The sequence below is a fragment of the Taudactylus pleione genome, unplaced genomic scaffold (assembly GCF_031769625.1).
Source record: "Taudactylus pleione unplaced genomic scaffold, aTauple2 ptg000393l, whole genome shotgun sequence".
Taxonomy (NCBI): Eukaryota; Metazoa; Chordata; class Amphibia; order Anura; family Myobatrachidae; genus Taudactylus; species Taudactylus pleione.
The window spans coordinates 13,615,105-13,759,283 of record NW_028284794.1 but is presented as its reverse complement, the minus strand read 5'-3'; the positions used below and the strand labels follow the sequence as shown (position 1 = coordinate 13,759,283).

Sequence of the window (144,179 nt, the reverse complement as noted above, 5' to 3'; positions counted from 1 at the left end):
GGTAAAGAATATCCCCTTGTCACGAACTTATCTATTATTTTTTCCAACTCTTGTTGAGTATGATCAAGGTCACTTGAAATACGTGCAATTCTCAGCATTTGTGATTTTGGAAGCCCTCTCACAAGTGATTTAGGATGATGGCTATTTGCCGCAAGTAGAGTATTGCGATCTGTGGGTTTGGAATATACCCCTGTTTTAATACAACCATTTTCAATAGTTACTTGAACGTCAAGATAATTCAATGTAGATGTACTAAAGTTATAGGTCAATTTGATGGGTGAGTCACGGTTGTTGATTTGTTGCATCAGCATCTCAAATGCCGTTATACCACCAGTCCATAACATAAACAAATCGTCTATATACCTCGTGTAAATAAGTATGTGTTTGCTGATTTCTTCATTAGAAAAAAACATATCATGTTCTTCACTAAACATATAGACGTTTGCGTAACTCAGGGCTACGTTACTGCCCATGGCACAGCCGGACACCTGTTGGTAAAACTTCCCACTGTATGTATATCTTCAAGTAAATAGTTTAAGCGACTGATATTTATACACTATATTTATGTTGCAGGTTTGTAACATTAATCTTTTTCGTGCCTCTCCTTGTAGCTGACGCGGGCCGGTCAGACAGTATACCAGGCTTGTGGTTTGTCTCCATGACAACCAACAAGCATTGGAGTGACGTCATCAGCGGAGGACAGAAGCCGCCGCGTGTGCGCCAACCCCTCCCCCTGCCTGTCCCGGCCGGCGCCAGCACACAGGAAGCATACCGCTATTTAAAGGTAAGACTCAGTAGTGTTTATGTCTGCTGTTTATAATGTAACTGAATACTGTTATGCCTGCCTTGAGAAAAGGGTCGTGTCTGGCTCTGAAACGTCGGCAATGTGGCATGCATTACATTTCTTTTTGCTTATGACAACAGTCCAGGAGTGCCGCTGATTCTTTGCATGGATATTGGATACACACAGAAGGCACCCTGGCACATACTTCTTCTACTTTTGAGTGCCGGTTCACACCTGGAACATATACATTTGGGATTGCAAGGTCCCGCTTGAAACATGGCACCGTCTAATTTTTCACTGGCAGTTACCTGTTTGGAGAGCAATATACACAGCATGGAACAGAACAGCTCCAATCTGCAGAGTGGTGGGGAATATCCAGCTGGATTCTCAGGAATCACCTTACCTAAGGGCATACTCCACAGCTTCACTAATGCTGAAGCTGAACACATTTTGTTTAAAGAACATTGGCCCTCTACAGATCATAAAGACGATGCAAAGGACTATTACCATCAAATGTTAAAATTGAAAAAATGGGAAAACAAGAGATATGGTAAGAACTTACCTTTGTTATCTCTGTTTCTACGAAGTCCATAGGGTCCACAGGGTTGACCTTGGGGTATAGGTTGGGAACCAAATCCGGGCACCACGCAGTTAAAGCTTTTAGCTCCCAGGATGCACTTGGGTCCACTCTCCCTATAACCCCACCCCCAGCCAGAGGCACCTCAGTTTGTAAGTAGCCAAAGGCCGGAGGAGGAGAAAAAAAGAGAGAAAACTGGAACACTCGATAACCATACTCACAGAAATGGGAGACGGAAAACCGGTGACCAGTCACACAGCCCATTTGAAGCCAGGTGCGTCAGGGCGGGCGCCCTGTGGACCCTATGGACTTTGTAGAAACAGAGATAACAAAGGTAAGTTCTTACCATATCTCTTGTTTTCTACTTCAGGGTCCATAGGGGGTCCACAGGGTTGACCTTGGGGATGTCCCAAAGCAGTTCAACCAAGGGAGGGGACGCTCCTGTGCTGAGAGGAGAATCCGCCGCCAAAAAGGAAGCATCCTGAGAGGCAAAGGAAAACAATGCCTAGAACCTTAAAAAGGTGTGGACAGAAGACCAGGTGGCCACCTAGCAAGGCAAACCAGCCAAGGCGCCACAGCGAGCCACCCACGAGGGTTACATGGCCCGAGAAAAAAACAAGCAGCAACAACAGAAAGGCCTACCCATGGGTAGGCCCCTGAAGAAGACATACGAGGTCGTCCAGCCAACATATGGCCATAGGCCGGCCATCCTTTCCTGTTAAAACCAGAAATCTCAGACCACCAATAAGGAGTCCGATTTCCGTCAGGAACTTGAATGGATCACATAAATCCACAGAGGCCAGACCACAGTCAATGAGGCCACACCAGCCGAGAGGACTGGGGACTGAATGGCCGCACCATAAGTTCCAGAATAATATGGAACCTGAAAATCACTAAGAAGAAACACAGGGTGAGAGCAACTCACACCCTAACAAGATGCCCTCCAGAAGAGGGAGCCACATGAGAACGCTCCCAATTCCGACACTCACCTGGTTGATATAAACTCCCTGATAGAAAGAGAGAAAGCCAAAGCAATAGACCATCTAATGGCTATTACAACCAGCGGTTCCATTAACTTTCCCCGGAGTTAACGAAGAACCACTCCTAACTCCCAAGGAGTCCCTAGGGATAACAAATGGAGGCATAATCCAGAAAACACTCCAAAGGATGAACTGGATATCAGAGCGGAGCAATTCCATAACCTAATCATACTGACAGTGTAGAGATCTGCACTGTCAGGAAGGCCAGGCCGAGGGTGAAACCCAAGCCAGCCGGAAGGAATGCCAGAATATCTGGAAATCCTGGACACCAGAGGATCGTATTGATAGGTATAATACCATAAGAATTATGGCTGCCACAGATTGTGGTAGGTCCCAGCAAAAGCTGATCCATGTGCTCCAATCATTCCAACGATGACAAAGCCATGGAAGCCGTAAGACCACTATAGGGACGTAGTCAAAGACAAACGACCCAGGTCCAAGGCAAACCCCAGGACCCTGAGACAACAGGTCTGGGTAGCGAAGCATCAGGAATGGAGTATCGATGGAGAGACTCCGAAAAACCAAGTACCCCTGACATCTGGGGCAATCAGGAGCCACCAGCAGGAAAGCATCTCTGTCTCTATTGAAACACTTCCCTCGAGGAAGAATGGAGACTGGAGAACACAGGTACGCAAATTGGAAGAACCCCTTCACCGACAAAGAGTCACTGAAGGTTGCTTCAGAATCCCCAGAGTTGGACTGTAACACCATAGTGTGATAGAGTCAGAAGGCCATGAGTGTCACCTCAGGAGGGCCCCCCCCCTGCTCACCAGGAGATGAAACCTCTCTTGGGGAAGAGACTAGTCCCCGGGATGCACGTCGTAACGGCTGAGGACTCCCGCTTCCCAATGGAGAGCACCCGAAATGAACACTGTCGAGATGGTCGGGAGGAGACCCTCAGACAATGTCTGAATGTATGACATACCTGACATTGCCAATAAACGAACAGTATTGCTAAAAAGGAAGCCACTGTTCTGACCCTGTCGGACTGAACTTTTTCAGGTTCACCTGGAAACAAGGGCTATGCCAGAGTGAAGCCCAAGACAGGCTAAAGTTCCAACAAGTTAATTGACAGGGTGGAATCGACAGACATCCAATTGCACTGAAATGGATGCGAACCAGACACTGTCCTTAGCAAAGAATACCCTGGACGAGATGGCCATAGTCACCCGAAAAGGGACCGACTGGCCTCCGGGGAGAGCATCATCGTTTGAACAGTGATCCGACAGAAAAAAACTCGTTCCATCTGGAGATAAGCCAATTATGGAAAGGCCTGGAATGGAACTGAGCCCATTCCACCCTTCCAAAGGCAGACACTGAATAGTGGACCATGCATCCCAGAGTGTAAAGACATATGGCGACTGCGCAGACATCCATGTACTCCTAATGGAAGAGTGGAGATGCCGTCTTAAGCCAGAAGAATTCTCAGATTCTGAGAATCCAGCAGGGCTCCTAGGTGAAGAATACCCAGAGAAGGATGCAGGGAGGACTTTTTTCCCATTGATTAAACGTCTGCACCCTGAAGAACCCACAGTCAACCAGACCCGGCTGTAAAGTACCCCGGTGATCCTGCTAAGAGCAGGAGGCCATCCAGGTACAGGAGCATTGGGATATACTGAACAGAAGAACTGTCAGAAAATCCAAAACGCTGGTAAACCCCTGTGGGGCTGAGATCAGTCCCAACAGGCAGAGCCCGAAAAATCGTAAGTGCTGTGATACAGCAAACCTCAGTCCATGCTGAGGTAAGGTCTCTGTAAGTACCCGTAGGCACGCGTCCTGTATATCCAGTGATACCATAAAGTCCCCGGGTTCCAAACATAGTATGATGGAGCATAGGGATTGCTTCCTGAACCAGGTAGCTTTAGGAACTGGTTCGGGGAATTGAGACAGAGAATAGGCCAAAGAGGACCATTCAGCCACCGCTCTAGAAAGAAAGCAGAACAACCAGTCCCTCGCTGAGAAAGTGGGGATGGCCCAATTAGCTCCGCTTACTGCAACAACTGTATAGCTTTCTGGATTTGTAAGGCCCTGTTCCGAATAAGGGCCTGCGTACCATCACATGGAAATAGGCCGCCTGAGCAAAGAGAGGGCGTACCCTCCTACCCCCGTTGCCGCGGCAACTAGACACTAGTACCGGGCAAACTGAGAAATCGCCATCTACCAGTGGTAGGCCTGTCTCGTCAGGCTGACGATATATCCGTAGGTTCAGAAGCAGGATCGGCTGGCAGTCCAGGCCTGCTCGGAACTGGATATGTCGGCCCTTGTAAAGGCCGACAGTCTATGAAGAAACAGACCTTTAGGCTGACCCAGAGGACAAAAAGACTTAATAGTCTGAGGCCCCGTAGTGAGCATAGCTGACGGCGGGAAATTTGTACTGCCACTGTCAAGGTCAGATATACCCTATAGATGGTATCTGCACCTCTGCATTCCCAGAGCGCAGCCATAGGGTATTACGGAGGATACCGTCGCAGCCGGAACTCTGAAAGTTTGGAGCTGGTATCCAATATAGGCATGTCCACCTATGACAACTGCATATATTACGTGAGCGACCAAATACATTTGAACCCCAGACGTGTTGGAGGGGAAAAAACATTACAAATGCATCAGCTCAGTATGCAATAGTATTAACCAACCATGCTATCGCCATGGTAGGATGGGTAACAACCCCTGAAAGCGAGTGATTTCAGGCAGAGTTACCACCTACGGATCAGAAGAATCCGACCACGCAGGAATGGGATGCATAGTAACGTCTGTAATCCGACGAGTAACACGCCCATCCACCCCAGGAGGGGCTCATGATGACCCTCAGGGAATTTGGGACAGGAGACCAAACACTGTTGTAATACCTCATATCTGGCAACAGCCAGAGTCCCGCCCTGCGATCCACCCGCTAGTCAGCAACAGGGACCCAGAAGGCACGTAATACTGAGGGTGTATGATACAGGTGCAGGTCAACATTCACTCTAACCAGAATGGACCTGCTACCAGCCCTAAAACAGGGATAATAATACTTGAGATAGGCTTCCCCCCCGTGTAAGAGGGAAAGAGCCCAAAACAGTATCCAGTTCACGGTAGAGCCAAGTGAGAAGTAAGCACAGGGCGTCCACCACGCCAATTTGCGTTTCATAGAAAAACGACTTCCACCCAGGGTGGCTGTTGTGGTAATCCCTGCAAGGGGCATGACAGACTATTGTGGCACCAGGGGGAATTCATATACTCGAAAAAAACCCTGTAGGGAGCGGTAGTCTGTGTCACAGGCGAAGAGTGCAAGAAACTGCGAGATACCCTGAGATGAAAAAGGGCAGTATGGTGAAGTAACCCCAAGTGAGGTACAACAATGGGGCCCGCCCGGCGATCCGCAATTAAGAGGATCCCGAGAAAACAAACCGCCCAAGGGGGTCGTGAAAGGGGCCGGCACCCGATGACGCCACATACAGAACCCTTTAAGAGTTAAATCCTCCGCACTAACACCTGCAGCACATGGCTTGCAGGATAGTAAAAATGGGTGCAGCATAACGCTCTATCTCCTGGTCAGACATATCTGACCAAGCCTTGTGATCAAGCAGCGCTATACTGGTCCTGACTGAAACTAAAAATTAGCTGCAGGGACCCATTTTCAGCGTATGCAACACACAGTTCCACTCAAAATATGGCAACGTGCAGCACGCAACAGTATGTGACAAACCTCACAAATATTAACAAGTATATAAATGTGAGGTCTCAGAACCACCCCAAGTACAGTTGTATTAGGGCAGATAAGGAAAGGGATAGATATACACTGACAGGTGAGAGAATAAAGTACAGTCAGCACTAGCATAAGTCACATACAATGCAGATATACACATATATACATAAACATGTCATATAATATACTGCACTATTATACTGCATGCAACTTACCCAGATTCAGTGTCTGGGAAGGCTACAGCGCTGTGTACACTGACCTGATGGTGAGGTACGCAGGGGGACTGGACCAACTGCCATCTCCAGAGATCTCTGCTGCACCACAGAGAAAATGGCCGCTGGAGACCTCAGAAGAAGCGTGGCCCGCGGAGGAAGCAGCTCAGCGACGCCAGACTAAGGATACTGAAAGGCGCGCTGAGCTGAGGGGAGGAGCCGCTGTAACAGGGAAGGCTGTCTCCCCTGGCCGGCTATTAACCCCCGGGACGCCGGCTCCCTGCACCGAACACTAAGTCCCTGGTGGTCTAGTGGACACACGGGGTATGGGGGGCCCGCCGCCACTGCCGGCGCCTCCGGTCTGTCCCCAGAGACCGGAGGCACAGGACTGCATTTCAAATGCGCGGATCACCGCAAGCGGTGACCCGCGCCTTACCTGCTCCCCGTGGATCCGGCAGCAGTCCTGGGCGCCCGCAGAGTCCGGCTAGTACAGACTCTGGGGTCCCGCTGAGATCCCCAGATCTGTACTGGCGTCTCAGCGCCAGCGGGGTGACGGAGCGGCAGCTTAGACGTCCTATGGACAGTCTGACGCTGCCGCTCTGAAGAATCCAAAGGAAAAATAAAAAACTCTGTACTTAGAAAAAATAAAGCTTAGGGGCTGCTAATCAGCTCCCCACTGCACTAAACGGTGACCCGATTCCGGCCGGGCACCAACTTAAACTGAGGTGCCTCTGGCTGGGGGTGGGGTTATAGGGAGAGTGGACCCAAGTGCATCCTGGGAGCTAAAAGCTTTAACTGCGTGGTGCCCGGATTTGGTTCCCAACCTATACCCCAAGGTCAACCCTGTGGACCCCCTATGGACCCTGAAGTAGAAACAGAATATCTCCTGCACGGAATATCCCTTTCAGAATACTACAGGGATCACATGATACCGCAGAGATTCCGTGTGAAAAACACTCCCACTATTGGGAGGCAAAATCCTGATTTTTGTAGAAAATGGGTTGGAGTGGTTAACAAGTGTAGTATGGACTTAATGTTGCTTGTTATTCACGAAGCAGGGCTTGAACTGGCCAAGACCAGGGATAAAATTGAAGCTCTGGCTGCTAAATCTAAAACCAGTTTTGAATGTGAGAGTAGTGTGGAACTACTACAAAAATTACAGAAACAGAGCGAGACATATCGCCATGAATTAATTAAATTCAAACGTAACAAAAAGCTGGTGGTGTGCGATGATTATGAGAATAATCACGTGTATCGTTGGCTAACAGGTGGGGACATAAGATCTCAGTCTTTTCAAAAACAAAGACAACCGCGTCAAGGGTGGAGAGTTAGACGAGAAAATAAACAAATAGACACTGTCACGTCCAATAGTGACAGTGAATTCGCAATTCGCGATTCAGATGAAAGTGGGGACATACAATCAGTCCCTTTAGATACAACAGCTATGGCAACAGGGGAGAGTGCCATAAAAGGACTTTCACCCGCCGGGGGGGTCAAAATGCGAGGAATAAAAGGTCCAGCCTCCAAAAAGAAAACTTAATTTGTAACTTATCATCTAGAACACTCACGGACATGGAGATTAGTGTACTTAATAAAGGTCTCACTTTTGTCCCCACCAATATCCATAAGGACCTGACATGGCAGGTAGATTTACACCGGTTCTCTCGCAATCTTAGATTGAAAGAATTTTTTCAAACAAAGACACCACCGGAAACCAACAACCCGTTTTCAACATTTTTGCAAGCACGTAGTACCTCTACGTTTGACCCCCAATCTACTAACACATCGTTAAAGACCTTTAATCGTTTAATGGATGATTCCGTTTCTAGATACAGTAAAGCATCTCAGATACAGAAGCTCTAAATAATTTGAGTGCATATAGAGATATCATCATCCGCCCCGCCGATAAGGGGGGCGCAATTGTGATCCAGGATTTGAAGGATTACATGAGAGAAATCGAAAGACAATTAGCCGATACGAACACTTACCAGAAATTGGCTAAGGACCCCACTGGTGATTATAAAAAAGAGTTGGATCAGATCTTAGCACAAGCAGAATATGATGGCCTAATTAGTGACAAGGTGAGACGGTCCTTAATACAAGAGTTCCCAGTGGTGCCAATAATGTATTTGGTCCCCAAAATTCATAAAAATCTACAATCACCCCCGGGAAGACCGATTATATCGGTAAGGAACTCTTTGTACCAGCCCATTTCTATGTTTCTAGACACAATTCTCCAGCCTCTGGTGTCTATACAGCCATCATATATTAAGGACACCACAGCCTTTTTATTGGCATTAAAAATGGTTACGGCGGTTCCACTAGACACCCTAATTTGCGTGATGGACGTTTCAAGTCTGTACACATCTATCCCCCATAATAAGGGAATAGAGATTATGAAAACTTTTATAGTACAACAACGAATGACTGTTCTGGACAAAACCCTTTTTACAGCTATTAGAACTTATGTTGTCACGCAATTATTTTTTGTACAATGGGAAGTTTTACCAACAGGTGTCCGGCTGTGCCATGGGCAGTAACGTAGCCCCGAGTTACGCAAACGTCTATATGTTTAGTGAAGAACATGATATGTTTTCTTCTAATGAAGAAATCAGCAAACACATACTTATTTACACGAGGTATATAGACGATTTGTTTATGTTATGGACTGGTGGTATAACGGCATTTGAGATGCTGATGCAACAAATCAACAACCGTGACTCACCCATCAAATTGACCTATAACTTTAGTACATCTACATTGAATTATCTTGACGTTCAAGTAACTATTGAAAATGGTTGTATTAAAACAGGGGTATATTCCAAACCCACAGATCGCAATACTCTACTTGCGGCAAATAGCCATCATCCTAAATCACTTGTGAGAGGGCTTCCAAAATCACAAATGCTGAGAATTGCACGTATTTCAAGTGACCTTGATCATACTCAACAAGAGTTGGAAAAAATAATAGATAAGTTCGTGACAAGGGGATATTCTTTACCTCTGTTAAGGAAGCAAAGAGACGAGGTCCTGCTACTTCAAAGAGATACTTTATTACAACCTACAAATAAAGATAAAGGTAACACTATCCCTTGGAAACTTGAATACCAAACCAGCAGTCCAGTGATCCAGCGAGCTACACGGGCATTATGGCCCATAGTTTCAACTGACAAAGATTTACCTTGTTTCACAGGCAAACGACCGATGGCGTGCTTTAGAAGAGGCAGGAATATTAGGGACATGGTGGTCCACACGGACATAACTGGATTTGTTCATCCCAGTCAGGAAGGTCAAATCATACGGGCAAAAGCACCAGGTTGCTACAAATGTACAAAATGTACTACGTGTCAACATATGGTGACAGGATCAACATTCAAACATCCTCATCGTGACCACATATATCACTTAAAACATGTCCTCACCTGTACTTCAACACACGTAGTCTATTTGAATATGTGCCCGTGTGGGTACTATTATGTCGGCAAAACCATCAGGACAGTGAGAGAACGGATGGCTTTGCATCGATTGGCCATTAAATCAGCCCTCCTAAAAAAAGTGGCTGAGCAACCTGTGGCGAGACATTTCTTGCAAGCTGGCCACCCTTTGTCTGCTTTGAAACATATTTTAATTGATCATGTTCCAACCACGTTAAGAGGAGGAAACAGAGGCGAAAAACTCTTGCGTCTTGAAGCGTCCTGGATACACAAATTAAATACTATTCATCCTGCAGGACTTAATGAGAAATTGTCGCTTAATGTATTTCTGTAAGGACAATAGCTATGCTTTAGTCACTCCTTTGTATCGAGCAATTATTTAAAGTGTCGTCAAGATTTCTTATTTATAGTTCATCATCACAGCTGTTCTAATCTATGTTATATGTAGTTAGTCTGTATGTATGTCTTCAAGTAAATAGTTTAAGCGACTGATATTTATACACTATATTTATGTTGCATGTTTGTAACATTAATCTTTTTCGTGCCTCTCCTTGTAGCTGACGCGGGCCGGTCAGACAGTATACCAGGCTTGTGGTTTGTCTCCATGACAACCAACAAGCATTGGAGTGACGTCATCAGCGGAGGACAGAAGCCGCCGCGTGCGCGCCAACCCCTCCCCCTGCCTGTCCCGGTCGGCGCCAGCACACAGGAAGCATACCGCTATTTAAAGGTAAGACTCAGTAGTGTTTATGTCTGCTGTTTATAATGTAACTGAATACTGTTATGCCTGCCTTGAGAAAAGGGTCGTGTCTGGCTCTGAAACGTCGGCAATGTGGCATGCATTCAATTTCTTTTTGCTTATGACAACAGTCCAGGAGTGCCGCTGATTCTTTGCATGGATATATATATATATATATATATATATATATATATATATATATATATATATATATATATATTAGGGATGTGCAGGCTCGGATAGGTTCGAGTTTGCACGTGGAGTTCGGATTTTTCCCTCCAAAAAAACGGAACTCAGAAAGAGGCAAAACGTCATCTTACATGGACGAACATCATCATTCCTGGACTTTTTGTCCAGGAATGATGATGTTCGTCCATGTAAGATGACGTTTTGCCTCTTTCTGAGTTCCGTTTTTTTGGAGGGAAAAATCCGAACTCCACGTGCAAACTCGAACCTATCCGAGCCTGCACATCCCTAATATATATATATATATATATATATATAAAATAGATTGCAAGTAATACTGATTATTTAAATTTCTTTAGTTTCATCTAAATAGCAATAATTAACATAGCTTATTTCAACATCAGTGGTGCTGGAATACAATTAACGCCAGCCAAAGAGTGTCGAAAAAAAACACGATAATTTTCGTTTAAAAAAAAGGATAAAATGATGATACATAAGGCTCTCATTAATTTCAATTACAACAAAAATAACGATATAATAAAAAAACGAAAACCATACTTTGACAAAAAAAAAAATGAAAAAATATGCGAAAAACATTGATACATTTCCTCTAAACTTATCTCTACCGAAAAACACTCGAAAACCATTTTTATCACTTTTTTAACGCAAAAAACTGTTGATACATATCCCCCATAAACACACATTATATATACATATACTGTTCATACATTTATATACACCTGTTGCACCTGACTTAATGGGTCCCAGAATCTGGATTATTGAAGCAGAATCGCCACTTTACTGAAGATCATTGTGTTCATCCTTCAGTAGTTACAGGCTGTGGACAGTGGCGGGCTGGGCCGGGGGGCAGGGTGCCATGTGCCCCCCGGGCTGCAGCGCCATGCGGGCCGCAGGCAATCTGTGTCTCTGTGACACAGCTGCACCGCGTCTGTAGCGCTGACCAGACGGAGTTCGGTCAGCACTACACAGTGAACACACAGCCGCCGGCGCCGGTAGCTGTGTGTTTGTTTTCATCAGCAGCCAATGAGAGTCTGACAGACTCTCATTAGCTGCTGCTGCGCCCACTGCAGGAGCCGCTCCATCTTCTGGCTCCCACAGTGGGTAATGGGAGAGGCGTCATGATGTCATGATGTCTCTCCCATAATGCAGAGCGGCTCGGCCCGGGAGGACAGACGGAGGAGCAGATGGCGGCGGCAGGAGCGGGGGTTCAAGCAAGTGGTTTGTTTTTTTTATTACGTGTGTCTACTGGGGGGTCTGGCACTACAAGGGGGAGACCACTACTGGGGGCACTGCAAGGGGGGGACTACTACTACTGGGGGCACTACAAGGGGGGGACTACTACTACTGGGGGCACTACAAGGGGGGGACTACTACTACTGGGGGCACTGCAAGGGGGGGGACTACTACTAGGGGCACTACAAGGGGGGGACTACTACTGGGGGCACTACAATGGGGGGGACTACTACTACTGGGGGCACTACAAGGGGGGGACTATTACTACTGGGGGCACTACAAAGGGGGGACTACTACTAGGGGCACTACAAGGGGAGGGGACTACTACTAGGGGCACTGCATAGGGGGGAGGGGACTACTACTAGGGGCACAACATAGGGGGGAGGGGACTACCACTGGGGGCACTGCATCGAGGGACCACTGCTGGGGGCTCTATATAAAGGGCAATACTGGGGGTACTGCAAAGGGGGGACCACTACTGGGGGCACTGTATAAGGGGCACTGCATAGGGGGGATCACTACTGGGGGCACTAATGGAGGCCTGCATAAGGGGGTCCTCTCCTGGGGCACTGCATATGGGCACCATGACAGGGGGCTGCCCCATATCTTTATTTTTACTTTACATTAATCTAGTGATGAGCGGTTCGGATTCTGAGGAATCCGAACCTCTCCGAACAGGTGGAATCCGAGTCCACCCGAACGCAAGTTCGGGTGTTCCCGCCTGACTCGGATTCCACCTCGAGGCCGAACGTCACCCATCCGGCGTCGGATTCTCGCGAGAGCCGAGTGACGTTCGGCCTCAATAAAAAGGCGCGGCGCCCGGCAGTCGGCGCCATTTCTCGCGTGACGCGTAGTTAGGTAGTTAGCTAGTGCGCTGTCTGTTCTAGTGTTAGATAGATTAGAGTAGGCAGTGCTCTGTGACTTTACTGGGCATAAGCCCTTGTGTGTGCTCCGTGACTGGGCATAATAAGCCCACTGTGTGTATGTGTACTCTACTACTCACTGTATTATACAAGCTCCATGACAACTGACAGGGCATAGCCCACTGAGTGTATTATACAAGCTCCGTGACAGGGCATAGCCCACTGAGTATTATACAAGCTCCTTGACAGGGCATAGCCCACTGTGTCTATTATACAAGCTCTGTGACAGGGCATAGCCCACTGTGTCTATTATACAAGCTCCGTGACAGGGCATAAGCCCACTGAGTGTATTATACAAGCTCCGTGACAGGGCATAAGCCCACTGAGTATTATACAAGCTCCGTGACAGGGCATAAGCCCACTGTGTCTATTATACAAGCTCTGTGACAGGGCATAAGCCCACTGTGTCTATTATACAAGCTTCGTGACAGGGCATAGCCCACTGAGTCTATTATACAAGCTCCGTGACAGGGCATAAGCCCACTGAGTATTATACAAGCTTCGTGACAGGGCATAGCCCACTGAGTGTATTATACAAGCTCCGTGACAGGGCATAGCCCACTGTGTCTATTATACAAGCTCCGTGACAGGGCATAAGCCCACTGAGTATTATACAAGCTCCGTGACAGGGCATAAGCCCACTGTGTCTATTATACAAGCTCTGTGACAGGGCATAAGCCCACTGTGTCTATTATACAAGCTCCGTGACAGGGCATAGCCCACTGAGTCTATTATACAAGCTCCGTGACAGGGCATAAGCCCACTGAGTATTATACAAGCTTCGTGACAGGGCATAGCCCACTGAGTGTATTATACAAGCTCCGTGACAGGGCATAGCCCACTGTGTCTATTATACAAGCTCCGTGACAGGGCATAGCCCACTGTGTCTATTATACAAGCTCCGTGACAGGGCATAGCCCACTGAGTGTATTATACAAGCTCCGTGACAGGGCATAGCCCACTGTGTCTATTATACAAGCTCCGTGAAAGGGCATAGCCCACTGTGTGTATACAAGCTCTGTGACTCCAGTTCATAGTGATAAAGTAATATGGATCACGAGAATGAACTGAGAGGAGAGCAGAAACAACATGTAAATGCTAGCATTGCAGCGGCTGGAAGTCCATCACTTTTATCTAAAGCTGATGCTCAAGGGCGTAGAGGCTTTAAAACCTTAGGGAACCTGAAATCAAAAAATTTAGATTTTACAGGGGTAAAGACAAAAAAAAAACCTCTAAAGACTACTACTTTTGCAGAGAAACAGAAAATTGGCAACATACCATTCACCACACGTAGCGGCAAGGAAAGACTCAGGCTTTGCCCTTTATTTCTGAGTGGTGGTTCTGCAGCTGTCAGTGAGGCATCTTGTGCCTCTCGTGATGATAAAAGACCTTTTCAATCAGACTATAGAAGTGTGAAAAAATTTAAAACCAATAAGGCAGTCGAACAAACTGTGTTTTTTGAAACACAAATGTCAGAAATCCCTGAGGAGAGTCTAAGTGGGTCCACAAGTGGCATTTCTATGTGTAAGCCTGACCTTTCAGAGAAGCCGCCCTCCACAGTTTCTTTTCCATCTGTAGTTGTGGGGATGAGCAGTATTGCCGAGGACATAGAAATTGAGGATGCCACCGTGGAATTGCAAGAGGATGAGAGGAATATATGTGCAGCTGATGCTGGCACTAATGAGGATGTTGAGGATGAGGATATTATTTGTATAAGTCAGGCACCAGTGGAAGCAGCTCTTGGCCAAGATAAGAAGGCCATTGCCATGCCTGGGCATAGAACCAAGAAATCCACATCTTTTGTGTGGAATTACTTTTACCCAAACCCTGACAACGTTTGTCAAGCCATTTGTAGCCTCTGTGAGACCACAGTTAGTAGAGGTAGGGACGTTAAACATCTAGGAACCTCTACGCTATTACGTCATCTGCAGCGAGCTCATGACAGGTGTTTGATAACAGAAACTACTGCAAAAAAAATAACAACAAGCAGTCCAGCATTAGCTAGATGCCTTCTCTCTACTAAATCCCAGCACCTGCAATCTCCGCCGACAACACCTTCCTCCTCAATATCCTCAGGAATGATCAGTGGTAGTACAACATCCAATTTATTAGTGCTAAGTCACGGTGACTCCTCCAATTTCCAGGACACCTCAGAAGAAACTGAATCTTTGAGCGCTAGGCCTGCTGCTGCTGCTGCTGGTGGATCTTCATCCCAGAAGTGGACAAAGAAGACTACTAGTAGTATACCAAAAAAACAATTGACTGTTAAAGAATCTCTTGCAAGGGGAAGCAAGTATGACAGCTCTCACCCTGTCGCACAGCGGATCACTGACGCCATGACAGCTATGCTAATATTAGATCTGCGTCCAATATCCTCAATTAATGCAGTGGGATTTACACAGCTAGTTGAGGTCATGTGTCCCCGGTACCAAATTCCATCTCGGTTTCATTTTACCCGAAAAGCCATTCCTCGGCTGTACCAGGACGTTAAACAGAACCTAATTATTGGTCTGCAAAATGCTATTGTACCCACTGTCCACTTAACCACAGATATGTGGACAAGCGGTAGTGGACAAACTAAAGATTACATGACTGTGACAGCCCACTGGGTGGGTGAATCGCCTTCAGCAGCAGCAGTATCTAACAAACAACACCAGCTCATTCAGAGGCAGGCAACTCTGTGCATCACCGGATTCAATAAGAGGCATACCGCTGACAACCTCTTAGAAAAACTAAGAGATGTCATAGAAACATGGCTTACCCCACTTGGACTCTCCTCAGGATTTGTGATTTCTGACAATGCTACAAATATAGTGAAAGCATTACAGCTGGGTGAATTCCAACACATCCCCTGTTTTGCTCACACAATAAACTTAGTGGTGCAGGGTTTTTTAAAAAACGACAGGGGCGTTCAGGAGATGCTGTCTGTGGCCCGAAAAATTTCGGGACATTTTCGGCATTCAGCAACAGCGTGCAGGAGATTGCAGCACCTGCAAGAGCAGTTTAATTTGCCCTGCCATCAACTGAAGCAAGAAGTGGTAACGAGGTGGAACTCAACCCTGTATATGCTTCAGCGGATGGAGGAGCAGCAAAAAGCCATCCATAGCTATACGACAAGCCATGACATTGGGAGAGGAGGGGGAATGTACCTTACCCCAGCACAGTGGAGAGTACTTTCTGTCTTGTGCAAGGTGCTCAAACCATTTGAAGTTGCCACTTGTGAAGTGAGTGCTGACACTGCTAGCTTGAGTAAGGTGATTCCCCTGATTTCGCTTTTGGAAAAGCAGCTGGAGAAATTGAAGGATGATATTAAACAAAGTGATTCCGCAAAGTATGCTGGACTGATAGATCAAGTCCTTTGTTCGCTTCGCCAGGATCCACGGGTGGCCAAGATCTTGAAATCTGATCATTATATTTTAGCAACCATTCTTGATCCTAGGTTCAAGTCATATGCTGTGTCTTTCTTTACAACTGACCCAGATCTTAAAAGAACCAAAGCGCTCCTGGTGAGCAAGTTGGCAGCTGAAGTGACACATGGCACTACGATGACGTCTCCTCCTTCGGTTTCTGCAGCAGCAGCCAGAAAAAAATGCACCTTTTCCAAAAGACCCAGTGGTGATGCAGATAAGTCAAGTCAACATTTTGACATCTGGTCGGGTCTAAAAGATTTGCCCAACACCAGTGACACCTCTACCGCAACTCCATCTAATACGATTACCATCCAAAGAATGGTGGAGGATTATTTTCAGGACACCATACACGTAGACATGTCACAGAGTCCCTTCGAATATTGGAAGAAAAAAAAGGCAATTTGGAGACCCTTGTATAAACTGGCTTTGCATTATTTAAGCTGCCCACCCTCCAGTGTGTACTCGGAGAGAGTTTTCAGTACAGCCGGGAACCTTGTGAGTGAACGACGAAGGAGGCTACTTCCACAAAATGTAGAAAAAATGATGTTAATTAAAATGAACTGGAAATTTCACGAGGAAAACCTTTCCCACCAATCACGTCACAGTACAGATACTTCTGTAATGGTAGATTCCAGCGGGGATGAACTGATATTGTGTGAGGAATCGGATGATGTACACACTGATGAGGGTGAGGATGGCAATGATGGTGACATCATGCCACTGTAGACCTGTTGCCTTTAGTAGATTGGAAGATTTTTTTGTGGGGGCCCAAACAAACCAAGCACTTCAGCCACAAAGTGGCAGTACCTGTCGCTGAAATGCTTTGTTTGTTAAAGTGTGCATGTCCTTTTTAAGATCCAACATAAAGGGTGGGTGGGAGGGCCCAAGGACAATTCCATCTAGCACTACCTTTCATTTCTGCCACTGCTGTGTGGCATAGTTTCATAGATGTGCTTTAAACTGTGGTGTCTGTGCCACTGCGCCGCTGCTCTGACGCTTGGTCACCAGTCAGCTCACTGCAACCTTTGGCCAATAATGGTGAAACGAATAATTTAAGCTGTGAGGTGGTCTAAATTGACTGTAAATGACTGGAAATTAATGTTATTGAGGTAAATAACACTCTAGGAAGAAAAAAAAGCCCAATTTATGTAATTTTAGCTTTTTTTGCCAATTTTGGCAAAAAATCCAAATCCAAATCCAAATCCAAATCCAAAGCCAGTCACCGCAGTTTGGCAAATCCAAATCCAAATCCAAAGCCGAATGACGAATTAGAACCAAATCCAAATCCAAATCCGCCAAAAATGGTCCGGCGCACATCCCTACATTAATCCCATATGGACCTGCCTCCTCCCTGGAACACTTGAGGGGGGGCGGGGGCGCCGTAGTACGCACGTTCTTCGGGTACCCTGGCTACACACTACTCCTCTGCCAGGGCAGCCTGCATGCATTTGCCCCCCAGGCTAAAAGTTGCCAGCCAGCCCCTGGCTGTGGACACTAGTGCACACTGCACAGTCATCACAGGGGTGAGGCTGAGGGGAATAGATGAGCTCCAGGAAACATAGCTTAACTAGTCCCATCCAGGCAAAAAAACAATTGCCAGGGCACCTAATTGCCAGGGCACCTATAATTAAGCCCCAATTGGTGAGGGGCAATGGGGAAATGGGAGGTCATGGCCCACGGATGGGATGGAGCCTCAGTTGGGGGGCGGGGCCTCAGACTGTTACTGGCAGGCTGCTGTAACAGGTAAGAAAATGTCCTGTTTACAGCAGTGCAACAGATGCTGTGGGCCTGTTTTAATGGGAGGGCCTGGAGCTGCAGCTCAACCTGCCCCATTGTTAATCCAGCCCTGACAATAGGCCCTTCATAAATTTCAGCTCCAGGCCCATGTGCACCTTAATATGGTACTGGTCTGTCATACATAGTGCAGTGTATGAAATACATCAAACATATACAGGGCCAGTGATCAAGTAAAGGAACATTCCATGCTAATGTAGCTTATTTACTTCTCTTTCTTTGAAACTTGGACAGTCTACTCACCTAATTGACAGTCAGCTCATCTAGATACTGTAAATAGCCAGCTCACTAACCTTTTTTGTGCCTAAACCTGACCTAAAGGAACATCAGGCAAATTTACTCTAATTTTTAATTAAATTTGTTTATTTTCATAGAGTAAGCTCCAGGATCTTGGGCCCTGAAAGGAAAGTGCACCACAAAAAGTCTGACCAGGGAAGCTCAAAAGGTTCAAACTGTGGGGTAGCGTGTATATTTTTATGTAGTATAGGTGTATTTTTATATTTGCAGAGTTATAATTGCCTCTCTTCTATCCTGAAATGAAAATCTTACACACTTTATTTGTAACCTCATTACATTATTGTCATTTTGTTAGTCCCACCACTATTTAGCTGTGTGAGTTAGTGAAAGGAAGACAGGTTACATTTTTGCATAGTAATTTGATTAAAGTAAATACCTGTTTTAGCACATCCTCATAACTGATAATAACCAACTAAGGGCCTGATTCAGACCCACTCACGAGCGGCAGCCCGCTCGCAAGTGGGTCGATGTTCTGCACTGAGCAAGCGCACGACGGAGAGAGCTCCGTCGTGCGCATGCGCCAGACATGACGAGTGAAGGACTTTCCTTCGCTCGTTGTGTCTGATCAAAGGGGGCGTGCTGTCGATGTTGATTGACAGCACGCCCCCTTTGGTGGGCGTGCCGGGGGCGTGCCTCCCTGACGGGGGCATTCCCAAGGGAACGCCTACCGTCAGAAGCCGGCCCACTGACATCACTAGTGATGTCAGTGGGAGTGATTTTGGCTCTGATAGAGCCAAAATCACTCCGGGCCTTGCGGTTGAAAACCTCAACCGCAGGCTCCGGCTCGCAGTTTCGATGGTCGCGATGGTCAAGACCATCGCGGCCATCAAACTGCACGCTCGTATAGGCTGTGGGTGGTGACCCACAGCTATACGAGCGTCCAGGAGGACGCTCCATAGTTATGGAGGACGGCCCTCATTCAGAGCGTGCGCTCTGCTCAGAGCGTACGGCTCTGAATGAGGGCCTAAATTGGTATTTTGAGGTAATAATTAATTAGTTATAGCGTTGTAATATGTACGTATATGTGAATTGTTGTATCAATATAGTATAGTGACTGAATATGTTACAGTGTGTAACTTATTTTTGCTGACCACTTGCATAAGAGATTCCTGAAAGAATTCCAGCTAAATAAAATAGATATTATTTTATTTATTGTGTTGATTATTGTGTATGGGTTGGGACCACCTGCCTTTCTGCTGTGTAGGAAAAAAAAAAGAAGAAACTACAAAGCGGCCCACTCTGAAGTTAGGAAGAAAATATTGCAGAGTTCATCCACTCCTCATTCCCAGCACAAATACTCTGTGGGGTAAATTTACTAAATTGAGAGTTTTTAGAAGTGATATTACCCATAGCAACCAATCAGATTCTAATCAAAATTTAACTAGCACCTTCTAGAAAATAATAGCTAGAATCTGATCCGTTGCTATGGGCAACATCACTTCTAAAACTTACTTCTAAAAACTCTCACTTTAGTAAATTTACCCCTGTGAGTAATCGTAGCACTAACCAGCTGTAACTAACTGGTACAGCTGCAGCTCTGGTAAAATCGTATTATATTCTACTGTTAATGTAGACATGATTTCAGCCAGTAGTCAGGCTGTTTCTGAAAAACTGGAACCCCCCTGCATCTTCTCCTGTGAAACCCTTGGCAATGAGCATAAAACACCTGGCAACAAGTATAAAACCCTTGGCAACAAGCGTGCAACCCCTGGCAATGAGCATGAAATCCCTGGCAATGGGCATGGAACACCTGACAACAAGCAAGGAACCCCTGGCAACGAGCATGTAACCCCTGGCAACGAGAATGGAACTGTAGACAAAGAGAGACTCTGCACAGGATAAAAATCCTAACCCAATTTCAGGAAAAACCAACATGTTGCATATTATAAAGGATAATAAATGGTAATAGAACTCCTTTACCATCGCCTGGCTGGTGGTGCTCCCCAGTAGTAATAAGAGAGTACACAAATAATCTGATATTGCCAGGAACCCCTGGCAATGAGCGTGAAACCCCTGGCAATGAGCATGAGACCCCTGTCAATGAGCATGAAACCCAGAGCATGAGACCCCTGGCAACGAGCATGAGACCCCTGGCAACTAGCATGAGACCCCTGGCACTGAGCATGAAACCACTGACAATGAGCAGGTAATTTAAAAGTAATTAGAAGCCTTACTGTGGGGCATTAAATGGTGTCAGGGGCAAATATGTAAGTGGCACTTTGGTAATAGGCATTACAGTGTGTGGCATAATGTGTTAAGGGCATTATGGTGTGTGGAATAATGTAAGTCACTATACCAAGGACGTCTGACTAGTGCACTGCCTTATGGAGGAGCAAGGACAAAATCCAGGTACAGGAAGGGAGGGGGAGCAAATGACTGCCTTGCCCCGGGTGACAGATATCTTAGTTTCAGCCCTGGTTTTACCTGTAAAAGTGTTCAGGACAAACAAAATTCTGCAGAAGCTCCTGAAAGTCAATATAAGGAGATCACATAGCATGGTTCAATATGAAATACATGAAGATCCTACAAAAGATAGAAAGACAACCATTAAACAGATATACTTTATGGTGGTTGACACATCTCTCAGGATAGAAGCGCTCATGTGTTAAAAATTAGCTACCAGCAGAAATGAAAAAAACCTAAACACAATAATTGATTCTCCATTTTCAGTGTGACTCATACGAATGGAATTTTAGAATTTAATTAACCTGAACACTGCAATGAATGAGCCGTGCTTACACAGATTATTGTACTATAGCAAAAAGGAAAAGTATCACAGGATCATATACATAGCCTGACTATTATGTCTGTGGAGAAAGGCATTGCTGAAACGCTGGGTCCCTCAAAATGGATTAAAGTATTCAATTCATAGAAATCCCGGGAACAGCGCACTGAAACCATTATTTCTCAGGGCGTCAGCAGCAGAAAAAGCCAGTACTATGCATGCAGCTTATGGAGGAGGGTTGCCACAGGCCAATAGGAAGCTGGAATAAAAGAGCTTGAGACTTCCTATTGGTTTATGAGGTTACACCCAGGGGTGCCAAAGAAGGGGAGTGGGTACTACGTACTCAGGTCTTTTGAAGGGGCCCTCCGGGTGCTGAGGGGGACAAATGACTACCTTTTCATCACGTGGCGCCACTTTGCAGCAGTTTGCATAATATTTTATATGCTTTTTTTTGCAGAGGGGGTGTGGCCACGCCTCTCTGATTTGACCACACCCTCTCAATATAACTGGGCCACATCCACATCTAGCAGATGTTTCACTGAAACAGATGAACTCTAGGAAATACTATTATATTATATCACTAGTATCAATGAGAAATGTTGTGGGCACAAAATGTGTGCAGTCTCATATCTTACCTGCAGATGGTGCTGCTGAAGGGGGTATAATCAAAACAAGTTGGGGTTGTGACTTCACATCTTAGACAAACCTGTGCTCCAAGGTACTTTGTAACCGTCCCACCTCATCATCCTCGATTCTTATGTGCACCTTAGTAGTACAGTAGAAATAATAAATCCCTCTCTATAGTATTTTTGAGGGGACTAAGGGGCAGATTTTCTGAGGAGATAAGCCCCATTACAAGCAAAAATTAAAATGCTGATGTTAAGGATTTATTTCATTTGTTTTAAACACATTTTTAAAAACGATTTGTATATTTTTTTCTCTCCAAAATAGTGATAGTGAAAGCGTACATCTGTCAAAACTGGCCTGCCAAAGCATTGAGTTAATCCTCACTCAAACATAAAATGGTCACAGCCCGTTGCTATGAATCCCTCAGCTTCTGACAACTTGAGCTTTTATGAAACCTCAAAAATAAAAGATAATAATACGAATATTAATGCTCTATATTGAGTTCACTTAGCTAACCACAAACATAATTATAATGTGGGCACCAGCTAAATGAGTAATTGAGAACGTTAATATGTTATATATATATATATATATATATATATATATATATATATAAAACAAAACAAAACAAAACATATACTGAGCTTATGGACTGAAGTATATCAATACAAGAGAGTCTTTTTGCCCAGGGCTGATCGGACACAAAGGAGTGTACAGAAGATATAAAAATCAGCAGCCTCTAGCACTACACTGAAGTATGTATAAAGGTAAATAATACTCTGATTATATAATCACTACTTATGGGGATTCAGAAAATGAGCGTTGAAGAACCGTCATGGATGTTAGGAATTAAATCCAGCAGTTTGTAATCGGCCCACCTATCCTCATAACAGAGACTTCATAGAGGCACTAGAGTGACTAAAATTTCACGAATGATTAACAGTGCCTTTGAAGTCTAGAAATGTATTACCTTGTGTGCAATCAATCTCATGTAGAAAAGTACAATATATTGGTATTAATCTGATGCGTTTCATTACCATGACTTTTCTTTCTCAGCAAGGATCATATAATATATAATAAAATAGCACATAATATCACAAGTATGAAGGTACACAATATGCAAATATAAAACTTAATGAAACTTTTTGCAAACAGGATCCATTTTAACATATATTCTAATTGAATAATGAAAAATCGTCGGGACTGACATGTTTCACCAATAATCATGCTATAGTAAAAAAAAAAAAAAAAACAGATGTGGCCAATTCTAACTATTCAATATCAGTGCCCATATGTTATTAGACAAACAATAATTCCATCATAGCTTTTTTATTATATATTTTTATCATCAAATAATAAAAGATCAAACTGCAGATAACAGGTACATTCCAATAAATAAATGATATATGTTGTTTTACAAATAATAGATGAATCAGAAAATTAAAAATATAGTTGTATGTAATGCAGGTGCCCAAACCACAATTGTAGCAATCTTTTGGTTTGGCTTGTAGCCACAAACTCATTGAGGTCTGTCTAACATTACAAGTCTGCAAATTGTCTGATTTCTTGAAAACCACCAGAGGCTTATCTTCACTGGAATTTCACGAAATACAATCTGACAATATAAGAGGAAATTTCTTACAAATAATCCTTCTAATTTGCATTGATGCCCTAATATACTTCCATATAAAATTAAGATTTTTTTTTCCGTTTTGTAATTAATCTTTAGTGTTAAAAGTTGATCATGATCTGAGGTTCTTGTTCCTTCTAGAACTTTGTTTTAGAAGAATATCAACATATTATCTTTTCTTCTTTTCCTAAAGGCCTCAATAAAACCTGTCACCTATTCTGCAAGGTTGGCCCCATGGAATATTATGCTGTCATAGTCTATGGTGACTACTATCAAAGTAGTTGAAGTCATTCATAAACTTTGTTTTGATAAGTTTTTGTATCATTTGCATAGATTTGTGTATCTTGGGTAGTTGGTGGTAGGTAGGTATAGTATGATGCTCAATGTAAAAACTTATTTTCCCCTCCCTTGGTATCACTCACAAATCAATAGCTTCTGCAAGAAGATTTAACAGCCCAACGGGAAACTGCTTAGTAGAGTCTGATTTTAAAATGTGATCAAATCTATCATCTACAATTTTCATGTTTCCTTCAGTTCGATAGTTTTGTGCATCCGAGATCCCAATCCATCCACCCTTACAGTTAACTTTGTATTATAAGATTGTTTTTCATTTAATATAGGCACAAAACATTGAAATTTGCCATCATGGTTTTATAAAAAAGCATCCATGTTTCCCTTTCATGTTTGTCAATTCATTGAAATCAAATAGAGAAAGTGATAGGAAACTATCTGAATTGTGTTGTGATATTCAGCACCATTGTCATCCAAAACATTTAGTTTTAACTCCATATTCTTATTTTGTAATTGCGTAGTTAATAAATATTTTTGCTGAGACTAAATAAATTTGATTCAACAAATAGTTTTAAAACAATTAGTTCTTTTGACTGTGAAAATTTCATCCCCTTCGACAATAATTAAATTTGATTTTTGTATCTCTGTGTCTCTCCCTTTTCATAAAAAAGTAAAATGTGATGTATTTTGTTATTATGTTTCTCTACTTGTCCAGTCTTACAGCTGGATCTTGCCTATTATTAGAACCATTTAAATTAGACACTCCTTATTTTTTTATTAATAACTTCTACAGGCTTTAATTATTGAGTGTCTTGTCTTGGAGACTTGTAATTCCTGTATCAACTTGTTCTGCCAATTCTATTTCTACTATAAACTCCTTAAGTCCCAATTTTCCTTCCTTCCTCTTTCCAACAACAACTCCATTTGAAACTCCTATCCCTTGATCTAAATGTGGATTTATATATATTCTTACTTCAGGGTTATTTTGTCCATCACGTATAGGTCCCTTCTAGCTCTGTCTGTTAGTCTCTATGTATAGCTCAGTTAATTAAGCATGGCTTCTGGATTGGTGACTAAGAGATTAAAGACCAGCCTCAGGCCTAATACTAAAAACACAATACTCTGAAAGACTGAAATCATGATGAATCAAGAAAAAATGTGTTTAAGAAGCTACAGTGGTTATAACAGGAATTCAAGCCCTCCAGGGTCTTTTCACTTTTTGCTATGTTATAACATGGAACCATGATGCATTCAATTGCAAATTATTTCCACTAATCAACACCCTGTTGTCAGTACCAGCAGTCATGGACAAACACTCAGCAGGTCACTGATTGCTGACCTTCCCAATCAGAATCCTTATCAGAACCTAGCTGGGTTATGCCTCAGACTAGAAATAACACAACACCTCTCTGTTACTACTATCCTCCAGCACTGATGACGCATGCAGGGAATCACCTATCAGCCAACCACTATTATAGCCTGCTCTGTGCATTTGTCCAGTGCCAGAGTATCAGTATCAATTATGTACAACATAGGTGCTCCGGCTCCAGGACTACACTTTCCAGAATAGTTTCCTAGTCTCGCAAGCTGGCCAGCCTGAGTAAGTTGAGGTTTACTCAAGTTGGCAGGTGGCCCGGCACTACCATTCTCGCGACCATCGGTCGCAGTCCTTGGGATCGCAAATGCAGCAGGGGGTGTCATTCACCTCCTGCTGCATTTATATATTTTCAAGGATGGAATTGGAAAGCTGCCTGCGTGCAGCTTTGCAATTCTGTCCACTGCTGAATCACCCCCAGAGTCTGCACATGGGTTATCTTTAACTGCCCCGGCTCCCTAGCTACAGCTCGTCTCGCACGGACATTCAGATTTTAGGGACGTCATGTTCTAGGCTGATTATCAGTTGTGCCAAAATGTATTTTAAAAAAAATGATGATGATGGACTTTACTGTGCTTTGGGGTAAAATCACTGCCTTAAAAATATATTCGTGCACCTGTTTCTTGACTGGTAATTCTCAATTTTTTCCGGGTCTGCTTGCAATGTTCTTTTGTCATCATTTTGTAGTCACTGCTTGGAAACGCACTAACTACCTGGGGGAGGTGTATTTCTGCTGCAATCATGTGACACACCTTACCTGCATACAGGTGGTCTCTAATACACTATTTATGTGACCTGTCAGGATATTTGGTTACTTTATCATCTGTGTTGCAGTAATAATGCTGGTTTATTTTGTCATTTTTCTTGAACTTTTTAATAAAATATGTTTTGTTTTTTTGTTTATTAAAAACAAATTTGTTACTACAGAGGAAATCTAGTATAGTTAGCAAAGTGTTTTATTTTTGTTTTCTTTTGTTCCTAAATACTAAGTACCACTCAGCTGCCCCATGAAGTAATTTGTTATCAGGCTGCTTAGATGGCTGTTACTGTATTCTGTAAGGTAAAAAAAAAACAAATAATGTGGTAGAGAAATTAGACTGTAACCACCACGGCTGGGACTCGTGTGAATGACTCACCAAGCAGTTGTGTGATACTCCTAGAGGGAACAGTTCAGTTGATATATGTTATATAAATATACAGTTAAAAAAATTACAAATAATATATGTGCACTAGGAGGATATGTCTGTATGTTGAGACCATAATTTATATATTTATACTGTATGCTTTTTTGTTAGACTATAAGCTGTATTCAATTTGAGCGGACCCGCAATACTTTTCCGCCTCCCAGACTTTTCGCCTACATTGCGTGTTTTGTAGGCAGAAAAGTAACGTGCGAGTGCCCGCGTATTCAATTTGAAAGTACGCGAAAACGGGACCCGACGAAACTTGAACAGGCGGAAAGTACTGTCAGATTTGGGGAAATCAGCCTGACACCCCCCAAAAGATGCTCTGACATGGGGGTTCCCTATGGTTACCCCTGATTTGACTTGCTGAAGGTATTTGGTGTTTTTAAACGGGCTCAATAGCTGCTAAATAGCGTTTTTGTATAAGTGGTGCAGAATTGTATTCTGGATTTCTTTTTGCAGAAAATAACTTATCCCAGCTAATTTGGGGTACTTGAAAATGGGGGTCAGCATATTTTAAAGTTGCTAAAGTTAAGTTAAAAAAAATCATGAAAAATCCACCTGCCGCAAGCCCCTGCAATGAAAACAACACCTGGGGCGTACTTGGGGACCCCCCCCAGAGTCAAGTTCGCTAGTTTTTAACTTTGTCCCGCAACATTTTTTTTTTTGCCCCCAAATTGAAAGTGATATTTTTGGGGTGTCCTAAAGTGTTTTTTTTTTTAATTTTGACGCAGTTTACCCCAATTCTGCAATTTTTTTCCGCCTTCTATACATAGGCGAAACATTTCCGGCTATTACATTGCATTGACTTTCCGCCTAGGCGGAAAGTCTTTCAAATTGAATACGGCGGAAAGTCAAAACAGGCGAAAAAGATGTGATCGGCTAAAAAGTATCGCGGATACGCACTTTTCACCTCAAATTGAATACGGGCCTAAGAGAGCTGTCCATTCCTTTATATGTCCACCCCTCATAGAGGGGAATTTGGAGAAGGCTGCCCACTCTGGACTGTGTGGACTGATGGGTACGCGGCAAGGGACAGATCAAGCAGCCGCTGCCGCTGTGTAGGGGGAGAGAAAGCCCCATAGAGGGCAATGTAATACAGGGGCAGAGTGGCGCGTGCAGCCGGCGGGAAGGTGATCGGCACGCAACCGCTGTTATAAAAAGGAGCACCAGTGGGGGCCGCTGGGTAGAAGCCGCCTGATGATAGAGAAGTACGGGACTCACCGTTTAGCGTGGAGAGGGTCCATTGCTGCCGGGAGTGAGAGGGATTCCTGAGGAGCCACCCGGGAGCTCTCGGAGCTCTGTCGGAGGAAGCAGCGTCAGCGAGGCCGCCCCCGGATCTTCCCATCTAGGAGAGTGACAGCCGGAGGCTGAGGCTCGGTTTCCACAGGATTGGACAGACCAGCTGGTGACGGAGGTGGGCAGTGAGTACTCTGATCCACCCCTAACACAAACCATGTCAGGACAACCTGCAACTAAATTGCTACAAATCACTTAATTGAGCCTCATCAAATACATTACAGCGGATACAGTCTAATACAGTTACTATTAAAGAGATGTTGTTGCATTCAGCCCTATACTCAGACAAGCTACCCAGTAATATCCAGCAAGAGAAAGCAGAGAGGATTACCTTGTGCAAATTAATACCTGCATCAAGTAACTTTTCATTGTTTAGAAAGAATCGGTGCAGGATTTTGCCTAAAAACAGAGCATTTAATCTCTTCCTCCAAACATTATCTTCCAACCCGGGCAACGTTTTTGCAATTATTGACTACTAGATACAGTAGATGACCGCGTGCATGCCGTAAGTGGACTATAGAATATTGTCAGGGCTGGATTAAGGGGGGGCGACAGGGGCGGTCGTCCCTGGGTCCACACACATGGAGGGGCCCCCACTAGCAGCGGTGCAGCCGGTGGCTACACCCGCCGCTAGTGTCCCTGCCGCTAGTGTAGTGTAGACCGCGCAGTGAGCGCAGTCTACACTACACAGTGACAAACACACAGCCGCCGCCGGCTGCTGTGTGTATGTTACAGCAGCCGATGAGAGCCACACAGACTCTCATTGGCTGCTGCTTCAACGGTGGGAGCCGGCTGGAGTTCACTCATGAGCTCCGTCTTCCGGCTCCCCCCGGGTGATGATGGGAGTGACGTCATGACGCTGATGTCTCTCCCATAGTGCAGGAGAAGAGCCGGAGCGGACAGCGGCAGGGATTCAGATAAGTTGTGTTTTTTGTGTGTGTGTGTGTGTGTGTGTGTGTGTGCAAGGGGCACTGCATAGGGGGAGGGGGGGGCCGCTTCAGGGGTCACTGTATAGGGGGGGCCGCTTCAGGGGTCACTGTATAGGGGGGGCCGCTTCAGGGGTCACTGTATAGGGGGGGCCAATTCAGGGGTCACTGTATGGGGGGGCTACTTCATGGGAGCACTGGGGGCAATGCAAAGGACAACTACTGGGGGCACTGAATAGGGGTGGGCTACTACTGGGGGCAGTGTATATGGGGGGACTACTTCTTGGGGCAATGCATAAGGGGGGACTACTGGGGGCACTGTATAAGGGGAACTGCATAGGGGGTGCCACTACTGGGGCTGGGGGCACTATATAAGGGACACTACTGGAGGCACTGCATAAGGGGCATTACTACAGGGGGCACTGCATAGGGGGGACTACTACAATGGTTATTGCAAGAGGGACATTACTACTGGGGACATTAAGGTGAATAAAAAGGAAAAAAAAATGTTCCTAGGGTGACAAGAAACGGTGGCATATAGGGGCCCCCACAAGTTTGTTGCCCAGGGCACCCCACAGACCTTAATCCGGCCCTGAATACTGTTGATTTGGTGTACCAAATAACCGGGGGTCATAGTTTATCCATTTATGCTATTACACTTGAATGTGAAGTTATATGTATGTTTGCTGTTAACCCATTTGTTTCCACAGTCAGACGGAGAATCCAGAGTTCCAGTTTAACACATTTCAAGGATCCAAGTGTTATTGATTTACTTAAAAAGTGTTGAGTCAATTGTATTGTAAACAAATATTGAAATGTTTGTGTGAAAAGTGTTACTGGTTACACGAACCCCCTTGAATAAATACTTCTCTAACCATACGCTATCGCTTGTAACTAATCATCACCATCTGGAAGATTACAGTACTATCCAGGACTGTGGATTGGTAAGAAACGATTCTGTCACACCACATCTAGGTCTGACATTGGGACTGACTTTCTGGTGGGTGTTACAGTTGGTGCTATACAGCTGAACATTAAGAATTATAGAATAAATCATTGATCTCTTTGAAGTCCACTTCCTGTTCCTGATCAACTTGTTTATTCAATGTGTTGCAAATCATGTAATCACATGGATGCGGCCAGCACAATAACTGTCCCAGGGAGAATTCTGCAGATTCCAGTAACAGGCCAGCTGTTCTGTGTGAGGAAGCATGATACTAGCTGGGCTGTATTGTGTGAAGACTGCCTTCTGACCTCCCTCATCCCCCTGCATTCTGTACTCCCCTTCCCAGCCTCGGTTACCCCTAACGATGTGGTCTGTAGGGCATACTGTAGCTATTGAGGGGATATATTTCACAATCGCTATGTATTGGGAAATAAAGAAAAGGGGTGCATGGCTTCAAGAGCTGAATATGGGTTGAATATTTATACCTTGATTAGCTGCTATATGCTTAGATTCATAGGCATTTCTAACATGGGTGAAGGGCAGGGTTGCCTACCCTCCCGGAAGTCACGGGAGGCTCCTGACTTTTCAGGTAACCCCCCTGCACACGCGGAAGGTTAGGCACGTCTCCCGAATTCTGCCTACTTCCTAGTAAAGTGGGCAGAATGGGGAGAATATTCCTGGTGATAGGCGGAGCCGGAGGTAGGGGACGGCTCTAATGATGCGATTCTATGAGAATCGCGTCCTTTGGCCCCACCCCCTATAAGAATGTGCAGTTCGCTGCAAATTGCAGTGAGGGGCAGGGGTTAATGATGCTACCCATCATGCCCCAGTCCTAACTCTGCCCACCTGTTTCTATTCCCCGGGCTTCTCACAAAACAGAAGAAGTCGGCAAGTATGGTGAAGGGAATGCAGTGCACACAGGCCTCTGGGTAAAAGGGGGCTCACACCAGAATCCCTGTCTATGGGCCTAATTCAGAACCCGCGCGCGAGCATAGGACGCTCGCAAGCGGGTCGATGGTACCCTAATGCGCATGCGCACGACGGAGGGAGCTCCGTCGTGCGCATGCGCGAGACCCGCATAGCGACAGCCAAGCTGTCGCTCCGGGTCTCACACCAAAGGGGGCGTGCTGTCGATGGTGACTGACAGCACGCCCCCTTTGGTGGGCGTGCCAGGGGCGTGGCTGCCAGGCGGAGGCGTTCCTATGGGAACGCCTACTGTCTGGGTCCGGCCCCACTGACATCATTAGTGATGTCAGTGGGAGTGATTTTGGCTCTGAAAGAGCCAAAATCACTCCAGGGCTTGCGGCCACGAGACCCTACCGCAGGGTCTCGTCGCAAGCCCGATCGACCATCATCATGGACGCTCGCATAAGCTGTGGGTGGTAACCCACATCTATGCGAGCGTCCGAGAGGCCGCTCCATTATTAGGTAGGAGGGCCCTGATTCAGAGCGAGCGCTCTGGTCAGAGCGTCCGGCTCTGAATCAGGCCCTATGTACTGACCTCTCCACGGATGCTGCTGTAATTATTGGAAATATTACACAGGTGCCATTTTCCCAAAGATCTGCGTGTGCCCCTTAGAGAAATCACTGGAAAAATGGTGCCACTGCCATTTTCCTGGAGATCTGCACATGTACAGCAGACTATGGCACAGTGTTAAGTTTACTCAACACATGCACCAGTGAGAGAGGTGTGGGGCACACAGAGACTGCACATGGGGCCTATGATCTCTTAAACTGCCCCCTGCTTAGATTGCTCACTTTCTTCTTTGGACCTGATTCAGACCCGCTCGTTAGGATGTGTTCGCTCGTAGCTGCCGATGGTTCGCATTGTGCACATGCATATGCATCGCAGCGCTCGTGCGCAAACTAGTCCGAGCGGTCAGGAAGCGTACGCTCGCTGAGCATAGGCAGCCCAGCCGAATGAGTGACAGGATATGCCATTTGTGGGCGGGAACAGGGGCAGGCCATTAAAAACGGGGGAGTGGAGGTGTGAACGCAGGCATGTCTGAGCATCTTAACGCCGTTTCAGAGGCGTGCATAATTAACAGGCAGCGACATAGTACACGTCACCTGGTTGAATTTTACACTGAAGTGCTCGCAGTGCTTGCGGTAGTATATAGTCAACCTCAAGCGCTGTGAATGCATCCGATGGTCCTTGGTGTACCGATGGTTGTATATACTTCCTGGAGATGACGTGCGCCTGCCTTGCTGGGTGTGTGCCGAATTTGCATACGCTGGGTACAAGCGTATGCCTCTAGCAAGCGGGTCTGAATCTAGCCCTTTGTTCCCATCCAAATATAGTGCGAAATGTGAAACTTGAATCGCCAGAACTTTGAACCTCAGCAATTCGACTGCAAACATTCTACTCACGTGAACTTTACTGTGACTTTGCTCTTCTCTACTTATAGATATAGGATGCAGAGGGGTTAGGTATCTCTGAGCACTTGGGCATTGGGGGATAGTAGATGGCATAGAAGATGGTTCCTAGATGGGCTTCATCCCCAGATGAGCGGATGGGATTCCAGCACAAGATCTCCACATAAATAAAGGCCCATCATCATGACAGTATGATAAAGGCCAACCACCCAGCTGGTCACACTGACAGCAATAAATCATAGTAGTATAACTATATTTTGGTTTCCTCACAAAAAAAAGCTGAATTTTTTCTACTTTTACATATTTTGAGATATTAAAATAGAAATTTGCTAAGATCTTGTTTTATACAAGGTTCACTGTTGACCAGGGGTTAAAGTGGGCCAGAACGGGCAGAACTGCGTTCCATCACTTGTAATTGGAGGTGGAACCAGTTCCGCCTCTGCCCGCTCACTTTGCCCAGCCACAGCAGCTAAGTACAGGCAGCTGCGGTTGCCTCATTAAGAAGGACACTGCAGCCTTCTCTCTGGCTGCCCCGTCTCTGCCCGCCCACCTTGCCCAGGCACATATTAAGTTATCAGAACTCACCTTTAGGAAGGTTCTGGGTCCCTAGGCAGGGCCAAAACTAGAATATTTGTCACCCGGGGCAAGACAGTAATTTTGTGCCCCCCTGGTAATTCCCCCAATGTAATGCCCCCTGCAGCAGTGCCCCTGAGGTAATGCCCCTGTAGTAGTGCCCATATAGCAATACTCCCATAGTAATGCCCTGTAGTAGTGCCTATATAGTAATGCCCATATGGTAATGCCCCCGTAGTAGTGCCCCCATAGTAATGCCCATATGGTGATGCCCCCATAGTAATGTCATTACTTCTCTCCCATAGTGCCCATAGGGCGAGCCAGAAGCTGGAGTTCAGGAGAGAACTCCAGCCTCCGGCTACCGCAGCGCTGTAGGGAAGGAGTCGGCTCGCGTCGGTAATAAAATCTAAGCGGGCGTCCGGCTTGGAGCCTCCCTGTAGCACCAGGCTGGAGGACACTGGCAGCTGGTGTAGCGGCGCACCCGGTGCACGTGCACCTCCAGCCCCCCCCTAGTTATGGCCCTGCCTTAGGGATGCGCTGTGCTTTGGCTGGCCAATCCCTGACAGCCTGTCTTCTGGGACCCGGCCCAGCCGCACAGCAGAGAGAGACACTGGACAGCGCTCCTGTCATTGAAATAGGCGCCGGTCATGAGCCAATCAGAGTTCGCAGACTGGCAGTCAATCAGCAGCAGCTGCTGGTCCGCAACCTCTGATTGGCTTGCAACCGGCGCCAGATTTCAAATCCAAGCACTTTAGCCATTAGGACTGACACTTTCGTGGCTGAACTCCTTGGTTTGCTTGGACCCCAGCAAAACATTTTTTGGAAGCACTACCTTCAATTATTAAGGAGGAGGTTGATGATGAGGGTGTTGGTGGTGGAGATTGCATGTGCTGGTCCAAACTGCTGGTAGCTGATACTGGACTGCTTGTTAGTAATTTACAAATTATAATTTTGATACATTTCATGAACTCGCTGCAAATGACGTAACAGGGAGGAGATGCCTAGATGGTTAACGTCCCTTCCTCTGCTAACTTTGGCTTTACAAATGGAACAGATGCCTTCACAACTGTTGTCAGAATTTAGATTAAAATAATTCCACCCCCAAGACGTGGCTTTTCTGGCTTTCTTTTTATCAAGAACTGCTGCCACTGGTGGCTGATTTACGCAAACAACATCCTCATCATCAACATCCTCATTACCATCAGATAGGACACAAATTTCCCCCTCATCCTCCTTTTGCACTTCCTCCAAACTACCATTTTTAATTATTTGACCATCTAATACTAGCACAGGCATCATGGTGTCAGTAATCCGCTGTAAAACTGGGTGACAGCAGTTATACTTACTTCCTCTATCAAAAGACTGCTTAATAATCAATTGTTTCTTTAAATTACTACTAGCAGTAGTCTTCTTGGTCCCTTTGTGGGATGAAGATCCACCCCCGGCAACAGCAACAGGCGTAGCACTCAAGGATCCTTCTGAGGAATCACGGATAGGAGAGGAGTCAGTCATGCTTATGAAATTGGTTGCAGGATTACTTCTGATCACGAATGAGGATGTTGATGATGATACAGGTGTTGGAGGTGGAGATTGCAGGAGCTTGGATCCAGATAGAAGGGAGCAGCTAGGTGACACTGGACTGATTTGTTGTTCGGTTTTTTGTCCCCAAAGTTTTAGAATTTGCAATACCCTTTCCAATTTGATGAATGCGCTGCAAGTGACATAACAAGGAGGAGGTTCCAAGATGGTTAAGATCCTTACCTCTACTCACTGTTACTTGGCAACAGTCACAAATGGCTTGGCAAAAGTTGTCCAGATTTGGGTGGAAATAATTCCACACATGAGAAGTGGATTTTTTGGTCCTTTGCCCAGGCATGGCAACAATGGGATTATTCCCACCATTGGAACAACTGTTGCCTGATTTACAGTTTTTACACAAATATCCTTGCCATCAACATCCTCATTATCATCAATAACATCTACATCATCCTTGTTGTTATTGCCAACTAGATAAATATCATCCTCATCCTCCTCGTGCAATTCCACAGAAGCTTCCTCGATTTCTACGTCAGAAGGCACACAAATGGTGGAAGGAGGATCCTCTTCAAGTACAGTATTACTAGAAAGGTCAGGCTCACACATGGCAACAGAGGATACACTTAGACTCTCTTCGAGGATTTGTGATTTTTCAGGGCACACAGTTGGTTCTGGTGTCTTACTCGTCTTAACAATTTTTTATTTTTTTGTACCTCTCCTACAAGCAGAGGGGCTTAAATTATTAGAACCATCAGTCATCATAAATACAGGCCAATGACTTATCCTTTCCTTGCCACTTTGTGTAGTGAATGGCATATTGCCAATTTTTTGTTTCTCTAAAGCTGACTTAGCTTTCATTTTTTCTTTGCTTTAACAGGGTAAAAGTTTATTTTTTTAGCCTGACTTTTTGGCCTGACTTAAGCCCTGGTACATCGGCCTTCATAGATGACGTTGACGGCCTTGCATCACTATATGATTGCTGCCAGCAGCTACAAGACTGGTATGTGGATCCTGCTCTCCGGTCATGTGACTGTCCTCCACCTCCATACTCACTACGCACACAACCACACACAAAAACAAAAATAATTTTTGGGGGGGCAGCAGCCCTTGACAGACAGCAGCACAGCACCCGTGCGCAGCTATGCCGATGACATGGACAGGTGTGGCTAACACGTACACAAAAAAAATAAAACATTTTTTTTCACACTGGGGGTTGGTGAAGATGAGCACCCCTGAAGGACAGAACACCCCCTGGACAACACAGCACAACAGCCAGCCCCTATATGGACAACAGTAGCCAGCCAGCCCCTATATGGACAACAGTAGCCAGCCAGCCCCTATATTGACAACAGTAGCCAGCCAGCCCCTATATGGATAACAGTAGCCAGCCAGCCCCTATATGGACAACAGTAACCAGCCAGCCCTTATATGGACAACAGTAGCCAGCCAGCCCCTATATGGACAACAGTAGCCAGCCAACCCCTACATTGACAACAGTAGCCAGCCAGCCCCTATATGGACATCAGCAGCCAGCCAGCCCCTATATGGACAACAGTAGCCAGCCAGCCCCTGGATTTGACTTGGATCCCCGATGTTCGAGCGGGTCCGGATGTCTGAGAACCGAACCCCCTCATCTCTAGTTGCATTAGTCTTAACCAAATAATCCCGTAATTTATGGCCCCTCTTTTAGCTAGCCATTACTTTAACGTCCTGTAAATTGAGATCCTAATCTGATTGTATAATTGGCCACAACTTTTTAGATGTCTTATTGATGTTAACACTAGCTGTGTTAAACTGAGTAACCCATGGTAATGCTTTAGGTTTAACACTTTTTTTTTGTTTAGATAGTAACTTATTCCTATCCATTTTTAGTACTTTAGATTGGGCTCCATTCAATAGAGTCATATCATAGCCTCTCTCATGAAATTTCACTATAATCATATCCATCTGGGCTAAAGCCATAACAGGGTCTGATGTGATGCATTTAACACGCAACATCTGTGAGAAAGGAAGCCCCTTCTTTAATGAGTAGTACTTTTCATGTGCAAGATGTTATTGCGATCTGTGGGCTTTGTATTTAATGATGTCTCTATACTGCAATTCTCCAGTGTAATATTGACGTCCAAGAAATTAACAGATGTTACACTATTATTATAAGTAAATTTAACGGGATGGTCCACTGCATTATGCTTGTCAATGAGCTGACTAAACTTTAATTCACTACAACGCCCGAAAATAAGCAGGTCATCTATGTAACGTCCGTAATAAGTAATATTATTACTGATGACTGGGTCCTGAAAAAACATGTCCCTCTCCACCTCAAACATAAACATGTTGGCGTACCATGGGGCCACACTGGACCTCATCGCACAGCCAATAATAATACTAGTACTTTCCATCAAATATAAAAAATGATTACTAAGTATGAGGGAGAAAAGGTCCAGAATCAAATCCACATCAGGTCCCTTATAGAAGGGATGTCCCGTAAGTAGCCATCTCACTGCCTGTAGGCCCATAGTATGCGGGATAACCATGTAAAGGCTTGTGACGTTGACACTACACAGTAAGATGTCCTCTGTAAATGTCGATAAAGTCATAAGTTGTTGTAGCAATGTTGTAGTGTCAAGATTATAATACTTGTGCTCCTGTATACACGGCTGACACAGTGCATCCAAATACACTGCCAATGGTTGATGTAGAGACTTTATCGCTGCGATTATTGGCCGTACGGGTGGTTTGACTAGTGTTTAATGGATGTAATATCCCAGAAGTGATTTATATTCCTTATAGAGGAACTGTGTATTAGAAGTATTAGAGGTTGTTAAGCCAGCCTGGCTGTTGAGAGGCGGTTCCTGGTGACACAGGGGCCCAAGTCGGAGTTAGGAGGAGGCATCTGGGGCTGAAGCGATAGCATCGTGAGTACAAGATGAGATTAGACCTCTAACAGAACTATTACTTATCACCTCTGTGCAGTGAGGTAGAGACAGTAAACCGCATTACACAGTGATCCCCAACCATTTACATCAAGAGCCAAACAGGATAATCAGTGTAAAATGCAGCTGCCTTGTAGAATAGCCGCAGAAGAGATAGACAGGACTGACTCATAAATTAGATAGCGTCACGATGCCAACTGTCATTGATGTCTAGCCCACTGAGTAGTTGACATTTGGAAGTAACCAAGTTTCAGAGACAAGGGACCTAGGACTTCATTGAGAGTCGGTCGAAGTGGCCGCACGGTCGTACGCAGCCGATGTTCGCTAAACTGCGCATGCGTACAGTTCGCAATGCGCATGCGCAAACTAGTCGCTACGATCAGAAAGTTCTCTCTCCTTGAACACCGCCAGGTCGGTAGTTTGAGTGACAGATTGAGGCGTTTGTGGGTGGTAACAGGGGAAAGTGCTTGAAAACGGGGGTGTGGAGATCCGAACGCAGGCGTGCCTCATTATGTGAACGGCGTTTTATGGGAGTGCATAATTAACAAAGTAGTGTCATGGTACACGTGACAGGGGAGGTTTTACACTGACATGATCGTAGAGCTTAAGAGAAGGTATGGTCAACCTTTAGCTCTACGACCAGTTCCGATGGCATACGATGCTCGCGACTAATCCTTAAGTAGCCGGAGATGACGTGCTATGCGTACGAGAAGTGGGCGTATTTTTAGCGATCCGACCGCATCCACCCCTTGGTCGGCCAGCTAACGATCCAACCTTAGGGATGCAACATGCGGGTGCATCATTAGCATATCCGGCCCCTTTTTCTATACGACCGTGCGGCCGCTTCGACCGACTCTGAATGTGGTCCCTATTACCTACTGTATTGAGAAAGTGAGGAAATTGCAGAAGGATACGGTCTGCTGAATAGATACAGTTGATCTCACCGCACGGTAGCACATAGTATCCTGAAGTATTTCTAGGAAAGGTGAGAAAGTTATTCCTTGAGCAGTAGATTATTTACCTGCCATAAAGTTTTCCAGGAAAGTGACAGACAATAAGCAGAAATCAGGGAGGAATTTAGGGATTTCTGACTATCTTAAATTAATCAACCAAAGGATCCCCAACTTATAGTGCTCACTATTAACTGTGACTTTGCTTCAACCCGGGCAACGATCAGTATACTGTTCTCTTCCTTTAAAAGTTACTACTTTGGGACTTAATTAGAATAACATGTTATTCTAGACTAAATGTTTAAAACCTGTATTAGTTAAGAGGATAATTGAGGGGTTGCATTGTATCAAAGTTATAAGTAGAAATAAGACATGTATGTTTATTTACTAACCTTTAGAAGTCTGCAGGTACCCCTTAGAGTAAGGTGCAGTCGGCTACCACCTAGTTCCTGAAAAATTAAAATAAATAATATTGTGGTGGTTCTATAGAAAAGTGTTTTCCGAACAAATTGTATTCTTTTAAAGAAATTGTACTATATAATCCTTGTACTATCTGACTTATTGTGGAATAAATCTATAAAAAAACATATTGTATAATTGGCTACACTCCAAACCTTTCCTAATACAATCTAACTGGGAGTGTTACAATTAAACGTGGCGTCCACTAACAGGATCTCGGATCCACAAGATGTGACAGTCTGAACACCTTCTAACGACAGTGGCACAAGGAGACAGCCCTAGTCAAGGAACCTCCTCCATGGCGACCGCTTCATCAATAAACAGTCTTAGTCAAGGAACCTCTGCAATGCAACAGCTTTGCCAATAACTATGCCTTACTACTTTGGGGCCCCCCTGGTTACCAACTTACTCAGGTGATGCCCGTACTTCTGGTACCAGTACATTGAAGAAATTCAAATATAGATTGCATTCATTCGTTCAGGTTATACCCTTTAGGAGATGCTCAAAGAGTGGAGATTTTTATTGGACAATTGAAGGGTCCGGCCTTGGGAGAAGTGAAAGCGTGGCCGGAAAGACAATGAAGGACAGTAGATGATATTTTTGATAAATTGGCATCTACTGTATCTTTGACTCCAGGACCGTGTCTGAGCTTAAAAGACAATTTTATGCGAGAAAACAACAGCCACACGAGACTTTAAGGGAATTGCGTAGGGCTTACAAGAATCCTTGCAGACTATACAAAATTTAGATTCTAGAGAAATACAACAGGAAGATGAGATGTTAATTAACTTATTCATAGAGGGAGCCATATGAGAAGGAATATGTGCCCAACTACGTATGTGGAAATTCCCAAACCCTGATAGTTCATTTCTGGAATTTAAAGAGACAGTTATGAAGATCCTGGGGTTAAATAAAAGTGTTGAGGATGAAATTCCCGCTCTGGTGGAAGCTGCAGAAATTAGGGCATTACAGTAAAGTAATTATATTAGTGGGCACATATTAGCAATATCAAAAGAAGCAATAAACCAACATGCTCAGGTACCCTCTCGCCCTGATTCAATGAAGGAGCAAATTGAAGAACTGGCGCAAACTCTTTCTGAAGCATGTCGGGACTTGAAAGAGCTCAAACAAGGACAGGGACAAGTCCACAGCCAACGTAGAGAGTGGTGCTCTAATCATGAACCGAGAAATCAACCCCAATGGGATATTCCTCTGAGAATGGGAAGATGGCCAACCGATCAGTTTGATAGTCAGGGAAGACCAATTTCTCAACGCTGTAAAAAAATTGGACATGTACAAAGAAACTGCCGAGATTCAGAGAATTTAAATGAAGAAATCACAAGGCTAGGGACCGATCCACAGGAAGAATGTCATCAATAGGTCCATCTTCGCTGGACTGGTGGCCTCAATATGTGGGGCAATGTCCTTCTATAATGGTCTGGATAAATGGAGTGGTGATTCATGCACTTTTAGATACTGGCTCTCAAGTCACTACAATTCAAATAAATGAGTTTCTACAACACTGGGTAGAACAAGAAATTGCTTTACCCCTCACTAACTGGTTGAATCTAGTAGCCAGTAACAGTCAACCAATCTTGTGCGTGGGTACTGGGAGGCTACCCTAGAATAGAAAAGACTGAACTCCCAAAACAAGGTTGCTTGGTGACGACCGACCGAAATGTTTACATACCTTCTTTTATAATAGGCATGAATGTGCTTCAAAATTGCCCGACAAAATCATTGATGCTTTGAAACTAAATCTGTGAGAGGGAATACCCACAGAACAAAGAATGATACAACAGGCTATACGACTCATCCGGTGACATAAGAGATTCGTCAACACTTGTGGAGAAGTGGGGCGAGCGCAAATTGCTGAACGCAAGCCAGTTATCTTGGAACCAAACTCACAAAATATCATATGGTGTAAGGGAATAATCGGGCCAGGTGGACAAAACTATGAAAAAATGAGTCCTGTGACAAAGATGGATGAAGCCCGTTTGTCGTAGCACGAATGTTAGTCAAAGTGGAACAAGGAAAGTTGACAATTCGGATATTAAACCCCCATGACTATCCAATATGATTGTATCGCAATTGTCCGATGGCAAACATTATACATACTAATTTCCAGAGTGTGGTGGCGGAAAAGGTGACTGTAAGCCAGCAAATCACAATGGATGAAGAGCATAAAGAAGAACAAGAGGAACACTCTTGGTGGGAGGAAATTCATATCGGAGATTGGGAAACATTGGGAGAAGAAAAGATGAGGACCTTGAATGTGGTTGGAAGAAATGAAGAAGCTTTCAGTAAGCACCCGTCTGACTTTGGGAGAGCAGAGGGCATCTATCATTACATTCCCACTGGAAACAATCCCCCAATCAAAGAAAGACATCGACCTCTACCATCAGGTTTATAATATCAACCAATAAAGAATATTGGGCTGGTCCTCTGGTAATTGTACAAAAGATGGATGGGACTCTTAGATTTTATGTGGATTACAGAAAATTAAATGTTGTCACTCATAAAGATGCTTATCCGCTGCCAAGAATAGAAGCATCACTTACTGCCTTGAAAACAGCTAGTTACTTTTCTACTTTGGATCTGACTAGCGGGTACTGGCAGATTGCCATGGCCCCAGAAGATCGGAAAAAGACAGCGTTCACTACTCCAATGGGGCTTTTTGAATTCAATAGAATGACTTTTGGACTATGCAACGCTCCTGCAACATTTCAGTGAGTCATGGTACATTGTTTGGGACACCAGAACTATGATTTGGTTCTGTTGTATTTAGACGATGTGATAATTTTTTTCCCGGAAGTATGAAGACCACTTACAGCCCCTAGAGGAGATGTACCAGCAATTGATCAAATATGGGTTGAAGTTGAAGCTGTCCAAGTGTCATCTCTTGAAGCCCGAAGTCCAGTATCTGAAATATATAGTCAGCTCACACGGGGTTCGACCAGATCCCGAGAAAAAACATGTGGTCCGAGACTGGCCCGTTCCCAAGACCGTAAAGGAAGTGAGGATTTTCCTGGGATTTGTTGGTTACTATCGCAGATTCATGATGAACTTCGCTAAACTCGCCACACCTTTGCATGAAATTCTTCATAGAACCAGCATAGTAATACCCCTGTCGTCTGGATGGAACGACAGCAAGACTCTTTTAAAGCACTAAAGACGTTATTGATCGAGGCTCCTCTGTTATCATATCCCGATTATGAGCAACCTTTTCACCAGTCATCATGGGCTAGGGGCTGTTCTTTCTCAGATGCAGGATGGGTAGGAATGAGTCATAGCCTATGCCAGTAGAGGTCTACAAAAAACTGAACATAACAGCGAAAACTACAGTGCCTTCCAACTGGAATTACTTGCGGTAATTAGGGCAGTAATGGAAAAGTTTTTAAGAATTATTTGTCTGCTACTCCCTTCATCATCTATACCAGGGGTTCTCAACCACAGTCCTCAAGGCACACTAACAGTCCAGGTTTTGAGGATATCCATACTGGAGCACAGGTGACTTAATTACCTCAGTTATTTTGATTTAACCATATGTGCTCAAGCCTGGATATCACCAAAAGCAGGACTGTTAGTGTGCCTTGAGGACCGAGGTTGGGAATCACTGATCTATGCTGACTACAATCTCCTAGCTCATTTACCAACTGCAAATTTTGGTACCATGGAGCAGAGGAGGATGTTCCGTCTAGCCAATTTTAATTATATCATCTCCACACATAGTGGCAAAACTAATGGGAATGCAGATGCCCTTTCACAGTTACCTGTCACTGATGTTGATTACATTGAAGTGATTGAATTTCCTAAATTCCGGCCTGCAGCGATTAAACAATGATTCATTACTTTTGAGGCTGCTGAACCTCCCTCAGGTCATCATTATGAGCAAGAATTGCAGGAAGTTAACTGGCATAGAATACAGAAGGAAGGTTCTCCAAGAATTGGTAAGCATTATTCATACAAAGAAACGGCTGAATAAAACAGAAAGGGCAAAAGCTGACCTGGAATTTGTGAAACTGTTGTGACACCAGGATCAGATTATAATCCAGAAAGGACTCGTCATCCGTAACAGTATAGATCTGAACACCCGCCAGCGAATTTCTCAGGTTTTCGTTCCCTGACAGCAAGAAACCTCCTGTTAACTGCTCACCATGACCAATCAGGACACTTTGGGAGTCAGAAGACGGAAGTGGTTCTGAGACAGCAGTACTTCTGGATTGGGATGAGAACGGATATTGAAGTTTGGTGTAAGGGTTGCGTTCCCTGCTCACTCAAAAGAAAAGGAGGTCCAGAACAAAAAGCATTGTTACAACCCATAAAGAGTGAGTATCCTTTTGAGATGGTTGCACTTGATCACGTCAAGCTAGATCCTAGTACGCAAGGATATCAGTATGCACTCACAAACACAGACCATTATAGCAAATTTGTCGTGGCTGTGCCAGTATGGGATCTAACTGCGAAAAACCACCGCAGAGACCATCCTTAAGACTTTTATTCGCCCATACGGAAAGCCGGAGAAAATCCTAATGGACCAAGGCTCTGCCTTTGAGTCCCAACTATTTGCGGAACTGTGTACCTTTATACGGTTCTAAAAAATGGAGAACAACCCCGTATCATCCACAAGAAAGAGTGAATTAGACCTTGATTGAAATGCTGCGAAGCATACCCTCTGAACAAAGAGAGCAATGGCCCAAATTTTTACGTGAACTGATGTATTTATACAATGATACGGAACATTGTTCTACTGGGTTCACTCCCTTTTATCTCCTTTTCGGAAGGAAAGGAAATTACCCAAAGATCTAGAGTTGTCTCCTCTAGCAGAGAACCTTTCTTCGATAGATTGGATTCGTGAACATCAATATCAGATGTAGGGGTCTATTTACTAAGCAGTGTTAGGAGACAGAGTGAAAAGTGATAAGGTGCCAGCCAATCAGCTCCTAACTGCCATCTCACAGGCTGTGTTTGAAAAATTACAGTTGGGATCTGATTAGCTGGCACCTTATCACTTTTCACTCTGTCTCCTAACACTGCTTAGTAATTAGACCCTTAAGTCTACAAAAGAGACAGTTGAGACATGACTCAATGTGGTTCGACAAAGACAGGAAATAAATTATAATGAGAATGCCCGAGCTGAGCCATAACATATAGGAGATCGAGTTTGGAAGAGGAAAAACCATCGTCATGGCAATTTGGACAATAAGTGGGAAAATGTAGTTGGTCTTCCAAGGGAAAATCTGGTCATTTATCAAATAAAAAGAATAGGAGACAGATATGTTAGTGTAGTTCACCGAAATCAATTGAAACTGTGCACTTCTGAAATGGAAGTACTGAGTAAAGAGAAAACACATGTGATTGGGAGAAACAAACTGTATTTGACCCATTGAACAACCCAATGGACTTGTTGACATTTATGTGGGGTCCGTCAGTAACGTGGGGGCAATAAGGGAGATAATCTCCAAACCAACCTTGTCCGTGATAGAAAAGGACAGGCATATTTCTGTTCATATTGATTATTCCTTTGAGGCAGTGGCATATAAACAGCTGTATCTTGGATAACCAAGGCTCTCCCCTTTATCTGCCGGCCTGAAGACTAACGTGCTATTATCTGATAGCTGTTTAAGGGTCAGCAATTCTTTTTCAGAGAAGTTTTTTCTAGTTGGTATCATATCTAAATGGGGCTCCACTTGTTGTTCAAGTAGTCGCAGGGAAGTTTTAATGGTGGGATTAGTCGACATTGGATCGAAGGTCGACCTTGGCAGTAATTTCATTAATTGTTGTGGTAATGTGGTCCCATTATTAGGCTTAGTTTTATTCTTTGCAAAATAGTCTTTAAATTTTAATTGTCGATTTAAGTCTATATTTTTCAATTTGCCTCTCAAATTTGTCAGGGGTATTCATGGGTACAAAACAGGGGCGTATTTATAATGGGTGCAGGGTGTTTTCGGTGCACATGGGCCCCTGGGTCCAGGAGGGCCTCCACCGCACACCCTGCACTCACCCTGCACTAATATTTGTTTTATACTTACCTCTCCGCAGGCTTCCAAGTGCTGCTCTGCATGCCAGGGTAGGCTCAGCTCTCTGCAGTAGCACTCTGCCTTGTCCATGACAGCAGTGCTGTCACAATCCAGCAGCTCAACGATCCCAGTGGTGGGTGGTGATCTTCTCTCCTCTTCTGGGGCTGTCCCCTTCATTGACTGCAGCTGGCCAGCAGTCTGGTCTGTCTTATGTGAGGGGTCTTCCTCTCGACCAGGATCCCTCAAGGCAGCATTGGAGCTGAACTTTCTACTGGGAAAGCTCCTCTTCAAGTTCCTGCAGCACACGTCTCCTCCAGGAGTCTTCTGTTCCTCGGGTACTGCTCCCGGCAGCCCTCAGCCGATGGGGTCTACCTTTAAGGTCCTCCGGCTCTCCCAGCAGTCCTTGGCAGCAGTTCAGTAGGCTGTTCCTTCCCAGCAGCAGCTGACAATTCTCCAGGATCCGGACCATGGCAGTTAATTCCCAGCGGTGGTGGGTCTTCAGGTGAGCAGCCGCTGCACATTTAGGGTCCTGTCCCAGGGGAACATCCTCTTGACATCCTCATAACCAGATCAGCAGCCCCCACCCTGTCATCCCAGAGAACCATTATTTTAAGCCTCGTTGCCCAGACAGAGAGGAGGGGGCCAAAACGGAAGCTGCACACGGGCCCCCTCTTCTCTTAAAATGCCCCTGGTACAAAGGAGAGGCCTTTCAACAATTTATCTTCCTCTAGTGATGTCAATTCATAGGTTGAGAGGTTAATAACTAGATTTTGCGCCCCCATGGAGGCCTTCCTCCATGTTCTCGTCCTCTACATTTTCCACTGATGCCCCTGTCTCATTTATTTGCGTCTCCTTCCCCTAGAATTTTGGCTCTTGTAATTACCCCTATCAGTCCCTCCAAGTTTGTTGACCCCTGCAGTGTATCTGGCTCACTTGCAGATGTGGTATATTCATATGATGATTCTGGATCACGTTCTATTCTCATTTTCCTGTGAAGAAATGGTTTTCTGGGGTCTGATTGACGTTATCAGTCCATCTGTACACTCTATGATTATCATAATCAATATCAACTTTTGTCCTCTTCTCTTATTTAAATTGGATCAAGACCCTTTATAGATCTGCATCTGGTTATTGAGTTTATCATACCATTTGGTCTCATTGTCAACTTCTAGTATTGGTTTATGTATTAATTTAAACGCTGAGATCTATTCTTTAAATCCATTCATCTCCTTAGTACATTGTTCTATTATAAGGTGCATCAAATCCATCGAGCATTTGTTTAAGATGCCGACCCATTTTTTACAGAAGTTTGGGTCATTACTCCCAATTGTAGGGTAATTTCTTACCCGGAGGCCACGCAGGATTTTTTTTTAGCTCTATGATACTCACTGAGTGACAGGCATTGGTAGTAATAGTCTGTTTCCTTCTTTTTCATTTTGAGTAAGTCCCGGTAGTTCTCCTCATACATAGTAGCCTCATTAAGGACCTCATTCAGAGCCGGACGCTATTTGCGCTCGCTCGTTCAGAAAAAGGGGCTGGCTATTTAAATTGAGCGCTCGCTCTTTGCGGTCTGTTGACGCCTCTATGTCTGAGCGAGCATCCGAAACATGCACTCACTATTTTGTAAAGACGCCCCTTGGCCGCTCGCATCCGAAAGATGCACTCACTATTTTGTAAAGACGCCCCTTGGCCGCTCGCATCATACGTCATCTCCGCTATTTATTAGATTAATCTAGTACATCGAAAGGCGTCTGAACTGCTCGCAGTGCTTGTGGTAGGATTTTCCTACCACAATCATGCGAGCAGTTCAGGCTAAAAGACAACCAAGTGACATGGTCGATGACGCTGCTTTGTTAATTATGCACTCCCATTAAACGCCCATTTTGACCGTTTGGCACGCCTGCGTTCGGATCTCCACTCCCCGTTTTCAAGCACCTTCCCCTGTTACCACCCACAAACGCCTCATTCTGTCATTCAACCTACCAGCCCCTCGCTATTTTGCGAGCATACGATTTCTGACCGCACTGACTGGTTGGCGCATGCGCATTACGACCCATACGCATGCGCAGATGTGCGAACATCACTCGGAGCGAGTGAGCGGCCGCTTACTAGTGGCTCTGAATCAGGCCCTCTGTTCAATAAGCTTTTCTTTATAGAGTATGCTCTCTGCTTCAGGTGCTGAGTAGCAGAATAAATCTCCTATTTCATATATATTAAAGGAGAATCCACTAGCCCCCGCCATGTCATTGCTTTGGGTCATATTCAAATAAGGTAACAGATTATATATTACAATTTTACAGAATGGCCACAACAGTTATTAGAGGAACACTTAACGTTGACAAAAAAAAGTATATATTCACCTAAGTATTGATTGCAAGGTATCATGTGGCGATATTAGTGCCAGGTGCATTAATAACATGCAACCCTCATGATCTGATGTATTCGTTTAAACCAGGGGTGGGGAACCTTTTTCTGCCGAGGGCCATTTTGATATATATAACATTATTTGCGGGCCTGATTCAGGCCATGCCCCCTCCGTGTGATATCACACGGGGGCGGGGTCACAATCGCCGGTGATTACAGCAATGCCCGGAGCATCCTGAGGATGCTCCAGGGAGCTGTAAGGGCAGCGGTGTGACCATTTGAAGTGTCCTAAGAACGCTCCAGGTGGCACTGCTGCATAGATTCTGGCTGCAGGGTGCCATCCTAGGGACCCTGCTAGCCAAATGAGGCTAGCAAAAAAAAGCTCAGAGGACCAGACCAAAGGTATGCAGTCAGTAAGACGGCGGACCTAATCCCGACAGCCGGCTTCCCGACTGCTTAATCCCGGCGAGGGTTAAATGACAGGCGTCTAAATCTAGACGCCTCTCATTTTACTGATGCCGGGAGACCGGCACCCGGCATCCCGAGCAAAGGGACGCTGGGCGCTGAGCGCGGATAGCCACGGGGAGGGGGAGGGTTAGGTTTAGGGTTCACGGGGGGGACTTAGGGTTAGGCACCCCCCCAGGAGGTTAGGTTTAGGCTATGGGAATGGAGGGTTAGGGCTAGGCACCCCTGGGTGGGAGTTAGGGATAGGCACCCCCCCAGGGGACTTAGGTTTAGGCGGCGGAGAAGGGGGGGTTAGGTTCAGGCACTTAGAGGGGGGATTAGGGTTTGGCACTGGGGTGGAAGGTTAGGGTTAGGCACCCCTAAGGGAGGGTTAGGGTTAGAATTAGGTTAGTCAATACTTACCTTAGGACTATCGGGATTTCTTCCTCTGCCGGGATGCTGCTGTCGGGATTCCAACCGCCGGGCATGGGTCCAGCGGTAAATAATACCGATTCCAGACCAAATGATTCCGAGGGCCTTATATGGCCCCCGGGCAGGAGGTTCCCCATCCCTAGTTTAAACACTAAAGGCCCCCATACATAGTGAGATTCAAAGTTGGTAAGATCAGTTGTACGATTGTCCTTGAAATTCTACTCTTGAAATTCTTCATACGATGTGGTCAAATGGTGTACGATTGATCATTAAGATCATAAGATAAGATGCGTAGAAGTGTATCACATCGTACACGAACAGTTGAGATACAACGATTGGTCTGTCCAACCTGTAGAAACTGCCAAAATAGTGTTAAAAATCTTCCCGCCAGCTTTGCCAGCTTTAGAGTACCTTGCATTACATAATAGGTGAATTTACTGAGGGCCTGATTCAGAGCCGCTCGTAAGCGGCCGCTCGTTCACTCCGAGCGATGTTTGCACATCTGCGCATGCGTATGGGTTGTAATGCGCATGCGCCAACCAGTCAGTGCGGTCGGAAATCGTGTGCTCACAAAATAGCGAATGCCTGCTAATTTGAGTGACAGGATGAGGCGTTTGTGGGTGGTAACAGGGGAAGGTGCTTGAAAACGGGGAGTGGAGATCCAAACGCAGGCGTGCCTAACGGTTAAAACGGGCGTTTTAAGGGTGTGCATAATTAACAAAGCAGCGTCATCGACCACGTCACTTGGTTGTCTTTTAGCCTGAACTGCTCGCATGATTGTGGTAGGAAAATGCTACCACAAGAATAGCGAGCAGTTCATACGCCTTTCGAGGTACTCGAATTAATCTAATAAATAGCGGAGATGATGTATGATGCGAGCGGCCAAGGGGCGTCTTTACAAAATAGCGAGCGCATGTTTCGGACGCTCGCTCTGACATAGAGGCGTCAACAGACCGCAAAGAGCGAGCGCTCAATTTAAATAGCCAGCCCCTTTTTCTGAACGAGCGTCCGCAAATAGCGTCCGGCTCTGAATCAGGCCCTGAGTGCGATAGATATGTAGCGGCTCTCTTGACTAGCAGCAATAGTAAACCAAATATTCATAAGATGTCAGGTAACAAATAGCAGCATTCCTGGATAGCAGCAGTGATTCAATAATATAGTAATAATCAACCAGTGCTCAAAGAATAATACACAATATCCAGGTCACAGTGTAATCAGTCTGTAGCAGCACACTTCATTAGTAGCAATGATGAGCCATGTTCATATTATCACAAATGTCAATAGCAGCAATCCTGAATAGCAGCAGTTAGTTAACAACGTCATAATAATCATGCAGAGCTAATAGAATATCATTCAATATCCAACTCCAAAGTGCATATGTGCAATAAATAGAATTGTGACTTTAAAATCATCCACAGACAAAAGCAGCCTGAACTGAGTGACACATGTGTCAGTGGTAATGGTTCTGGTTGATATATGCTATAAACTCCCCATCACCAGATGTATGTCATCCCACTCTCAGTGTAGTGCAAACCAGTAGCCATAACAATTGAAATAACGACACTGAGACTTGCTTAAGGGGAAAGGGAGGTCAGCTTTTATTTATTTTCCTATTTAAAACTATAAATGGCTATTTAAAACTAGCAGATACTAAAAATGCTAACAATGCTAAATAACTAAGAGGAGGAAAGTACAGATAAAGAATGGTGGCACCGAAAGAACGGCCCCACAATGCAAGATCCACCAACTGCCACTCCATACTTGCCCCGTACCAAAATGGGAGGCGGCCAGCCAGCCCATTATCGCGCCCAAGGTATCCACCTCCCGCCCCAATGGCACAACATGAGCTCACCTGGAGCGATGGTACCGCTGACCCCAGTAGGGAAGAATCAGCCTAAGCCATGTATTGGGGAGGGAGAGCACCTGAAGCTCCATAGACAGATGGCGACTGCAACCGTTCTTTCCTGCCAAACACGGAACTCAGCCGAGTCGCGTGCCGCCACCATGACCTAACCTATAACCTCCAAAATACCCCTAGCTAAAGCTTCCACAAACAAAAAACAACCCTCCCCATTCAAATGCACCCCATCTGGACGAAACAGATGACAATCTCGAAACCGAATTCTAGTGTGTGAGATCACACCTCCACCAAGACCGCATACATAATGGCCTACCACTGCATTCACACGCCTCTTAGCCGCATCAAGGGCCCCTGGAGACACAACCACGCCACGTACGACATGGAATGATATCTGACCACAAGAGCACACAAAAAGGCCACATGGCTGTAATGATCCCCAAATCAGCCATCACGGCACATCTCAGATCCAGTCCCGTCCGGGAAGTCAAGTCATTTCCCCCTAAATGAATGACGAGGACCAATGGGAAACCAAACGACACCACAGACCGAAACAACAAATCCAACAGAGCATCCCAACGCATGCCCCTAACTCCCTACCATCTAACGTTATCTAAAACAGGGAACTGACCATGAACAAAATGAGACCGACCAGCCCAAAACACAAACGAATGCCCAACTATCCAGATGGGTAACGAATCCACTTGAACTCCTGTAAGAGGAAGGTAAATAGACTGTGAGATAGGGAGTAATAAAGAAAAAGAAGAGAAAGGCCTAGGCCTACACATGAAAAATAACAAAATGGGGGGGGGGGGAAGGATCCCAACTTGACCTGAGGCGAAAACCCAAAAACCTCCACCAGCCGGCAACCAGTGGTCAAACAAAAATTCCTCAAGACCCCCACTAGACCATAAATGGCCCTGTGATGAGTAGCTAATCATTCAAGTTGGGATGTTGCACACTTTTCAAAGGCGGATATACCGCCTGTAGGCATTGGACTTCCAGCGCCCAAGAGCTCTTATCTCGTCTACCGAGGAACCCGACGCCGCGGCCGATGTAGCTACCCCGATACGAAAGGAATGGGTCCCAAACTCACTTGCTGGGAGGCCAACCGCCTCCAAGCACCGTTTAAGAACCCAACCAAATTGAAAACAGGTCATTGGGGATCCATCGGCATGCATTAACCAAGCCCCTCCTTTCACAGAAGGACGCAGGTCCTCGTATCTCTTGGCCCAAAGCACCGTACACACCGCAGCATCCGTGCAAGCCGGCATGGAAACCCAACGACCCCTTCCCAACTGATTGGGTTTAGACCGACAAATCCTGCACAGCAAAGCAGAATCGTCTATAAACACATGAGACGAGAGCAGCGAAGGAAGCCCCCGGAAACCCTAAAAGCCCCATGGTACGCCACGACGAGCGCCACGCTGAACAACTGCACCTCGAGATCAGACGAACAAACAGATAGCGGGTCTGCAGCAACCACGCCAAAAGTGGTGAATCAATAGGACGCAGAGAGTCAGGAGGAACAGGGGCCATGCACGCCCAACCCTTCAAAGCCTTCTGCACCAAGAAGTTCTTTGAAAGGTCCTCCAACCCTTTAACTTGGAAGAAATGGGACAACCCAGCCAGGGTTTTGACAGCCACTGCCCTGGACCTGCCTGAATCAAACAGGTTCCAAACAAACTCGAGCATAAGCTCTTTACCTGTCTTACCTTGATTTTCCGGGCGGGACGCAAACGCGTGCCATTCCAACCATGCCGCATGATAACTTCGTAGCGTCCCAGGGGCCAACGATCAATGGGCTAACCCCTCCATGCTGGCTCAATAACCTGCCAGACATAAGTTGGGCACAACTCACCGACCTGATGAGCCACAGGGGCCAGGGAACGAAAACGCGGCCAATCAAAACGAGACAAAACATCAGCTATATCATTGTTCACTCCCGGGACGTGCTGTGCCCGGAACATGATGTTAAACTGCAAACAACGTAAGACCAATTGAGCCAGCAAATGGATAGCTGGCAAAGATGCCGCTCGTTGTCGATTGACCGCGTGAACCACACCCAGGTTGTCGCGCCAGAAAAGCATGCTGCGATTACACAAGAGTTCAAGGGAGACCATAATGGGGAAAAAGCTCAAGAAGGAGAAGATCCCTCGTTAAACCTCTGGCCACCCACTCATCAGGCCAAGGGGCAGCGCACCAACGACCATCAAAATAAGCCCCAAAACCAGATGAGCCAGCTGCATCTGTAAACAATTGGAGGACACAACTAGGTTCCACGGGCGAAATCCAGATGCGTGTTCCATTGAATGCAGCTATGAACTCCACCCAAACCCTGAGGTCCCTCATCAATTCTGCCGACAAGCGAATTAAGTGATGTGGTTTCAAAACCCGCGCCATCGCTCTTTCTAATTACGGCTAAACACCCGCCCCACGGGAATCACCCGACAAGCAAAATTGAGAAGGCCAAGCAATGATTGAGCCTGACGCAAGGTAACTTTACCTGCAGCCAAAGCCCTTGCTAGTTCTTCGTGCAGCCGGTCCACCTTTTCTTGTGGAAGACGGCACACTCCCACGAGAGTATCGATCTCGATACCTAAATAGGCAATCACCGGTGAGGGCCCTTCTGTCTTATCGTGGGCAACGGGTACGCCAAACTCCGCAAACAACGAAAGAGCCCCCGCCAACATATCAGCACAACATAAAGAATCAGGAGGACCCACTAAAAGGAAATCATCCAAATAGTGTGCCACTCCCTGCATACCTGACTGATACACCAGACACCAGTGTAAGAACATACTGAACCTCTCAAAATACGCGCATGAAATGGAACAACCCATAGGGAGGCATCTATCGAGATAAAATCCGTCCTCCAGCCGAAAACCCATGAACCGGAAATAATCCGGATGCAGGGGCAATAGCCGGAAGGCGGATTCAACATCTATCTTGGCCATGAGGGCCCCAGTCCCAAAGGACCGGACCAACTCCAACGCATCGTCAAACGACTGATAAGTCACCCGACAAAGATCCTCAGGAATTGCATCATTTACTGAGGACCCCACTGGCCAAGACAGATGCTGTATAAGCCGAAATTTTCTAGGGGTCTTCTTTGGCACGACCCCCACCGGAGACAAAATTAAGTCCGGTAGAGGGGGCCCCAAAAAAGGTCCCACCATGCGACCCAATCGGACCTCCTTCATGACTTTCTCCTTAACCACGGCTGAAAATTCGCCTGCCGAACGTTACCCCACACAGGCAACCAAAAACCCTGAAGGAAGCCCGTCCGCAAAAACTCAGCATCCTCGCGCCATGGGTAAATGTCGAGCCAGCGTGACATGGCAGCAACATTAACCGGGGTGGGGGCCCTACTTCGCACCCGAACCCCCGGGCTGTCCCCCTGATGAGGGGACACGACTACCGACCCCGGGCACCCGAGCACACTCCCTCCCTGCGTGAGCACCCCCGCATCAGAGACATTGGTGACGAAAACGACATTTCGCTCCATAGGGGCACCTTCCGCTGTTGAAAGCATAGCACTTCCCTATAAAACCTGCAGCAACCCCCGAGGGCGCAGCCCCTTTTCCCACAACCTGCCCACGCTTGCCTCCTGTAATCTCAGTCCCTGGCCTATGTGGGTTAGTCGCCTCAAGCCAGACCTCAACATCTTTTGAGCCAAACTTCATAACGGCCCGGCCATGCTGTTTAAATGCGCCATACGTAACCCTTAGCTGAACGATATAGACTATGAATAAAATGAAGATAACGAACTAAATTCATATGTTCATCGGGGCGCGTACATAAGTAGCACCCCATGAAAATGCAAAAACCGCTCAGCCAGTTCGTATAGGATCTATACGAGTCGAGTGCCTTCTCTTTCTTTGCTACCGCCAGTGCCTTACGGGCTTTGGAAGTAAGCGCAAAAATGTCCACATAACGGCCTACCCGAATGCGCTCCCGGATTCTAGGGCGGATGCCTCTGAGCACGGCCGTATTTGCGCAATGCACAGCTTCCTCAGGATCCTCCAATCCCGAAGAACTGAGGCTGGTAGACCTACGCCTGCGCTGGCGATGCTTAGCAACCCCTGTCGTATCACCGGACGATTCCGATGAGGATGACTCCGTGGATGATGTGGAAGACTCCCCGGGCTTACTCCTCTTAGAGCGTCTGCGCCACTTGCGCGACCTATCCACAGGCTTAACCCTAGAAGCCTCAACTCTGTGAGGAGTAAACTATCCCCCGCCCCTGAAGAACTGCCCAAAGAGCCCGAATCAGCCTGCCAATCCTTATCAGAAGTAGTACCTGAATTACCAGAGCCGCTCGCCTGATCTCCCGAAACAGACATGACAGCTCCAACTCCGTCCCTGGCGGGAACGCCAGTCTCCGAACTCACAGCAGCAGCATCTGGGGAAGAAACAGATAAAGAAGCAGGAGGGGGTATCACACCAACAGCCCCAGAGCCCCCTGCCTCAGAAACGGCCGCCACAATGGAAACAGGAGCATCCGCAACATTATTTGACACCGCTCTGTGCACGCTCGCTACTGGATTCAAGGAGGGGGGGGGACACCCGCACCCCCAAGAACCGGAGCCAAGAGTTGAAGAAACTGAATGGCCAGCGGAACTAATTGCGCGCCGAGCCGCTGCAAATCCATAGGCTGCACCGGGACCCCCGACGCCACAGCACCCTGCGATGCCGGCAGCAATGGGGCCACAGCAGCAGCCACCACAGACATTAGCAACGCTAGCGGGGATGATAAACCATCAGCCGCAGCGACAACCTGCTGGGCCAGGGGCGCAGGCAACAAAGCCGCAACCTGGGGGACAACGGCGGAAGCCAGTGGGCCAGGGGTGGCCGCAGGGAGTACCCCGGCCACCACCAGTGCATATGTCATGGCTCCATGCAAAGTGGAGCCGTCAGGCCTGACAGGCAGCTGCAGTAAAGGGGTCACAGAGGCCTGCTGCCCTTGTGCACCACCGGCACCAGCAGGTTGCGCCAGGCAATGTCGGCACTGATTATTCCTACCCCCCCGTGGCAGCTCAGGCCCTGGTACAGAGTCAATAGAGCTCACCCAGGACTCTGAACCTGAGCCCCCTGCAAATACAATTGTGGAGCACGGAGAGGAGGGAGACTGGTGTGCCCGGCCGCGGGAACCAGCAGCCGCGGCGGCGCCCGCCATGCCCACACCCCCGCTATGGCATCCGCGAGCTCCCTCGTGGGATGCAGCACTAAACGATGCGGCCGGGGAGTCGCCGGCCGAACTTCACCGCCGGGTGCACCCGCGCAAAGTGCACGGCGCGAAGCCCGGCCGGAAGCTGGGGCCGGGGCCTGCGCCTGAGTCACAGTATCCCCAGCCTCCGCATAGCGAGCGGGGACCGCAGCGGAGCGACGGGGGCGATCGGGGACTTGAGCAGAGCGGCGGGGGCGAGGCATGTCAGCAGAGAACAGGGAGAGAGGAGACAAGAGACAGAGCAGAAAGAATAAAGGGGGAAATAAAACAGCACAGAAGAGACAGATACAGATGGGAACAGAGAGAAGGAACTGAAGGAGATGAAAGTGAAGATGAAGATGTGTGAGTACAATAAGAGTAAGGACAATACTTATATTGCTTTACTGCACAGCAGAACCTTCCTTGCAGCTGAACAAACCCAAGGAAGATGACCTAAAATGTCTGCTAGCCCAGTCTCCCTGAAATATCCCTAAAACCCCACCCCCCAGCATCCTTCCTATAGGCTGACCTAACTCACGTCATACTCCCTAACTGCCTAGTAACAAAACGTAACCCCCTATAGCCCGTAGTCTGACCAACTAGCTTGGGTGTTTAATTTTTACTTCATGCATATGAAATGCACTCCGTCTTAAGAATCATCTGCATACCCCATATAAACAGAAAAACATAGCGTCCGGCTCTCCCCGTAATAAATAAACCTGGCCAGGTGCCCGCGTAATATAATAGCATTATATTACGCCGTGCCCTTATATTAAGGCTGCATCTAAAAAAAATGGATTTCTCCATAGAGAATTCCGATGGGGGGGGGGGGCAGGGTGTTTTAGAGGCTACACCTCAAAAGCTAGAAGAGGTACCGAGTTGAAATTTGGTAGGGGCGGGTAGAACTGTTGCAAGGTGCTGCATGCCAAATTTCAGGGCAATAACATAAAAAATTAGGACATGGGAGTAATCTAAAGCTCCAACTGTTACTTTTTTCTGACATTCTCAATTAGGAACCCTTTTCTGCTATAGTCTATGGGGGATTTTTGGAAAGGCATAACTCAGGGTAGGGGTGGAAATTACACTTGGGGCTTGTTTTATTAGGTAGCTATTGTGCCAGGGTACATGCTTTTGGGGTTCAGATTCAGCCGCAGTAGGAGCCTCCAGCAGGTGTATTTATAATGGCTTCACTTGGGTGCAGCAAGATGGCCGTCGTTTGCGGGCGATAGTGGCACTGGAAAAAAACAATGGTAGCAGTGGCAGGGACATGGATGCGGCGGTGGGGACATCAGCGACGGCGGGGACATCAGCATTGGCAGTGGCACGGGTGTCGGTGGTGTCAGCGGCAGGTCACGGGTGTCGGCAGGACCCAGCAGTGGTAAAGGGTCCGGCAGCGGTGTTGGCATGGGCGGCGGGCCTGGATCCGAGAGGATTCAGCCCCGCCAGCCATTCTGCCGAATACGGCAGTGGTGCCCATTTCAAAAATGGTGCCTCAGCGCCATTTTTGAAATTCAAAGATGGCCACCATGAGCCAATCACAGCTTGTGATGCCCATCTTTGAATTTCAAAAATGGCGCTGAGGCGCCATTTTTTTTAAATGGGCACCGCTGCCGTACTCGGGGCTCTAGGATCTAGGCCCGCCGCCGACACCCGAACAGGCGCCAGTCCTGCAGCTGCCGGGTACCGCCGACGATGACGTTGCGAGCCCTGATTGGCTCAGCCATGAAAAAGAGCTGCCATGAAAAAGAAATGACACAGGCCGTTGCCCACTAGGTGAAGACGTCGCAGCCCTGGTGGGTTGGCACCCGCCAGGTGAATACGCCAAAGACCTGGTGGGTTGGCATCTGCCAGGCAAAAACGCCGAAGCCCTGGTGGGTTGGCGCCAGCCAGGTGAAGAGGCCTAAGCCCTGGGGTGGTGGCAGCCAGGTAAGAGAGCTTAAAGGCCATCATCCCCCAGGTGAAGACCAAATAAAATATTACAATATTAAAGTGTGTTGTGTTATTTTCATAAGTTTTTTTTCCAGGTGGACTACAGGTGGCAGTGGGCCCTAATGCCCAGCATGCTGGTACTTGTGGTTTTCCAAGTACCAGCATGCAGGTAGGCGTGCTGGGACCTATAGTTCACCTGCAACAGAAAATATTCTTTAAAATGCACCACATCACACAATCAACCTGGCACCCACCTCCAGGGGTGCTGGGGATAGCCCCGGGCTATCAGCCTTTGCCTTGGGTGCCCTGAGGAGGGGGACCCCTATATTGGGGAGGTCCCCAGCTCCTCAAGGATCCCCAGCCTGGACTGACTAGCATCAGCCCCCCATTAGAAATAGTATGGTGCTGGTCCTGGAGAATACAGGGGGACCCTACTCATTTTTTTCCCTGTATTTCCAGAACCAGGACCGGATTAGAGCCCAGTGCTGGTTGCACAACTTATGGGGGACCCCTACGTCATTTGTCCCCTGTATTTTGGCAACCAGGGCTAGTTCTGACTAGCCCGGTGCTGGTTGTGCTTAAATACGGGGGAACCCTATGTCATTTGTCCCCTATATTTAAGCACAACCAGGACTGGCTGCCTGTGTTTAAAAAGAAAAACTGTAAAAAATGGTGTGGCCCCACCCCCCAAAAAACAACCAGCATCGGGCTTTGGAGACCCAGTCCTGGTTGTGCTAAATACAGGGGAAAAACGATGTAGGGGTCCCCCGTATTAAGCACAACCAGCACCAGGCTTTCTGGACTGAAATCCTGGTGCTGGTTGTTTTCTAGGAGGCAGGGCTATGCCTTTTTTTTTTTTTTTTTTTTTTTACACATTCAATTTTTAACAGATGCGTAGATGGATCTCACTGATGCATTCGTGCATCTGTGATTTATTGATTTGATTTTCTCAGGTGCATAGCACTACCAGTGAGCCTTCTGTCGTCCACTGATGCCCCCTTTGCACTGCACTGCTGCCACTGCTCTGCACCACCGCTTCTGCCGCTAGCCCACTCGCCTACAGCCATCTCACACTCTGCACCTCCCAAACCAACCTCCTGTGTGCTGTCCCCTCTTCCACCTGCGTTAGAGTACTATTTTGTTGCCCTTTTCCCCTGCAGGTGACCCGGTTTGCTCATCCAAACCGTGATAGTTAATAAATTTTAAAAAAGCTATGAAAGTCCATAGACAAAAAACCTTACGGTTTCACATTAAGGCTGCTTAGACATGATCTGAAAATTCACAAAAATTATTGATTTTCTGCCACTCAAACTTCAAAAAGCAATGAAATTACGATCATTAAGGCTGACACCTTAATGGACGTGTTCCTTGCGCAATACAGATATGGTATGCCATCACACCCTGTGGTTAACTGCAGATTCAGCACTCTCACAGAATGAGATTGCTGTCACTGTAAAATGGTGGAGCTGCTAATTCACAGAATTGTATGCTCGTTGTAATACACACATGCAGTCTATGCAACTGAGGTCAAAGCAGGAAACAGAGCTGTGCAGATGAGATAAAAGTGGTGTGGATGGGGGGAGGAGACACAGCAGGTTAAGCAGTAGAGAGGGGGGTAGCCAAAGTAATGCAGATGGGGAAACAGAATGGCACGGTTTGGGGGGACAGTGATATGGATGGGGGTAGAGAGTGGCATGGACATGGGAAGACAGAGCAGTGCAGATGGGTGCACAGATTGGTGTGGATAATGGAATACAGACTAGCACAAATAGGAGAACACACAACAGTAGGGATTGGGGAAGACAGATTAGTGTGGATGGGTAGGAAGACAGAGTAGTGCAGGTGGGGGGAGGAGACAGAGTTGCACAGTAGGGGGGGACAGAGTGGTGCAGATGGAGGAAAAAAGAATGCCACAGAGGAAAGGAAGACAGCGGTGTGGCTTAGGGGAAGGCAGTGGTGCAGAAGGAAACAGAGTGGCACAGATGCAGGGCGGTGCAGATGGAAAAAGACAGATTGGTGCAGATGAGAGAACAATACTGAAGTGCGGCAATTTATTTAATTGTACATCGCAGAAGGTATAATAATTTTTCCCCCCGCTCAGTACTAAATGTAACTCGCAGGGACTGCTGTAGCGCTAAACGCTCTCCCTGTAAGTTACAATCCCAGGGTTTTGGAGGAGTCTTACATTTGTGAACGTCTCCTCCTGAGAATCTGACACTGTGCATGCACCTAAGACCCCTCCCCTGAGAGATTGCCTCCACAGACATAAAGTGGTTACACTATCTGAGGATGAGGTGAAATCTCCTGCATTAGGCTGTTGTCACATAGCCGGGATACATACAATTATACAGCTTGATACACAGACCCATTAATCCTTTCCTATAAATGTGAAGGCACAGTGTACAGCAAACAATAACTGCCTAGAAATGACGCTCAGTGTACAGGGCACAAGTCTGACTCACAAGCTTAAACCAAGTGCTATAACACTGTGGGACCCATTTATCAAAGTGTATTTGAGGTAAAACACATGTTTTTGGGGGTTTACCTCAAATACTAAGTTTCCCCCAGATGTATGAAGGAGGGACCGCAGCCGGTATACCTGCTGTGATCCCTCCATTGACGCTGGCAGCCGCCTCCCCCGTTGGTTTCTATGGGGGATGCGATGCTGCCAAATTTACCAATATCTGGAATGCGATGCATTGCAGATGTTGGCCCCCGCAGCTAATGCCATATGAAGATGATGCTAGCTGCTGTAGCCTGTGGCAGGGGCAGAATTACCGACGGTGCAGCCGGTGCAGAGCATCGGGGCCCACGGCTGTGAAGGGGCCTGCCATCCACAGGGGCATTACCATATGGGCACTACTAGAGGGGCATTACCATATGGGCACTACTACAGGGGCATTACCATATGGGCACTACTACAGGGGCATTACCATATGGGCACTACTACGGGGGCATTACCATATGAGCACTACTACTACAGGGGCATTACCATATGGGCATTACCATATTGGCATTACCATATGAGCAGTACTACTGCAGGGGCATGACTTTATTGGCGCTACTACAGAGGCATTACTATGGGGGCATTACTATATGGGCACTACTATAGGGGCATTACCTCAGGGGGTATTACTATAGGTGCACTGCTGCAGGGGGCATTGCTATGGGGGATGTACCAGGGGGGGCGCCAAATTACTGTCTTGCCCCGGGTGACAAAAATCCTAGTTTTGGCCCTGCTACGGTGATCGCCTTCCCACCCTGCGTCCAGTCACGCTACAGATTCATTTTCTGGAAAAGGACCCAGCATCTTGCCTCCGCCTTCTTTTGCTACTCTCGGAGGCTTTGGAGGCGTCATTACATCACACTGCAGTCAGTGTGACGCAGAGCCTGTAGGCATCCAACTAGAGCAGGGTCAGGCCCATAATAGCCACTGTCACCGATGAGGCTAAAGCAAAGCAGGTGAGTGTGCTGGCTCTGCCTGGGGGGAGGTGTCTGTGAGTACTGTGAGTAGGGCAATGAGTGCTGCAAGGGGGGGGCAATGAGCTATGAGGGTAAGCTGTGAAAGGGATCAGTGGGTGCTATTAGGGGACTATAAGCTGCCATGGGGACTGCGAGCTATAAGGGGTAAGTGAGCTACTGAATGATGGGTTCAGTGTATGATATTGAAAGGGTTATAAACTGCAAGCATGGAAACAACGGGCTATGAGAGTTAAGTAAGATATAATGGGGTTAGTGTGTGCTATGAGGGGGGTCAGTGTGTGCTATTAGGGGGGACGGGGGCTATGAGGGGTAAGTGAACTATGATGGGGTCAGTGTGTGCTATGAGGGGGGTCATAAGCTGTGAGGGGCAGTAAGTACTGCAAGGGGTTAGTAAGCTGTGAGGGGCAGTAAGTGTTGTGAAGGGGGGCAATGAGGTCTGCAAAGGGGCAATGAGAGCTGTGAGAGGGCAGTTAGCTATGAAGGGGCAGTGAGAACTGCCAGGGGGCCGTGAGCTGAGAGGGAGTAAGATTGTGCTGCAAGGGGGTCAGTGTGAAATGGAGGGAACTAACATGGTAGAGAAGTGCTAATAAAAATATGGATAAATGACATTTGTTATCTCCTGTGTCCACAGTTTTTATTTTGCTTGGTGGGGTGGGGCTGGGGTTCCCAAAACATATTTTGCACCTTGGCCCACCACTCTCCTGTTCCGCCACTGGCCTATGGGCTACACCACGCACTATTAGCCGGTGGAGGGATCCGCCGAAACCCTCCCCGGCTATGGGGGATGTACATGTGCAGTCCACAGGACTGCGCATGTGCACCACCCCCTGCAGTGGCCGGCCGCTCTCCTGAGACATCGCAGGGACGGGCTCCTTTCGGAGTCCGTGTTCCTCCGTGTCCCGGATGATACATCCGGCTGAAGAGATCACTTGTTGCAAAGCGATCAGGGGCGTTACTGGCATGCGCTGATCGCTTTGCAAAAGCAATCCTTGATAAATGTGCCCCTGAGTCACAAGACAGCTTTTATCAGATGATTACGTACTACTAAGGGAATCTCCAGCAAAATCTGAAAGTAGAAGAAGCTTTAGGCTCAGTGAGAGAGACAAGTAGTTAGCTAGAGGGAGCCGAGGAAACAACAGGAGAATAGAGGAAAAGAGAGACAGAGAGAGATTAGAGAGATATAGATTGGGATATATAGAGAGGGAGAGGATAAGACTACTACAGAGGTGTAAACCTGGATATAACACATACTATACTATATACAGTGCCATAGAGCTATTGTGGGGATGAAGTTTCAAGGACTCCACTTCCTATTTTCACTCTCTGTGATTCTGGAGCTGATCCATCGGCCAGGTAAGTGACTCGCTTACTATAGACGCTTATACCTGTTTAACATGAAACAAGCTGCTTATCTGCCAGATCTATACATTCACCTTAAACACATGTCTCACAGCTATGAGAGGGCTATTTTTCAGCAGGAACTCAGGACCTCATTCAGACCCGGATGCTATATGCGGATGCTCGTTCAGAAAAAGGGGCCGGATATTTAAATTGAGCGCTCGCTCTTTGCGGTCTGTGGACGCTTCTATGTCTGAGCGAGCGTCCGAAACATGCGCTCGCTATTTTGTAAAGACGCCCCTTGGCCGTTCGCATCATACGTCATCTCCGCTATTTATTAGATTAATCGAGTACATCGAAAGGCGTCTGAACTGCTCGCAGTTCTTGTGGTAGGGTTTACTTCCCGCAATCACTGCGAGCAGTTCAGGCTAAAAGACAACCAAGTGACGTGGTCGATGACGCTCCTTTACTAATTATGCACTCCCATTAAACGCCCTTTTTACCGTTAGGCACGCCTGCGTTCGGATCTCCACTCCCCGTTTTCAAGCACCTTCCCCTGTTACCACCCACAAACGCCTCATTCTGTCACTCAAATTAGCAGCCCCTCTCTGTTTTATGAGCGCATGATTTCGGACCGCAATGACTGGTTGGCGCGTGCGCAGATGTGCGAACATCGCTCGGAGCGAACGAGCGGACGCTTACGAGCGGCTCTGAATCAGGCCCTCAGTTCCTGAACCTCTCATTAAGTGTCCTGGGCCAAAATGTATTTTCCATAAGATAAGTTTTATTTGAAAGATCATTTTTGAGTGCCTTCTTTTGTAAATACTATATATATGTATATATAATATATGTATATATAATATAGGGAAGCAGTCAGGACACCCTGACACTGCCAGCCCATCACAGGAGTAATGATAGGCGTCGAAATACCGATGCCTATCATAAGCCCCACTATAAAATCCCGACACCCGGCATACCAAACGAAGGTAAACCGGGTGTCTTAGCGGGTAGCCTCGGGGAGGGTGGGTTAGCTTTAGGGACCCCCAGGGGAACTTAGGGTTAGGCACCCCCCCCCAGAGGGTTAGGGTAGGGAAAGGGGGATTAGGGTTATGGACCATTAGGGGGGGTTAGGGTTAGGCACCCCCCCGGGAGGGTTAAGTTTAGGGTGCAGGGAGGGGAGGTTAGGTTTAGGCACTAACTGCGGGAGGTTAGGGTTAGGCACTGGGGGGGAGGTTAGTCTTAGACACCACTAAGAGAGGGTTAGGAGGGGGAGAGGCGTATGTGTATAATATATATATATATATATATTTGTCGGACATTTGTCCTCAATGGGCAGCAATGTATCTTTGCCCCCACCCCGCTGAACGGATCCCGTCTGGCAATAACAGGTAAACGTCCGTGTCTCCGGAGCTCCCGGGCAACAGCAGCACACGTGTGGGTAACACAGACTTGATCCTAGGGTCCACAGATAATCTCTGACTAATTTCGCACCATCAATGGGGGCTTTTTCAAAGAGTCCTCTGTGGACCCTAGGATCAAGTCTGTGTTACCCACACGTGTGCTGCTGTTGCCCGGGAGCTCCGGAGACACGGACGTTTACCTGTTAATGCCAGTCGGGATCCGTTCAGCGGGGTGGAGGCAGAGATACATTGCTGCCCATTGAGGGCACTCTGAAATGGACAGGTACGAGCTTGGAGAATCCCCTGTCTAAGAGTAAAGACACTCCCCTCCCCCAGACCTTTTTCCCTCGACCAGTCTAGAGAGAACAAGCGGATCACGCAAAGAGGAGACCGAGTTTTACTTTTGGCACAGGGCCCTATTACGAACTGCTTGGAGATTTATATCGGACATTTGTCCTCAATTGATTGCAACATTTATCCACGCAGACCGAAAAACTTTCGTTATCATGCAAAGAAAAGAACACTTTTCACAATTACCACGTGATTTTTAGTGTGTGCACAGTGATCATTTGCTATTAATGTTTTTGTTTTTTTATATATATATCCACCTCCTACAATTTAATTATTAATAATATTTGGATCCGGAGTTTCTATTGTTTCTTCAAACATATTAATTATTTTCCACATTATTGAGAGATTGATCTATATGTGCTATGTTAGTGTTAAACGTGCTGTTTGTTGACCGGTCAATGAAAAACATATTTTTATGTACATTTGATAATAAATGTGTTTATATATTTTGAAACTTATGACATTTTCTATACTAGTTCTTACTTTTATTAATTAGCGCAAGGGTATCTTTTCTGTTGTCATTGTGGAACACCTCGCCTATAGGCGTTTGTTTGTGTGCAACCACAAGCACAGTGAGTCTTTGCTGCTTGAATTATTATATTTTCATATCAATGTACTTTTTATTTATTATAGTATTAGCGCCAGGTTCTTTCTTTTAATTATTACAATTATATGAAACCTGTACAAACATACATGTATATGTAACATTGAGACACTATGTATTTGCTATTGTTCATTTATATGTTTATACAATGAGATCACATACGCAGATGCTGTAATAACAAATGGTAATGTGTATTAATTATACCATCTTTGATGGTGTCTTATAATTGCTGTGGGGGTGACTGTACAAACCCTTTTTTGGATTCCTAAAAAAAAAATAAAGATGCCAAAACTTATTTCTGAGGTTTGGGAATAGGCCAGGAGATAATCGCTTACACTGTGGTGGGATCTGATCCCGTGCTTCCACCTCGCCCCCACCCCGTGTTCTAGACAATGAGCCTCAGATTCAGCAAATTTGCATTTATCTGGTTTTGTTGTGTGGAGTCCAGTATCCTCTCTAGCAATTTATATGAAACTAGTTGGAGTACCCGGCGTTGCCCGGGATTTTAAGAATGTTTGTTTACACATCATCCTCCAACAAACCTCTCCTTAGGCAGGCCTCACGAAAAGTGTCATCCAATCGGTTTTACCCTTCAGGGGCTGACAAAGGAATGAACTGGAAGTAGCCTCTGGGCGGTCCATAGTGCAGTCCAGCAACCAAGGAGGTAGACAAAAAAGTTTGGTCTCCACTGTTGACACCATCTAGTTGTGTAAGCTGATGCATGAGCAAGTATAAATAAAGATTTGTGCTGCAGAGCTGCGTTTTTGCATCCCAGTATAGTTGCCATCTTTATGGGCCTGACTGTAAATTAGATGGATCTCTCCTCATGGATGCAGATATCAATTTTGACCATAATCAGACTCATAATAAGCCTTGCTTAATATCAATAGTGGTTCCTCAGTGCAGGTTTGCTGACTGTGTCGGCAGTGCAGGGGTTCTCTCAATGCAGGGTGCCGGTGATGTCGGCAATGCGGGGGGTGCCAGCGGTGTCCTCAGTGCAGGTTTGCTGCTGTGTTGGCAGTGCAAGGGTGTTCTCAATGCAGGATGCTGGCGGTGTCGGCAGAGCGGGGGTGCCAGCGGTGTCCTCAGTGCATGTGTGCTGAGAGTGTCGGCAGTGCAGGGGTGCTGGTGGTGTCCTCAGTCTGGGAGTGGCAGCAGTGTGGGGGTCGCTAAAGGTGTCCTGAGTATGTGGGGCAGCATTGCAGGGGTGCCAGCAGTGTTGGCAGCAGTGGTGTCGGCAGCGGGGGATGCCGCCAGTGGAGATGCCGGTGGTGTCGGCAACGGGGGTGCTGGTGGTGTCAGGCAGCGAGGGATGGCAGAAGCCATCTTCTTTTGCTTCCTGTGTGCATATTAAATGGTCTTAATGCTGATTGGCTGAAAGCCGTGACAGACAGCTCTCTGAGCCAATCAGCGTTAAGCCCGCTCAATACAAAACCTCACGACCCGACAGCGGTATCACAAGGTTTTGCCACGGGTGAGGGATCCGGGGCAGGCAGGGAGATCCGAGCTTGGCTCGGATCGCCCCGTATCCCCAAAATTCGGGTGGGTTTGGTTCTGTGAGAACCGAACCCGCTCATCCCTAATAAATTCATACAGCATTTAAAAGGTACTGTAAACTCCACGCGAGAGCCATAGTAAATGATAATCAGAGACTTAGATTATATGATACAGAATAAAATTCCATAATTCCATAAGGTAGCAAAATGCATGTTATAAAATCAAATTATGAAATGGAACAAAAATAAAATTGTAATATTTTTATTATTGACCTTGTAGATGGCCCAAGAAGAATGGTGTCCAAATCTGCAACTAACAATAAACCAAACAGGACAATGCTTTTATTCTTGTGGTAGGGGCTCGTCTACCGCAAGCCCCAGGTAGCTTCCTGCTCTAACAGAGCAGGAAGCTCTCCACTGACATCACTGGTGATGTCAGTGGTGCCTCCCACAAACGGCAGGCATTCCTTTGGGAACACCTCCATTTGTGTAGCCACCCCCCCTCCCTGCCTACAAAACAGGGCGAGCTGTCGATCAACATCGACAGTCGCCCCTTTTGTAGTGAGTCCCGTGCGCAGTACCCCACCATCGACCCGCTTGCGAGTACTACGCGCTCGCGAGCGGGTCTGAATCAGGCCCTAAATCCTTTTCTAATTCCGGACCTGACCTGTAGAGGGCGAATGCTATGCAAATATTGTGGTTTTTAATTAATTAAAAATTAACAGCAATTAATTTCGATTTCAAAATTTTTTAGTTGCTTCTGCCGTGTTTTAATACGCTCATATGTAAAATTTCTCGATCTCGGCTTGTAAACTGTGGATTTGTATAGAAAGACAGAATGACAGAAGGACAAATTTTCATTTTTATATAGTAGATATATTGTACCCATAAGTCACTAAAATCACTCTGTTATCTAACTACTGTGCATGCACGCAGAAAGAAAGCCATTGCAGAGTGAGTGACAGGAGGTCAGCGTTTGGGGGTGGTGACGGAGGAGTGGTCGGAGAAACGCAGGCGTGCCAGTACGTGTGAACACCGTTTCAGGGGCGTGCATAAAGCAGCCACTATGAGGGCATACGCAGCTTGTGTACGCACTGCGTGCGATGAGTTTAGCAATTTCTGAGTAAAGTCAGACCTGCTGTAATTGGGAGTGAGGGGCCGATGGTACTCAATGTTCCCGATGTACACACAGGGTTGCAAGGTATTACGGATGTGAGACAGCGGTAGTGGGCGTCTCTATGCTGGCAGTGCGACGGCATTGCAATAGCATTCATTAGCATATTTTCACAGTATAACTGCGTGCTTAATCGCAGCCGCGATCGTAATAGCAAACCGTAATGACTCAGGCCCAAAATATGGTACAGGCCAATAAAGAGTTTAACATTTAAATTAATGCTGCTTTTACTTTAACATCATCAGGTAAAGGTTTCTGCCAATATCCTGTGCTGTGATAAAGAAGAGCCATATATCAATTCTCTACCTATTAAATATTTCCTAGGCATAAGATAAGTATTTGTGTAACAGTCACTTTTACATTAACCCTCACAAAACCAGGGGGGTGGATTAAGAGATAGGCAGTAAAAAGGTCAACAGTGTCACTCTAGATAGACACCAGATATTAGACAGTCAATAGGTTGACTGGGACAAAAGGTCGACCCACCAAATGTCGAAATGTAAGAAGGTCGGCAGGTACAAAAAAAGGTCGACATGGTCAAAATGTCACCACAAAAATGATCGACACGTGATTTTTTTTTTTCTAGCCCTAATCTTCACCCTAACCCTCCTCCTGGTGCCTAACCCTAACCGTCAGGGTAAATGCCCAACGCTAACCCTCCGGTAAGTGCCTAACCCTTAAAAAAAAAAAAAAAATCATGTGTCGACCATTTTTGTGTCGACCTTTTGACCCTGTCGGCCATTTGTACTGGCATGGGCAATGTCAATTACTTGCTCTCTCAAAACAGCTGGAATGACAATTTTGTCACCTCTGAGAATGATTGAATCATCAAGCACAATTAGGTCTTGACAATGTTTATGAAGTGCTCTAAAGTCTTGTTCCTCATCAGTTGAAAACAGAAACTGCCCCAAATGCCAATCATTGAAAATAATACAGCGTTTTACTGCTGACAATGCTTTATCTGATGAAGAAGCCTCTTTGATGCTGTCACTAGTAAGTGAATCAGGAATTGAATTGTTGATAATAAAGTTCACATACTCCTCCACTGAAGTAGACTGTGAGATGTCATAAGGCAAAGGGTGTCTAGATATGTAATCTGAAGGATTATCAGCGCCAGCTCTATGAATGATGGAGAAATTGTATGCTTGTAAACGTAAGCCCCATCGCTGTATCCTTGCTGGTTGTTTCGATTTTGGATTTCCAAAAAGTGTCACCAGTGCTTGTTGATCAGTCTGGATGGTAAAGTCAATGCCGTATAAATAGAGATGAAAGCGTTCACAACCCCAGACTACTGCAAGAGCTTCCCTTTCTGGCTGGGAGTAGCGTTGTTCCACCTCTTTCAAACTGCGACTCGCAAATGCTACAATGTGATGATCCCCATGGGTATTCACCTGAGTCAAGATGGCTCCTAACCCCACAGGACTAGCATCCACAATAAGTTCTGTTTTCCAAGCAGCGTTGTAATATGAGATTGTGACACTATCCTGCAGACATCATTTTATGTCATCAAATGCTTGCGATTGAGAGGAAGTCCATAAGAATTTAGCATTTTCTTTGTGAGTTCAATAAGTGGGGCTGTCAAAGTGGCGTAATTTGGAATGAATTGGGAACAATAGTTAATCAACCCAAGAAATGACTTTACTTCACCAGCATTGGTAGGTTTCGACATTTTTGTAATAGCCTGAACTTTTTGTGGATCAGGAGTCACTCCATCTTCAGAGAAAGGAGGACATAGATGATAGCAGGATTTCAGCTGGGACGGAGAGGTGTAGGGATAGCTGAGGAGAAGAGTGAAGGTGTGAGAGGAGAGGCACCGGTCCCTGACACAATTACTAAAGTTCTGTGCAGTCGAGAGCTTCAGGAAGACACATAAAGGGTGTGTCATGTCTCCATCTTTTTGGCTGAAATATAATACCATTGTTGCTGGCATTTAACAATATGTCTCAGCAGGGACAGTTTACTGGTTGCAATGTGGAGCCAATCACATTCCACCAATTGATGTACTACAATCTCCAGCAATATATTTTCCCCTGAGGATAGTCTGATTACGTCTATTTTAGTAGTTCGGTTTTACTGAAAACAAAAAACACACCTGAACTTAGGGGAACTTAGGAGTCGAATCGAGTCCCAGCTTGGATCACTTTTGGGGTTTCGAATAGAAGAGATTCCTGGCTCAGGGCTCCTGTAAGTTGGAAACTCGGTTTTGGATTGTATTGTAAACAGGACCAAATGACATGATTTTAGCTGGTTTTTTAAATCAATTTTAAAGAAATCCAAAACTGAATCTGAACCAAAACACTTAAGGGTGATTTTGCCAAAACTAAAACAATAACAATAACATTTGACTAAAAAACACATCTCTGATTTTAATTGCTCTTCTTTCCTAAAATGAATGAAAATAAAAAGAGATGGTGAGAGCTGCTTCGCAGATACTGAAGAAGAGAACACGTTTTTTAAATAAGGACGTCCCCAGGGACAAAACTTCAAAACTTGCACTTGTCCCTGGACATTAGGGACAGGTGGTGAGCGAGTTTTAGTTGCCAGTGGTCCTTAATTGCTGTCTGAGAAGGGCTGGGAAAATTAGGCTTGCATGTTTTGTGGTACTGGAGCCTGTTATTTTATGGAGCCAGGTAACAGATGTATATAATAGTAATTACATGTGTATTACTAGCTCAGCATGGAAAGGGTGAGCAGTTGCATAGGCAAAAACAGGAGTGGGGGTTCCGGTTGCCTGGAAACCCCCCTCCCTAACCCACGCCATGACCACAATAGAAATAGTAATATATTAGAATATTGCTAGTGCTGCATGTTCTTCGCAGTATTATAAATTAAATAATCAGCACCACCTGTGGTTCTTTTAACATGTGTCAGCCAGTAATAAATATTGTTTAATAATTGTGCCCTGTGGCGGCTGAGTGCCCTGAGCTCCTCATCGCGTGCAGCCGAAATTGGGGGTGTGGCCTAATTACCATAGGCCACGCCTCCTTATGTGACGTTATCTGGTGGGCGTGACCGCATGGCATGCCTCCAAATAACGTCAGGCTGGGGGGAGCCTCACTAGCTGGGCTTCCCCCAGCCCTCTCCCGTCACTGAATGGATGCTGCGCGCATGTGTGCAGCATGCTGAAATCAGGATGCTGGTGAAGGGTGTGCCCTCTATGGGTGGCGCCCCTGTTCGACCGCTCAGGTCGAACACCCCTAGAGCCGGCCCTACTGTACACCAACTAGGAGATCTGGAAAACATGCACTGTTAGGGGTGCACTGCTATAGACCATGAATAGGGTTAATTATTAATACTGTATAATAATACACTATCCAGTGCATAAGGAGACCAATCTGTACATATATGTCCAGGGTAGTGCTAGGCTCTTCTGCTGCTCCCCCAGACTCCCAGACTTGCTCCCATGCTCTGGAATGGTGCCCACATCTGAAATAAAAACATTCTGCTCAGACGGGATGGCCCTGCTGCTACATTTAAGGGGAGATTTATCAAAGTTTGGAGAGAGATAAAGCAGAGAGAGATAAAGTACTAACCTATCAGCTGCTAACTGCCATGTTAAAGGCTTTTTGTGTTTGAAAAATTGACAGGAGCTGATTGATTGGTACTTTATCGCTCTCCACTTTAACTCTCTCCAAGCTTTGATAAATCTCCCCCTTTATTGGAAATAATAGTTAAAAAAAAAAAAAAAAAAAAGTGCGAGTTATTCTAAGCAATGGAACAACAATTACATAAACTTGATGATGCCACATTTATACAACTTGTTCACAGCTTGTAGGTTACAAAGCAATTAATCAAGTTAAAGAAATGTAGAAACAGTTGAAACAATGGAAAAAAAATTATTGCAAATAAGTTAAGTAAGTTAATTTTCATGTCATTTAGATAAATTAATCTGGCTTGTTTTGTTAATATCGATGCGATATATGGTGAAGTTTAGTAACCATTCATGTACACTTACCTCTCCGGTGTCTTCATGCGCTATTCGGCCCCTCTATGATCCCCGGACACAGTGAGAATATTGGATGCCCGATATGTCTGTATTCTCACTGGGCATGCGCAGGCGTTTGAGAGCAACTGTATACATTTATGATGCCGGCGGTCACAATGCCGACCGCCCTTATCTAGACTACAGAATCCCAGCGAGGGTTAACTAACCTACACCAGGAGACCGGCGGCGAGCACGGACAGCCGCGGGGGGGGGGGGAGGGTTAGGTTTAGTGTTCCCGGGGGGGACTTAGGGTTAGGCACCCCCCCCTGGGAGGTTAGGGCTAGGCTAGGGGGAGGGAGGGTTAGGGTTAGGCACCCCCGTGGGAAGGTTAGGGTTAGGCACCCCCCCGGGGGACTTAGGTTTAGGCGGCGGGGAAAGGGAGAGTTAGGTTTAGGCACTTAGAGGGGGGATTAGGGTTAGGCATGGGGGGGAGGTTAGGGTTAGGCACCCTAAAGGAGGGTAAGGGTTAGGGGGTAGAGTTAGGTTAGTAAGTACTTACCTTCTAGACGATCGGGATTTTCTTCCATGTCGGGCTGGCACTGCCGAAAACACCCTTTTTGAGGGGTTACCACAAATATTAAGTTTTCCCCAGAAGTATGACAGAGGGACCACAGCAGATATCTCCGACACCTGCTGCGATCCCTCCATTCCCCCATAGGTTTTTATTGGGGATACGATGCTTCCCTGCAGCTTCTGCCATCTGCAGATGGGCTTCACATTGCAAAATTAGCCAGGAAGGGCTCCCCTGTAAGCCTCGTCGGCAATGGTGGCCGCGCATGTGCAGTGGCCCCGGCAGCACTCAGTACTTTCGGACCCCCTGTCCGTCTGTGTGCCGGTTGATACATTCTACCGGTATGATGGCATATTGCAGTGCGATCATTAATAAATAGGCCCGATGATCTAGTATACTGCCAGGGGCAAACACAGGAATTAGAGTGGGGTCTGAGAAAGAGAGAGGGGAGGGGGATAGAAAGGGAGGCTGGGAGGGGAGGACGTGAATACGCGATTCGCATCATCATGGCCTCGGCCCTGTTGTAGGATGGGAGGGATCCTGCAGGGTGGTCTACTATCCTGGGAGTCTGAGAGAAGTCTCAGAGATTCTGAAGATTCTTGGACATTCTAGGAGTGTACGAAATTTGCACCATAATTAAGAGCAAAACTTGTCTGAACGACCCTGATTAAAGTGTTGTGCCAAATACTGCTTGGTAGGTGTTTACTTTTTTCCAGAGACTTTCAAGATGTCACTTCATGTAATTGCTTTATTTGTATATCTGATTGAAATCACACTCTGATACTTCCCGTGTGCACACTGGGCCTGATTCAGACCCACCCGCGAGCGCGTAGCAGGTCGATTGTGGGGTACTGCGCACGCGCGCTGCGCGCATGTGCAAGCCCCAGGAGCCTCCCGTGACCCCCAGGAGAGTAGGTATGTTTCAACTGAGCCCCTGTGTAACACTCTCCCTGGGGGAGAGAGAGAGAGGGGGAGAGAAAGAGCGAGAGGGGGGAAGAGAGAGAAAGAGGGGGGGAGGGGGGAGAGAGAGACAGGGAGGGAGAGAGACAATGTGTGGGGGCCCCTGAAAAAACCTCCCCGTCCTCCCCGCCTATATTCCGGCCCTGCCAACAGGTCAGGTCAGACCTGTTGCAAAGGATGCTGGGAAAAAGGGAGTGGAGCCAGTGCCAGGTGGCGGGCAGAAAGCAGGGAAGTATGCAACTGCCCTGCTCTTTTCGGTATGCTGAGATTATCGTTCCTCTATGGATCTCACTCACCATACAAAAGAGATTCATAGACGAAGCGGGGACGCCACTAATGAAGGAATAACTTTCTTTACGTAACTCCCTGTATGAATTGTGTAAAGTCCTGTTTTAGGCTAAATAGGACTTTTCAGTGCTCTATGAATAGACCCCAAACTACCAGAACACTAACCCAAAAATAGTTCAAAAGTGGAGTTAAGCAAAAATTTTAAAATGTATAATAACTATGATTCCAGGTGGACTTTTGCTATTAGGAAGTACAGAACAGCCAGAGCAAGCTGCTGAAGAATCTCACTGTTGTGCAATACAGTGTTTATACATTTATACTTTATAATGTTCAGACTACTGTGCCAGGAAGCCATTTCTACATGTGAAAACATCCTCTATTATTTTGTGGCCTTTTTTTGTTTACTTTTGCTTTTAATATCATTTACTTGGCTTGTAACTAAGTTATACAATAATCTATATAAAATGTTTCTACTTTAGGGTCCATAGAATGTCCACAGGAAACCTTGGGGTATAGGTGATGGCGAAGACATCCGGGCACCATGCAGTTAATTTTTTCTACCAGGATGCAAAGGGGTCTCCCTCTATACCCCGCCCCCGGGCCGGAGGCTCCTCAGTTTTGTTTGGTGCCCGGCCGGAGTCGGGTCACTGTATTGCAGTGGGGCTGTTACTAACAGCCTTGAAAATTTCAAGTTTTTCTAAGTGCGGTCAGCGTGAACAGTCCAGTGGAAGTTCACACAGCCGCATCATCACCCCGCTGGAGCTGAGATGCCAGTACTGATCCGTGCCACTCGGCAGGCCTCAGGGGTCTTGGCTAGCAGGAACCCCGGAGAATTCCTAGACTGCGGCTGGATGCTAAGGGGTGCAGGTAAGCGACACGCACCGCGGTGGTGCGTGCCGAGATGCAGTCTTTTTCCTCCAGGGTTGGGGGACACCCTGGGGATGACAGCAAGTGTGGCCAGGCACTGAGTCCTGCATCCACACTAAGCCATCTGGGACTTGGCACTGGAGTTTTCTGAACACTCCAGCTTCCCAGGGGTTAAACGCTGGCCAGGGGAGGCAGCCTTCCCTGTCTAACAGCTGGCTCCTCCCCACTGCTGGACACGCCTTTCCACTGTGGTCTGGCTTGATCTGTGACAGCTTCCTGTTTCCAGCTCCACCTCCTCATGAGTTCTTCGATGGTCATTCTCCTGGCTGTGTGATGCTGATCTCCACAGGCAGTGCGGAGTACGGGTCCACCTACATACCTCTCCTCTGGTTGGTGGTCAGTGTATGTAGCACTTTTTGTCCTACTAAATGCTGTCTCTGTACTTGATTTAAGGAAGTGCCATTTAGTGCAGGTATTATTGTTTTCTGCATTTGTTTGCGACTGTATGGTAGCTATCCCTGTACCTATTCTGCTATTCTGAAAATGCCATAAGCACGGGTGTGGTGCGGGTGTGGCACAAGTCGCAGCTGAGACTCAGGCCCTCATTCAGAGTCGGTCATAAGCGGCCGCTCGGTCGTAAGCTTACCGATCGAGAATCAGAAAAAAAAACAATCGCACGGCCGGGCTATCGCAACCAAAGTGACGCCCATACATGAACAAAGCACCTCCTCTAGCTAACGAGTGATAGCAGTTAGCGATTGAGACAATCGTTGTCAGTCGCTTTATGTTAATTTTCTTCTTATGGTTGCGGCCACTTGTGTTGTGTGCAAATTACACCAAAAATTAACAAAAAAACGCATAGAATAAGCCATCCCCATGAAATGTATTTATTCTTATTATTCGCTAATGCTAATGCAACTATATCAAATACAAGCCAATTAGCAGTGTTATTAGATTCAAGAAACGATTATTAGCTGCTTGCATTGTGTGGCACAAAATATAAACATCAAACATAACATCAGTCACATTTGATAGTATTGATTGTGCTCTGGGGCTTGTGAGAGCACATACCCAACCTCAAGCCAGGCCTCTAACCTGCTCGCAGAGTGACGTTTTACTACTTCTGGCTCTACGGAGGCAAAATGTCGTCCTCATCCTCCTCATCCACCGATTCCTCACCCTCTTCAGTGTTGTGTACATCCTCATCCTCACAGAGTATTAACTCGTCCCCACTGGAATCCACCACCACAGGTCCCTCTGTACGTTCTGGAGGCTGGTCTCCCTGGAAGAGCTGATAATTCAATTTTATGAACATCATCTTCTCCACATTTTGTGGAAGCAACCTCCTACGCCTTTCACTGACAAGGTTCCCGTCTGCACTAAACACTCTTTCGGAGTACACACTGGAGGGGGGGCAACTCAGGTAAAATAGAGCCAGTTTGTACAGGGGCCTCCAAATTGCCTCTTTTTCCTGCCAGTACAGGTATGGACTGTCTGACATGCCTACTTGGATGCTGTCACCGATGTAATCCTCCAACATTCTGTCAATGGTGACAGTATCATAGGTAGTGACAGTAGACATGTCAGAAATTGTTGCCAGGTCCTTCAGTCTGGACCAGATGTCCAAACTTGGTCCTGCCTGCCCTGCATCACCACCAGCGGGTTGCATAGGATACCCAAGTTTTTTCCTGGCAGCCCCAGTTGCGGGAGAAAATGAAGAAGGAGCTGTTGACGTGTCACGTTCCGCTTCAGCTGACAGTGTTTTCACCAGCAGGTCTTTGCACCTCTGTAGGCTTGTGTCGGCCGGAAAGAGAGACACCACATAGGCTTTAAACCTAGGATTGAGCACGGTGGCCAAAATGTAGTGGTCTCATTTCAACAGATTGACCACCCTGGAATCCTGGCAAAGCGAATGAAGGGCTTCATCTACAAGTCCCACATGCCGAGCGGAATCGCTCTGTCTTAGCTTCTCCTTCACTTTCTCCAGCTGCTTCTGCAAAAGCCTGATGAGGGGAATGACCGGACTCAAGCTGGCAGTGTCTGAACTGACTTCACGTGTGGCAAGTTCGAAGGGCTGGAGAACCTTGCACAACACGGAAATCATTCTCCACTGCGCTTGAGTCAGGTACATACCCCCTCCTTTGCCTATGTCATAGGTGGATGTATAGGCTTGAATGGCCTTTTGCTGCTCCTCCATCCTCTGAAGCATATAGAGGGTTGAGTTCCACCGCATCACAACCTCTTGCTTCAGGTGATGGCGGGGCAGGTTCAAGAGTGTTTGCTGGCGCTCCAGTCTTCGGCACGCAGTCACTGAATGGCAAAAGTGGCCAGAAATTTTTCGGGACACCCAAAGCGTCTCCTGCACGCCCCTGTCGCTTTTCAGAAAATTCTGCACCACCGAGTTTATTGTGTGAGCAAAACATGGGACGTGCTGGAATTTGCCCAGATGTAATGCCCGCACAATATTGGTGGCGTTGTCAGATATCACAAATCCCCAGGAGAGTCTAAAAGGGGTAAGCCACTGGGCGATGATTTCCCTCAGTTTCTCTAAGAGGTTGTCGGCGGTGTGCCTCTTTCTGAAACCGGAGATACACAGCGTAGCCTGCCTTGGAACGAGCTGGCGTCTCTGAGATGCTGCTACTGGTGACGCTGCTGTTGTTGCTGCGTAAGGTGATACATCTACCCAGTGGGCTGTCACAGTCATATAGTCCTTAGTCTGCCCTGTTCCACTTCTCCACATGTCCGTGGTTAAGTGGACATTGGGTACAACTGCATTTTTCAGGACACTGAGGACACTTTTTCTGACGTTTCTGTACAGTCTCGGTATCGCCTGCATAGTGAAGTGGAATCTAGACGGGATTTGGAACCGGGGACACACTACCTCCATCAATTGTCTAAATCACACTGCACTAATGGCGGATACCGGACGCACGTCTAACACCAACATAGCAGTCAAGGCCTCAGTTATACGTTTTGCTTCAGGATGACTGCTGTCGTACTTCATCCTCCTCGCTCTGGACTGTTGGAGGGTCAATTGTTTAGTAAAAGTAGTGGTGTTCCTACTTCCTCTCTGGGATGATGAACGACTCCCAGCAGCAGCAACAGCAGCAGCGGCAGCAGGAGGCGTAGCAATGCAGAATCCTCCGGAGGAATCCCGGATAGGAGAGTCAGTCATGCCAGTGACATGGCCTGCAGGACTACTTCCGATCCTGACTAAGTTGATGGTGTGGTTTGCAGGCGCTTGGATACAACAGGACAACGGGATTTAGGTGTCCCTGGACTGCTTACGGTCTTAGCCAAAGTTTCTGAACTTGACAGTAACTTTTTATGAACGCGCTGCAGGTGCCGTATAAGGGAGGATGTTCCTAGGTGGTTAACGTCCCTACCCCTATTTATTTCACCTTTACATATGGTACATATGGCAAGACAGTTGTTGTCTGGATTTGGATAGAAATATTGCCAGACCAAAGAGGTGGAATGTTTGGTCTTCTGCCCAGGCATGACCGTGATGGGCTTTTTCATCCCACGGACAACAACTGTCTCCCCCGGAGCCTGATTTAAACAAACCACATCACCATCAGAATCCTCCTCGCCAACTTCCTCCTCAGCACCAGCTACACCAGTATCCTCATCCTGTTGTACTTCAACAGAGACATCTTCAATTTGCATATCAGCAAGTGGACTGTGGGTGCTCCTTTCAGCACTTGCAGGGGGCGTGCAAATGGTGAAAAGAGCCACCTCTTCCCGTCCAGTGCTGGGAAGGTCAGGCATCGCAACCACCACCACACTTGGACTCTCCTTGGGGATTTGTGATATCTTCTTAGAACACACAGTTCTTCGCTGTGCTTTTGCCAGCTTAACTCTTTTGATTTTTTTAGTGGGAGGAGGGCTTCCATCGTCATGTGAAGCTGAACCACTAGTCATGAACATAGGGAAAGACCTTAGCCATTCCTTGCCACTCCGTGTCGTAAATGGCATATTGGCAAGTTTACGTTTCTCTTCAGATGATTTAAATGTTTTTTTCAAGGTCATTTTCCTGAACTTTGTCATTTGGGATTGTATGTGCCCTCTACTATGACATTGGGCATCTGCCTTGGCAGACGATGTTGATGGCATATTATCGTCTATGTCATGACTAGTGGCAGCAGCTTCAGCACTAGGAGGAAGTGGTTCTTGATCTTTCCCTATTTTATTTTTATCCGAGAAAGTTTGGTCCTCCATTTATGTTATATTGATATATACGTGCGGCTAAGGCGCACACAAACACAGAAAATAATTTTTTATTTTTGGTGGAGACTAGTGCACTTTGTGGGTTACACCACCCTTTAAGAAATGAGCCAGCCGGCCCTTTACTTATGGGACACAGGCGCATGCTTGGCGCTGCTCCTTTATTGATGCATGTGCAGCCACAGTGCACACAATTCACAAACACAGAAATATATTTTTTTATTTTGTTTGGAGTGTACTTTGGGGGTTACAGCACCCTTTAACGGTCAAGCCAGCCGGCCCTTTACTTATGACACAGGCGCACGCTTGCCAATACTTTGTTGATGCACGTGCGGCTACTGCGCACACAATTCACAAACACAGAAAATATTTTTTTATTTGGTTTGCTGTGTACTTTGGGGGTTACAGCACCCTTTAACGGTCAAGCCAGCCGGCCCTTTACTTATGACACAGGCGCACACTTGGCACTACTTTGTTGATGCACGTGCGGCTACTGCGCACACAATTCACAAACACAAAAAAATATTTTTTTTTATTTTGTTTGGAGTGCCCTTTGGGGGTTACAGCACCCTTTAATTGACAAGCCAGCCGGCCTTTTACTTATGGGACACAGGCGCACGCTTGGCGCTGCTCCTTTGTTGATGCACGTGCAGCCACAGTGCACACAATTCACAAACACAGAAAAAAATATTATTTTTTTTTGCACTTGGGGGGAGCACCCCTGATGGACAGAGCACCCCCTGGACAACACTACAGCACCCCTTTAGGACTGGGACACTGCACAGGACTTTGGAGTGGACACAGCCCCTATGGACAACTGACTGTGCAACACAGTCCAGCCAGCCCCTATGGACTTTGAAGTAGTGGACACAGTCCCTATGGACAACAGCAGCACAGCGCAGCACAGCACAGCACAACATTACACTGCACTACACTACACTACACTACACAGCCCAGCCAGCCCTAACTCCCACCCTCCCTCTTCACTGTCCACAGCCGAGTGAGAAAATGGCGCCGACGCGGGTACCTTATATAGGATCCAAAACCCGCGAGACCCGGAAGGCGGGATGATGACGTTTTGCCTCGATTTCAGATCCGAGTCAGGCGGGAAAAGTCGAGCCTGACTCGGATAGGCCTCGGATCGGGGGGGCTCGGGGGGGTCCTGATTTCAGAAATCCGAACCCGCTCACCCCTACTTGTAAGCCGTACGATCGACAGCATTTTGGATCGCAAGGTCTCGTACGCACATGTGCACAACTAACCATACGCATGCGTGGTTTGGAAACATCAGATGCGTACTACCAAGCGGACGCTTATGACAGACTCTGAATGAGGTCCTCAGTCTCTGTTAAGTGATCCTCTTTACTATGTCTGGCAGTGAGAGTGATATGACTAAATTAACCCCTATTATACTGCTCTGTAAAAAATGTACAGCAGTGTTAGGGACAGGGGACATGGCCTCTGAGGAGTTATGTTTCCGGTGTTACACTGCCTCGGGTCCTTCTAAGGCTTCGGCCATTCAGCAGGAGCCGCCATGGGAGTGCTTTTCAAAAGCCCTAACAACCATTGCAGGGAGTTTAGCAGGCCCTCCTATGGGTCCACAGTTCAGTTTTCAACAACAGCACTTTTCACCAGCGCAAAACCTGCTGAAACCTCCTACACCTTCACAGGTGTTTCCCCCTCAGTGGGTTAATACAGTTCCTGCTATATTGCAGGGTGCGACTGAGATACGTCAGCAGGACACACCTATCAGTAGACCAGCTAAAAGGGTCTTGCTATCATCGCAATCTACTGTATGGGATGATAATGATGTGTCATCTGATGATGGACTGGTTCTGTAAGAGTCTGACTCTGAGCTACGTCCTCTAGTGGCGGGGGTCAAGTCTAATATATATATATATATATATATTCCAAGGCTAATATAAGCTGTAAAAGCAGCCCTGATCATTGAGGAGGATGAGCCTCTTGCGCCTAAATCTAGGCATGCATATTTCATGGAAGAAAAGGTGACTGAGGCTACATTCCCATTGTCTGACCAATTGGTGAATCATTTGGAGGTAACTTGGAAATGCCTGGAAAGCGTTAACAACTGCAGAAGCGTCTAGTCTCTGCTTACCCTTTTGCTGGAATTATTTTTCCAATTGGAGACTCCAACGGTGGTGGATCCCATGTCACGCGCTTGGTAAGAAGCGCAACGCTTCCCATGCCTTCCATGTCATCCCTGAAGGATGTTACAGATAGGAAGGTAGAGGTATGCCTTAAATCTGTTTATTCCCTTTTCGGGAGCTGCGTGTAGACCAGCTATTGCCATTTGCTGGGTGGCTCAGGCCATGGAATGTTGGGCTAATAGCCTTGAAACATCCTTAGCCTCTAATGCTACCAGGGAACAGCTAAATCTGGTGGGAAATCTCCGAGATTCGGCTACCTAATCTCTGAAATTTGGATATTGACCTACTAAATGCAAGGGTTTCCTCGGCGGCCATTCGCCGTTCTCTGTGGCTCCATTCTTGGAGAGCTGATGCAGAATCCAAGAAGGGGTTGGAATGTTTGCCTTATGATGGTAAAGTCTTGTTTGCCCCTGATTTGGACAAGATTGTGAATACCTTGGCAGCAGCTAAGTCGGCTTGTCTGCCTTCTGCTCCAGCTTCTTTGGGGGTTCGCACTCCATCCTTTTGGAGCTATCGGGTCCCAGGTAAGGCTAGAACTCAGGAGCTCATTCAGAGGTGGTCGTTAGTTGCAAGCGGTCGCTCTGAATCAGGGCGGCCGCTTGCATCCTGAATGACCGCCTCCTTGTCAATCGCTGAGCTGTGGATTAACACCCACAGCTCTAGCGACTGACATGGGTGATGGTCGCAATGGTCAAGACCATCGTGACCATCGGGGCTTACGACCAGACCCTAAGGTTGGGTCTGGGTACTCGTAAGCCCCAGGGAGCTTCCTGCTCTGATTGAGCAGGAAGCTCCCCACTGACATCAGCAATGATGTCAGTGAGGCCACCCCCAAATGGCAAGCGTTCCAGCGGGAACGCCTCCATTTGGGCATGCATGCCCCCTGCCCGCCTCCCAAATGGGGTGAGCTGTCACTCACCATTGACAGCTTGCCCCATCTGCTGCGAGACCCCTAGCGACGGAGCGTCTGTCGCTAGCCAGGTCTTGCGCATGCACACGATGGAGCCGGCTCCATCGTGTGCATGCCCAGTGGGGCAACATCGAGTCGGTTGCAAGTGCTCAGTGCTTGCGACCGCCTCTGAATGACCCCCACAGTCCTTTCCCAGGCCATCCACCACCAAGAAATCTTCCAGACCTAAGAAGCAGCCCTGGAGTACCAGACAACCAGCTGCCAAGCCTGATGACAAGCCCTCCACTTGATGGGACGGGCCTCTTCCTGGGGGACCCCAGGGTGGGAGGCCGAAACTACCACGGATTCCTGGGTGAAGGAAGTAGTCTCTCTGGGGTATGCCCTCTCCTTCCGCAGAGGGCATCCCCATCAATTCTTTTGCACAGGGCTACCGAAAAATGTGGACAAGGCTTTGGCTATTCAACAGGTAGTACAATCCATGCTACAGGCAGGAGTCATTGCACCGGTCCCAATGTCCCAAAGAGGAACAGGATAGTATTCCAGCCTTTTTCTAGTCCAGAAGTCAATGGTTCTTACCGTCCTATTCACAATCTCAGGTCCCTGAACAAATTCCTCAGGCTACCCAGGTTCAGCATGAAGACCCTACGCTCAGTTATACTGGCTATGGAACCTAGGGATTTTATGGTATCCCTGGATATTCAGGATGCATACCTGCATATTCCAATTGTTTAAGCTCACCAATGTTTTCTCAGGTTCGCTCTGTCACAACAACATTTCCAGTTTCAGGCTCTGCCATTTGGCCTTGCAACTGCACCTCGGGTGTTTACAAAGGTCATGGCGGTAATTGCAGCCCATCTGCGGCTGCAGGGGATCCGCCTGTTACCATACCTGGACAACCTCTTGCTACTAGCAGGGTGCTCCAGGTACACGGGTGGTTGATAAATTGGAAAAAGTCCTCACTGATTCCATCTCAAAGGATGCTCCATCTAGGAGCCCTGTTGGATTCACAACAGCAAAGGATTTTTCTGACAGCAGAAAAGATCTACACTTTGCAGAGGTGTATATGCAGATGCCTTCACAATCGCAGCGTGTCAGTCAACTCAGCAATGCAATTACTGGGATCCACGGTGTCGACATTCGAATGGTCTCTTCACCAAGAAGTGTTTCAACCCCTAGTGGACTTCCAGATGTGGACCTCATGGCCTCTCGACTAAATCACAAGCTGCTTCAGTATGGGTCCAGGACAAGAGATGCCAGTGCTTTCTTGGTGGATGCTCTGTCAGTCAAGTGGGCTTTCCAGTTAGTGTACCTGTTTCATCCAATTTCCCTCCTTCCTCGAGTAATTCGGAAGTTCAAACAAGAGGGAGGTATTGTCTTGCTGGTGGCTCCAGCGTGGCCCCGACGTCCATGGTACTCAGATCTTCGGAGTCTCTCCATCGACACTCCATGGCTGTTGCCTCAATGTCCGGACCTGTTGTCTCAGGGTCCTTGCCTCTACCCAGATCTCGGTTGTCTGTCTTTGACGGCGTGGCTCTTGAGACATCCCTCTTAAGGTCCAAAGTTTTTCCGTCTCTGTGGTTAACACCATGCTCAGAGCTCGTAAACCTGCTTCTGTTTGAATTTACCACAGGGTATGGCATACCTATTTTGAATGGTGTCATCCAAAAAGTTATTACCCTTAGGTGATTAGGATACCCAGAGTGTTGGATTTCCGGCAAGCGGGTTTAGACTTTGGTCTCCGCCTTGCTACACTGAAAGTCCATATCTCGGCCCTCTCAGTGTGGTTCCAGCGAAGGATTGCTTCTCTTCCTGACATTCGCACTTTTCTGCAGGGGGTCCTTCGTATCCAGCCTACCTTTGTCCCTCTTGTAGCACCTTGGGATTTGGCTGTTGTCCTTAAGGCTCTCCAGAGCCCTCCATTTGAAGGACTGGGCTCAGTGCAACTCAAATTGCTTACTGCCAAGACTGTTTTTCGTCTGGCCATTACTTCCGCCAGAGGAGTTTCTGATTTAGGGGCTCTCTCTTGTTGTTCCCCATTTCTAGTTTTTCATAAGAACAGGGCAGTGGTCTCTAATTTCCATATTAATGAAGAAATTATTGTGCCAGTATTTAAGTCCTCAGACCTCTTGGCAGGGGAGGCCTCATTGGATGAGGTACGTGCCCTCGGGATTTATGTGGATCGTATCATTTCTCTTCAGAAATCGGACTCCTTGTTTGTTCTTTAAGGGTTCCACAAGAGAGGATGGCCAGCCAATAAACAAACCTTTTTCTACAAGGTCCACAGCGTGCCCACCCTGACACACCTGTGCTTCAGATGGGCTTCGCTCTGGTCACCAGTTTTCCACCTCCTTTAGTGTGAGAATGTGATGCTAGTGAGTTCCAGACTGTCTTCTCTCTTTTATCCTCCTCTGGCCTTTGGCTTGCTATGTAACTGAGGAGCCTCCAGCCCGGGGGCGAGGTATAGAGGGAGGCATCCTGGGAGAAAAAATTTTACTGCATGGTGCCCAGATTACTTCATCATCACCTATACCCCTAGGTTTCCTGTGGACCCTATGGACCTCTTAGAAAAAGAGATAACAAGAGTAAGTTCTTACCATATCTCTACTTTTTCTTTTGGCCAATATTGTGTGCACTGTTCAGGCCCACTTAAGACACCTCCTTTATGCCCAAGCGCTCCCAGTCACTGTGGATCTCATCCATATTTGTAGAGGTGTGCAACGGCGAAACCTCACATGAAGCCACCTTAGTGGTGGATGAAGCCAGTTCAAGGAGGTTCAAAGCTCCAGTGATACCAACCAGCAAATGAGAAGGGGTCAACACATGCAGAGAGGAGGACAGGAATGATGATGAGGGGTTAATGTAGATGTTCCACCTAACAAACCTGTCACTTTTAAATTGCATATAAGCAATGTGAACATATAACAGCTACTGTGAGTATAAATAGTCCTAAATATTCAGCTTTTAAATTGACAACAAACCCTTGGTTGACTAATGGTAAAGGCGGCCATACATTGTGCAACTATCGGTCCAATCAGGCAATTTTTGCCTTTTTCTTTTTCTCTACACTTTTTCTTTTTCCAAGATTTGATAAATCTCCCCCAGTGTATGGCCGGCATTATCAAATGTTACACACAGTACTTCTCATTCCTCTCTGTGCACATAGAGCAGAGCCAAATTCATCATGTAGGCAAATTAGGCAGGTGTCTGGGCCAGCACTTTGCAGGGGCAGCACAACCTGGGGGAGAGCACTATATAGGGGACAACACAACTTAGGGGGCGCACAGTCTGTGGAGCAGTACAGCTTAAGGGACAGCAATGTACAGTATAGGGGCATTACAGCTTAAGGGACAGCACTGTACAGTCTGGGGGCAGTACAGCTTAAGGGGAAGCACTGTACAGTCTGGGGGCATTACAGCAGAAGGGACAGCACAGCCTAAGGGGCAACATAGAAATGAGTTTATGTAATTGTACTGTCTTCATTTGTTTTCTCCAACTTCACATTTTCAATCTACAAATAATGGATTAACAATGGTAAATGCAGGGCACAGTCACTCTCAATGACATATACTTTAAATTCCAACTTCTACAATTACATTGCATTAAGGAAAACCCAGCATTATATGAGAGAGAGAGGGAGAAGGAAGAAAGTTCTACCTGCACTTTTCACAAACACTTTTTTACAATATCCAGTCATACAGTAAGTCCTTATAGGTATAAAATGGGCTGTTGTGTGTAGTGTACATGCAGAACACTATTATACCGTATTTGCAAATACGTATACCACAAATAGTACACATTACCACAGTAATCCTTTATTATATATGGCTATGCAACATCGATTATCTTGAAAAAATATTTTTTTTTCTGTCCATATGATGCACACATTCAGGGTCTATAACAAACAGCTTACAATCTATTAGAATTAGGGGTGAGCGGGTTCGGATTTCTGAAATCCGAACCCCCCAGAGCCCCCCCGATCCGAGTCCGATCCGAGTCAGGCTCGACTTTTCCCGCCTGACTCGGATCTGAAATCGAGGCAAAACGTCATCATCCCGCCTTCCGAGTCTCGCGGGTTTTGGATCCTATATAAGGTACCCGCGTCGGCGCCATTTTCTCACTCGGCTGTGGACAGTGAAGAGGGAGGGTGGGAGTTAGGGCTGTGTAGTGTAGTGTAGTGTAGTGCTGCTGTTGTCCACTACTTCAAAGTCCATAGGGGCTGGCTGTGTTGTGCTGTGCTGCTGTTGTTAATAGGGGCTGTGTCCACTACTTCAAAGTCCATAGGGGCTGGCTGGACTGTGTTGTGCAGTCAGTTCTCCATAGGGGCTGTGTCCACTCTAAAGTCCTGTGCAGTGTCCCAGTCCTAAAGGGGTGCTGTAGTGTTGTCCAGGGGGTGCTCTGTCCATCAGGGGTGCTCCCCCCAAGTGCTAAAAAAATTATATATTTTCTGTGTTTGTGAATTGTGTGCGCAGTAGCAGCACGTGCATCAACAAAGTAGTGCCAAGCGTGCGCCTGTGTCATAAGTAAAGGGCCGGCTGGCTTGACCGTTAAGGGTGCTGTAACCCCCGAAAGTACACTCCAGTCCAAACCAAAAAAAAAATTATATATTTTCTGTGTTTGTGAATTGTGTGCGCAGTAGCCGCACGTGCATCAACAAAGTAGTGCCAAGCGTGCGCCTGTGTCATAAGTAAAGGGCCGGCTGGCTTGACCGTTAAGGGTGCTGTAACCCCCGAAAGTACACTCCAGTCCAAACCAAAAAAAAAATTATATATTTTCTGTTTGTGAAATGTGTGCGCAGTAGCCGCACGTGCATCAACAAAGTAGTGCCAAGCGTGCGCCTGTGTCATAAGTAAAGGGCCGGCTGGCTTGACCGTTAAAGGGTGCTGTAACCCCCGAAAGTACACTCCAGTCCAAACCAAAAAAAAATTATTTTCTGTGTTTGTGAATTGTGTGCGCAGTAGCCGCACGTGCATCAACAAAGTAGTGCCAAGCGTGCGCCTGTGTCATAAGTAAAGGCCGGCTGGCTTGACCGTTAAGGGTGCTGTAACCCCCGAAAGTACACTCCAGTCCAAACCAAAAAAAAAATTATATATTTTCTGTGTTTGTGAATTGTGTGTGCAGTAGCCGCACGTGCATCAACAAAGTAGTGCCAAGCGTGCGCCTGTGTAATAAGTAAAGGGCCGGCTGGCTTGACCGCTAAGGGTGCTGTAACCCCCGAAAGTACACTCCAGTCCAAACCAAAAAAAAAATTATATATTTTCTGTGTTTGTGAATTGTGTGCGCAGTAGCCGCACGTGCATCAACAAAGTAGTGCCAAGCGTGCGCCTGTGTCATAAGTAAAGGGCCGGCTGGCTTGACCGCTAAGGGTGCTGTAACCCCCGAAAGTACACTCCAGTCCAAACCAAAAAAAAAATTATTTTCTGTGTTTGTGAATTGTGTGCGCAGTAGCCGCACGTGCATCAACAAAGTAGTGCCAAGCGTGCGCCTGTGTCATAAGTAAAGGCCGGCTGGCTTGACCGTTAAGGGTGCTGTAACCCCCGAAAGTACACTCCAGTCCAAACCAATAAAAAAATTATATATTTTCTGTGTTTGTGAATTGTGTGCGCAGTAGCCGCACGTGCATCAACAAAGTAGTGCCAAGCGTGCGCCTGTGTCATAAGTAAAGGGCCGGCTGGCTTGACTGTTAAAGGGTGCTGTAACCCCCGAAAGTACACTCCAGTCCAAACCAAAAAAAAAATTATATATTTTCTGTGTTTGTGAATTGTGTGCGCAGTAGCCGCACGTGCATCAACAAAGTAGTGCCAAGCGTGCGCCTGTGTAATAAGTAAAGGGCCGGCTGGCTTGACCGCTAAGGGTGCTGTAACCCCCGAAAGTACACTCCAGTCCAAACCAAAAAAAAAATTATTTTCTGTGTTTGTGAATTGTGTGCGCAGTAGCCGCACGTGCATCAACAAAGTAGTGCCAAGCGTGCGCCTGTGTCATAAGTAAAGGGCCGGCTGGCTTGACTGTTAAAGGGTGCTGTAACCCCCGAAAGTACACTCCAGTCCAAACCAAAAAAAAAATTATATATTTTCTGTGTTTGTGAATTGTGTGCGCAGTAGCCGCACGTGCATCAACAAAGTAGTGCCAAGCGTGCGCCTGTGTCATAAGTAAAGGGCCGGCTGGCTTGACCGCTAAGGGTGCTGTAACCCCCGAAAGTACACTCCAGTCCAAACCAAAAAAAAAATTATTTTCTGTGTTTGTGAATTGTGTGCGCAGTAGCCGCACGTGCATCAACAAAGTAGTGCCAAGCGTGCGCCTGTGTCATAAGTAAAGGCCGGCTGGCTTGACCGTTAAGGGTGCTGTAACCCCCGAAAGTACACTCCAGTCCAAACCAAAAAAAAAATTATATATTTTCTGTGTTTGTGAATTGTGTGCGCAGTAGCCGCACGTGCATCAACAAAGTAGTGCCAAGCGTGCGCCTGTGTCATAAGTAAAGGTCCGGCTGGCTTGACCGTTAAGGGTGCTGTAACCGCCGAAAGTACACTCCAGTCCAAACAAAAAAAAATATATATTTTCTGTGTTTAGCCGCACGTATATATCAAATCGATATAACATAAATGGAGGACCAAACTTTCTCCGATAAAAATAAAATAGAGAAAGATCAAGAACCACTTCCTCCTAGTGCTGAAGCTGCTGCCACTAGTCATGACATAGACGATAACATGCCATCAACGTCGTCTGCCAAGGCCGATGCCCAATGTCATCGTAGAGGGCACATACAATCCCAAATGGCAAAGTTCAGGAAAATGACCTTGAAAAAGACATTTAAATCAGCTGAAGAGAAACGTAAACTTGCCAATATGCCATTTACGACACGGAGTGGCAAGGAACGGCTAATGTCGATCCCTAGTATGTTCATGACTAGTGGTTCAGCTTCACATGACGATGGAAGCCCTCCTCCCACTAAAAAAATCAAAAGAGTTAAGCTGGCAAAAGCACAGCGAAGAACTGTGCTTTCTAAGAAGATATCACAAATCCCCAAGGAGAGTCCAAGTGTGGTGGTGGTTGCGATGCCTGACCTTCCCAGCACTGGACGGGAAGAGGTGGCTCTTTCCACCATTTGCACGCCCCCTGCAAGTGCTGAAAGGAGCACCCACAGTTCACTTGCTGATATGCAAATTGAAGATGTCACTGTTGAAGTACAACAGGATGAGGATACTGGTGTAGCTGGCGCTGAGGAGGAAGTTGGCGAGGAGGATTCTGATGGTGATGTGGTTTGTTTAAATCAGGCTCCGGGGGAGACAGTTGTTGTCTGTGGGATGAAAAAGCCCATCACGGTCATGCCTGGGCAGAAGACCAAACATTCCACCTCTTTGGTCTGGCAATATTTCTATCCAAATCCGGACAACAACTGTCTTGCCATATGTACCATATGTAAAGGTGAAATAAGTAGGGGTAGGGACGTCAACCACCTAGGAACATCCTCCCTTATACGGCACCTGCAGCGCGTTCATAAAAAGTTACTGTCAAGTTCAGAAACTTTGGCTAAGACCGTAAGCAGTCCAGGGACACCTAAATCCTGTTGTCCTGTTGTATCCAAGCGCCTGCAAACCACACCGTCAACTCCCTCCTCGTCAATTTCCTCCTTAGTCAGGATCGGAAGTAGTCCTGCAGGCCATGTCACTGGCATGACTGACTCTCCTATCCGGGATTCCTCCAGAGGATCCTGCATCGCTACGCCTACTGCTGCCGCTGCTGCTGTTGCTGCTGCTGGGAGTCGTTCATCATCCCAGAGAGGAAGTAGGAACACCACTACTTTTACTAAACAATTGACCCTCCAACAGTCCTTAGCGAGGAGGATGAAGTACGACAGCAGTCATCCTGAAGCAAAACGTATAACTGAGGCCTTGACTGCTATGTTGGTGTTAGACGTGCGTCCGGTATCCGCCATTAGTGCAGTGTGATTTAGACAATTGATGGAGGTAGTGTGTCCCCGGTTCCAAATCCCGTCTAGATTCCACTTCACTATGCAGGCGATACCGAGACTGTACAGAAACGTCAGAAAAAGTGTCCTCAGTGTCCTGAAAAATGCCGTTGTACACAATGTCCACTTAACCACGGACATGTGGACAAGTGGAACAGGGCAGACTAAGGACTATATGACTGTGACAGCCCACTGGGTAGATGTATCACCTTACGCAGCAACAGCAGCAGCATCACCAGTAGCAGCATCTCAGAAACGCCAGCTCGTTACAAGGCAGGCTATGCTGTGTATCACCGGTTTCAGTAAGAGGCACACCGCCGACAACCTCTTAGAGAAACTGAGGGAAATCATCGCCCAGTGGCTTACCCCACTTAGACTCTCCAGGGGATTTGTGATATCTGACAACACCACCAATATTGTGCGGGCATTACATCTGGGCAAATTCCAGCACGTCCCATGTTTTGCTCACACAATAAACTTGATGGTGCAGAATTTTCTGAAAAGCGACAGGGGCGTGCAGGAGACGCTTTGGGTGGCCCGAAAAATTTCTGGCCACTTTTGCCATTCAGCGACTGCGTGCCGAAGACTGGAGCACCAGCAAACACTCTTGAACCTGCCCTGCCATCACCTGAAGCAAGAGGTTGTGACGCGGTGGAACTCAACCCTCTATATGCTTCAGAGGATGGAGGAGCAGCAAAAGGCCATACAAGCCTATACATCCACCTATGACATAGGCAAAGGAGGGGGTATGCACCTGACTCAAGCGCAGTGGAGAATGATTTCCGTGTTGTGCAAGGTTCTCCAGCCCTTCGAACTTGCCACACGTGAAGTCAGTTCAGACACTGCCAGCTTGAGTCAGGTCATTCCCCTCATCAGGCTTTTGCAGAAGCAGCTGGAGAAAGTGAAGGAGGAGCTAAGACGGAGCGATTCCGCTCGGCATGTGGGACTTGTGGATGAAGCCCTTCAATCGCTTTGCCAGGATTCCAGGGTGGTCAATCTGTTGAAATCAGACCACTACATTTTGGCCACCGTGCTCGGTCCTAGGTTTAAAGCCTATGTGGTGTCTCTCTTTACGGCCGACACAAGCCTGCAAAGACCTGCTGGTGAACACACTGTCAGCTGAAGCGGAACGTGACACGTCAACGGCTCCTTCTTCATTTTCTCCCGCAACTGGGGCTGCCAGGAAAAAACTTAGGTATCCTAAGCAACCCGCTGGCGGTGATGCAGGGCAGGCAGGACCAAGTTTGGACATCTGGTCCAGACTGAAGGACCTGGCAACAATTTCTGACATGTCTACTGTCACTGCATATGATACTGTCACCATTGACAGAATGTTGGAGGATTACATCGGTGACAGCATCCAAGTAGGCATGTCAGACTGTCCATACCTGTACTGGCAGGAAAAAGAGGCAATTTGGAGGCCCCTGTACAAACTGGCTCTATTTTACCTGAGCTGCCCCCCCTCCAGTGTGTACTCCGAAAGAGTGTTTAGTGCAGCCGGGAACCTTGTCAGTGAAAGGCGTAGGAGGTTGCTTCCACAAAATGTGGAGAAGATGATGTTCATCAAAATGAATTATCAGCTCTTCCAGGGAGACCAGCCTCCAGAAGGTACAGAGGGACCTGTGGTGGTGGATTCAAGTGGGGACGAGTTAATACTTTGTGAGGATGAGGATGTACACACTGAAGAGGGTGAGGAATCGGTGGATGAGGAGGATGAGGATGACATCTTGCCTCTGTAGAGCCAGTTTGTGCAGGGACACATTAATTGCCAGCTTGTTTTGTGGGGGCGCAAACGAACCAATCATTTCAGCCACAGTTGTGTGGCAGACCCTGGCGCTGAAATGATTGATTTGTTAAAGTGTGCATGTCCTGTTTATACAACATAAGGGTGGGTGGGAGGGCCCAAGGACAATTCCATCTTGCACCTCTTTTTTTTCTTTGCATTATGTACAGTTTGGGGCCTAGTTTTTCTAACTGCCATCCTGTCTGCCACTGCAGTGTCACTCCTAGATGGGTCACGTGTTTGTGCCGCCCACTCGTGTCGCTTAGCATAGTCATCCAGCTACCTCGGTGCAACCTTTTGGACATAAAAACACTATTGTGAGGTGTGAGGTGTTCAGAATAGACTGGAAATGAGTGGAAATTAAGGTTATTGAGGTTAATAATAGCATAGGAGCAGAAAAACCAACAAATTCTGTGATTTTAGCTGTTTTTATGCTTTTTTTCAAAAAAATACAGATCCAAAACACAAAACCCAGAACCCAAAACACGGAAGGGTGGTTTTGGCAAAACCAATCCAGATCCAAAACACAAAGAAAGATCCAGATCCAAAACCAAAACACAAATCACGAAAAGTGGCCGGTGCACACCCCTAATTAGAATACAGTAGTATCCTCTACTGTATGTAAAAAAAACAAAAAAAAACTATATTCTCTAAACTTCTGATCCCTGAACTAACATTGCTGTGTAATTGGATCACTACTACACACGTTTCCCATTGCTACTCGGCACTTTGTAACACTAAAGCTCATGTATCCAACTCCCATAGAGTGTAAGCTTGTGAGCAAGGCCCTCTCACCTCGGTGTCTGTTTGGTAATACCCAGTTATGTTTTACTACTGTGTGTTTGTTCTGCTCTATGGGGTAAAACCTCCCTCACTGGTACCACGTAACGTATTACCTGCCCCTATTGTAACACAGCTCTCTGAGGACCTGATTCTGAATTGCACACTGCTGCGTTTACTTTAGCATCTATAGCAATAGTCACATCTACTATTATATGCTGATGGTGGTATCAGCCTTCCCCTGGTGTATAGCCGTGCGTCTGACTGTGCAAGGACTGGGACGCCCACTCTGAGCACCTGCAGATGCTGTAATACCGCCTGGTGCACGTTTAGTAGCCACCATCGCATGCACCAATGAAACTTGCACTATGGTAGATACAGATTTTGCGTCTGAGCATGGCTTCCTATGTGAGCGATTAAGCGTTCGTGTGCACAACCACTTCAGCGACAAGCCCGTGGCACTTGAATAACATGCCTTTTGTCTTTTTGTAGGTTGCCATATTGATTATTACCTGCCCCTATTGTAACACAGCTCTCTAAGGGGTCTATTTACTAAGCAGTGTTAGGAGACACTGTTTAGTAAATAGACCCCTTAGAGAGTGAAAAGTGATAAGGTGCCAGCCAATCAGCTCCCAACTGTCATCTCACAGGCTGTGTTTGAAATAATGACAGTTGGGAGCTGATTGGCTGGCACCTTATCACTTTCTTATCACTTTTCACTCTGTCTCCTAACACTGATTAGTAAATAGACCCCTAAGGGCCTGATTCTCTGCTGCGTTTTGCAATAGTCACATCTACTATTATATGCTGATGGTGGTATCAGCCTTCCCCTGATATACAGCTGTGCGTCTGTCTGTGCAAGGACTGGGACGCCCACTCTGAGCACCTTTAGGTGCTGTAGTACCGCTTGCCGCATCTTTAGTAGCCACCATCACATGCACCATTGAAACTTGCACTATGGTAGGTACAGATTTTACGTTTTATCATGGCCTCCTATGTGAGCCATTAATTGTCTGTGTGCTCAATCGCTTCAGCGACACGCCCATAACATGCGCATTAGGCAGTATATCTCCGGGACAGTGAATGGCCTCCTCCTGGGAACACACAGCACCTTTACATTTCTAATACTGGGCGTCTAAATCCCAACTGCGCGGGGCGTATGAGTATTTAGGGATTTCCGCGCACGCATAGTAGCAAAAAAAACGCTGATCCCTGTGAACATCGGCATCTCAAGAGATTCGGGGTCTGGTCCCCAGGTCTAATTTACACACTCACACTTTCCATATATGTGCATTTATTTCACCACTAGCGCATCTCCAGGACCTTGGACCTGCCTCAGATTATGAATCTGCATCTGGCTGTGTGGATGACCTCCCCCTTTATTCATTTAAACTATATAAACTTTTTATTTAATTCTTAGAAGTTTCTATTTCACTCTTATTATTATATTATTTTCCATCTTTCTTCTCATATATGAACGACAGTACTCAAACAATAACACCTATTACAGATGACACAGGTTATTACATATATACAGTACATATGTATGTATTATCTGCCATGACCGTCCTTCTCTGATCGTTTCACAGGTGTTTCTCAAATCGCCAACAGCCACAAAGGTTGCTGTAAACAGATAGAATCATGGAATGACTCTTATTTTGCATTGTTACTACAGAACACCATAACACATGCTTCTTGTCGACTCAACATTGAAGAGTAAGAGCAATATTATTATCCTGTAACCTAACTGTCCTCTCTCCAGACTCATCACTGTCTTCAGCTAAAATTAAATATTACTCCAGTATGTACAGTACTTTCTATCTGGTTGTTCTCCAAACCTATTTCACACCTACATCCTACCTCTAACCACTATTTGCCTCTTGCTTTTGCCTTTACCCGCTGCTTCTTTTTTTCTTTTCAGATTTACGTTACCAAGAATAAAAATTTGTTTTAAAAAAAATGAACAAGTGCAGAAGGTTATCAACTGTATTGACAAAGGTGAGGCTGTATTCTGTAGTCTCTTCAGAACTATCATTACTGTATAGAGGATTAAGTATCGTTTAACCAGGGGCACCGATAGGGAGGTGCAGAGTACCTTGGTCTGGGCCTGCCAGGGAGGTGCAGCCACGCCCCTTTCAGAGCCCGGTATTTACAACAGGAGCATGGTCATGCCCTCACATGTTTGGTTATGTACCCCCCCCCCACACACTAATAGCGGGGCCCAAAAGATCTCCCAGCAATCCTGACTGTACTGACCAAAGCCAGCCTGTGGGTCAGATGCTCCCCTACAAAGCTTTATTTGTGGCCCCCAGCTTGCCTGAAGAACCATAGTCTATAATGGATGACACCTTATTATGTGTGGAGTCTGCAATGACATCATTAAAAACAATGTGGACCCTTTTCATGATGATACTTGGATAGCACTACTGTATGTTATAAGGATACTGGAAGATGCACAGGCCTAGTGCTTATATGCAGGTCATGGAGTTCTGAGAGGATTTCTAATACCCTTCAAATCTAAAACAGGAATAGACATGTTATAAAAAACAAAAACATTACTACCGCTTAATACTAATAGGTTACTTTTAAAGTTGCATCACCACCTACAAAACTATTGTCCTAAGTGGCCCCTCCCCCTATCCAGAGCTCCAGATGTCTGACAGTCCTTAAACCCAGCAGGGAGGTTGTTTTTTCGTCAGCAACCTGGAAGGGACACTATACCGAAAATACAAGTAGGTTTATATAAAACAGCTTTAAAGAAAAGTCTGCACACCCTTATTGGAATTGCAGGTTTTCGTGAAGTAAACCCTGAGATCAAATAAATCACTTCTGACATTTGTACAGCTTGTGACCTAAACCAAATAGACAATATGTTTTGGAAATGTAAGTGACATACAAAACCTACATTAGCCTGGCTGCAAAGCTGTGCCCACCATTAAGCTAATACGTTGTGGGAGCACCTTTAGATTTTAGCACAACAGAGACAATAGGCTGAATGTCCTGTATTGTATCATGTGTTGAGATTACATCTACTCATCTAGTTCTCCTCTGTACAGGAAGAAGAGAAGAGTGTCTACAGGAGCCCCTGACTTCCACGGTCTCCTCTACAACATCTGCACCCAACAGAGATGTCTCCACACAGAGCTGGAAGGATGAGAGACACAAGCCTACCGAGGGTCTAGTACCGAATGTATCAGACTCACAAACCAACGGCAATCACCAGCTGAATGGTCAGCACAGAGATGTCACAGACATAGATGATACTGTAGATAGATAGACAGATATATAATTAGATACTATAGATACTGTAGATACATACATATATAGAATAGATACAGTAGGTCGATACTATAGATAGAAAGATAATTGCTGTAGATTAAATAGATAGATAGATATGAGATAGATAGAGATATATAAAATAGATAGATGCTATAGATGAGATAGATAAATAGATAGATAGATATGAGATAGATAGAGATATATAAAATAGATAGATAGGTAGATAGATTCTGTAGATTAGATAGATAGATAGATAGATAGATAGATAGATAGATAGATAGATAGATAGATAGATAGATATGAGATAGATAGAAAGATAGATATGAGATAGATAGATAGATAGATAGATAGATAGATAGATAGATAGATAGATAGATAGATAGATATGAGATAGATAGATATGAGATAGATAGATATGAGATAGATATGAGATAGATAGAAAGATAGATATGAGATATATAGATATGAGTTAGATATGAGATAGATAGATAGATAGATAGATAGACAGATATTAGATAGATAGATAGATAGATAGATAGATATGAGAGAGATAGATAGATAGATAGATAGATAGATAGATATGAGATACATAGACAGATATTAGATAGACAGATATGAGATAGATAGATATGCGATAGATAGATATGAGATAGATAGATAGATAGATATGAGATAGATAGATAGATAGATAGATAGATAGATATGAGATAGATAGATAGATAGATAGATATGAGATAGATAGATAGATAGATATGAGATAGATAGATAGATAGATAGACAGATATTAGATAGACAGATATGAGATAGATAGATAGATAGATAGATAGATAGATAGATAGATAGATAGATAGATAGATAGATAGATAGATAGATATGAGATAGATAGATAGATAGATAGATAGATAGATAAATAGATAGATAGATAGATATGAGATAGATAGATAGATAGATAGATATGAGAGAGATAGATATGAGATAGATAGATAGATAGATAGATAGATATGAGATAGATAGATAGATAGATAGATAGATAGATATGAGATAGATAGAAAGATAGATATGAGATAGATAGATAGATAGATAGATATGAGATAGATAGATAGATATGAGATAGATAGATAGATAGATAGATAGATAGATAGATAGATAGACAGATATTAGATAGACAGATATGAGATAGATAGATAGATAGATAGATATGAGATAGATAGATAGATAGATAAATAGATAGATAGATATGAGATAGATAGATAGATAGATATGAGAGAGATAGATATGAGATAGATAGATAGATAGATAGATAGATAGATAGATAGATATGAGATAGATAGATAGATAGATAGATATGAGATAGATAGAAAGATAGATATGAGATAGATAGATAGATAGATAGATAGATAGATATGAGATAGATAGATATGAGATAGATAGATATGAGATAGATAGAAAGATAGATATGAGATATATAGATAGATATGAGATAGATAGATAGATAGATAGATAGATAGATAGACAGATATTAGATAGATAGATAGATAGATAGATAGATAGATAGATAGATATGAGAGAGATAGATAGATAGATAGATAGATAGATAGATAGATAGATAGATAGATAGATAGATATGAGATACATAGACAGATATTAGATAGACAGATATGAGATAGATAGATATGCGATAGATAGATATGAGATAGATAGATAGATAGATAGATATGAGATAGATAGATAGATAGATAGATATGAGATAGATAGATATGAGATAGATAGACAGATATTAGATAGACAGATATGAGATAGATAGATAGATAGATAGATAGATATGAGATAGATAGATAGATATGAGATAGATAGATAGATAGATAGACAGATATTAGATAGACAGATATGAGATAGATAGATAGATAGATGATAGATAGATAGATAGATAGATAGATAGATAGATAGATAGATAGATAGATAGATATGAGATAGATAGATAGATAGATAGATATGAGATAGATAGATAGATAGATAGATAGATAGATAGATATGAGAGAGATAGATATGAGATAGATAGATAGATAGATAGATAGATAGATAGATAGATAGATAGATAGATAGATAGATAGATATGAGATAGATAGATAGATAGATAGATAGATAGATAGATATGAGATAGATAGATAGATAGATAGATAGATAGATAGATAGATATGAGAGAGAGAGATATGAGATAGATAGATTCTGTAAATTAGATAGGCCATACATTGTGTAACTATTGGTCAGATCAGACAATTTTTGGCTTTTTCTTTTTCTCTCTCCAAGATATGATAAATCTCCCCCAGTGTATGGCCGGCATTATCACCTGTTAAATACAGTACTTCCCCCTCCTATCTGTGCACATACAGCAGAGACAAATCCATCATGTAGGCAAACTAGGCATGTGCCAGGGCCAGCACTTTACAGGGGCAGCACAACCTGGGGGAGAGCACAATATAGGGTACAACACAACTTAGGGTGCAGCACAGTCTGTGGGCATTACAGCTGAAGGGGCAGCACAGCCTAAGGGGCAACATAGAAATGAGTTTATGTAATTGTACTGTCTTTTTTTGTATTTTCCAACGTCACATTTTCAATCTACAAATAATGGATTAACAATGGTAAATGCAGGGCACAGTCACTCTCAATGACATATACTTTAAATTCCAATTTCTACAATTACATTGCAATAAGGAAAACCCAGCATTACATGAGAGAGAGGGAGAAGGAAGAACGTTCTACCTGCACTTTTCACAAACACTTTCTTACAATATCCAGTCATACAGTAAGTCCTTATAGGTATAGAATGGGCTGTTGTGTGTAGTGTACATGCAGAACACTATTATACCCTAGTTACAAAACACCACAAATAGCACACATTGCCACAGTAATATATGGATATACAACATTTATTATCTTGGAAAAAAAAAATTCTGTCCATATGACGCACACATTCAGTGTCTATAACAAACATCTTACAATCTATTAGAATACAGTAGTATCCCTCTACTGTATGTAATATATATACTTCTGATCCCTGAACTAAAGTCCCCCATACACCAGAGACTGATTGTCGCAATTCTGCGATTCCCTGATGCCGGGGTTGGGGGATCAGTGAAATCCAACACTGATTTGCTGATCATGATCAAATTATGTTCATGATTTTTCAAATCGGTGGCTTTTAAAATGTAGACTTTCACCGATCCTTGGGCAGATCAGCAAACATCGATGGCCGCCGGTCAGCATTTCCGACCGTCAGATCGTGTTTTCGATACTTTCGGGGGATCGGGCAATGTGTCGTTAGATGTATAGGCCCCTTAACATTGCTGTGTAATTGGATCATTACCCACGTTTCCCATTGCAATTTGACTGGACCAAAAAACACTTTGTAGCACTAAAGCTGATGTATGTAACTCCTATTATCCTGTATAGTGTAAGCTTGTGAGCAGGGCCCTCTCACCTCGGTGTCTGTTTGGTAATACCCAATCATGTTTTATTACTGTGTGTTTGTTCTGCTCTTTGGGGTAAAACCTCCCTCACTGGTACCACGTAACGTATTACCTGCCCCTATTGTAACACAGCTCTCTGAGGACCTGATTCTGAATTGCACACTGCTGCGTTTACTTTAGCATCTATAGCAATAGTCACATCTACTATTATATGCTGATGGTGGTATCAGCCTTCCCCTGGTGTATAGCCGTGCGTCTGACTGTACAAGGACTGGGACGCCCACTCTGAGCACCTGCAGATGCTGTAATACCGCCTGGTGCACGTTTAGTAGCCACCATCGCATGCACCAATGAAACTTGCACTATGGTAGATACAGATTTTGCGTCTGAGCATGGCTTCCTATGTGAGCGATTAAGCGTTCGTGTGCACATCCACTTCAGCGACAAGCCCGTGGCACTTGAATAACATGCCTTTTGTCTTTTAGTAGGTTGCCATATTGATGGAGATTATCTCTAGACCAGAGTAGCAGAATTTTGGTATTTGTTTATAACTAATTTACAAGTCAATCTATATCCCAAAAGGTACGGTCAAAGTGTGCCTAGACCTACTAAGGAGACCCACCTTAGTAACAGAAAATATAGAAAAGAATCAGTGTCTGGTTTCATCCCCTAGGTTGGAGTTACCTCATACAACAGAACAGGATTTAGTGAATCCACAGATATCGGTAAAATGGACAGTGTGCACCTGTCCAACTGTCAGACCATCATGGATATTATGTGCACAGTTTTAGGTCCTGGGGTGACAGAAGGGATGTCCAAACTCTTTAAAAAAGCTGGCATCCACAGAAATGGCACACTTGACCCGATTAGGTTACAACAGATACATAAATCATATGGCCCCTACATAAAGAGTAACAAACTTGAATGCAAAATTTTGAATTGGATAAAAGTGTAAGAACTGATCTTTTTAGAGAAAAATCACAAGAAAGTTGTATGCCCCTTAGGGACTATTTTGAAGGGACACCTGTAAGGACAAAAGGTCCAAGTTGTACAACGGGGAATAATATTGCAAAAAGGTGATGGAGATGTCCCAATAGAGACTGTCAAACATGTAATGACCCTAAAGATCAGACTTATTGAAATTGTGGTGCTCATTGGTTAGTGAGTTGTAGAACCTGTGGACTAGCCTTCCTGTTTTGTTTCCGGACCTGTATAAATGTTAGGGTCTGGAATAGAAGAAAACACCTATGTATTTAAGTTAATTGTTTCTGTAACGTAAATACATAGTGCACCATATCTGCAGATGACCTCAGTCATGATTTTCTTGGCCATTGTCTTTGCATCAGCCCTCCAACATGCCCACCCTCTGAGCCAGTGACTGAAGAGGCCCATACAAGAGGACATTTTCATATGCTGAGCATTTGGGCAGTTGTATAAAATCAGTTTGTATCCTCTGAAAGGAATACTGAGCCTGGGGAGTACTATTCAAAGGGGTTGGGACAGACTAACCTGGATTTTTCAATTCACATATTAGACACCCTGTAACAAAGGCCTGTACTGTCTGTGCAAAACCCGGAGTTATCCAATTATGGTTGGTTAAGGCCACCATTGTATCTTTCCCCAGGTGCACTTTACCATGTATTATCTGGGCCATAACTGGGTAAAGCGCTTTTGGTAGACACAAACATTGACCTTCCCCCACTCACTATTTATTTCTTTAGCTCCTATTATTGATCATGCACTTTTTTCAGCCTCTGGAGCTTGGGCCTGGAGCTTTATGAAGGCACTTAAGTCATCCTTGGTGGTGGGATCTACCACATAAGTGGGCTCAACCTGGGAATAGTGACTTATGGCAGCAGCGCGTGCGACCTGCTCTACCAGTCTATTGCCTTCAGCTTCTGGTGTATTCTCTCGGGTGTGTGCCTTTATCTTTATCACTGCAAGCCTTTGGGGCAACTGGAATGCAGTAAACAGTGCACTGATGTGGCCAGCATATCCTGTGTGTGGAATTCCATCTACATAGTATCTGGGACCATCTACAAAGAGAGTAAGGTCTGCAACTACAAAAGGAACTTACAAAATGTTACATAAGGACAATGATTTTTGCTTCATCAGTTCAACACAATCCTGGTCAGGAAGAGAAAAATTGTATATATTTTCAGTGTCCTCCTTGACACTGTCACTATCACTGTTGTTTGTACTTGTACAAGGGGAAATATCATCTCCTCCCCCATATTTTGATTCTTGCGGAAGCAATGACGCAGGATTCAACACTGTACACCTTTTAAGAGTGACATTATTTTGGTGTCAGTAAGGCTACCTCATATTTGTAAGCCTAGCAGCAGACAAATGCTTTGTTTGAGTCTGATTCAGGATTTCTATAACCCCATGTGGTACCATAATGGTTAAGGGGTATCCTAACACTATGTCAGCACTTTTTTTCCTACATGAGGGCTGTTGCTGCCACTGCCTTTATGCAAGTGGCTATTGTCCTAATTACAGGGCCTAGCTGACAAGAGTAGCATGCCAAAGGCTTTTGCTTGTTTCCATATGATTGTGTAAGGACCCCCTGACTCAAGGCAAAACAGTGTAAATGGCTTACTATAATCAGGTAAAGCTTATGCTGGACCAGTTTAGAAAAGCGCATAATGATCCAGAGTATGATCTTGATGGTAATGGATGGTTTTCCTGGTTAAACCCAGCTAATTGGTTTAAGGGATTTGGTGTATGGATATCAGGAATCCTTTCACTTATTGCTAAAGGCTTAGTTTTGTTTGTAATCATTTATAATGCAGTAAAACTTGCTATTTTTCTGATTAAGAAGTTATTTACACCTAACTGTTGTTTCTCCAAGGAAGTTACAGCAAAGGCCTTGATGACTCAAGTCTATGATAACATCTGTGCCCAAGATGACATTCCAAGCTGCAGCATCTGTGAGAAAAGCCTAACTGAAGATGACAATCAGACATGTGGACTATGCAAGACTATCATTTCCCTGAATAGCCATTACAAGATGAATTGGACAAAGGACAATTAGAGACTGAGGGCCGTGAACTTGCCCAACAGAGTATGGGTCAATGCTCCTGGGAAGGGGGGGTGATCCTATGTATAAGTTCCTGTAGATGGGCCTATATGTATATGCACCTGTTCTTAGTTTAGCAAGAGCACAATCTTGATTAGGTAGATATAATAGGATAAGTTATGAATAAAAGATGGGATTTGAGAAAGTTGATCCTAGGCTACCCACATGAGACTCCATTTTGTGACAAGATAATGTATGCCTTTAAACATTATTCATAAACTTATGTACTTTAAATTAGTTCAGTAACCTTCATACTGTATGCACATTAGATTGGAATGTACCAAAGATAACTGTTATTTTGCCAATTAAGGATGCTATACTCCTTAGTATGTGCCTTTACTCCTTAGACCATAGATAAGAAATAATGAGGTATTATTGTATGGTTAATGAGCTCTCAATAATGAGCTGTTTAGAATTAATGAGTGTTTATATTTTGAATAATCACGTTACACTATGAAATCACTATGCCTGCAAATGTTCTAAAATCTATGTGCCTCACAATATAGTCAGAGAAATCAGAACACAGAACTGGTGGTCGTCTCATGTTATTTCTCATGTTATTTCTCCCAGCTGAAAATATTGAGTGCTCAGCACAGGGGTTCTGACACACATATAGAGCTCTGGCCCCATGACTGGCCACTGAGAATTCTAGCTTGGATCCCATGATTGATAGATAGATAGATAGATAGATAGATAGATAGATAGATAGATAGATAGATAGATAGATAGATAGATAGATAGATAGATAATGAGTGTTCTCGGTGGAATGAGATAAGATTCTTTGGATACAAAGACGTTAATCGAGCCACATAAAAAGACATTTATTACAAAGTAAAAGAGAGTAAAGTATAATAAACACTTACTGTAACTTGCTTGTCAGATCATCTACTCATAAATGGTTTCATTCCCAAGAGCCCCTCCAACACCTTGGAGCTGGATCTCATACATGGAGCAATAGGCTGATTGTATACTGGCAAATTACATCTTATATAGGCTGCTTTCTAAGAGAAAAAACCCTACATAAGCATTTAACAAGTATAAAGGTCATATTTGGAAATATACAAAAATATTAATAGACAGTAGGGGGCACTGTTGTTGAGATGTCCAACACTTATCTATTTATGGATTATGTACTCAGATAAACTGAAGGCAAGACAATGTTTGCTCAGAATTAAGTATGGAATACATACGATTTACCGCCGGCCGCATGGCCGGTGGTTCTAATCCTGACAGCGGCATCCCGACACAGGAGGAAATCCTGATCGTCCTTCAGGTAAGTAAAACTAATCTAATTCCCCCCACTAACCCTCCCTTAGGGGTGCCTAACCCTAATCCCCCCCTCTAAGTGCATAAACCTAACCCCCCCTTCTCGCCGCCTAAACCTGTCTCCCTCGGGGGTGCCTAACTCTAAACTCTCCCCGGGGGTGCCTATCCCTAACCCCCCTTCCCCTAGCCTAATCCTAACCTCCCAGAGGGGTGCCTATCCCTAAGTCACCCCCCCCGGGAGCCCCTAACCTAACCCTCCCCCCCGCAGCTGTCCGCACCCGACGCCCAGCTTACCTTCGATCAGTAAGCCAGTTGTCGTGCTTCCAGCGTAGGTCTAATGACCGACGGTCGGCTTCCCGACTTCTGTTTAATAAACCCTGAAGTCCCCACACTGCAAAGGACAGCTCTTATCAGAAGAGATCTCCTTTCCTTAAATGTTCGTGCATACGGCGTTACTAAACATCAATAAGCATGCGATCAGTGGCGGAATGCAACGCATCCAAAATCCAAAGTTTGATGCATCCCACCTATTGAGAGATGTATCAAGCCTTGGAGAGAGGTAAAGTGTAGGATTATGGATCTGGTGAGAGGAGATCTCTTCACAGATGGGGGTGACTGCCTTTGAAGTAGGAGGCGTAGTCGAGAACAATAAAGGGGATAGGAGAGGGTGGTGATCAGAGAAGCGAGTTGAAGGGAGTAGAAACAAGCAATGGGTTTGGTTGAAAGGCGGTTTGCCTTGGAAGGGAGAGAGTGGTATAGTATTTCAGATGTCACCCATAGCACTCGTAGGCACTGATAGGTATAGATGGCAAATCACCTATGCAGGTGTCTGGTCTGCTTGGAGCACCGTGGTTGAGGTTTGGATCTCCAGAGAGAATGTGTGAGGTGGCTGAGGCTGCGTCATCTCACGATGTGTTGAGTGTAATGTTGTTAAAAGATGGCAGCAATAGGAGACAACATAAATAAAATAATTAAATATGTATATTCCCTCATATATACAAGTAACCAGCACATCAATAAATTATCCAAAGCTGTCAACTCATCAACATATGATGCTGTACATACTGTATGGTGCAGCAGAGAAAGCCAACTACAGCTGAATCTACATTATATAGAATGTGTACAGTATGTGTTATTAGTAGTCTTTCTTATACAGAGCAACTAAAATGTACGTTTTTTTTGTGGCCCTATAACAGCTGAGCTCCAGTTACTTTTCGTCTATGGAACAATGGGCTGATATTTATTAATTGTTATGTGCTGGGGTTACATGTAACCATCTTTTACTCGTTCAGGGACAAGTCCACCTGGGACAGCACAGATCGTGTAATGGTAGCATTACTGCCTCATAGCACTGAGGTCATGGGTTCAATTCCCATCATGGCCCTAACTGCAGAGATTGTGTATTCTCCCTGTGCTTGCGTGGGTTTCCTCTGGGTGCTCCGGTTTCCTCCCACACTCCAAAAATATACTAGTAGGTTAATTGGGCCCCAACAAAAATAAACCCTTGTGTGTATGTGTGTGAGCATGTGATAGGGAACATAGATTGAAAGCTCCACTGGGACAGGGACTGATGTGAATGGCCAACTCTTCTCTGTAAAGTGCTGCGGAATATGTGTGCACTATATAAATAACTGGTAATAAATAAATATATAAAGACATCACACACTGAATCTCAGTAAGTTTTGCCCAATGTCTCCAATGAGAAGCTCCCAACAACAACCGCAGCCAATAAAGAGGTCTCCACCCATAGATGGAACGGTAAAAGTCAAACGCCCAGTGTGGCTACGGAAACAGATGTACCTACCACGCTGAAATCTGGACTCAGCACCACATTGTCAGACTCAAACATGAATGGCAATGATCGCCTGCACGGTACAGCACTATAAATATCTCTACTGCCTAATCTACTGTGATCTCTACTGCCTAACGTACATGTTCTCTACTGCCTAACCTACTGTGATCTATACTGCCTAACCTACTGTGATCTCTACTACCTAACCCACTGTGATCTCTATAGCCTAACCCACTGTGATCTCTACAGCCTAACCTACTGTTATTATCTCTACTGCCTAACCCACTGTGATATCTGCTGCCTAACCTACTGTGATCTCTACTGCCTAACCCACTGTGATCTCTACTTCCTAACCCACTGTGATCTCTACTGCCTAACCCACTGTGATATCTGCTGCCTAACCTACTGTGATCTCTACTGCCTAACCCACTGTGATCTCTACTGCCTAACCTACTGTGATCTCTACTGCCTAACCCACTGTGATCTCTACTGCCTAACCTACTGTGATCTCTACTGCCTAACCTACTGTGATCTCTACTGCCTAACCCACTGTGATCTCTACTGCCTAACCTACTGTGATCTCTACTGCCTAACCCACTGTGATCTCTACTGCCTAACCTACTGTGATCTCTACTGCCTAACCCACTGTGATCTCTACTGCCTAACCCACTGTGATCTCTACTGCCTAACCCACTGTGATCTCTACTGCCTAAACTACTGTGATCTCTACTGCCTAACCCACTGTGATCTCTACTTCCTAACCCACTGTGATCTCTACTGCCTAACCCACTGTGATATCTGCTGCCTAACCTACTGTGATCTCTACTGCCTAACCCACTGTGATCTCTACTGCCTAACCTACTGTGATCTCTACTGCCTAACCCACTGTGATCTCTACTGCCTAACCTACTGTGATCTCTACTGCCTAACCCACTGTGATCTCTACTGCCTAACCTACTGTGATCTCTACTGCCTAACCCACTGTGATCTCTACTGCCTAACCTACTGTGATCTCTACTGCCTAACCCACTGTGATCTCTACTGCCTAACCTACTGTGATCTCTACTGCCTAACCCACTGTGATCTCTACTACCTAACCCACTGTGATCTCTACAGCCTAACCCACTGTGATCTCTACAGCCTAACCTACTGTTATTATCTCTACTGCCTAACCCACTGTGATATATGCTGCCTAACCCACTGTGATCTCTACTGCCTAACCCACTGTGATCTCTACTGCCTAACCCACAGTGAACTCTACTGGCTAACCTACTGTGATCTCTCTTGCCTAACTTACCAGGTCCTCTTACCTCTTGGGTGTGCTATTGGTCAGCCTCATTTTATTGCTGTTTTATTCCCAATTGTAAAGCAGAACGGTTATAAATAAATAAATGTCAATATGTCATAACTAAGGGGCACAAATCACACTCATAAGACCATGAATTTATTTTATTTTTTTTGCTTTCCCAACGACTGTCTCTCTGCTGTCCTACAACTAACACCTCTATGTACCCCTTATTCTCCTCCTCCCTCACAGGCGGCGGACTATACAAAGGTGAAAATGCGGCAAAGATGAAACAGATGCAGACAACCATAAATCCATACATTGGAATTTTTCACGTATTTACGGCTGTTGGCATTGTCATATGGTGCCGGAGGAGGAGACACAAATGTATTTTCCCTTGCGAAGGAAGACCTGGGCGATATTTTGTGACATCATCAGAAAAATCTACAGTATGAAGGTCATGGAGGCGAGAATTGAACAGAAACAATACACTGTAATGGCTAGAAGCTGGATGTTGCAGCTCTGGTAACAGTCTACCTTACGCAGACCTGGTCTACAGAATGTGGATAGCTTCCGTAAACCTCTATGGCAAAACCTGATCGGAATATTGGTCACTCATCCACTGGCAATTGAACCCAGAGGGGCAATATGGCTGTAGCAGTGTGTTTTTGTATGGTCAACTACGGTTTCATGAAAACCCTACTCATTATACCATAAATAAATGTACGTAGCCGGAGATAATCACACCCACTAATCTGCAATAGATACAATTTAATACAGCAGAATACACACAATCCTTACACCGTTAAAAAACAACAACATCCTTTTACTCTGGTTCTCACATAGTTCAGCACCAACCCTGTGCCTCACAAAATGAGAGTGCGGTAGCAGAATATATAAAAGGCAGCATCCTGCATATCTATCCTGCTATTATAAGAATGCTGAGACTTGTAGTTCCCCAATACTTGGGCAGAAACGCGTTGCATGTATTTATTATTATCTACATTGTCCTTTTTCCATTATACCTAAACGTAATTATAAAAACATACCACACTTGAATAGACCCATCCCCTGACTCCTGTAAAACATGGCGGCCGGTGGAGGTGGTGTTGGTGCTTACCGGGTGACCCAGCGCAGCTGCAATTCCTCTTGAGGATAGCCCCACATTATCTTTATTTTGTTACCTCCAACACAGACATGCCATAGCCATAGAAATATATTGGTAGTCACCTAAACTGCTGACAATCCTGTGGCCATGCTAGCGTCTCGCTGGCCTATTACGTAGCTGGAATGGACTAGTCTGAGGATACAAGTTCTAAGAAGGAGGGATGAAATGTACCAGCAATGGCAGAGGAAAAACAAGCACTAAATCTAACCCAGAGACCCATCTGGGATCAGTGACTCAAATGTATTTATTAATTTATTAACAAGCCAATGATAGATCTTCATAGGGCATATCCAAGCAAGTGCAGTGTGAAATATTGCTGCCTTGGCTATAACAAGGGCAGCCGGGCAACTCAACCCATCCAGTTGGTTTAATGCCAAAAGCCCCCCCCCCTCCTCCCATTCTCTGTAAATTAGGTCAGCCCTATGCCACCACTGAGCTGCCCGGAATGATCAATTCCTGTCTCATGCCAGTTCTCCAGAGGTTTATAACTGCTGAATAAATATAGATATAGTCATGAGAGGCACTGCGGTCACTGTGATTACTTTCAGTCATAACGAAACAGCGTCTTACTTCTCCTTCAGAAACTCCCCCAGTTAATATCAATCTCACCAAATATAGAATTATTCCTGCTTTTCTGTAGATCAAAGCAACAATGATCAGGCCACACACCTGATGGTCAGATTACCAGTAGACGTGGTGGAACTGGCATTAGACGTAATTAAAATCAACACGAAGGGTATAAATTAGCTTACAGTAAACCACAAAATCGTAGATACTGGGAATATCATTTTGTATATCAGTATCTTTATTATCAGGCCGACTTTATAGGAAACTCTTAGCTGTAATATACTAGCTGCATCACTAATGAGATCTGGGAGACAGAGCGCCCCCTTGTGGATAGAAATGGAAACGTAGTTACTTTCAATTTAGGGGTTGTACAAACTTTTTTTGTTGTTTTTTTTTATTTTCTATAGTTTTGTATAAATATAAAATTAAACAAAGAGACATGCAATATACTGCACCGATGATTTACTTGTATTCTCCATTTACACGTAATAATAAGAGAAGAAAAGAAACCATACTTTGCACTTTGCTAATGTAGAATGTTGTATTGTCTAAAAACAGAAGACCTGCAGCAGGCAACGGTTAAATTATCAGGTAACGTGATGGGAAACAAGCAGGGACTATTGAATGAGGCATTACACACACAAAAAACATACTTAAAAACATAAAGGTGAATGTAGGCTACAGAGACTTTAAGTTGCACTTCAAGGGATCTCGTGGCTGGACCATGCATGGTCTTGAAGCATAGGGTCAATAAGGTCAATAACGGCTGTTGGTAATTCAAAATATGCCATTAATTATGTTTGTTTATTTGTTTATTAAACTGAAGTTCTTTAAAGATAAGTGCTACATACTAACATTTTTAATGATTTTATATGTTTTTTTAGTGTACTTCTATGGCTCTTTTATGAAATAATTGTCTTATTAAATACAATCTATTTTTATTAACTCTATCAGTCATTTCATTAATAACAAGAAGAAGAATAACAATAAGTACTTTTGGCTTCATTTGATCCTTAGCCCTCATTCAGGGCTGCTCGCAAAAAGCGAGCCCTCGCTCTGAATGAGGGCATCCGCTTTTATTTTAAAAGCCGGCCACCTGGCCGCTCGCTAAGCTGTGGGTGACCACCCACAGCTTTAGCGAGTGACCAGGTGGTGGTTGCGATGGTCGGAGACCATCGCGACCATCGGGGCTTGCGATGAGAACCTTACAGTAGGGTCTCGTCTACCGCAGGCCCCAGGTAGCTTCCTGCTCTAACAGAGCAGGAAGCTCCCTACTGACATCACTGGTGATGTCAGTAGGGCCGCCTACAAACGGCAGGCTTTCTTTCAGGAATGCCTCCATTTATCCGGCCACCCCCCCCCACCCCACCTACAAAACGGGGCGAGCTGTCGATCAACATCGACAGCCGCCCCGTTTGTAGTGAGCCCCCAGAGCGAGTGAATTTGTCACTCGCTCCGGGGCTTGCGCACACATACTACGAGCGCTGCGCGTGTGCAGGCCCTCACCATCGACCCGCTTGCAAGCACATAGCGCTTGCGAGCGGGTCTGAATGAGGACCATTGTCCATATGATAATGAAACAAAAAAATACATTTAGCAACATATTCCCATTTTCTTGTTCAGCAAGACTAGAACCGCACATGGATAGTTAAGGGCCCCATACAATTGCAATGCGACGGCTGATCCGACGGCCGACATATCAGCCGATCCCCACACAGGGAGTGATCCGGTGGCCGACCGCTCGTTATGCCTGCACCCCCCCCCCACCCACATAGCGCTGCATGGGATCATTCGTGGATCCCCCAGATCAAATGAACATGCAGAAAGATCTGGAGGAGTGAGGAACGACCCCACGGGAGCGCTCAGCGGACGATATCGTGCCCACACACGTAACGATATAGCGGCGATATTGTTCAAAACCGCTGGATTGGCCACTATATCCCTCCGTGTGTGGGGCCTCTATTGATATTAAATATTGTCCTATTTCCTCAGAAGATCCTTTTAGAGCAGTAACACATAACCTGTCTCTAGGCCTGATGCAGCTTGGATCGCAGTTGCTAATACACACGCAATCGGCCGATTGTTGCGTTCTGTGAACGCATCGCAGTGCACGTGCGCGAAACGCCCACTGCGATGAGGACTATGGCCCTCATTCAGAGCCACTCGCTATCGGCAGTACGCTCGTTCCGAGCGATGTTCGCACATCTGCGCATGCGTACGGTTTTTAGTACGCATGCGCGAACCAGTCAGTGCGGCCGAAAATCATTTGTACGCAATCTAGTGAGTGCCTGCTATTTTGAGTGACAGAATGAGGCGTATGTGGGTGGTAACAGGGGAATGCGCTTGAAAACGGGGAGTGGAGATCCGATCGCAGGCGTGCTTAAAGGTCAAAACGGGCGTTTTATGGGTGTGCATAATTAATATAGCAGCGTCAATGACCACGTCACTTGTTTTTTTTTAACTCAGAACTGCTCGCAAAATAGCGGTTGAAAAAACCAACCACAAGAATATCGAGCAGTTCATATCCTGTTCGATGTACTCGATTAATCTAATAAATAGCGGACATGACGTATGGTGCGAGCGGCCAGGGGGCGTTTTTAAGAAATAAAAGAGCGTATGTTTTGCTCGCTCGTTCAGACTTAGAGGTGTGAACAGACTGCAATGTGCGAACGGATCATTTGCATAGCCACCCCTTGTTTTTGAACGAACGAACGCAAATAGCGAACGGCTCTGAATGAGGGCCTATGATCGAGAGGCTATGCAGACCCATCACAGAGTGATTGACAGGAAGCGCCATTTGTAGGTGGTTATGGGGGGGGTGTTTGGGGAAACACAGGCGTGCCACTACGTTTTGCATACCGTTTCAGGGGCGCGCATAAATTATACAATGCAAAGCCATACGCAGCGTGAGGTCTCATAGCGTGCGTGGCTGTTAGTGATTCTGAGTAAGGTTAGGGCTTGTACAAGTGTGTGTGAGGTTACGATGGTACTCGATTGTACCGATGGTTTCGCTATTCTTCTAAGTATTACGGATGTGCGTATGGTAAAGTGGGCATCCTTATGAGGTGCTGAGTTTGCATTGCAATCACAGTGGTTTGGCTTGCTATCGCAGTTGAACTGCATGTGTATGCAACATTGCGATCCGTAGTGAATCTGACCCTCTGTCAGTCTGGTTCTAGACTATAAAATGTGTTACTGTAAGGAAGTGACACTTGTGCTGTGGGACAGTGTTCCTCTTTCTGTCTTATTATTACACACGCTGAGTCTTTTCAATGTGCGCACCGGAAAAAGCATTAAAGAGCAACATGATATTTTTTAAGAAGGAAACAGCAGACGAATGTACTATATATATATATATATATATATATATATACAGTCAGGTCCATAAATATTGAGACAGTGACAGAATTTTCAGATTTTGGCCTCTATTCACCACCACAATGGTTTTGAAATGAAACAAACAAGATGTGCTTTAACTGCAGACTTTCAGATTTAATTTGAGGGTAATTACATCCAAATCGGGTGAACGGTGTAGGAATTACAACAGTTTCAATATGTGCCTCCCACTTTTTAAGGGGCCAAAAGTAATGGGACTATCAACTCAAAAGCTATTTCATGGACAGGTGTGGGCTATTCCCTTGTTATTTCATTATCAATTAAGCAGGTAAAAGGTCTGGAGTTGATTCTAGGTGTGACATTTGCATTTGGAATCAGTTGCTGTCAACTCGCAATATGAGATCCAAAGAGCTGTCACTATCAGTGAAGCAAGCCATCATTAGGCTGAAAAATCAAAACAAACCCATCAGAGAGATAGCAAAAACATTAGGTGTGGCCAAATCAACTGTTTGGAACATTCTTAAAAAGAAAGAACGCACTGGAGAGCTCAGCAACACCAAAAGACCCTGAAGACCACGGAAAACAACTGTGGTGGATAACAAAATAATTATTTCCCTGGTGAAGAAAAACCCCTTCACAACAGTTGGCCAAATCAAGAACACTCTCCAGGAGGTAGGTGTATATGTGTCAAAGTCAACAATCAAGAGAAGACTTCACAAGAGTGAATATAGAGGGTTCAGCACAAGATGTAAACCATTGGTGAGCCACAAAACCAGGAAGACCAGATTAGAGTTTGCCAAACAACATCTAAAAAAGCCATTACAGTTCTGCAACAACATCCTATGGACAGATGAGACAAAGATCAACTTGTACCAGAGTGATGGGAAGAGAAGAGAAGGAAAGGAACTGCTCATGATCCAAAACATACCACCTCATCAGTGAAGCATGGTGGTGGTAGTGTCATGGCGTGGGCATGTACGGCTGCCAATGGAACTGGTTCCTTTGTATTTATTTATGATGTGACTGCTGACAAAAGCAGCAGAATGAATTCTGAAGTGTTTCAGGCAATATTATATGCTCATATTCAGTCAAATGCTTCAGAACTCATTGGACAGCGCTTCACAGTGTAGATGGACAATGACCCGAAGCATACTGCAAAAGCAACCAAAGAGTTTTTTAATGCTAAAAAGTGTAATGTTATGCAATGGCCAGGTCAATCCCCTGACCTGAATCCGATTGAGCATGCATTTCACTTGATGAAGACAAAACTGAAGGGAAAATGCCCCAAGAACAAGCAGGAACTGAAGACATTTGCAGTAGAGGCCTGGCAGAGCATCACCAGGGATGAAATCCAGCGTCTGGTGATGTCTATGCATTCCAGACTTCAGGCTGTAATTGCCTGCAGAGGATTTGCAACAAAGTATTAAAAAGTGAAAGTTAGATTTAGGATTGTTTAGTTTGTCCCATTACTTTTGGCCCCTTAAAAAGTGGGAGGCACATATTGAAACCGTTGTAATTCCTACACCGTTCACCTGATTTGGATGTAATTTCCCTCAAATTAAATCTGAAAGTCTGCAGTTAAATCACATCTTGTTTGTTTCATTTCAAAGCCATTGTGGTGGTGAATAGAGGACAAAATATGGAAATTCTGTCAATGTCCCAATATTTATGGACCTAACTGTATATATATATATATATATATATATATATATAGTATATATATATATATATATATACAGTGCTCGAAGTGGAAATTTAGAGGTGAGGGTATGGAGAATAAATCTTCCCCCCTTGGGCCCCTGCTTTCATATCACCCCATTGTACTTCTCCCCCTCCCCACACACTTCTCCCTCTCTCACACCCTGCCCTTCTCACTTACTGATTCCCTCTCTCTTTCACCCCCTACAATACTAACTACCTGCCTCCCTCTGAATGACCCTATCTCTATTCCCTCTCTTAAAACCTCCCCTCTCTCTACTTCCCTCTGACCTGCGCTGCTGGATGGAGCCGCCAGGAGCACCAGGACCTCGGTGCTGCTGCAGCAGTGCACTGCAGTTTACGCTAATCCGGCGCCACGGTGAGCCAATGAGAAGCTGCCACTTGGCAGCTTCTCATTGGCTGGAGGCCGAGAGCCCCTCGATTGCCTGGCGGCCGAGAGCCCCGCGATTGGCTGGGGGCCGCGAGCCCAGTGATTGGCTGGCGGCTGCGAGCCCCGTGATTGGCTGGCAGCCAGAGCCTGCTGCTTACAGTGCAGCCAGGACTGGTTGCTTTGTACCGGCTACATGCCAGCATCTCCATTGCAGCCGATCGAGATGTGTCCCCTGCGGGACACATTCTCTACACGTTTCCGCCGTTGTTCCAGCGCTGGGATGCCATACTGGATCCCAGCGCTGGTGCATTCTCTTCTGCGGCTAAAATGAAGTGGGGGCGGGAAGTGTCGGTCTGTCATACCACCGTATACCACCCCACTTCGACCACTATATATATATATATATATACATATATATATATATATATATATATATATATACACACACATACCCAATAGGCTTTAATCCACAGCTCTGTATGCAGTGCCTGAGGTGTGAGACCACACCATTTAAATAATATAATAATACAGGATCTGCACTCACCTAATTATACTCCAAACTGTATTTCATTTAAATTCGGGGAATATTGGTTCCAAAATATTATAAATCCAAAATAAATTGTTGAACCAGACAAAAACAACTCCTTAAAAGTCTTTCTTTTTGGCCCGTTGTTACTAATGTATGTAACTGTGTGTATTATTATATATGTACTGCAGTTATATACTGCTACATGCGTTAATAAGGATAGGAGTGATGGAGCATAACTAAAATGTTGACATATTATATATAGATTGTAAGCAGGGGTGTATCTACTCATTGGCCAGGCTAGCACTCGCCAGGGGTGCCGGCCGAAGTGGGGGTGTCGTCCGCAGTGACACCAGGGGCTTCAACTAGCCCCAGGGCTTGAACTACCCACGGGGCCCGCTAGTTCCCCGGGCCCCACAAGTGTAGGGCAGACCGCAGTGAGAACGGTCTTCCCTTCACAGTTTACAAACAAACACACAGCCGCCATCGGTGGCTGTGTGTTTGTTATAGCAGCCAGCCAATGAGAGTCAGACAGATACTCATTGGCTGCTACTTCGTCCATGGAGGGAGCCGGCTGGAGCTCACTCATGAGCTCCGCCTTCCGGCTCCCCCCGCAGCAGGTGATGGGAGAGACGTCATGATGTCTCTCCCATCCCAAGAGCGGGCCCAGAGGAGTGGACAGCGGTGGTCGTCGGCAGGAGCGGGGATCAGGTAAGTTGCTTTTTTTTTCTGTGTGTGTGTGTGTTTTTTTCTGGCACAGCACAGGGGGGGAGTGCGGCTACTTGGGTGCACTGTATAGGGGATGGCTGCTACTGGGGGTACTTTATAGGGGGGTGGCCACTACTGGGGGCTCTGCATAGGGGACAACAACACTGGGGGCATGTTATGGGGGAGATGGCCACTACTGGGGGCACTTTATAGGGGGGGCCGCTACTGGGGGCACGTTATGGGGGATGGCCGCTACTGGTGGCACTGTATAGGGGGGGCCGCTACTGGGGGCATGTTATGGGGGGGATGGCCACTACTGGGGGCACTGTATAGGGGGTGCCACTACTGGGGGGGATGGCTGCTACTGGGTTCACTTTATAGGGTGGACTACTACTGGGGGCACTTCCCTAGATACACCCCTGATTGTAAGCTTGCGAGCATGGCCTTCCTACCTATATATCTGTCTGTTGTTACCCAGTTTTGTTCTATTTATGTTTCAAATTGTAAAGCGCAATGGAATATTCTGCGCTATATAAGAAACGGTTAATAAATAAATATATTAGTAAAATATAGGGAATCAGTATGAATGACTGTAGCCGTCATTAGGCCCCACCCTCTTTACAGGAAAAGCCCACTATACATGGGTCTGTGAGGAGGGGTCGGGCCAGGGCTCAGTGTCTTGGCATCCAGCGCCTCCCCTGCTCCCCCCACCCCTTCCCCACACTGTGCCCTCCCCCAGAGCATAAACTAACAGAAGCAGGTGGGTAAAGGGCACGGGACCTTCAGCAGCCGGAACCCGGCGCCCCTGTGCAGCCGCATGCATGGAGTATGCCTGGGGCCGGCCCTGGACAGGGCTAAATGATGTGCTTCTTGCCATTTGGCCCTGTCCCTTCCATACAGACCCACAAATGTCCCGTAAAATCTCCCCATCCTGCCCACTTCACTAGGCTGGGGGCGGGATGTTGGAGTCCTGCCTACTCTTTCAGGGGTGCGGAGGATACTCAAAAAATTGTGAGCCTTCTGTAAACTTTTGGGAGAGTAGGCAAGTATGATGTGTGTACAGGTTTGTAGTTGTAGCAAAGTTCCAGTACACACCAGCGGATGCCCTGAGACAACGAACAGCCCAATTGCTTAACTAGCGAAGTGGTTTTATTGGTGTTATGTAGGACGGAGTGCATTTCATATGCATGGAGGTAATTAAATACCCGAGCCTCTGGACAAGGGGCTAGTTGTTTAGTAAGGTAGTGTTGTGGGGAGGGGTTAGGTTTGGTTAGCCTATAGGATTGGCAGAGGGGGGTCAGTGCTATTTCAGAGTTGCTGCTTGGCAGCCATTTCATAGAAATTTCTCTAGTTGGCTGTTTCCCGCCCTCCCTCCCTTATTCATTGAGTTGTTTGGTGTCGGCTTTTCTTGTGGCGGGAAAGAACGGTAGCAGTCGCCATCTGTCTTTGGAGCTTGAGGTGCTCTCCCTTCCAATACTAGGCTGATTCTACCCTACTGGGGTCAGCGGCAACCACCTAACCAGGTGGGCCTCACGTCGTGTCATTGGGGTGGTAGGTGGATACCTTGGGCGTGGTAACGGGCTTAATGCTCGCCTCCCATTTTGAAGATCAGTGTGAGTATGCAGTTGGTGATCTTGCATTGTGAGGCCGCTCTTTCTGCACCACCATACTTTGTCTGTCTTTCTTTCTTCTTCTATTAAGTAGTTCAGTTATATATTAAATAGTTTAATTAGTTTAAAAATAAATAAAGCCGACCTTCCTTTGCCCTTATACAAGTCTCTGTGTCATTATTTCATTATGGTTTTGGTTAATGGTTTACCCTGCACTGCAACGAGGGAACACTCATCAGGTGATGGGGAATTTGATGAGATTGAGCCGTACTCACTGTTAATACACTGGAGGGAGTGGAGTATAGCTGGAGCGGAGCAGGATGATATACAACGCACCAGCTGGTGAATGTATCTGGTGAACGGGTAGTGGTACAGGGATGCTGGAAGGAGTTGTCGGTGGTGGTAATACCGGGGTCTCTCTGGAGCCAAGTGGTAGACTACTGTCTCCCACTGTGACCCTGGACACATTCAGAAGATTACATCGTGCATACACAGTAGCTAAGTCTTGCAGCCATCTTGGAACAGGGAATGAAACCTCTCAGGAGGAAGAAAATGGATTGTACGCAGCAGCGTTCTCCACTTTCAACACCCCTCCTCACTACAAGCTTCTCCATGTTACACAAACATTCAATCAAAGCTTTCTGCAGCAACTTGTATAAGAAAGATGGATAAGCACATAAGAAAACATCAATATATCATGTAACTCTGATGCAATCTTCTTGGTAGATACATCAGTACAGGGTCGGATTAATAATATAGCGGGTGGAGCTGCAGCTCCAGGTCCACCCATGAAAATAGGCCCACAGGATCTGCTGGCAGTGTTGACAGGACATTTTATTTTCCCTGCCACAGGCTGCCAACAGCTGTGTGGTGTCCATGGCCCCATCCACTGAGACTCCGCTGTGCCGTTATCGCTATCCCCGTCATCCCAGTTGGGAAAACTCAATCTATTAAGTATAGTGATTCCAGGGCACAGGCGTAACTACCGTGGTGTGGGTGCAGTTGTTACTGCTTACTGGGTCCGCACTGCCTCCAAGGCCCACCTTCCCTTCTGCACCTTGCCACGCCATCAAACCGAACACAACTGCGTGGGTCTCGTGGGAGGAACTGTGTGACTGCCGCCTCCCTGTGTTCTCTACGCCCAGTGCTGGTGTATCAGCAGCAGGGCCCATATACAAAGTGACAGGCTGGGCACATAATGCATTTGATGCTAGCAGCAGCATCGGTGGCACAAAGCATAATTACAGTTATTTCAAACTTCGCCAGTCATTTAATTTCATTACCTGGACCTGTCACCCTGACTGTGGGGAGGGATGTAGTACCCCAGAGATTTGGGGGGTTCCACTCTGGGGAAAATCTGTGCTAATAATTTAATTCTTGAATGTTTCTAAAAAGTGTAGATATGTATATACATAAATATATGTTTATTTGAAGAAAGACTGTTAGTATACAATGTAAGTTTATCCAAAAATGTTCTTGTGAACCATGGTGGAGACAATATGGTTTTGCCCAAGCAAAATGACCCTGGTACACATTGGGTTCGCGAGACTAAGGGTCTCATTTTGACCCGGTCGCAAGCGCTGATGTGCTCACAACCGTGTCGATGGTCCCCACAGAGCATGCTCACGATGGAGCCGGCTCCTTCGTGCACATGTGCGAGACCCGGTTAGCGATGGGTGCTCCGTCGCTAGGGGTCTCGTAGCAGACGGGGCGAGCTGTCGATGTTGATTGACAGCTCGCCCCGTTTGCTGGGCGGGCTTGGGGCCTGCCCGGCCAAATGGAGGCATTCCATTCGGAACGCTTGCCGTTTGGGGGCGGCCCCACTGACATCATTGATGATGTCAGTGGGGAACTTCCTGCTCAAACAGAGCAGGAAGTTCTCTGGGGCTTACGAGAGCCCAGACCCAACCTTAGGGTCTGGTCGTAAGCCCCGATGGTCGCGATGGTGATGACCATTGCGACCATCACCCTAGTCGGTCACTAGAGCTGTGGTAACCCACAGCCTAGCGATCGATCAGAAGGCGGCACTTAAAAAAGTAAGTGGCCGCCCTCATTCTGAGCTATCGCTTGCAGCAAGCGATCGACTCTGAATGAGGTCCTAAGACTTTACCAAGGACCACTAATAGGGGAGAAATGCACCATTGGACATTGCAGAGTGGGGAGGGTCAGCGCGTGAATTCAGGTGGAGGCCGGTTGGAGAGTGCACGAGGAGAGAGAGAAGAGCATAAGAGACCCTGTACGCGCGCTAACTGCGTAGTAGTTCTCGGAGACAACGGTGACTGAGGAGAGCTCCAGTGTGCGGCTTAACTGAATAGAGCCGGGCGGTCTGGAGTGACGAACGAGAGGCGCTGAGAGGCAATGGAGCGGGTCGGAGACATTGTGGAGGCAGAAAGAGCCTGGCAGCAGGAAACGGAAGGCTGTCAAGGAGGAGGTGCGGCAGAGGCGGAGTGTGGGATCTGTGCGTAGTCGGAGGAGGGTCTGTCCTGGGCTCGCTGGAGGCGGTGTCGGGCACTGCGGAAACAGAAAGGTGACTTGTTCAAGCACGGTGGTAAGAGACTTGCTACACAACACTGTCTGCTAACCACCACTAGCCCTTAGACAGCTGCCGCGGTCCCACCAGAGCAGTGCGCAACCGAAGAGTCCCCAAAATTGGTAACACTGAGAGCCACCCTTCAGTAGCAGTTAATTACCGCATAAATTTATCAGACAGTCCATCCTGCAGAACACCGGATTTACACTGTCAGGTTATTCCAGCAGGGGAGTCAGTGTAAGGGAATTGGCAGGATGCAATTAGAGCGAGCTAAATAAACCCCTTGACAAACTGCAGGGAGAGCCTCAGCAGAGTTCATGCCAGTAACAGCAAGACCAGTCAGTCAGTGGCCAGGCGGCTGGATAAATAGCAACAAACTTGCAACATTTGTAACAGTAAGGGAATGGGATTGTTGCCAATTCATTGACACAGTAATCTAGTCACCAAAGGCTGGCAGCCAGGCTTAATAAGGAGATACAATTTGCAACAGGAGCAAGAGCAGCTAAATCAGTTAAAACTACTAAAAGTGAAGGGTTCTCACAGTCAGTTCTAATAATTACTAACCCGGGCAACGCCGTGTACACCAACAGGACTTAAGGGACATATGAACTCATGAGCTAATAGTTTTTCTGGACAGAAAAGGTTAGGGAAACAACTATTATACTGTTCAAGTTGTCTAGTTAAAGTCTAATATTTAATATTACTACTGTTTGGTTACATGTAATTGAGCTGATGTGCTATTGAAGGTATTGCATGCATTAATCTTTTATAATCAACAGGAGGGGAGGAATCTTTAGCAATTGCAAGGAGGCTGTGTTCCGGCATAATAAAACTTGATCTACTGTTTCGTTTGTGTGAATTGTAATTGTAATCGTTACTGTAATTGTACTTGTAATTCTCACTGCAGAAGCACGATTTAATCTGTTATAATTTCTGTAATAAAATACAAAATGCACTTCTTTCAAACGATTGTATACTTACCTCTTTACCACTCTGTAAATAAAGAACCTAGGAACCCTACCCCTTTCCTACGATCTGAATACCCCGTTCAGGGTATTACATAAGCAATCGTCTCCATCTTGATTGAAGAATTCTCATATATGCAACGTAGTCTTTATATCTCAGTACTTTATATCAGCACTTGAGTCTGAGGCCCTCATTCAGAGTCAGTCACAAGAAGCGATCGCTCTCTCTGAATGAGTGCGGCCTCCTGGTCACTAGCTACCGTCGACCATCGGGGCTTGCGACGAGACCCTAAGGTTGGGTCTCGGCAACCGCAAGCCCCAGGGAGCTTCCTGCTCTGATCAAGCAGGAAACTCCCCACTGACAACACTGCTGATGTCAGTGCGGCCGCCCACAGAACGGCAGACGTTCGCTTGGGAACGCCTCTGTTTGTGTAGCCACCCCCACCCCCACCCCGCCTACAAAACGGGCCGAGCTGTCGAACAACATCGACAGCCGGCCCCTTTTGTAGTGAGCTCCGGAGCAAGAGAGTTTCTCTCTCACTCCGGGGCTTGCGAATGCGCAGTGCGGCCGCTGCGCGTGTGCAGGACCAAAACATTGACCCGGCTGCGAGTGCACAGCGCTCGCGACCAGGTCTGAATGAGGTCCTGAGTCTTTTAGTCCCCTTTAAGCTCGGATCTCTCTGACCTTTTTCAATGAGAGCCGTGGATCCAGGTGTCCTTCTCAGCAACCTTTATAGCTGTATCTGTTGTCAGCATTACTTTGCCATGCCAAGGACCATCCCATTGATCTGTAAGGGAACCAGAACGTAACAAACTTCTCATCATACCATAGTCCATAAATTGTATTTCATCTGCTGGACCACACGCTGGTGTTGGTTGAATATCCTGTTGAGCTTTCCCGAAAGTCTTCTTGTAGCTGCTTAGACAATTGTATAAAATATTGAACAGTCAAATCATGTTGCAATTTCAAATCAGTCTTTGGTTTAGTAACATATCTTGATTGTAGTCCAAAAATACACAGTTAATAAGGAGAGAGATAGAGATGAGGTTTAGGTGTGATTCTAATACTATGAAGCACCAAAGATAGGCCTTCAGACAATGCCATCCCTGTCTCCTTTGTAAGTTTAACTAGCCTATTTTTATAACACCATCAAGTCTACTATGATGTGTCATTTTGATTCTATTCCCATCGTTTCACTTATTTGAAAAACTTCCCCTGTAACATGAGTTCCCCTGTTACTTTCAATAACACTAGGTAAACTATACCTTACATACAAATTCTTACACAATCTCTTTCTAAGCATCTCGGAGCTGTGAATTCAGTAAACTCCGCAGTATCTAAAAACATGCTAACACTATATTTTAAAGCATCCTGAAACCTTGACAAGAACATACTTGAATCCTTTTTTTTTTTACTTTGGTAACTGAATAAAATCAATTATCTGTAATACTTGGAAAATGTTTTAGTAGGTACCATTTTCTCTACATTGTTTATCAACCAAATTACATAACTTTCACATTTTCACTTTATCTCTGGCTCGAGCATACCAGTAAGATTGTACAATGTGATTCATATTATCTGCTCTTACATGTACTAAACCATGAACACCTTCTGCAAGGACTGGTAATATTTTTAATTCCACTCAAATATCCAATATCATCTTCTCTTGTAACAATGCTTTAATTTTCCAAACATTGACCTCATTGGGCTCTATTTATTAACATTATTTGTACTAAAATAAAGTGAAAAAGGGTGTTTTCACACCCTTTTCACATTATTTTAGTTTCACCTGTAGTTATTACAGGGTAATTGGAGTAGAATTAGTAAAATTCTACTCCAACCCCCAGTATCACTTATTTTTAGTAAAGCAGATCGCATTTCCCATAATTGTAATGGAAAATGTGATCTGTGTGCAAGTTACTAAAAATAAATTGTAAAAAAATACCGGGGGAAGCCCTGTGATAATAACGCCACCTGAAGGTGGCGTTATCCAGGGTCTCCCCCGGTTACCGGGCTCCCACTCTGCTCTAATGGGGAGAGCAGAGGCGGGAGCCGGTACCAGTAATCAGCTATGTGGTCTAAGTAGACCGCAAGCTGATTACTGTAAAAAAAAGAAAAAAAAATTAAACATTTTTTTTTTTCCTTACCTGAATCCAGGGACCGGTGATCGGGCCTCCGGTGATGGCTCCTCTTCGGTCAGCTGGTCTCCCACAGTGCACTGGAGCCCGGTCATCAGGTGATCAGGTCCCAGTGCAGTATGGGAGATCACCTGATCGGGAAGCCCGGAGAAGATCACCGGAGGCCAGGAGGATGCAGGTAAGTGTAATGAAGGGAGGGGGGGTCGCGGGGGAGGGAGGGGGGGTCACGGGGGGTCCGTGATCGTGGGGGGCTGGGCTTAGCGCCGGGGGCGGGGCTTAGCGTCGGTGGGGGGGTAGTAGCGGTGGTCGGTCGGCACATGCGCAGGCTCTTAGTCGCGGTATTTTTTCCGAAAATACCGCGACTAGAGTGCGGATGGGATCCGCAGGGACAGAGCTTTATCGCAAGCTCTGTCCCTGCAAAGGATTTATAGTAAATCCCTGTGATATTGCCTGAATTCGCAATGCGAATTCACTCGGTAATATCACACTACAATCCGCATTCAATATGCGGATTGTAGTAAATAGAGCCCATTGTGAGAAGTATTTCCCTCATATTGTCTCAATTGGTCAAACGTAATATTCTTAAACAACATCAGTGTCTATATCTGGCTCATCATTTGTACTTAAACTACCTCTCATACTACCCTGTCAGCTAATATGGTACCCATGGAAATAATATCAGTCTCTTTGGTATGTGCCTGACACTTAATTACTGCAACTTATTGTTGGTAAACACATCAGTTCTTTTAACTGTTTATGCATGTGAAATTGTAGTCCCAGAAGTAACCCCTTTTTCCAATTGCTCTAATCAATGCTGTACAATACATTCAGCTAACTACATTGAGGACCTCATTCAGAGTCGGTCGTTGCGGCCGCACGGTCGTAAGGGAAAAGAGGCCGGATATGCAAATGATGCACTCGCAAGTTGCGTCCTTAAGATCGGATCGGTAGCTGGCCGACCAAGAGGAGGATGCGGCCGTAAGACAAAAAAAATACGCCCCCTTCTCGTACGCATTACACGTCATGTCCGGGCATATAAGGATTAATCGAGACCATCGGGAACCATCAGAACTGGTCGTAGAGCTTAAGTTTGACCATACCCTCTCTTAAGCACTACGATCAGGTCAGTGTAAAAACCTCCCATGTCACATGTGCTATGACACTACTTTGTTAATTATGCACTCCCATAAAACGCCGTTCACATAATTAGGCACGCCTGCGATCGGATCTCCACTCCCCCGTTTTCAAGCACCTTCCCCTGTTACCACCCACAAACGCCTCAATCTGTCACTCAAACTACCGACCTGGCTGTGTTCAAGGAGAGAGAAATTTCTGATCATAGCGGCTAGTTTGCGCACGCGCATTGCGAACTTTACGCATGCGCAGTTTAGCGAACATCGGTGGCATACGACCGTGCGGCCGCTTCGACCGACTCTGAATGAGGTCCTGAGTGTGGTAGCTACTGCATACCCTATCACCAAAAAAACATCATGTACCTGTCTGTAACAGCTCTCATCAGTAAAGAAAACCAAATCAGGATTATCTAATGAAACTTCAACAGACATTGTTGAAGTTTCCATTATTGAAAAATATTTTTATATTTCATTATTGCAAACATGTTCATTGTCTTCCTCTTTCCTCACCATCAACCATATATCAACTATATCCCCCCCTGTTGAGGATAAAGAAGATCAACGTAGCACAATTCAAAATATGACATCTGTGATCTCCCATCAAGAAAATCCGGCTGTAGGAACTATCTGAACAACAGTATGTAAAACGAATAGATGCAATTCAAGTTAACAATTAATGCCACCCTTTTAAGGATATAACTGTCTTTGACCTGCTGGAAAACAAAGGCCCTCATACAGAGCCGTACGCTCTGAGCAGAGCGCACGCTCTGAATGAGGGCCGGGCTCCATTTTCATGGAGCGTCCTCCTGGACGCTCGTATAGCTGTGGGTCACCACCCACAGGCTATATGAGCGTGCATTGTGATGGTCGCGATGGTCGAGACCATCGCGACCATCGAATTTGCGAGCCGGAGCCTGCGGTTGAGGTTTTCAACCGCAAGCTCCGGAGTGATTTTGGCTCTATCAGAGCCAAAATCACTCCCACTGACATCACTAGTGATGTCAGTGGGCCGGCTTCTGACGGGAGGCGTTCCCGTGGGAACGCCCCCGTCAGGGAGGCATGCACCCGGCACGCCCACCAAAGGGGGCGTGCTGTCAATCAACATTGACAGCACGCCCCCTTTGATCGGACACAACGAGCGAAGGACTTTCCTTCGCTCGTCGCGTCTGGCGCATGCGCACGACGGAGCTCCCTCCGTCGTGCGCATGCTCAGTCCATAACATCGACCCACTTGCGAGCGGCCAGCCGCTCGCGAGTGGGTCTGAATCAGGCCCAATGTCCTGTATATTTAAACTTATCAGTATACAGTTTGATTTTGTCCCTTTAAACTTTGCAACCTGCTTCTGTAAAAGAAACACAATTGTTTAGTATCTCTTACTCTCTTACTGAAGTCTGAAATTACTTGGAATATAACAGCAGATCACTGTTAGATAAGGAACGAGTCATCTGTAAGAACAAAAAACTTCAGATTATTCTTCAAGTATTGAAAACTGTTTGTGACATTTTTGGAATATTACCCCTGTCTTTTTAAAACACTATGTAGATACTGCATATCTACTAAAAAGTATGTCTCATAACCTTCTTTTATTAGTACTCTTGGCTGAGGTACAAAAGAAACCTATGATGAAAGGATACAAGCACAATCTCATCCTATGAGAGAGTTAAAGCATTTTATCCCCTTTAAACAAACGTTTTTTTTCTTCAGTGTTGCTGTTGGATCTGGGAGGGGTGATACAGAGAGAGTGATAAACTCACACTGACGTACAAAGGGCCTGATTCAGACCCGCTCGCAAGCACTATGCGCTAGCGAGCGGGTCGATGTTTGGCCACTGCGCATGCGTCGCTACCGGTCTCACACCAAAGCGGGGCAGCTGTCGATTTTGATTGACAGCTTGCCCCGTTATGGAGGCAGGCAGGGGGGTGGCTGGCCAAACGGAGGCATTCCCAAAGGAATGCCTGCCATTTGGGGGGCGGCCCCACTGACATCACGAGTGATGTCAGTGGGTGAGCTTCCGGCTATTATAGAGCCGAAAGCTAACTGGGGCTTGTGGGAACGAGACCCTACCACAAGGGTCTCGTCGCAAGCCCCGATGGTCGCGATGGTCGAGACCATCATGACCATCACCTGGCCGCTTGCAATAGCTCTGGGTGGTCACCCACAGCTATGCGAGCGGCCCGGAGGCCGCACCAAAAAAAAAACGCCCTGATTCAGAGAGTGCGCTCTTTCAGAGCGTCCGTCTCCAAATCAGGCCTAAACTACACAGATGGACAGTTTCTCACTCTGAAAATATTCAAACAACTAAAACAATCACCATTACAGTTATCTGGATAAAAGTTTACAATCCTGCTCTGTATATAGGAAGTATATAGGATCACTTTTCTGTCCTTAATCTGCTTTTAGTTCACTTTTAGCTGCATTTTTTCTAAACCCTTTTATATAAAGCTGCATATATTTTTTTTCCCTCTCTGCAGGATATTTCTCCTATGCCGTATTGAAGTTAACAATTATGTTAAAGGATTGTTCATCCTACTCTAGATATTAAATTGTTACTCTATTACGTAAAATGCATCATTCAAACTATCCATAAAAAGTCCCTTAATCATATAAGAAATCTATGTAATCTTTAAGATTTTCCAATAATCTCTTATAATAATCAGTTGCTGATTATCATATTGCTTATTTAGTCTGGTATAACATAGCATTAAACATTTGGTTTATGGTCAGTAACAATATCAACACTATCTCATAAATCACATTTCCAATCTTTCCGTATAAGTTCAACAATGACAATGTAACAAATCTCTAAGTATCTACAGCTCTTTTGCAAACTCTTTTAGTCTTTTGTCTGGGACATCCTGAACTTCTAAGCACTTTTTTTTTTTGCCTTAGCAACGATACTGTAAATTTCAGCCTGCATTATCTCTTTCCTTGACACATCTTGTATTTAACCATGTAAGCCTTAGTTTCTAATGACGCATATACTGTGACAGTGTCTGTTTTCACAAGTACTACGTATTTTATTTGTTTGATTACTAAAATCAAAACTAGAATCAAAATTTGTAACACTATTTCAAATAATCATATATAACCCTTTTTTTTTTTTTTTTTAAATCACAGGAACAAATATAGGAATAGCAGCAGCTGCGGTCTGCTGTATTCGTCCCAGCAACATGTATCATGTATTTGTTTTCGGAAAGTGGCGTTTAAGGACATGATTTACGCTAGCGCGCGGGCTGATCTCTGCATTCAAAGAGAAAATGACAGCACTGGGAAACACCAAAACCCTGGATTGGTACAAACAAATATCTGATGTGATAAAGTTGAGTATAAATATATGTAGAAAATCAGCTATGTCAGTAGCAATTTCACCTATTTATTGGTATGAAAAAATATGAATAAAACATGTCAAACAGACAACATTGGCCAATGATAATAAACATATAAATTGCACATACACATAAAAAATACAATGTTACATAAAAATGACCAACTATTGTCAATCAATAAATATAAATAAGAAACACCACATATAAAAAGATGGCTAGCATGTGATTTCCTATTCTTTAAATCCCATGTGTGGGGAAAAAAATGACACTGTGTTGCTAATGTATCAATCGTAGTGAACCAAGTTCCACAGAAAAAATACACTTGTAGCAATTTAAAATAGGCTGATGGTGGTAATCCTCAGGTTAATTCTTAAGTAACTATGGCCCTCATTCAGAGCCGCTCGTTAGCGGCAGTACGCTCGTTCCGAGCGATGTTTGCACATCTGCGCATGCGTACGGTTTTTAGTACGCATGCGCGAACCAGTCAGTGCGGCCGAAAATCTTTTGTACGCTATATTGCGAGTGCCTGCTATTTTGAGTGACAGAATGAGGCGTATGTGGGTGGTAACAGGGGAAGGTGCTTGAAAATGGGGAGTGGAGATCCGAACGCAGGCGTGCTTAAAGGTCAAAACGGGCGTTTTATGGGTGTGTATATTTAAAACAGCAGCGTCATTGTCCACGTCACTGGGTTATTTTATAGCCAGAACTGCTCGCAAATTTGTGGTAGCAAACACCAACCACAAGAATAGCGAGCAGTTCATACGCTGGTCGATGTACTCGATTAATCTAATAAATAGCGGACATGACGTATGGTGCGAGCGGCCAGGGGGCGTTTTTAACAAATAAACGAGCGTATGTTTTGCTCGTTCGTTCAGACTTAGAGGTGTGAACAGACTGCAATGTGCGTACGGATCATTTGAATAGCCACCCCTTGTTTTTAAACGAACGACCGCAAATAGCGAACGGCTCTGAATGAGGGCCTATATTCTCCCACAATAAGGGAAACATAGGCAAAAGTCTCACTAGTAATCCAAAAGTTATTGTGACCATGTGTCACTCACCAGCGTTCTCCAGAATGTCCAAGCCTTGTGTCAGGCACATAAATTGTAATCCAATCAATGAAGGCTTGACGCCATGCTGAACAAAAATAGCCCAATATTACCTTGGAGTCTGGGCGATGAGATGCTGCAGCCAGCCCACTGGAACCTGTGCAGCTGGAAGGCGGCGTGGACCCGACTACACACGCTGCCCACTCAGAAGTGAAAGCCGTTCAGACGGAGGTGACCTGCCGTGCTAATCAGTGTAGCTGCCAGTACAGGCGTAAAAACCTGGGCGCTCGCTGTGATGACCTGCGTCAACCTGGTTCACCTGATGTAAGGCAGCTCTCCGTCTCACATTTAAGGGAGAGGACTGGGTATGGTGGGTGGATATGCCCAAAAAGGCTGGTGGAGGCAAAGCTGGGTGGAATATTCTCCGGTGGTGATTCCTGTAGCATAGAGTTTAACTGACGCGTTTCTTCCCGTATGGGATTTCCTCAGAGGGGTGTGTCTATGGCTGAGTCCATTCACCCTTATTATACTGGATCTAATTCCAAAGAATACACATATTTATAATTAAGCCAACCACTCTTCTTAATCTGGTCATTTGCTGTTCTTGGAATAAAGCACCTGCTAACATGGCTATTTCAGTCTGAATATCCAAATAAAGAATTTTAGTGTCTTCACATGGTAAGAGTACACACTCGACTTAATCATACATTATCAATCATATTGGCATCATTACAAATAAAATTAAAACAAATGAATGCCCACTGACACAGCTGATATCTACTGTTGCATTATTATATGTCTCCATGAATAAATGAAGATGTAACCAAAGACAATTATCATTCAAATCATTCTTTTTGAATTGTCAAATCTGTAAATTATGTTTATAGTAAAAACATAATTGGCGAATCTCGTCCTCTATGGCCGTTATATTGATGATTTATTCATTATCTGGGATGGTGAAGAGACACTGGCACTTTCTTTTGTAGAGTTTTTGAATAATAACACTTATAATTTGAAGTTTACATATCAGTTTAATAGGACCTCCACTTCTTTCTTGGATCTTGATCTACAAATTGTTAACAATCTCATTGTTTCATCCACTTTCCGTAAGAAAGTGGATGCTAACAATTATTTACATTATAATAGTGCACATTATAAGCCCTGGAGGGATAACATCCCCAAGGGACAGCTAATGAGGTTGAAGAAAAACTGCAGCTCGGATTTGGTTTATAAAAATCAATCTAGTGAAATGATAGAGAATTTTTTGGAGAGGGGATATCCTCAAAATTTATTAAATAGGGCTTCTGACGAGGTATGTAATATAGATCGAGAGTGTCTGTTAAGAGTTAAGACCCTCTCAGATATCTAAAGACAAGACCAAACATTTATTTTTAGAATCCTCTGATAAAGAACCATTTGAGAAAATACCACATATCAGTAAATTTAATAAAGCAGCATACCAAATCAAAAATCTTATTAAGAGGAATTACCCGATTTTAAAGGGAGATCCCATTCTTAAAGACATCATTGAAGATACACCTCATATCATATTTAAGAAAAATCATAATCTGAAAAGCATTCTTGCTCCCAGTTTTTTTAAACCCATCATTCGACAGGATGATCCTCTGAAATCCTCTTGGATTCCCAGTATTCCGCCAAGTTTTTACAGGTGCGGAAGTGGAAGATGTCTTATGTGCTCTCATGTTAAAAAACAAAAGCAAAGAAATAGTGTTGAAGTTCTTGAACAAAGTTTATAAGATCAGAGAGTTCATTAATTGCAAGACTGATATTTGCTACAATGTAGCTGCAATTTGTTCTACATAGGTAGAGCTACGAGGAACCTCAAACTTGGGTTTGGAGAAAACAGGAAGAATATCGTTAACAAGGTTGTGACTCACAGTGTCTCCAGACATTTTGCAGCATGTCATAACAGCAGTGTAGAAAGTCTGACTATAACTGGTGTAGAACAAATTAAAACAACTTGTAGAGGAGGTGACAGATACAAACAGTTGTGCACATGAGAAGTTTTTTGGATACAAAAAATGAACAGTCTATTTCCTGAAGGTTTGAATGAGACCGAAGACCTCAATGAAGTTTTTTGAGGAAGCCTGAACCTCCAGTTTTGGAGTGCCTTTCTAATAGACATTGGGTGGTGGTTGATTATGGGAGTGTGTGGGAATACCCGCAAATCTTCATATGATCATAATATATGTATCTGACACACTTACATGTGTCTTGCCTCATATGGCAATCAACATTCATGTTGTCATCTAGTGACATTGGTTGTGTTCCCTCATCAGCTTATGTGACCTAAGGTGCTGGGCTTTTGCTGGGGACCCTATTTTTTTCAACAAACCATTTCACTATAATACAACCACGTGATCAACTAGTGTCTTCTAAGATATCTAAAAACCAAATATGTTGGTATTTAGGTTGTGGGCATGTAGCTGTTTGTGTGAGAGTTGAGAACACATACAGCTACAGCAATATTGTCGCTATATTGAGTTGATCATCTTGTATGGACATGGTTTCATATGCTCACACATATCCACATGATTTTGGTTAAAGTTACCTGTGTATAATATTTTTCTCATTCATTCTTAATTGATCTTGTATTCAGATAGTTGTTCATTAAACAGTCCATTTACGCTTCATGTGTGTGCACACACATGTGCCTATGTTTACATGTGTGCATGTGTATGTATGTATATATGTACACATGTTTATATAGAATCTTTGGAGTTACAGATGTTAGTTTTTTAGGAATACGTTTTGGTCACTCAGTACTTCACACAGATAAACGTGGTTCCACGTGATCAGTCCATGTATGTAGTTAAGGGTCTTAATATTTCATGTAATACTGTGAACTATGGGGAATGGTCAACATTACATTATATACACCAAACTCGGATGGAATTATTATTTATTATTTTTTATTATTTTTTGAGAATTTGTATTTCATTAATAAGTTCTTTATTGAATTTGCTTTTATTTTCATTGCTTTTGTTATCTTTATTATTATTACTATTATTATTATTTTTATTTTTAGTTATTTTTACATTTTTATTATAAACATAATTTACAGATTTGACAATTCAAATAGAATGATTTGAATGATAATTGTCTTTGGTTACATCTTCATTTTTTCATGGAGAAATATGCAACAGTAGATATCAGCTATGTCAGTGGGCATTCATTTGTTTTAATTTTATTTATAATGATGCCAATATGATTGATAATGTATGATTAAGTCGAGTGTGTACTCTTACCATGTTGAGACACTAAAATTCTCTATTCAGATATTCAGACTGAAATAGCCAAGTTAGCAGGTGCTTTATTCCAAGAACAGCAAATGACCAGATTAAGAATAGTGATTGGCTCAATTATAAATATGTGTGTTCTTTGGAATTAGATCCAGTATAATAAGGGTGAATGGACTCAGCCATAGACACACCCCTCTGAGGAAATCCCATACGGGAAGAAACGCGTCAGAGAAACTTTATGCTACAGGAATCACCACCGGAGAATATTCCACCCAGCTTTGCCTCCACCAGCCTTTTTGGGCATATCCACCCATCATACCCATCCATTGCCACTTCTGTCAGTGTGGTCATATTTCCGTTTGTTCTTTTTGCAGCGCTGTTGGTTGTACATTTTCCTGATCTCTGCATTCAGTTTAGATTACTCCTGCCAATTATGTAAACATTACAAATTCACACTTTACGATGCGCTTTTTAAAAGAGATGCAATTTTCTATTACTTATTTATTTTATTATTATTTATTATATTTCCATCCACTGGAATACACATTTTATCATCTCTTGTCATTTTAACACTACTCCTCATAGAACACACATACACACATAATCAGGATAAGCTGTTCTATGATCGCCTGTTTTCTCCAAGCAAATACCAGCATTAATCCTGAATTTAGAAAAAGAAGTAATGTTAGCGCAAACTCTATTGATTGTAAAAGGAGACAAATGGACAGTGTATAGGAAGAATCACATATGAATAACCTATCACTAGGCAGATGTATATAAAACATATATTTAATGAAAATAATGATAAAATGTAATCAACATAATATATTGAAAAAAAAATTTATAAGTACATAAATCGGTCAAAATCATGAATAAATTAATGACTCGTATGATATAAGAACATATAAAAAGATTAGTCTGTTTAAACCATACAGACAAAATAAATGAAATAATGAGTGAATCAATATAAAGCAGCAGATAAAAATATAAGGATAAATAAATGAAATGGGTTAATGGGTCCCAATTCAGTAAATAAAGTTACTGAAGCACGTCACTTTATGATTTTGAAGTTTACCTATCCCGCAGGTTGGTGTAATTAAAGATCTATGTCTCACGCTATATTAGATGTGCTGTAATTTCTCCCCGGAGTGAAGTCAGCAGAATAGCTGGGCAACTGGATGCAGTAGTCCAAAAGAATTCTGTGATCCTATGGAAAATTTGTTAGCATTCCATGTCCCATGGATCAGCCAGAATATTGTGAACAGGTGGTATCTCCCAATGGTGATAGCCGCTCAACACCAGGCAGTTTGGTGCGTGGTACAGCAGGAGATCCTGTGGTCCTGTTTGTGGGTATAGCCCATGTCCAGCTGGATGATTGGGGGTGAGCGGAGCAGGATGGTATCCAGTGGGTAGTGTGCAAAGTCTAAAACCAAGGATTGGTAAGTGGGGCCGGCTAACGCGTTTCGCTGTGTTACACAGCTTCGTCAGAGGCTTAATAACTCCACCACATTAGTCTGGGTTTATATACCCTGTTTCATTAGTCTATATCTGGTTCTGCTGTTCAATTTTAAGTTAATTGGTATGGTCATGTTTTGTCAAGGTGACTGAATTGTATATACATATGCATGAGAAAATAATAATAATAATAATAATAATAATAATAATAAATAAATACATGCATCTGCCCCGTGAGATGTCTGGGGGACTATACATTTTAATAAATACATAAATTAAAGACAACAGGCATAAAATGAAATATAACACACTGCCATCTGGACTGTGCACACCGGAGGTTGAAAATCAACCTGGTCTATTGCTGGTTGCCTAGGTAAAGCTTAACCACTCGTGGTGGAGATCAAAGTCGAGCCCTGATAGGCTATGTTTTGACACGTGATGTATTACGTGTACTAGAGAGATAGGTTGCTAATCAATGCGTCTCTAGCAGTTGTTGTCACATGGGCGCAACTAGAATGAAAAATTTGGCGTTTAGTATGGGCTTGGAATCAGTCTATATAGATCAAAGTCTGAGTCAATGAGGTATGCTTTTCGTGACGGGAAATAAATCGTTATCTAAAAGGGTGTTGTGATGGCTGTGAGGGGGCTGGAGCTATATACATGCTACAGGCTTTAGAGGGGTATTCAATATGGGAGCAAAAAGTCCGTACTGGACTTTTCGCTCCACATCGGAGCTTTTCCTGGGATAAAGTATTGGGCGCGCGCCCGCTTTATCCCCGTATTCAATTAAAGAGCTACGAAAACGGAAGCCGGCGAAATAGGATCGGCGAAAAAAAATGGGATTTACCTGGAATAAATTGTAGAACCCCCCCTAAAGCTGTCCAGATATGGGGGGATCACTATGGGTACCCCTGTTTTAGCCTGCAAATGACAGTCGGGGTTTTAAATAGCCGCGGCAGGTTTTTTTTTCCTGACATTGAAGAAGTGATGCAAAAGAGCACTTAGGTTATTTTTTAATTTTTTAAAGTGGTCCCATCAAATTTGGGGTACATGAAAAAGGGTACTAGCATATTTTTATGTCCCTAAAGTGTTTTTTTTTTTTATTTTGCAAAAATGCACCTTCCCCTAATAATCTATTCTAGAAAACACCTGCCGCATACTTACAGAATAGCACTGAGCCTATTTCCCTATTTTAAACACTTTTTTTCCTTTTTTTTTTTTTTCATCCCAAATTTTTAAATACATTTTTTGGGGTGTCCCCATTTTTTTTTAAAAACTTTTTTTGACACAGTTATTTTTTAAATGTCATTCCCAGGGGTGCAGACTATTTTTTTTAAGCCTGCTCCCCTAAACCCCAATTCTGCATTTTTTTTCGCCACCTATTCAGTGGTGAAAAGCTATCCCCGTTTTTTTTCAAAGACTTTTCGAACCTGTGAATTTGAATATACGGGGATAATTGAAATCGGCGAAAATGACGTCATCGGCGATTATTTATCGCCGTTTCCGAAATTTTCGCTCCAAATTGAATACCCCTGTTAGAGTGTAAAAAGATGAAAAGATCAAAAGAGAAAACTGAGACGTTATAAATAAATAGATGATGAGACTATTCTGACCTGAACATAAATACAATGGAAAGCCAGGCCAAAAGGGGCACATATTCTATTCCTAATTAATCAGGTGTCAAGGGTAAGGTATATACATAGGGCCTGATTCAGAGCCACTCGTAAGCGGCAACTCGTTCGCTCTGAGCGATGTTTGGCCAACTGCGCATGCGTACGGATCGTTATACGCATGCGCGAACCAGTCAGTGCGGCCGAAATTCATGTGCTCGCAAAATAGCGAATGCCTGCTAATTTTAGTGACAGAATGAGGCGTATGTGGGTGGTAACAGGGGAAGGTGCTTGAAAACGGGGAGTGGAGATCCGATTGCAGGCGTGCTTAAAGGTCAAAACGGGCGTTTTATGGGTGTGCATATTTAAGACAGCAGCGTCATTGACCACGTCACTGGGTTTTTTTTAAGCCAGAACTGCTCGCAAAATTGTGGTAGCAAAAACCAACCACAAGAATAGCGAGCAGCTCATACCCTGTTCGATGTACTCGATTAATCTAATAAATAGCGGACATGACGTAGGATGCGAGCGGCCAGGGGGCGTAGTTTCCCAAAAAATGACCGCAAGTTTTGTACGCTCATTCAGACCTAGAGGCGTGAACAGACCGCAAACAGCGAACGGTTCATTTGAATAGCCACCCCTATTTTCTGGACGAGCGAGCGCAAATAGCGTCCGGCTCTGAATCAGGCCCATAGTGCAATATTCACACAGTCTTTTAGTTGAGTAACTCGCATATAAGATTGGATAAAAAGGTTTGTTTATTTATAGACAGCTAAACTGATGGCATGGCCTGCAATTTAGAGATATCCATAGAACGTGTGAAATTGCAGAATGCACCATCTAAATGTGACAGATATATACTATCGTTCTCTGGTAATTAAGGCAGACTAAAATGGCAAGATGAATTGATTCAAAAGGATAACACAAAAATGATTGGATAGGAATACTGGAGGAGTATATTATGGATGATCATGGACTAGTTCCAAAATTCATTTTGATTCCTTGTATTATTCTTCCTTAACATACTAGGTGAGTATATGAGTATGATGATAGGGGAAGAGGAAGGGAGGGGGGGGAAGGGGGACGGTGGGAGGGATGTGGGAAATGAAATGATGTGAAGAATGATGGTAGATTGACAAAGGTGCCATCTCTTAAAGGGATGGAGCTCATCCCCATAGGAAGCAAAGGAGGAAGAGGAGGTAGGGGGGAGTGACCAGAGTGGATGGCGGGGCCGCATAGCCTCTGGAATCCGCTGTGGTGGCACACCTGGTTCCTATCTGATGGAGTTTAACTCTACACAAAAACAGAGTTGCAGATGCACTATGCGATCATTACTGTTTACATTTAAATTTATTAAATAGAATTTCAGAGGTAGTTAGCATATCAATGGCCAATGATATGGGCCTTCCCACCAGCGTCAAGGTCACCTCACTGAGCAGGTCCCTAACACTCTGGAGTTCTCATCTGGGACACAAGGCACCCCAAAAGACAGAGTTTAACTCTACTGCCTCGTTCAAACCATCTGGGTATATGGTATTGAGGGCCTCATTCAAAGGCGGTCGGAGGATGCAAGCGGTCGCTCAGAAACTGGGCGGCCGCTTGCATCCTGACCGCCTGCCTCTGTTACGGTCATTAGGCTGTGGGTTTACACCCACAGCTCTAACGACCACTAGGGTGATGGTTGCGATGGTCAGAGACCATCGCGACCATCGGGGCTTACGACGAGACCCTAGGGTAGGGTCTCACTTGTCGTAAGCCCCGGAGAGCTTCTGGCTCTGTCAGAGCCGGAAGCTCTCCACTGACATCACTAGTGATGTCAGTGGGGCCTCCTCCAAACGATAGGCGTTCCCATCGGAACGCCTCCATTTGGGCTGCCACCCCCCCGCCCGCCTTCCAAACGGGGCGAGCTGTCAATCAACATCGACAGCTCGTCCCCTTTGGAAAGAGACCCGCTACGTCCGGCGCTATCGGTCGTAGCGGGTCTCACGCATGCGCACGAAGGAGCCGGCTCCCTTGTGCGCATGCGCACTTGACAAACATCGAGGCGGCCGTGCGGTCGTAGACCGTACGGCTGCCTCTGAATGAAGGCCTGAGTTTGTACATCCAGTATAGTTCTTGTTGACAGAGGTGTTGATATCTGTCCCCACCTCTGTTTGTAAGCTGGATGTGTTCAACCCATGTAATTTTTAGTGTTGATGAGTTGCTTTGGTGAGCCTCAAGAAAGTGCCTGGAAATACTATGGTTCATTACTTTATTATGGATGTTTCTTCTATGCTACAGAAACCTCTTTTTAAGGGGACGTGTGGTCCTACCCACATCAAAGCAGGGACAACTGCAAGAGAGTAGATATATCACATACTTTGTTTCACAATTAATAAATTGTTTAATCTCAAATTCTGTGTCTATATCTTTTACTTTGAAACACTTTTGCCCATTTTGTATATGGTTGCATGTAATACGTTGTGTTTTACCACATTTGTAAAAACCTTTTGGAGGTGATGGTAACCAAGATTTGACAGAAAGGCTCTTCGTTTTGTATGTTTTTATGTGGCTAGGGGCCAGAATATTTCTCAAGTTGGTGTTCTTTTTATAAATTATCATCGGTTCTGATGGTATAAATGGACATAATAGGGGGTCATTCTTGAGGACAGTATAATTTTTCTTAATTATATTTTTTATTTCACCTGAACGGTTGTTGAGATATAAACAATAAAGAGTCCTTCTCTAGGGATATAGGTTTTTCAGTTATATTATTTATATTTCTCTTTTCTTTAAAGATGAGATTGTTTTGATCTAATTTACTGGTCTCTTCTATAGCGTTTCTCAAAATGTGTTCTGGATATGATCTGTCTCTAAAATTATTCATTAGTTCCTCAGCTTGCCTATGGAATGACTCATGTGTTGAGCAATTCCTGCGGACTCTGCAGTTGGCCCTTGGGGATGTTGGTCTTCCAAGGTTTGTAATGGCCACTTTTGAAGTGCAGATAGTTATTCGCATCTGTTGGTTTTTGGAAATTAGAAGTTGTGAGTGAATTGTCAACTACTCTTAAGGTGACATCTAAAAAATGAATAGTTGAAGAGTCTGTATTACCTCTTGGGACACGTCTGTCTAACAAAATACAGGCACAACTCCACAATAACTTTATATATTCTTCACTTCTCAAATATTAAACATATAACCTCTAAATAACTTTTTCTTTTAACCTGAGCTGTGGGTGATCAGTCCACAGTCTAAAATTATTACAGTATCTCGAAACACTTAACTCTATTTTTAGCAATATTGCTTAAATGCAACAACACACACTATGTAAAATCATCTCTGAGTTCAACTTTAGCTACACCCACTGGTCACCCGTTTTCCTCTCACTCTCACATAACATCTCGGGGCACAGAAATATGCATAAATAATATACATATTTAGCTCGGATACTCACCAAGATATGGGAGATGGGATGCCCCAGCTGCTGGCCAGACAGCGGGTACAGCCACTTCTCTCCCCACTTGTTGAGGTAGTGAAGAAAACGACAGGTGTACTGTAGGTGTCGTAAAGGTACAGCAAAGTGCCTCCAATTGTCTAATCCTAAATATCACCTGGTGTTTCATTGTTGCATTAAGTAATAAACTCCAATCCAGTATACTTAAGAATTTGTTATTTGTTTAATTAAGTAATAAATAGATCTAGCCCTTAACTGGGAGTGTAGATCCCCCAAGGTTATAATGCAAGCATAACAACAATTGATTACATTACAGAGGTTTTATACCTTTCTATTAACTCTATTAAGTTAATACGCCCACTGACACCCACTGACATCATACTCCTAGAACATCCTACATTATTCCGCATTATGCAAGCATATGACATTTGGCATATTCAGATATAACATTCAGCAGTTAGACATAGTTTATTCTTATGGTCTCTCACTTTGCTTGGCAGTCAAAGAGAAGTATATTCCTTTAAGAGATGATCATTGTTTGGTATCTCTATATTTGGTTCGTAAATTTCACTTGCCCAGAATGCTACATAATTATACATAAATGGTCAAGCACTTGTACACTCTTTCAGATAAACACTTTCACAGGGAGTTGCCCTCAAAGTAATCTCAACTCATTTCTTCGTTTAAATGTGTACAAAGCAAAATGGCTGTGCAATGGCCATATTGAATTTCATGAACTGTATTCATTATAAAGCACATGTAAATATGGAATTATGTAAAGTATAATGTTTCTTGTAAATTACTGTAGGATTGTTCCCGTTTGGCTATTTGGAAAACAAGGAGCTGCAATCTAAATGCTGGTACGTACCGTGTGAATTAAAAGGAACACGGGTAGCAAAGACTGCTAACATAATATCAGAGCATAAACCAGAAGAGGATATGTTATCACACTGTAATAACCCTGACAGTGTTGTGGACTGTAACTATGTGCCCGGGGACTTGCCTGCCCTAGGTAAGATTCCAGCAAATACAGATCAAGTGGATGTCAGGAGACACCACTTGCAACCCCTTCTTCTACCCCAGGGAGAAGGCACTGCACAACCCATCCTGCAGCCCGCAGACCATGAGGCATTTGTGGAGAGAATCTTGGAGTCTTCAGCAGTTAAAACCCCAGAGTGGTGCCCCACCCTTATCCAGCCCGCTGGGCTAGTAGATGGGGTTACCAAGGAGGATGACAGCCCAGAAGAAGCTCCAGGTGAGATACTGACTTTTGAGGGGGGAGGGCCGGGACAGGACCAGCCTATCCTGGTGATTCCCCTGCATTCACCAACTGCATTGTTTCCAATAGAACGTTCATCCTGGGCTCCGGGCATTGAGGGGCCCACATGTTGCACTGAAAGTTGTGCACTCCCCAGTTGGTGTTTGGGCACTGCTGCGGAATTGCCTTCCCAATATTTGCCTGGCAGCAGTAAGCACACCCCCATACCACTGCAGTGGAACACTGCAGAGAAATATGTCTCTCTAGAAGCTATGTGGGGAAGGGGTCATTTTTCCATGGGGCCCACAAAGTTCTAGTTATGTCCCTGGTTCAGGGCATAATACAGACAGGGCCAGATTAAGGGGGGGGCGACAGGGGCGGTCGTCCCTGGGCCCCCACACTCGGGGGGCCCCCACTAGCAGCGGTGCAGCTGGTGGCTTCACCCGCCGCTAGTGTCCCCTCCGCTAGTGTAGTGTAGACTGCGCAGTGAGCGCAGTCCACACTACACAGTGACATACACACAGTCATCAGCGGCAGCTGTATGTATGTTAGAGCAGCCAATGAGAGTCAGAGAGACTCTCATTGGCTTCTTCGTTAACTGAGGGAGCCAGCTGGAGCTCACTCATGAGCTCCGCCTTCTGGCTCCTACCCCCGCAGCTGGTGATGATGGGAGAGACATCATGATGCTGATGTCTCTCCCATCTGTGCAACAGAAGAACCGGGAGTTGGGACACGGAGCCAGCGGTCGCATCAGGAGCGGGGATTCAGGTAAGTTTTTTTTTAGTTTTATTTTTTTTGTGTGTGTAAGGGGCACTGTGACTGCATAGGGGGGAAGCACTACAGGCGTCCATGTATAGGGGGGCCACTTCAAGGGGGCACTATATAGGGGGCCACTTCATGGGGGCACTGTATAGGGGGGCCACTTCATGTGGGCATTGTGTAGGGGGCCACTTCATGGGGTCACTGTATAGGGGGGGTGCTACTAGGGGCAATGCATAGGGGGACTACTACTGGGGGCACTGTATAGGGGGGACTACTACTGCGGACAATGCATAGGGGGACAACTACTGGGGGCACTGTATAGGGGGACCACTACTGTGGGCATTATATAAGGGGCACTGCATAGGGAAGACCAATACTGGGGGCACTGCATAAGGGACACTACTACAGGGGGCACTGCATAAGGTGGGACCACTACTGGGGGCATTATATAAGGGGCACTGCATAGGAAAGACCAATACTGGGGACACTACTACAGGGGGCACTACTACAGGGGGGACCATTACTGGGGACATTGCATAAGGGACACTTCTACAGTGGGCACTGCAAGAGGGGCATTAAGGTGAATAGAAAGAAAAAATAAATCCTAGGGTGACGAGAAACGGTGGTATATAGGGGCCCCCACAAGTTTGTTGCCCAGGCGCCCCCACAGACCTTAATCCGGCCCTGAATACAGATATCATTGCGGTGCAGTGAAAGGCTTCACAAACTCTATATGCACAATATAAGGTCTCAGTGCCCCCTCAACACCTAAAGGGACAGAGTAGCTAAAGTAGCTAAGCAGCCTTATGTCTGTGAGGTCGGCCCAGGCCTCCTTATGACCTTGTCTAATAGTGTGTCAATAAAGACACTAGTAAAGAGACCAGGTTCACATCGGGCTGCCTCCAGCAATGCCCCATCCCATTTATGTGCTGTTACCCACAACCAGGAGCACAGGCCACACCCCCACAGCAATGGTCATGCCTACCACATAACTAGTCACACCCCAGTAGCGCTGGTCACACCCCCTGCAGCGGTACACAATAAATAGGCCTTTCAAAAATTTCAGCTCGAGGCCCATGTGCACATTAATCTGGTACTGGTCAGTCATACCTAGTGCAGTGTATGGAATACATCAAACATATACAGAGCCAATGATCAAGTAAATGAAAATTATAGGCTAATGTAGCTAAGTCACTTCACTTTCTTTGAAACTTGGACAGTCTGCTCACCTAATTGACAGTCAGCTCGTCTACATAAATAGCCAGCTCACTAAAGCTATTTACCTCTTTTATGCTTAAACCTGACCTAAAGGCAAATCAAGAAAATGTATGCTAATCCCTAAATCATTTAGTTTATTTCAATTGAGTAAGCTCCACGATCTTGGGCCGTAAAAGGAAAGTGCACCACAGAAAGACTGGCCAGGGAAGCTCAAAAGGTTCAAACTGTGCGGTAGTATGTATATTATTGATGTAGTATAGGTGTGTTTTTATATTTGCAGAGTTATAATTGCCTCTTTTCTATCCTGAACTGAAAATCTTAAACACTTTATTTGTAACCTTATTATAATTTTGTTAGTCCCACCACTATTTAGCTGTGAGAGTTAGTGAAAGAAAGACATTTACATTATTGCATAGTAATTTGATTAAAGTAAATACCTGTTATTTCACAACCTCATGACTGATAATTAACTAAACTGGTATTTTGAGGGAATGAATTATGGCGTTGTAATATATACAAAAGTTTGGGGTCACCCAGACAATTTTGTGTTTTACATATAAACTGTCTTTTATTTATCAAATGAGTTACAAAATGAATAGAACATATAGTAAAGATATTGACAAGGTTAGAAATAATGATTTTTATTTGAATTAATAATTTTGTCCTTCAAACTTTGCTTTCGTCGAAGAATGCTCCTTGTGCAGCAATTACAGCATTGCAGACCTTTGGCATTCTAGCTGTTAATTTGTTGAGGTAATCTGCAGAAATTTCACCCCTCGTTTCCTGAAGCACCTCCCACAAGTCGGATTGGCTTGATGGGCACTTCTTGCGTACCATATGGTCAAGCTGCTCCCACAACAGCTCATTGGGGTTGAGATCTGGTGACTGCGCTGGCCACTCCATTACAGACAGAATACCAGCTGCCTGCTTCTTCCCTAAATAGTTCTTGCATAATTTGGAGGTGTGCTTTGGGTCATTGTCCTGTTGGAGGAGGAAATTGGCTCCAATCAAGCGCTGTCCACAGGGTATGGCATGGCGTTGCAAAATGGAGTGATAGCCTTCTTTATTTAAAATCCCCTTTACCTTGTACAAATCTCCCACTTTTACCAGCACCAAAGCAGCCCCAGACCATCACATTACCTCCACCATGCTTGACAGATAGTGTCAGGCACTCTACCAGCATCTTTTCACTTGTTCTGCGTCTCACAAATGTTCTTCTGTGTTATCCAAACACCTCAAACTTCGATTCGTCTGTCCATAACACTTTTTTCCAATCTTCCTCTGTCCAATGTCTGTGTTCTTTTGCCCATATTAATCTTTCCCTTTTATTGGCCAGTCTCAGATATGGCTTTTTCTTGGCCACTCAGCCTAGAAGGCCAACATCCCGTAGTCGCCTGTTCACTGTAGACATTGACACTGGCGTTTTGCGGGTACCATTTAATGAAGCTGCCAGTTGAGGACTTGTGAGGCGTCTATTTCTCAAACTAGAGACTCTAATGTACTTGTCTTCTTGCACATTTGTGCACCGGGGCCTCCCACTTCTCTTTCTACTCTGGTTAGAGCCTGTTTGTGCTTTTCTCTGAAGGGAGTAGTACACACTGTTGTAGGAAATGTTCAGTTTCTTGGCAATTTCTAGCATGGAATAGCCTTCATTTCTAAGGACAAGAATAGACTGTCGAGTTTCACATGAAAGTTCTCTTTTTCTGGCCATTTGGAGAGTATAATCAAACCCACAAATGTGATGCTCCAGATACTCAACTAGCTCAAAGGAAGGCCAGTTTTATAGCTTCTCTATCGAGCAAACCCGTTTTCAGCCATGCTATCATAATAGCACAAGGGTTTTCAAGGGTTTTCTAATTATCCATTAGTCTTCTAACGTGCTTAGCAAACACAATGTACAATTAGAACACTGGAGTGATGGTTGCTGGAACTGGGCCTCTATACACCTATGTAGATATTCCATTAAAAAACATATGTTTGCAGCTAGTATAGTCATGTACGACATTAACAATGTATAGAGTGTATTTCTGATTAATTTAATGTTATCTTCATTGAAAAAAACAGTGCTTTTCTTTCAAAAATAATTTTGAACGGTAGTGTATATGTGAATTGTATCAATATATTTTAGTGACTGAATATGTCACGGTGTATTATTTATTATTGCTGACCACTTGCATAAGAGATTATTGAAAGAGTTCCAGCTAAATAAAATAGACATTATTTTATTTATTGTGTCAATTATTGCGTTTGGGTTGGGACCACCTGCCTTTCTGCTGTGTAGGAAAAGAGACAAGAAGAAACTACAAAGCGGCCCACTCTGAAGTTAGGAAGAAAATAGAACAGAGTTTATCCTCTCCTCATCATTCCCAGCACAAAAACTGTGTGTAGTCGTAGCGCTAACTAAATTTTATTATATACTACTGATATTGTAGTCATGATTTCAGCCACTAGCCAGGCTGTATGGGGAAGTTTCTGAACAACTGGAAACCCCCCCCCAGTGTTTACCTATGATGTCGTGTGAAAGCTCCTTGTTATAATTTTGATAACATTGCCAGTGCTCTGCGGGACATGGCAGAAACTGCACATGATCCCTCACTGGAGAGTGAGCATCTTGATCTCGTGGAATTCTGTGTTATCAGTTTTCATATAATGTTTTATCTGTAAAAGTGTTCAGAACAAACAAAATTCCAAAGACGCTCATGAAAGTCCACATAAGGAGATGACATAGCATGGTTCTATATGAAATACATGAAGATCCTACAACAGATAGAAAGACAATTATTAAACAGATATACTTTATGGTGGCTGACACAGCTCTCAGGATGGATGCGCTCATGTGTTACAAATTAGCTTCCAACTAAAATGAAAATAACCTAAACACAATAATTGATTCTCCAGTTTCAGGGTGACTCATTGTGAATGGAATTTTAGAATTTGATTAACCTGAAACCTGCAGTGAATGAGCCGTGCTTACACAGATTATTGTACGATAGCAAGGGGCAAAGTATTATAGGATCATTTAGATAACCTGGCTATTATGTCTGTGGAGAAAGGCATTGCTTAAACGCTGGGTCCCTCAAAATGGATTAAAGTATTCAATTCATAGAAAGTCCGGGAACAGCGCACTGTAACATTATTTCTCAGGGCGTCAGCAGCAGAAAAAGCCGGCACTAAGCATGTAGCTTATGAAGGAGGTTTGGCACAGGCCAAAAGGAAGTTGGAATAAAAGAGTTTGAGACTTTCTATTGGTTAATGAGGTTACACCATACTTGCCGACAATATATTTCTACTCTCCGGGAGAAGCCCAGGGAGGAGAAGCAGGTGGGCGGAGTTGGGGGCCGGACTGTCCAGAATCGCGTAATTAAGCTCAGCCCTCTCATGGAAAGTCGATGTGACGGTGCATATTTTAATTAGGGGGTGGGGCTAAATGCTGCAATTATCATAGAATTGCGTCATTAGGCTCCGCCCCCAACGCTCGGACCCAACGATCACCGCTAATAGTCTCCCTATTCTGCCTACTTCACTAGGAAGTGGGCAGAATGTGGGAGAAGTGCCTACCCTTCAAGGGCCTCCCGTGAATTCCGGGAGGGTAGGAATGTATGGGTTACACCCAGGGGTGCCAAAGGAGTGGAGTGGGTACTAATTACTCAGGGTGTTGAGGGGACCAAATGTCTTCCTTTGCAGCACGCGGCTCCACTTTGCAGCTGTGCGAATAGTATTTTATATGCTTTTTTTGCAGAGGGGGTGTGGCCACGCCTCCCTGTATTGACCACACTCCAGGGATGTACTGGGGATGCTCAGCAGCCCTGGCAGCCCCCCTAATGCCCCTAACAGGTGCGTGGCCACGGTTCACAAAGGGCATGGCCACACCTCATGGGGGTGTGGCCTCACTGCACGTCCCCGTCTTTCAGTGTCCTGGCTGAGCAGAGCGCCGGGAGACGGAGCTGCTTGGCCGGGGTTTGCAGCCGGACCGGCCCATCTGGCCATCGGCCCTTCTGGCAAATGGGCAGTCCGGCCCTGCCACACTCTCTCAAAATAGCTGGGCCACATCCACATCTCGCAGATGTTTCACTGAAACAGATGAACTCTAGGAAATACTATATAACTGTTCTTCCAATATAGCTCAGTTAACCTTTAATATTTTTCTGGGGGTGCTCATTTTAAAATATGGAAGATTTATGTAATAGGATTAGTGATTTATTTGGAATATAAAATACATTGTCAAAAGCAATAATAAGCTTATGCCTATAGAACTTCCACTGTTTGGACAGTTTTTGTGCACAGATAGAATATTAACATTTAAGTAGCTTATATTTTACCACCACACATTCTATAGCAGGGGTTCCCAACCACGGTCCTCAAGGCACACTAACAGTCCAGATTTTAAGGATAGCCATAGTTGAGCACAGGTGACTTAATTAGTACCTTAGTTATTTTGATTTAACCATCTGTGCTTAAGCATGGATATCACTAAAACCAGGACTGTTAGTGTGCCTCGAGGACCGAGGTTGGGAATCACTGTTCTATTGGCAGGATGCATGACGAATCGCATTCCTCACATGCATGCTGGTATTAGCACGCCAGTATGCACTGTCGAAGCCGGATAATTGGCTGAGACAGAATCCGTTTAAAATTAAATCTGCACAACACCATTTTGCGAATGGCAACAAGATGCCATTTTGCGACTGGCCGCCCAGCGCCATTTTAGCGAATCTCACACATAAGTACATACGGCGATGCTATTATTTAGCATCGTGCAATTCCCACGCAATAGAAAGATTTTAAAAGTCCTCATTATATAAGTACAGACAGTTACATAGGGCTCTATTTACTACAATCCGCATATTGAATGCGGATTGTAGTGTGATATTACCGAGTGAATTCGCATTGCGAATTCAGGCAATATCACAGGGATTTACTATAAATCCCATGCAGGGACAGAGCTTGCGATAAAGCTCTGTCCCTGCGGATCCCATCCGCACTCTAGTCACGGTATTTTCGGAAAAAATACCGCAACTAAGAGCCCGCGCATGCGCCGACCGACCACCGCTACTACCCCCCCACCAACGCTAAGCCCCACCCCCCGGCGACCCCCCTCCCTTCATTACACTTACCTGCATCCTCCTGGCCTCCGGTGATCTTCTCCGGG

The 144,179-nt window shown here is 45.2% G+C and overlaps 1 protein-coding gene across 2 annotated transcripts; it reads left to right on the top strand.

Annotated features, from left to right (window-relative positions):
* Positions 1-61,057: 61,057 nt before the first annotated feature.
* Positions 61,058-101,043, top strand: LOC148507497 (uncharacterized). 2 transcript variants are annotated; one of them, XM_088446064.1, is made up of 5 exons: positions 61,058-61,257; positions 92,299-92,425; positions 92,631-92,707; positions 93,766-93,939; positions 100,317-101,043. In XM_088446064.1, the coding sequence occupies exons 1-5, from the start codon at positions 61,191-61,193 to the stop codon at positions 100,493-100,495; spliced, it is 624 nt and encodes a 207-aa protein (XP_088302190.1). In that variant the 5' UTR covers positions 61,058-61,190; the 3' UTR covers positions 100,496-101,043. The 2 variants fall into 2 exon arrangements, with proteins under 2 accessions (XP_088302190.1, XP_088302191.1); XM_088446065.1 differs by having other exon boundaries at positions 100,313-100,435.
* Positions 101,044-144,179: the final 43,136 nt, after the last annotated feature.

Coding starts and splice junctions, on each gene's coding strand:
- LOC148507497 (XM_088446064.1), top strand. CDS start 61,191: ATGAAGTTTCAAGGACTCCACTTCCTATTTTCACTCTCTGTGATTCTG. Junction 92,426..92,630: donor TGTCGACTCAACATTGAAGA/GTAAGAGCAATA, acceptor TTTTCTTTTCAG/ATTTACGTTACCAAGAATAA. Junction 92,708..93,765: donor TATCAACTGTATTGACAAAG/GTGAGGCTGTAT, acceptor TCCTCTGTACAG/GAAGAAGAGAAGAGTGTCTA.